The 137,263-nt window shown below is 42.4% G+C and overlaps 4 protein-coding genes, 1 long non-coding RNA gene and 1 pseudogene across 7 annotated transcripts; 3 read left to right on the top strand and 3 right to left on the bottom strand.

Moving 5' to 3' along the window:
* The first annotated feature begins 3,811 nt into the window (after positions 1-3,811).
* On the top strand, positions 3,812-10,983 carry LOC124015791 (zinc finger protein OZF-like). Its single transcript, XM_046331259.1, has 2 exons — positions 3,812-4,386; positions 8,101-10,983. Exons 1-2 carry the CDS (start codon positions 4,056-4,058, stop codon positions 9,156-9,158), a joined length of 1,389 nt encoding a protein of 462 aa, XP_046187215.1. The 5' UTR covers positions 3,812-4,055; the 3' UTR covers positions 9,159-10,983.
* Positions 10,984-20,123: 9,140 nt separating this feature from the next.
* Positions 20,124-35,605, top strand: LOC124015842. The gene is made up of 4 exons (XR_006835231.1): positions 20,124-20,499; positions 20,769-20,830; positions 34,167-34,258; positions 34,651-35,605. It is a non-coding gene; the product is annotated as an uncharacterized LOC124015842 (long non-coding RNA).
* Positions 35,606-37,932: 2,327 nt separating this feature from the next.
* Positions 37,933-56,433, bottom strand: LOC124015775 (zinc finger protein OZF-like). The gene is made up of 2 exons (XM_046331239.1): positions 55,472-56,433; positions 37,933-40,231 (listed from the first exon to the last, which is right to left on the bottom strand). The coding sequence occupies exons 1-2, from the start codon at positions 55,830-55,832 to the stop codon at positions 38,925-38,927; spliced, it is 1,668 nt and encodes a 555-aa protein (XP_046187195.1). The 5' UTR covers positions 55,833-56,433; the 3' UTR covers positions 37,933-38,924.
* Positions 56,434-66,429: 9,996 nt separating this feature from the next.
* LOC124016483 lies at positions 66,430-67,446 on the bottom strand (annotated as a pseudogene).
* Positions 67,387-69,892, bottom strand: LOC124015825. Of its 2 annotated transcripts, XM_046331314.1 has the most exons (9): positions 69,657-69,892; positions 68,701-68,771; positions 68,437-68,613; positions 68,285-68,346; positions 68,113-68,202; positions 67,984-68,025; positions 67,742-67,915; positions 67,628-67,663; positions 67,387-67,529 (listed from the first exon to the last, which is right to left on the bottom strand). In XM_046331314.1, the coding sequence occupies exons 2-8, from the start codon at positions 68,762-68,764 to the stop codon at positions 67,628-67,630; spliced, it is 645 nt and encodes a 214-aa protein (XP_046187270.1). In that variant the 5' UTR covers positions 68,765-68,771; positions 69,657-69,892; the 3' UTR covers positions 67,387-67,529. The 2 variants fall into 2 exon arrangements, with proteins under 2 accessions (XP_046187270.1, XP_046187271.1); XM_046331315.1 differs by lacking the exon at positions 68,701-68,771 and having other exon boundaries at positions 69,657-69,726.
* An 89-nt stretch (positions 69,893-69,981) lies between these two features.
* LOC124015793 (gastrula zinc finger protein XlCGF17.1-like) lies at positions 69,982-97,940 on the top strand. Of its 2 annotated transcripts, none has more exons than XM_046331262.1 (2): positions 69,982-70,261; positions 94,320-97,940. In XM_046331262.1, the coding sequence occupies exons 1-2, from the start codon at positions 70,180-70,182 to the stop codon at positions 95,372-95,374; spliced, it is 1,137 nt and encodes a 378-aa protein (XP_046187218.1). In that variant the 5' UTR covers positions 69,982-70,179; the 3' UTR covers positions 95,375-97,940. The 2 variants fall into 2 exon arrangements, with proteins under 2 accessions (XP_046187218.1, XP_046187217.1); XM_046331261.1 differs by lacking the exon at positions 69,982-70,261 and adding an exon at positions 82,049-82,591.
* Positions 97,941-137,263: the final 39,323 nt, after the last annotated feature.

The following is a 137,263-nucleotide window of genomic DNA, read 5'->3' as shown; positions in this document are numbered from 1 at the left end:
CACTGTACTGCACTGGAATTATCCCTCTACACATGTACTGTACTGGAATTATCCCTCTAGACATGTACTGTACTGGAATTATCCAATTGGATATGTGCAGACACGTGCTGTTTTTTTTATTTGGCCTTCAAAATTGTCTCAGTGATTTTTCTGATTGGTTACATTTCAGTCACATGTGCATGAGAGAGAGGTGGTGTCTGATGTCTGCAGGTCAATGCAACTGAGAAATATGATCCTTGTAATTATTTGATGTGAATATCAGCAGTGGTAATGATTGTGAAATATTTTGTTCATTTCATCAGAGCAACATAATAATGAATGATTTCTGAACAACCATTTTTTATTTAATGTCTAAGAGTATCTTATCAACTTTATTTCACTTGGTGATGTTTCATTATAGAGAGCATAACATGAAAATACATGACATCTAAGTAGCTAAATATGATTATGGACTAACAGTCTAACAGTTTTAACCTGTTAGAGACACCAGTTCCCATTTGGACACGCGCCCCCACCCCCCCAGCTGGAATGTGGCGCAGGGAACGCAAGAAATATTCCTAAAAATATTTAACCTCCACACATTAACAAGTAAAATAGCTCAAATGAAAGATAAACAAGTTATTTATCTAGCCAGCAAGTCAGATTTCTAAAATGTTTTACAGCGAAAACATAGCACATATTTATGTCAAACCACCACCGCAGACATAGCTCATTAGCATAGCCAAGTAGGAAAAAATATGCAATCAACAAACGCAGGATTAAAAGAAAAATCATTTCACTAACCTTTTGAAATCTTCATCAGATGACAGTAATATAACATGTTACACAGTACATTCATTTTTTTCAATAATATGCTATATATATCTGTTTACAATGATGCATCGTTCAAAAAATGCTACCCAAATGTCCTGAGAAATGAAATAGCCCCGGCAGATAACGTCAGCCAACAAGGAATACACATCATAAACTTTGGCTAAATATGCATGTTTTACATATGTATAGCAAGATACACTTCTTCTAAATGCAATTGCATTGTTACATTTAATTTTAACGTTACATTTTGCATTCACTAGACTATAATATGGAGTCGGCGCTCCCACAGTAGCATCATGACTCCTTTATCTTGGAGTCGACAGAAACCCAAAATTAATACATTAAATATTCCCTTACCTTTGTTGTTCTTCCATCAAACGACCTGGAAGGGATTATACTTACCAAACCAGCATTTAGTTTTCAAGTCTACGTCTTTCGGTTCTCAAAATACCCACATTTCGGTCAAAATTTACGCAAAATTGATGTAGTTGCGCACCAAAACGTTGAAATTATATATTATATGTCTAGTTAACTTGTCAAACTAACTTCATAACCAAGCTTTAACATGTTATAAAGGTGTACAGCAATTTTGAGAACAAACAGAAACACAGGCACCGTTCAATCGATCTTGGAAGAAAGAGAGTACTTTACCCTGCGCACAGAAAAGTGACAGCTGTTTTTGATTGACTGGGAGCATACCGCGTGCTCAAACTCTCGCGAGCGGGCGATTCTCACAATGACAAGCCCCATTGAAAGCTGAGATCACGCTGAACACGTGGAGACTGTTCTGGGAGCGGTAACTGTTTGTGGAGGGTGTCTGTGATGACTCAAAGGTGGCATAAGTTTTCTGATGAGAAGAGATAGTTTGGGAGAATGCATATTTTGAGAGTTCTGCTTTACACAGAGACACAATTTAAACGGTTTTAAAAGCTTTAGAGTGTTTTCTATTCAATAATATTTTTTATTTGCATATATTAGCAACTTTTGACAAAAAATAATTATGTTTACCATGGGCACGCAATTACTCCAGCGGGGGCAGTAGACAGCCCTATCCCTAATTAAGGGCACAACTCATGTTATTCTGGTTAAACAGTGAGCGGCAGGTTGATAAAGGAGTGGGGATTTTTTGACAATTAGGAAATAATACTTCATGTTTTACTCAAACCTCAGCCAGCATTGTGAATGGTTAAGAAATAATATGTCATGTTTTACTCAAACCTCAGCCAGCATTGTGAATGGTTAGGAAATAATATGTCATGATTTACTCGTACCTCAGCCAGCATTGTGAATTGTTAGGAAATAATATGTCATGTTTTACTCGTACCTCAGCCAGCAATGTGAATGGTTAGGAAATAATATGTCATGATTTACTCGTACCTCAGCCAGCAATGTGAATGGTTAGGAAATAATATGTCATGATTTACTTGTACCTCAGCCAGCATTGTGAATTGTTAGGAAATAATATGTCATGTTTTACTTGTACCTCAGCCAGCATTGTGAATGGTTAGGAAATAACATTTAATCTTTTACTCGTACCTCAGCCAGTATTGTGAATGGTGTCTGAGGGGTGACATTTAGACAATGGCAGTAAATCAGCCAGTACGTAGGTGTTTTTAGTCATGCATGAACGGTCTGTGGTGGTTCTGTGGTTATTAGTTACTGACCTTGGAATACATTTCTGGCCATGCGGGGAGGGTCTTAATCAAACCCAATGTCCACCTGGTACACTGACAGGGTCTGAATCAAACCTAATGTTCACCTGACACACTGACAGGGTCTGAATCAAACCCCATGTGGCACACTGACAGGGTCTGAATCAAACCCAATGTTAGGGGGAGGGAAGATTGGTCAAGAGGGTGGTGATTATTGTTGTTCTACTGCCTGATTGTTATGCAACAACACTGTTTACAAAAGCTTTGTTAATGAACAAGGAGGCCTGCACACTGTTTACAAAAGCTTTGTTAAAGAACAAGGCCCACACACTGTTTACAAAAGCTTTGATAAAGAACAAGAAGGACCACACACTGTTTACAAAAGCTTTGTTAATGAACAAGGAGGACCACACAATGTTTACAAAAGCTTTGTTAATGAACAAGGAGGACCACACAATGTTTACAAAAGCGTTGTTAAAGATCAAGGCCCACACACTGTTTACAAAAGCAGTATAGACCTAGTCTTTTCATTATATACGTCAACATGATGTATTGTTACACCATGTAGGAGCAGTATAGACCTAGTCTGTTCATTATATACATTTACGTGATGTATTGTTACACCATGTAGGAGCAGTATAAGACCTAGTCTGTTCTTTATATACAGTGGGGAGAACAAGTATTTGAAACTGCCAATTTTGCAAGTTTTCCTACTTACAAAGCATGTAGAGGTCCTCTTTACTTGATCTCTCCAAGTCCTTGATTTATTTAGTCTGCGCTTGTGGACTGCCCTGTTCAATTCAAACCACAGGTTTTCAATGGAGTTTAAGTCCGAAGACTGAGATGGCCATAAAAAATGTTGAATTTGTGCCAAATTAACAGTTTATTTCTGGATGTTGATGTGTCTTGCTGCAAGATCCACTTATGACCAAGTTCCAGCCTCCTAGCAGAGAGGTAACCTGGTTTTGGGCTAAAATATCCTGGTAGTGGGTAAAGTTGATTTATTTTATACATACATTTTTTGCTCATATTGATCAAGGGTATCAATAACTAGGTGCTTATTTTTTATATATTTGATATATATATTTTGATATTTGACTGAATCAGAAATACAGATGTGGAGTAGATGTTTTAAATTCTCATAAAAAATCTGAACTAATCAAACAACACTTGTTGCTCTTTGTACGTGTTGATATAATATTCATATTTAATGGAGAGAAAAAAAAGTTTCCCTAAACTGCTTTATAATATTATAATTCAATGAAGAATAAAAAAGTTTTCCCTCCTCAACTGCGTTTCCTCCCTCCAGACAGCAGATGGCGATATGTGTCTTTCAGGCGATGTTTCAAGTGTCACGTATAATCTCCTGGACGGAACAACTGCAGCCATCTCGGTAGCTCGCTAGACAACAAAGTCGGAACATTCAAGATCTTTAGACAATTTCGTGGTTTAATTGCCAGTATGATTTAAACATACTTATGTGGAAACAACTAGATGCCCATTTATTTTAATATTTACGTTGTAAGTCAACTGGCTGGTTAAGTTAGCACTAGTCTGGTAGCTAATGCTAACCAGCTATTATCCCCGAACATGAGTTCAGTAAACTACTCTCCTCCTTTTCTCTGCTGGACGGAGAAAGAAGCTCTGGTAAAAGAGGAGGAAGAGGAGGCTGTTAAAATACAAAAACAAGTAGATGGTGAGGCTGTTACCGTGAAAGATGAGGAGGAAGACGCGTTCAGAGTGAAAGAGGAGGAGGATGTTACTGTGAAAGAAGAGGAGGATGCAGTTTTTGGAATAGAGGCTGAAGTGAAAGAAGATGAAGACGTTTTTGGAATGAAGGATGAAGAGGGGGAGATTATTGTCACATTAGAGGAGGACGAAGAAGAGAAGACTGGAGATCTGATTAACACCAGTAAATACAGTGAGTACTATCTTATAGAACAGGGACATTGATCTGATTAACACCAGTAAATACAGTGAGCACTATCTTAAAAAACAGGGACTCAAAACTCTGCCATTGTTAAACGAATGTGTGATTTTAAAAGGGCACTACACTTGAATATGTTTTTGTACTGTCGGAATTGTTCATGACGTACTCCAGTGATAAAAAAAGAAGAAGAAAAAAGTGATATATAAATACAGTAAAGTATAAACACACTAAAGGGAAACAAATACATTTTTTGAGCTAAATGTTTTTTAGACAACTGCAAACTAGGAGTGAGTGATGTCATACTAAGGCATTCAATGAGTTGGCTTCGATAGGATATCGCGATGTCATCCAACAGGAAACTGATCTTCATGTGAAATTCATTATTCCTTTTTAAATCCTTCCTGTTCTGTCAAGTTGGTTGTTAATCATTGCTAAAAAGCCATTTTCAAGTCTTGCTAAAGACTTTCAAGACGATTTAAGTCCAAACTGTAACTAGTCCACTCAGGAACATTCAATGTCATCTTGGTAAGCTCCTCCAGTGAAGATTTGGCCTTGTGGTTTAGGTTATTGTCCTGTTAGGACAGTGTTTTGTATTCAGATCTCTGAAATGCTCTCTAACTACGGAACATTTAGTGTCTCCTTATATTATTTTGGGAAAACCGTTTTCATGGGCACAGAAATCCTAAATAATTTCAGAGTTAGCTAAATCCAATGGTTCTAACCTAGTCACCTTAACTTTATTGACAAAACCCAAATGGACACTGTCATTAATGTGGGTTCTTCAATAATTACACATCATTCTTAATACTAAAGCTGTTTAGTTACAGTCACATGTTCAACTATCATCAGCTGATCCAGGAAATCATTTTCTGAATGACAGTCACATGACAAACATCATGACATGCAACAACAACCAAAGTGCTTCTTCATTCATTACTCTGGTAAAGACAGTTATGCCGTGCTCCACGTTGGACCCAACATCCCTAACAAATTGATGTTTGTGATGTGTTATTGTCTGCTTGATTTACTGTAGGGTCATATAAGTCTGTTTGGACACAGAGATACTTAGCTCATAATGTGTAAAGAATTGTCCCTTGATGGATAGGCTATTGTACAACACACAGAGCTATTTTCCCTCATTCGGGACATTTAGAATGACAACCCATTACAGAGTAGTCTAGTGGGATTATTCACAAAATTATCTGGTTATGAAATGTCATGACAAAGACATTTTAGTTTCCATGTTTCACCTGAAATATTAAATTATTTATAGTCTTAGGTCTATGTTATTGTTGGATGGAGTTATGGGTCCTACAGTAGGTCTATGTTATTGTTAGGTGCAGTAATGTGCCAATTTGTTAAACACTTAGTGTACAAACCCTTATTTTCAGGCTGATCGCAAAGCTAGCCAGAGAGAATTTTACTGGTTGAAGTATTTCTTTAACTATAAAGCAGTTGATTTGAGACAATAACACAAACATTTTAAGCAGGTGATTCAAGCAAGCCTTACAATTACAGTGGGGCAAAAAAAGTATTTAGTCAGCCACCAATTGTGCAAGTTCTCCCACTAAAAAAGATGAGAGGCCTGTAATTTTCATCATAGGTACACACTCAACTATGACAGACAAAATGGAGAAAAAAAATCCAGAAAATCACATTGTAGGTTTTTTAATGAATTTATTTGCAAATTATGGTGGAAAATAAGTATTTGGTCAATAACAAAAGTTTATCTCAATACTTTGTTATTTACCCTTTGCTGGCAATGACAGAGGTCAAACGTTTTCGGTAAGTCTTTGCAAGGTTTTCACACACTGTTGCTGGTATTTTGGCCCATTCCTCCATGCAGATCTCCTCTAGAGCAGTGATGTTTTGGGCCTGTTGCTGGGCAACACGGACTTTCAACTCCCTCCAAAGATTTTCTATGGGGTTGAGATCTGGAGACTGGTTAGGCCACTCCAGGACCTTGAAATGCTTCTTACGAAGCCACTCCTTCGTTGCCGGGTGGTGTGTTTGGGATCATTGTCATGCTGAAAGACCCAGCCACGTTTCATCTTCAATGCCCTTGCTGATGGAAGGAGGTTTTCACTCAAAATATCACGATACATGGCCCCATTCATTCTTTCCTTTACACGGATCAGTCGTCCTGGTCCCTTTGCAGAAAAACAGCCCCAAAGCATGATGTTTCCACCCCCATGCTTCACAGTAGGTATGGTGTTCTTTGGATGCAACTCAGCATTCTTTGTCCTCCAAACATGACGAGTTGAGTTTTCACTAAAAAGTTATATTTTGGTTTCATCTGACCATATGACATTCTCCCAATCTTCTTCTGGATCATCCAAATGCTCTCTAGCAAACTTCAGATGGGCCTGAACATGTACTGGCTTAAGCAGGGGACACGTCTGGCACTGCAGGATTTGAGTCCCTGGCGGCGTAGTGTGTTACTGATGGTAGGCTTTGTTACTTTGGTTCCAGCTCTCTGCAGGTCATTCACTAGGTCCCCCCCGTGTGGTTCTGGGATTTTGCTCACCGTTCTTGTGATCATTTTGACCCCACGGGGTGAGATCTTGCGTGGAGCCCCAGATTGAGGGAGATTATCAGTGGTCTTGTATGTCTTCCATTTCCTAATAATGTCTCCCACAATTGATTTATTCAAACCAAGCTGCTTACCTATTGCAGATTCAGTATTCCCTGCCTGGTGCAGGTCTACAATTTTGTTTCTGGTGTCCTTTGACAGCTCTTTGGTCTTGGCCATAGTGGTGTTTGGAGTGTGACTGTTTGAGGTTGTGGACAGGTGTCTTTTATACTGATAACAAGTGCAAACAGGTCCCATTAATACAGGTAACGAGTGGAGGACAGATGAGCCTCTTAAAGAAGAAGTTACAGGTCTGTGAGAGCCAGAAATCTTGCTTGTTTGTAGGTGACCAAATACTTATTTTCCACCATAATTTGCAAATAAATTCATTAAAAATCCTACAATGTGATTTTCTGGATTTTTTTTTCATTTTGTCTGTCATTGTTGAAGTGTACCTATGATGAAAATTACAGGCCTCTCATCTTTTTAAGTGGGAGAACTTGCACAATTGGTGGCTGACTAAATACTTTTTTGCCCCACTGTATAATCCAAAAGTAGTGTGAAATACACTCATAATCAACCTGTAAATGGAGGCTATATTTGCTGTCAGCCTATGAGAACTCCCCTGGTGATGAATTACTTAGACACAGAGCTTAATGGAGGTTTCCTTGAGTAGCATTCCTGATCTTGCGCTGTAGTGTTCAGAATACATTGTGGAAATCTAAAATCTTCGCTCACCATTTTGGCTCCAGGCAGATATACCACATCCATAACTAGCGGTTTCCTCATTAGCATGGAGGAGTTTCTGCAACCAAATTGTGTGTGCATTGCCCTCGTGCCGCAGTTTTAGCAAACACAGTAAGGGGCCTATTGGAGACCAAAAGTCGTCTGGCACACTGCTTAGGATTTCAACAACTTGAAAAACGTTCTAGCCTGCAATCATCGATGATTTACTTATGACTAAATCTGACTATTGTTGCTGTCTTGACTGTCTTAATTATCAAATTTAACAGATGTCAATTGATGTACAACTTCATGGGTACGCTCTGAGCATCACCTTTTACCTCAAATAAACAGTGGATTTCTGCTGTTGTGGGCCTTTAACCATCTGTCTGACTTTGTCGTTCACACAGTAGAGAGATGTGACTATCGTGGATCCTCTGGGGAGCCTCAGCAACATCATGATGCTGACGAGGCAGAGAAAAGACTCTCCAGATCAGAACTCCTCAAGAAACACCAGCAGAGACCCACAGGAACGAAATCTCACTGCTGCTCTGACTGTGGGAAAAGATTGAACTCTTCATCAAACCTTAAAATACATCAAAGAATTCACACAGGAGAGAAACCTTATAGCTGTGATCAATGTGGGAAGAGTTTTACTACATCTAGCAATCTAACTATACACCAGAGGATACACACAGGAGAGAAACCTTATGGCTGTGATCAATGTGGGAAGAGTTTTACTACATCTAGCTATCTAACTATACACCAGAGTACACACACGGGAGAGAAACCTTACGCCTGTGATCAATGTGGAAAGAGATTTATTCTGCTAGAAACCCTGAAATCACACCAGAGAATACATTCTGGAGAGAAACCTTTTGGCTGTTATCAATGTGGGACGAGTTTTTCTCACTTAAGCAGCCTGATAGGACACCAGCGGGGACACACAGGAGAAAAACCTTATAGCTGTGATCAATGTGGGAAAAGCTTTACTACATCTAGCAATCTAACTATACACCAGAGAACACACACAGGAGAGAAACCTTATGGCTGTGATCAATGTGGGAAAAGTTTTACTACATCTAGCAATCTAACTATACACCAGAGAACACACACAGGAGAGAAACCTTATGGCTGTGATCAATGTGGGAAGAGTTTTACTACATCTAGCAAACTAACTATACACCAGAGAACACACACAGGAGAGAAATATTTTAGCTGTGATCAATGTGGGAAGAGTTTCGGTCAATCTGGCCAACTGACTGTACACCAGAGAACACACACCGGACAGAAACCTTATAGCTGTGATCAATGTGGGAAGAGTTTTGGTCAATCTGGCCAACTGACTGTACACCAGAGAACACACACAGGACAGAAACCTTATAGCTGTGATCAATGTGGGAAGAGATACTCTAGTAAAAGATCTCTGATCAAACATCAGAAAATACATGAAGGAGTTGTTTCATGATATCAATGAAATAATGTCACAATGTAGATTATTTTAACATTATATCAGTAGTATTTTAATGAATGTCAACGTAGAACCCTAAATGTTTGCCCCCTGTTCAATTGATTTTAGCCTCATGGAAACAATCCAGGCTCTGAATTGAAAGAGTTACTATTTATGTGATTGAACAAAAAGTGACTAACAAAAAAGAGTTTGTTACACTTACCACGTTGGTGACCCACTGGAATTTAAATGCAACACTTCAAAATGTAGCTAGCAGTTTACCACGTTGGTGATCGACTGAAATCACAATGTAGCTAGCAGTTTACCACGTTGGTGAGCCACTGGAATCACAATGTAGCTAGCAGTTTACCACATTGGTGACCCACTGGAATCACAATGAAACACTCCCAAATGTTTAGGTTTTCAATATATCACAAACTGTTTCTGCATTTTGGTTATTAATTTGGACACGTTAAAACTGTGTTTTGACATTGCGCTATTCCAATTTAGCTAAATGTAATTGAAAAGACGCTGAAAATAAGACTATGCCCGACGTCCAATATATATTCGGTTGAAAAGATGTCTTTTTGGGTAGATTTTTCAATGACTTGAAAACAACTTAATTTCAACATACTTGCAGACTATACACATGGATGCAGTGTAATAAATTGGTCTAATCAATTTTATTAACAATCCTACATCCCTCCAGTATTTCTTTACAACATTCAAATGCTAATTGTCTTTATTGCACTACTGAAGAAGCATGTCTCAAATCACCTCATTTAAAACATTCAGCCTGACAAAAGATACATGTTTAATTATTCCATGTCTCACCATTAAGTTCAGTATTGCTAATACATATTAACAAAGGGGTTTACATTTCTTTTGATTTTCATATTTACAATTTATGTATCATTTAGTAATCATAATTATTTATGCAACCAGCTGACAATTTTTGGGTACAATTATATTGACATTGTGAAATATTGACATTATATTGACTTTGTGCTTTTAAAATATCAGGGTTCCTTCTCAGATGTGCCAACCCAAATGTACTAGAGCATGACATTGGGGACTGGGGCCCGATCCAACAACATGCCTATCTCGTGAATCCTGAAAAGGGAGAGAAGCTCTGCAGTGAGGTGGAAAGTTACTACGGATATTGCAAGAGTTTCCTCTTGAAATCAGACATGTCCGTGGTAAGGACAACTTGGTTGCTGATTGCCTCAAGGGCGGGCAGTCAAAAAGATTTGTGTTGGGACTCCCGGGTGGCTTAGTGGTTAAGCAACCGGTAAGTCCGTGGGGCGACGCACAATTGGCCCAGCGTTGTCCGGGTTAGGGAGGGCTTGGTCGGTAGGGATATCCTTGACTCATCGCGCACCAGCGACTCCAGTTGCGGGCCGGGCGCAGTGCGCGCTAACCAAGGTTGCCAGGTGCACGGTGATTCCTCCGACACATTTGTGCAGCTGGCTTCAGGGTTGGATGCGCGCTGTGTTAAGAAGCAGTTCGGCTTGGTTGGGTTGTGTTTCGGAGGACGTATGACTTTTAACCTTCGTCGCTCCCGAGCCCTTACGGGAGTTGTAGCGATGAGACAAGATAGTAGCTACTAAACAATTGGATACCACGAAATTGGGGGGGAAAAGGGGTAAAATAAATTTAAAAAATTGTGTTTTGCGTTTAGGCAGTGAGTTGCAATGGATCACAGTTTATTTTGACTGTACGTTTTTCCTGTATTGGAGATTAGTTTTGTTTGGGCTCGTTCCAAGGGGAGGACAGTTCTAGAAGCTAGTGAGTTTTAGAATTGTATAGAAAGAAAAAGGAGAAAAAATGTATACGATTGTATATTATTATTTAGAAATGTTTTTATTTCTTCTTGTTTTTAATTGTTGACAGCCAGTAGACACCATGTTTATATTGGTGAAGGTGAATCATTGAAGTTGATTATAATGTGAAATGTATGTTGTTTTCTGTTGGTGGTGAGCAAACTTGTCCAACAAAAATATAGGATATATTTGTTGTCTTAAAGGGGTTGTCTTAAATGGTTTTTCCATTTATGTTTTGAGGTTGGACTTTAGCACGTATATGGCTCGTTAGCACGTATATGGCTCGTTAGCACGTATATGGCTCGTTAGCACGTATATGGCTCGTTAGCACGTATATGGCTCGTTAGCACGTATATGGCTCGTTAGCACGTATATGGCTCGTTAGCACATATAGCTCGTTAATACGTGTAGCTCGTTAGCACGTAGGATGCACTGATTGGTGTGTCAGTATGTGTTACACCTGTGCTGGCTTGTCCGTCTCGTTAGTGGGAAGGTGTTTCACCTGAGCTGGTCCATGTTCTATTTAAGAGTGTCTGGCCAGTGCTCCAGTTGTCTTGATAGATGTGGAGAGTCAACACCTTTAGTTGCTCCACCTTTTTTGATTTGCTTCCTGTTTATAAGTTTGAGGTGGTGGGACGGGTGCGCCATCGTCCGTGAGGAGATGGCGCAAAGTACATCTGGACCGTCGGTTCCGGGGATTGGACTGGTCAACACGGTGCGCTTTTCTTGGCGGGGAAAAGAGATGGAGCCTTGGGGGAGAGAAACCTTCGGGAGGAACATCCTAATGGGGCACCTAAAATTGAAGGTTAAAGATGTTCTATGCCTTCAGGGGAACCCAATGGAGAAGGGGTTTGATGTAACCCTATATTTGGAAGAAAAACACAATGAGATTATGAAGACTGTGACGGAAGGGAAAGAAGAAGGTCCCCTGTGTCATTACACGGTGACCAGCCTGGCAAGAAACAACTTCAGGGTGGTCACCGTAACCATGTATAATCCGCACGTGAAGGACAAAGAAGTGAGGGCCTTTCTGGGGAGGTACATGGACAATGTCTCCTCAGCGAGGTACCTCAGGGACTCCCTGGGTTTCTGGAATGGGAAGAGAGGTTTCCAGGCGTTACTCAGGGAGTCCCCGAAGAGTGTGGATGGCTACCTCCATCCTCCGGCAATGTTCTCCCTGGGGGCTGACAGGAGAACCCTATACTATGCACGTCAGCCCCCGTTCTGCAGGCGTTGTATGGCCTACGGCCATACCCTGGCCTCATGCAGTAACAAGAAATGTCGGTTTTGTGGGTCGGAAGAGCACGAGGCCAGGGAGTGTGAGGAGCCCAAGGCTTGCCACGGGTGTGGCTCCAGAGAACACCTGTGGCGTGATTGCCCGGCTCGTCACAGGTCATACCCGTCTGCAGCTGGGGGGAGCGGGGGATGGGGGAGGAAAGAAAGGACGCATGCGGATTGTACGGATGGCACAGGGGAAAAGGAGGCAAGAGAAGAGGATGGAAAGAAGGAAGAAATGAGAAGAAAGGGGCGGGAAGAAGGAAAGAGTGGAAAAGAAGAGGAGAAGGAAAAGAAGGCAGAAGAACGTAAAGGAGCGGTGAAGGGGACAGTGGTGCGAGAAGGAGTGGAAGAGGGAACGGGGACAGTGACAGAGAAGGAGGGAGGAGTGGAGGTGGGAGGGGGTGGGAAGGGGGGAGATGGGGGACAGCCTGCCAGGCTTCCTCGAGGTCGAAATTAGGGATTTGGTGGAGGATTTAGCGGGGATGGGACGTTGTGTCTCCCCGCTACCTCCTTCACCAAAGAAGAAAGGGATGAAGAGGGGGAGCTTTGCAGGAAGTGAGAGGGAGGGGGTGTGGAGGGGGAGGCTAAGAGAGTGGCGGGGGGGTAATTTGTCCTCCCGGTTTGCCTCAGCCCCTTGCATTTTAGTGGATGACTCCAGTGAGGGGTCGGTGGGCTGTTTGCTAGAGGGATCCCAACTCCTGTTTGAGGAGATGGGGTCCCCTACATGCAGCCACGAGGCAAACAGGGAGGGGGGGATGGTGGGTGGGGAGGGAGGACCCAACACACTGCCTGGGTCATGGGTTGGGATGGAGGACGGGGAGGGCGTCAGGAGAGGAGAGGACGTCCCCGCCGGTGGAGATGGACCAGGGGAGCATCGGGTGAGTCTCCTGTTTTTTCTTTGGTTTTTGGGGGTTTTATTTGTTGTAAATAATTAAATGAATAGTTCTGTTTCCTTTTTTAGTCTAAATGTTAGGGGGTTAAGGAATAATGTTAAAAGGAGGGCGGTTTTTTGTTATTTAGAGGGTGTAGGGTTTGATTTCTGTTTTTTACAGGAGGTTCACCTGAGGGATGGTGGGGATGTGTGTAGATTTAAGAGTGAGTGGGATAAGGGGGAATCTTTTTGGGGCATAGGAGGGGTGCACTCAACAGGAGTAGGGATTTTGTGTGGGCATAGAGAGGTTAAAATAGAGAACACTTTTGTAATAATGCAGGGTAGAGTTTTGGGGATAGATGTCAAGTATAGAGAAGCTAGATATAGGTTAATTGGGGTGTATGGGCCACAGGTGGCGGCAGACAGGAGGAGATGGTGGACTGTCTGGCGCCCCTGTGTGTTACAAACAGGCACTTGGTGATAGGAGGGGATTTTAATATAGATTTAGGGGTAGGCGGTGATAGCAGTGCAGGTGCCATCTCTGGGCTAATGGCTTGCCATGGTCTGGTTGATGGTGGCCTGCACACTACTCCGGCAATGGTCGGTCCTACATGGCGCAACTCCAGGGGGGTTGCGCGGAGGCTCGACTACATTTTTGTATCCAGGTCTTTGGGTCAGTTGTCTGGGCGGCTGTTGCCTGTTTTCTTCACAGATCACGACGGGGTGTTCCTGCAGGTGGGGTCGCCAGTCTGCCTCTTCGGTAGGGGGTACTGGAAGTTAGATCGGGATATACTGGAGGAGCAGGCTTTCGTTGACGCATTTTTTTGTTTCTTTCGGAGGCTTGACGGCCTCCGGTCCATGTGCGAGGGGGTGTTAGAGTGGTGGGATTTAGTTAAGGTGAGGATTAGGGCTTTTATAATAGGATATTGTAAGGCAGAACATGGTGAAGACAGGGAGAGATTGGGGGTGGAAGGGATAGTGAGGAGGGTGGAAGGAGATTTGAGGGGGAGGATGAAGGGGGAGGGAGAGGAAGGGGGTTTAGGGCTGGGTGTCATTTAGATTTGTAAGAGGATAGATAAGGGTGACGGGGAGGGAAGATGCTCCCCTGAGGTTTTGTTTGGGATTTATGTTTAGTTTAATTAGTTTAATTAAAATACCATTATTTGAGTATTTATGTAAATTATGAGTTGTAAAGAATGAATGGTATTGAAGATAATAAATTATTTTAACCACATTTTTCAGTTTGCTTCCTGTCTTTAAGTTTGGTGTTGGTTTTTCTTTTGTCTACCTTTTCCTGGGCAGATTTGGTGGGTCTCATGGTGGGTGTCTTATGTCCCAGTTGTTGTTACTCGTCAACTTTCAGTGGACACCTCCATAGTGTCTTTGAGAACTCCTAAAAAAACAATCCTATATTTTGGATCGGATTTTGCATCCAATTAATATTTTAATCAATGGAATTTCCTTAGGGTGCTCATAAGACTAACAACTGAAAGACTAATGTTTGTGTACTAAATATTTGTTTATTTTCATTTATTTTTTATTTTTTTTTACCTGTGAAGCCATTGTGTTGCATCCATGTCTGACATGTGCTGTATAAATAAAGCTTGAATTGTGTTCAAGAAATGAACCCAATGACCGACCAATCAACAGACTCTTGGTCCCTCTTAGTATGAAAATCAGTATCAATCCCACTTTTCAAGCCTGCTGAAGGCGTGGTGGCTCTACCAAGGGCTTGAGGTGGTCTCCCGCAGCTCTGCTTATGTCATGTCCTGTGGCCTTGCTGTTTTATTTCTTGACTGCCCCTGCAACACAGAAATAAACACATTTAGTCATAATATATAAAACATTCAAAGTAATGGTTATGGAGCATCTATGGCCTCATTTACACCGGGCACCTAAATGTGACTTCTGTCATCTGATCACTCCATACTGCATTAAGTTCAGATCTACCAGGATGGGCCTTTGACATAGTCTGGATGCAGTCAGGCCACTGAATATGCGTAAGCAATTTAAAGAGATGGGGTGAATGAGTGGGGAAAGTACATTTGACATAAATTACCTTCATAATATCAAAGAACAAATGTGTGTGTCTGAGAGGAAATTAACTTTCATACAGCCAGAAGGGGTAAGAAATTGCACCAATATCAGTGGACAATTTGCAGTAATGTAATTAAACATGGATTATGGAACATATTCCCATTTGCTGACATGATGAACCACTAAGGGGACATAATTATTATTATTATTGTTCTGCCTTATTATTATTCGACCATGCTGGTCATTTATGAATATTTGAACATCTTGGCCATGTTCTGTTATAATCTGCACCCGGTACAGCCAGAAGAGGACTGGCCACCCCACATAGCCTGGTTCCTCTCTAGGTTTCTTCCTAGGTTTTGGCCTTTCTAGGGAGTTTTTCCTAGCCACCGTGCTTCTACACCTGCATTGCTTGCTGTTTGGGGTTTTAGGCTGGGTTTCTGTACAGCACTTTGAGATATCAGCTGATGTACGAAGGGCTATATAAATACATTTGATTTGATTTGATAAATATTTACCATTTTAACCATGTGACCTCTGGCTTTAGAAGTGTTCTTCCTAACCAGTCCCTCAACAGCTCTCTGACTGAGCTCCACCCCCATTGTGTCTTCAGAGGAGAGGAAGGCTGAGGTGGGATGGAAGGATGAATGGATCAGTCAGTCAATAAAGTGTAGAGCTGCTGTCTATGCTTTCTGACACAATCACTATTTTAGTAGTTTGTTAAAGTAAATTAGGCTTTGACTAATTGACTGATGAATACCAACTATCAATCATGGTGGGTGTCAAGGTCTCATGGTTGGTGTCTTTTAGGTGCCAGTTGTTGTTACTAGTCAACTTTCAATGGACACCCCCATAGTGTCTTTCAGAGCCCCTCCTATAAAACAAGCTTATATTTTGGGTTGGATATTGCTTCCAATTATTCATATTTGAATCAATGACATTTTCTTAGGGTGCTCATTAGTCTTTCAGTTATTCTTCTGTTTTTTAACCTCTTATGTTTGTTGTGTACTAAATAGTTTATTTTCATTTTGTAAATGTTTTTACCTGTGAAGCCATTGTGTTGCATCCATGTCTGAAATGTGCTATATAAATGAAGCTTAATTTGACTTGAACATATTGCAAAACAAATGAACCCAATGACCGACCAATCAACAGACTCTTGGTCCCTTGTCCCTTTGAACTAGACCAGGTACTGTGTTACAGCTGCTCTCCTCCTCAATGTCATGTACTAGACCAGGTACTGTGTTACAGCTGCTCTCTCCTCCTCAATGTCATGAACTAGACCAGGTACTGTGTTACAGCTGCTCTCTCCTGCTCAACGTCATGAACTAGGTACAAAGCCATCTCCTCCTTGGTTTCCCCAACCTAAACTCACCTAAACTCCTAAGTTAAAACATTAGTATCGTGTTGTTTAAAAATTCATATGAACTTACTTTCTTTGCATTATTCGAGGTCTGACAACACTGCATCTTTTTTGTTATTTTGGCCAATTTTCTGCAAATAAATGCTAAAAATGACAATATTTCCCCAACCTAAACTCACTGAGATGAAGTACAAAGCCCTCTCCTCCACGGTGTCCCCAACCTAAACTCACTGAGATGAGGTCCAAAGAGGTGAAGTCTGTTGGAGATGGTTTGGTTAACCACATCAGAATCCTTGCCTGAAGATTTGTTAGGTTCCCAAGCACTTTAATTGGTTGTCCATGTTTCATGGAAAGAGACAGCAAAGTTAAGCCTAGAGTGTAGCAGGTGGACATTGGGTTTGATCCAGACCCTGTCAGTGTGCCAGGTGGACATTGGGTTTGATCCAGACCCTGTCAGTGTGCCAGGTGGACATTGGGTTTGATTCAGACCCTGTCAGTGTGCCAGGTGGACATTGAGTTTGATTCAGACCCTGCCAGTGTGCCAGGTGGACATAGAGTTTGATTCAGGCCCTGCCAGTGTGCCAGGTGGACATTGGGTTTGATTCAGACCCTGTCAGTGTGCCAGGTGGACATTGGGTTTGTATTAGACCCTGCCAGTGTGCCAGGTGGACATTGGGTTTGATTCAGACCCTGTCAGTGTGCCAGGTGGACTTTGTGTTTGATTCAGACCCTGCCAGCATGGCCAGAAATGTATTCCAAGGTCAGTAACTTATAACCACTCACTCTGTGGTGGTTCACCACAGACCTTTCATGCGTAACTAAAAACACCTAAGTATTATATTTACTGCCATGGTCTAGTATGTCACTGCCTCAGACACCATTCACAATGCTGGCAGAGGTACCAGTAAAACATGACATATTATTTCCCAATTGTAAAAAAAAATGGTTTTATCTCAGTGGGCTTTTCTATTATTGAGGAATGCAGGAAGTGCTGTAACAGAACTGCCTGATATGTGGGGGAAGGGAAGCTGCTCACTGATTGGCTGTAGTGAAAAGGGTCCCTCCAAAAATCTATCACTATTCCAACTGACATGTCAAATTCTCCCACCAAATCTACCACTACTATGCCAAGCCTCCACAGACCCTGTGAACAAATCATTTAACATTCAAATATGTCATTTTAAATATCTCAATTCAATCCAGCTGGGTCTTTGTAACACAGACTGCTGTTCCTGCTTTAGATGTTATGCCTTTGTACAGATCTAGGATCAGTTCTCCTCCACAATGCATATACAGTACCGGTCAATTGTTTGGACACACTGTCGTGGAAATTTCCTGTATTTACCAAATCATGAGAGCAAACCACACACAAGTCAGAGTTATCACAAAGTCCATCTTTACTTATATGAGCTCCATCACAACCCTGTGACTCTCAGATCAATTCAGTGTCTACAAATGAATTCTCTGAGAGTCCCTCACACATTGCAACTGAGATAGCAAAGACACACATAGCCAGACAGCATTGGCCATAATTTATCGTTCAGCTTTGTCTCCTAAACTATGTTATTTTCTCAAACTCAGAACCATAAAACAAATCCTCATATCAACAGGCATATATCACATCCACCCTATCTTGACAAGATCACAGAGACACATTGACTGACACACAGACATTGTGGAGCCAAGAGATACACGCTTGACCTCTCCCCTCTCTCCGGCCCAAGTAACTTAGTCCTGACAGAGAACAGATAACTGCAAACCCGGCCACAGTATTATACAAAAATAAACATTCTGATGAGAAGTAACTTACAAACATATGATGATTATAAAACATCTTACCTATGTTACCAACTAATTCTGATTATTCCCCAACAACACCTACAAATTCAATATTTATTCTTTATTTGAACTATTTTCTACATTGTAGAATAATAGTGGAGACATCAAAACTATAAAATAACTCATATGGAATCATGTAGTAACCAAAAAAGTGTTAAACAAATCAAAATATGTTTTATATTCTTCAAGTTCATCATTTTAAAAGGCTAATTGATCATTAGAATACCCTTTTGCAATTATGTTAGTAGTGCTGTTAGCAGTGCTGAAAACTGTTGTTCTGATTAAAGAAGCAATAAAACCGGCCTTCTTTAGGCTTGTTGAGTATCTGGAGCATCAGCATTTGTGGGTTCGATTACAGGCTCAAAATGGCCAGAAACAAATAACTTTCTTCTGAAACTCGTCAGTCTATTCTTGTTCTGAGAAATTAAGGCTTTTCCATGCGAGAAATTGCCAAGAAACTGAAGATCTCGTACAACACTGTGTACTACCTTCACAGAACAGCGCAAACTGGCCCTAACCAGAATAGAAAGAGGAGTGGGAGGCCCCAGTGCACAACTGAGCAAGAGGACAAATACATTAGTGTCTAATTTGAGAAACAGATGCCTCACAAGTTTTCAACTGGCAGCTTTATCAAATAGTACAACAACAACAGTCTCAACGTCAACAGTGAAGAGGCGACTCTGGGATGTTGGCCTTCTAGGCAGAATTGCAAAGAAAAATCCATATCTCAGATCGTTTAAAAGAAAAAGGATTAAGATGGGCAGAATAACACAGACATTGGGCAGAGGAAGATTTGAAGAAAGTGTTATGGACAGACGAATATAAGTTTGAGGTGTTCGGATCACAAACAAGAACATTCATGAGATGCAGAAAAAATGAAAAGATGCTGGAGGAGTGCTTGATGCCATCTGTCAAGCATGGTGGAGGCAATGTGATGGTCTGGGGGTGCTTTGGTGGTGGTAAAGTGGGAGATTTATACAGGGTAAAAGGGAACTTGAAGAAGGAAGGCTATCACTCCATTTTGTAACGCCATGCCATACCCTGTGGACGGCGCTGAATTGGAGCCAATTTCCTCCTACAACAGAACAATGACCCAAAGCACAGTTCCAAACTATGCGAGAACTATTTAGGGAAGATGCAGTCAGCTGGTATTCTGTCTATAATGGAGTGTTCAGCACAGTTACCAGATCTCAACCCTATTGAGCTGTTGTGGGAGCAGCTTGACCTTATGATATGTTAGAAGTGATAGGTTAAGTAATCCCTCTCACCCCACCCCCCCTAAGTTTTAGATGCACTATTGTTAAGTGACTGTCCCACTGGATGTCATAAGGTGAATGCACCAATTTGTAAGTCGCTCTGGATAAGAGCGTCTGCTAAATGACTTAAATGTAATGTAAATGTAATGTAATGAAGTGCCCATCAAGCCAATCCAACTTGTGGGAGATGCTTGAGGATGCATGGGTTGAAATCTCTTTAGATTACCTCAAGAAATTGACAACTAGAATGCCAAAGGTCTGCAAGGCTGTAATTGCTTTAAATGGAGCATTCTTTGACGAAAGCACAATTATTATTCCAATTATAAATGATTATTTATTACCTTGTCAACGTCTTGGCTATATTTCCTATTCATTTTGCAACTAATTTCATGTATGTTTTCATGGAAAACAAGGACATTTCTAATTGACCCCAAACTTTTGAGCGGTAATGTAGGTTCAACAGGTTTGAGCAACACATAATTTAGAACAGTTTGAAGACGTCCCATGCGGCCTAGAGCGTGCGCAGCGTAGCCTTTGTCATCTACTAAACCACTGGCCATGTTCGAGAGCATGAAATCCATGCTGAATTGTGGGTAAATGGTTACTGGCTTATAAATAATAATGAGTAGTTATTTATGATGTATAGTGATTTGTAGATCAGTCAGTTGGCAGTCGCCTGCAGTGTCGAACAAGCCCAATACCAAACCAATCAGGTGGTTGTTCGATGAAATTCATCTCCAGAAGTCATTGATGACGTGCTGCTGATAAAGTGATACAGGCATTAACACTGCTTTGAAGTTTACTGCTTAGCGATTTGGACGCATGCCTCGTAGCTCAGGTATCAAACGTAACATCCTACCGAAAAGTTGACCAAACAAAAAGGAGCAAGCAGGTATGATTTTCTCATTTGTTTTGAGCCCACGGCAAGAAGGCACCAGAGCCTACCATGCTAATGCGTTCCCACAGTATATAGAAAGCATGAGGTGTGGCTGACATCTGCAAGCTTGAGCCAGCTACCGAGTTGGAAAACAAACTCTGTAGCACAGAGTAGATACTCAATATGACGTTGAGAAAAAGTGCATTGTGGGTAGTTTAGAAGATATCTGGAAATAAGTGAATAAATATGTAATGACGAAAAAACATAACTGTTTGTGCTTATAGGTAACCAGATCTTCAATACAACTAAGTTACTAAGGCTTCAACCACACTGTTTTGTTACACTGGTGAGTAAAAACTCATGCTTCCTACACTTTAACTTGTTGTCTGAAGATAAAAATGTACATTTTACTCAACTGCATTACCCACTCCAGTCAGCAGATGGCGGACTGCGACTTTAAGGTTATGCTGTTATTGTGACGTATAATCTAGTGGACGGAACGCTTCTTTCAACAGCAGCAACAGTTAGTCAGCCACCTCGGTAGCTTGCTCGACAAAATAGACAAACCAATAAAGCTCTTTAGACGCTTTAGTGTATATTAGCCACTGTGTTTTAAACCCACTTCTGTCGTCTAGTTAGATATCCGATTTAATTTCATATTTACTGTGTTGATATTACTCAGCTAGCCGGCTGGTTAAGATGCGTTTGGGAAACTGGGCCCAGATATCCAGTTTCCTCCTCTTCTTCTTCCTCCTTTTTCGATGTAACAGTCATCTCATCCTCTTCCTCTTTCACTCCATAAACTGCATCCTCCTCTCCTTTTACTGTAACATCCTCCTCCTCTTTCACTTTGAACGTGTCTTCCTCCTTTCACAGAAACGGCCTCACCCTCTACTTCTTGTTTTACTGTGATATCCTCCTCTCCTTTAGCAGGGGAGTTGTTTGTGACCGCATGGTCGGGGATGTTAGCTAGGCTAATGCTAACTTAAGGCGTCCGATGGTTCTAACGGTGAACTTAGCAATAAGATGGTTTTGAGAAACCGTTTCCTCATTAACACTAGTTAGTACTGTCTTAAAAACAGAGGCACAAACTCTGCAGTTGTTGAACTGATGCTTGGTGTTAAAGCGGAAATCTGCAATTGCTACATCCATATTGTGACTTTTAAATAATTTATTTATAGCCATTGATTCTTGAAGAATATAACACATGCCTCATGAGCTTAGTTTTAACTGTTGTACCCCATCAGAACCCCAAATAAGCTTTTGTTTTACTCCAATGTTTAGAAACAATATAAATCAACACTGTATAGCCTCAACATGGTTAAAACTATAATGTTGTTATCATGGATGGTCAGTCCTTGCCTCCATAGGTCTGTCTATGAATGTTGAAAGTAATTGCATTTCTCCAACCCCATCATCATCTTATTACCAAAACAGTGGTGGAATGACAGATTTGTTATGGTTTGAACTGCAGATTGCTGGGTTGTGTGGGTTTTTTAAACAGCAACAAAATGGCTGCCCAGAGGCTTGGTTTGGTCAACAGCTGAGGGATGGAGGAAGGAGAAATGTAATCACTCTCAAATTCATGGAGAGAGCTATTGTAGCAACCGTAACCCAACTCCTAGTGACCTCGTCAAGAAGTTCAAAAATCTTAAATAATAATAATAATATATGCCATTTAGCAGACGCTTTTATCCAAAGCGACTTACAGTCATGTGTGCATACATTCTATGTATGGGTGGTCCCGGGAATCGAACCCACTACCCTGGCGTTACAAGCGCCATGCTCTACCAACTGAGCTACAGAAGGACCGCCTACTTAGCAAAGAGCAATTCCTCTAGCAAGAAGTTGGCTAAGACTGTCAGAGGGAAACAAGCTACAATTTACAGCTCTTACACAAAAAATACAATATCATTTTCGCAAACTCAGTATTATTCCAAACTCATAGTGTGGTAATATATATATAAAAACAGGAAAATTACATTTTTGACTGCACTGGGACTTTAAGTAAACAATAAATATACTGCTGTAGCTGCAATACTGGCCAAAGGGCTTTTGTCAGCAAGTCACTCACTGTACCTGCAAGCAACCGAGCATTTCTTCTCACTGCCATGACACCATATCAAAATGTACCGATGTGTTTCTGGTGGAGGGCTCTCCAACCCTGTTCCTGGAGACCTACCGTCCTAGCGCACCTGGCATACGGGGCGGCAGGGTAGCCAAGTGGTTAGAGTGGAGGGGCGGCAGGGTAGCCAAGTGGTTAGAGCGTTGGACTAATAACCGGAAGGTTGCGAGTTCAAACCCTCGAGCTGTCAAGGTACAAATCTGTCGTTCTGCCCCTGAACAAGGCAGTTAACCCACTGTTCCTAGGCCGTCATTGAAAATAAGAATTTATTCTTAACTGACTTGCCTGGTTAAATAAAGGTAAGATTTGAATAAGGAGGGTAGGGTAGGGTCTCCAGGAACAGGGTTGGAGAGTCCTGCTCCAGTCGATATGAGGGATCAGTAGATCTCTTTAAGGACAATAACAGATAAAGGCTAGCTGACTGGGTCCTACCTTAATAACAGACATAAAGGCTAGCTGACTGGGTCCTACCTTATCTTGGCGTAGCAGTTATAAGGTTGACAGTTGCTGGACCCAGGTTTGAGTTCAGCTCAGGGCCTGAGCTGTTGATAAGTCATTGTATAATATTCAGCCAATTTTTTTTTATGCCATTACATTAAAGGCAAGACATACCTAGATTCAATTACATTCATGAATTGGTTTGAAACCTTTGTTTTAAACCCTTCTGTTTTAAACCCTTCTCAAAGTTGGTGCCTTGACGTATTTGTAAAAAATGGTTTGTCATGAAACACTTTTTATTTATTTAAATGTAACCTTTATTTAACTAGGCAAGTCAGTTAAGAACAAATTGTTATTTACAATGACTGCCTACCCCGGACGACGCTGGGCCAATTGTGCGCCGCCCTATGGGACTCCCAATCACGGTTGTGATACAGCCTGGATTTGATCCGTACAGGGTGTCTGTAGTGGTGCCTCAAGCCCTGAGATGCAGTGTCTGCTGCGCCACCTGGGAGCTCCAATATCATGTTCCAGTGCTGTCCCCAACTAAAATACATCTTGGTCAACCAAGAGTCATCTGTTCTTTCTACCAATCGCCCCATGAGTTTTTATAAAATCAAATATACGTACTGAACTTGTCTGATGCTTTAACCTGTATGGCACCAGTGGGACGGTAGCGTCCCACCTCGTCAACAGCAAGTGAAAGTGCAGGGCGCCAAATTCAAAACAACAGAAATCCCATAATTAAAATTCTTCAAACATACAAGTATTATACACCATTTTAAAGATAAAATTTTTGTTAATCCAGCCACAGTTTCCACCATAAATGTTTGATTTGTTTGATAATGTCCATTTATGTCCAAAAAACTTATTTTGTTAGGGCGTTTAGGTCACAAATCCAAATGCGCATTCAGGTCCAGCCAAACGTCGGACAAAAAGTTCAAAAAGTTGTATTACAGGTCGTAGAAACATTTCAAACTAAGTATAGAATCAATCCATAGGATGTTTTTATCATAATTCTTCAATAACGTTCCAACTGGAGAATTCCTTTGTCTGAAGAAAAGCAATGGAACTTAGGTCGCTCTCATGTGAAATGCGCGTGACCAGCGCGTGACTCTCTGCCAGACACCTGACTCATTCAACGCTCATTCAGTCCCACTTCACAGTTGAAGCCTCAAACCAGTTTCTAAAGACGGTTGACATCTAGTGGAAGCCTTAGGAAGTGCAACATAACCAATATCCCACTGTGTCTCCAATAGGCGCTGAGCTAAAAATAAAAACTACAAGCCTCAGATTTCCCACTTCCTGTTTGGATTTTTTCTCCGATTTTCACCTGCCATATGAGTTCTGTTATACTCAGAGACCCCATTCAAACAGTTTTAGAAACTTCAGAGTGTTTCCTATCCAATACTACTACTAATAGGCATATATTAGCATCTGGGACAGAGTAGCAGGCAGTTTACTCTGGGCACCCTATTAATCCAAGCTACTCAATACTGCCCTACTGTCAGTTTAAAAAAATCATACCTTTATTGACAACACCCAAAAGGATACTGTCATTAACGCGGTTCTTAATACTGCAGCAAACATTATATTAAGCAGGACATTCAAGTTAGCCTTACAATTATAATCCAAAGTAGTGTGAAATGCAGTCATAAGCAACCTGGAAATGGAGGTTACTCCCCTGAGTGTTCCCCCATTCACATTCAGAATAGTTTGTGAAAATCAAAATCTTTGCTCACCATTTTTGCTCTAATCAGATATAGTACATCCTTAACTATCGGTTTCCTCATTTGCAGGGAGGAGTTTCTACAACAAGATATACTACATCCATAACTAGTGGTTTCCCCATTACCAGATATACTACATCCATAACTATTGGTTCCTCATTAGCAGATATACTACATCCATAACTAGTGGTTTCATCATTAGCAGATATACTTCATCCATAACTAGTGGTAAATCCAGGCTCTGAAATGGAAGAGTACTATTTATGTGATTTATCAAAAAGTGACTAACAAAAAAAGAGTTGTCCTCTAACCAGGGATGTACACATTATTCCCCGATTCCGTGTGGTTTTTGAGCTGTTAGTTGTAACAGGACGTGCAACCTCATCTCCCTACTTTCGGCACAATTGATTTCAACATGATATCGATGAGTGATGACAAATAAGTGTTGTGTTCCTTTGTTTAGCGACCCCTAAATTTAAATGCATCACTCCAAAATGTAGCTGACTGTCTTCTGCAGGTTGTCCTCTAACCAGTGAGGTAAAAGATATCTCCCATTTCCATGTGTTTTTTAGTTGTGTTAATTTCAACAGCACGTACAACCTGATTTCCCCCCTAATCGATATCACTGATTTATTGCTACTTGTTAAAACAACAGCATTTTTGGTGCTTGTGTACGTGGTGAGGACCATTTGGTTTCTGATTGTCTCAAGGTAGGGCAGTCAAAAAGATTTGTGTTTTGTGTTTAGCGAGTGCGTTCTATGGATCACAAATTATTTTGACTTTCCATTTTGGAGATGAGTTTTGTTTGGGCTCGTTCCAAGGGGACGAGAGTTCTAGAAGCAAGTTAGGTTTGGGAAGACGACATGTAGGGAGAACCGATTTAAAATGTCTTGTTTTTAATTGTTGACAGCCAGTAGACACCATGTTTATATTGTAGTTGATTATAATGTGAAATGGAAGTTGTTTTCTGTTGGTGGTGCGCATTCTCTTAAGGTGTTACAGTCTTTGGTTTTTCCATTTATGTTATAGGTTGGACTTTAGCACGTAGGACACACTGATTGGTGCCTCTTCTTGGGCAGATTTAGTGGGTCTCATGGTGGGTGTCTTTATGTCCCAATTGTTGTAACTAGTCAACTTTCAGTGGACACAGAGCAAAACTGCAACATTGTTATAATACTTTTAAAATGGTTGTTTTTTGCAACAGAATAGAGGGTTCTTAGAACCATCTGTGTGTTCTACTGGGGATGGGCCTCTGGGAGATAATACTGACAGGATAATTACAATGTCTTTTGGGTGATAAAACCTAGAGACCACATTCCAGAGCATGCGTTAATGTTCTATATGGTACCAGAGAGAGATGACCCCAGGGCTAGAACCTGGTCTCTACACAAAGAGTACTGTTTTTACATGAGATACTGTCTGCTGTGAATTATAAATTACATTTATTATAGTGTACAATTTTCAATAAAGCCAAGTTGGCTTTATGGAAAGAATATAGTTGAGGGAAATAATCCAAACCTAGTTGTGCCTAGTTAGGACATAACATTATCTTGCTAGATAACGGTACTGTACTGTAGCTCATACAACGCCGATGGTCAAACCCGGCTTTCTAATATTTAAGGTAATTAAATATAGTAACGTTATGGAAGATATTCACAGAAAACCATCATTGTCTTCGTTATTCATTATTAGTATATTATAATAAATTATTTTGAGACATATTTAGAGCCAAACATCAACCCAATTTAACCTTTTTAACTTGTTGTTGCATCCAAACTTGTCACCAATGTTTTCAGTTGTATTTGCGAAGTTCTCAGAAAAAGTCCAGCAACAACGGAGGTTCCTCGATGAACCCACCTTCTAACAAGTTCTTTTTGAAGAAACTTTTCGGGCTGTTTTTCATTGACCAAGAACCCTTCGGTTCTTAGGGGATCTGAGAACAACTACAGTTGAACCCTATATTTTTTGAGTTGTAGTCGGATCCATTTACTCTCATATTCAAACATGCTGATTAGCATCAACGATCAAGTCAGCTGCTGCTGATCCAATACAGTATGAGTTGAGACGGTGAACTGACGTTGAATCATAATAATTAAGTTAATTAAAATTAATTAATTAGTGAAACTATTAGTATATAGCATATTAAATATTTTAGGCTATTGTTATCATATAGAAACATCATGGAATAATTGTACATCATATTATTATTTTGATTTTTCATCTTTATTTAATCAGCTAGTTGAGAACAAGTTCTCATTTACAACTGCGACCTGGCCAAGATAAAGCATAGCAGTGTGAACAGACAACACAGAGTTACACATGGAGTAAAAAATTAACAAATCAATAACACAGTAGAAAAAAAGAGAGTCTATATACATTGTGTGCAAAAGGCATGAGGAGATAGGCGAATAATTACAATTTTGCAGATTAACACTGGAGTGATAAATGATCAGATGGTCATGTACAGGTAGAGATACTGGTGTACAAAAGAGCAGAAAAGTAAATAAATATCAACAGTATGGGGATGAGGTAGGTAAAATTGGGTGGGCTATTTACCGATAGACTATGTACAGCTGCAGCGATCGGTTAGCTGCTCAGATAGCAGATGTTTGAAGTTGGTGAGGGAGATAAAAGTCTCCAACTTCAGCGATTTTTGCAATTCGTTCCAGTCACATGCAGCAGAGAACTGGAACGAAAGGCGGCCAAATGAGGTGTTGGCTAAAGGGATGATCAGTGAGATACACCTGCTGGAGCGCGTGCTACGGATGGGTGTTGCCATCGTGACCATTGAACTGAGATAAGGCGGAGCTTTACCTAGCATGGAGTTGTAGATGACCTGGAGCCAGTGGGTCTGGCGACGAATATGTAGCGAGGGCCAGCCGACTAGAGCATACAGGTCTTAGTGGTGGGTGGTATAAGGTGCTTTAGTAACAAAACAGAATGCACTGTGATAAACTGCATCCAGTTTGCTGAGTAGAGTATTGGAAGCTATTTTGTAGATGACATCGCCGAAGTCGAGGAACGGTAGGATAGTCAGTTTTACTAGGGTAAGTTTGGCGGCATGAGTGAAGGAGGCTTTGTTGTGGAATAGAAAGCCGACTCTAGATTTGATTTTAGATTGGAGATGTTTGATATGAGTCTGGAAGGAGAGTTTACAGTCTAGCCAGACACCTAGGTACTTATAGATGTCCACATATTCTAGGTCGGAACCATCCAGGGTGGTGATGCTAGTCGGGCGTGCGGGTGCAGGCAGCGAACGGTTGAAAAGCATGCATTTGGTTTTACTAGCGTTTAAGAGCAGTTGGAGGCCACGGAAGGAGTGTTGTATGGCATTGAAGCTCGTTTGGAGGTTAGATAGCACAGTGTCCAAGGAAGGGCCGGAAGTATACAGAATGGTGTCGCCTGCGTAGAGGTGGATCAGGGAATCGCCCGCAGCAAGAGCAACAACATTGATATACAGAGAAAAGAGTCGGCCCGGGAATTTAACCCTGTGGCACCCTCATAGAGACTGCCAGAGGACCGGACAACATGCCCTCCGATTTGACACACTGAACTCTACATTTACATTACATTTAAGTCATTTAGCAGACGCTCTTATCCAGAGCGACTTACAAATTGGTGCATTCACCTTATGACATCCAGTGGGACAGTCACTTTACAATAGTGCATCTAAAACTTAGGGGGGGTGGGGTGAGAGGGATTACTTAACCTATCCTAGGTATTCCTTAAAGAGGTGGGGTTTCAGGTGTCTCCGGAAGGTGGTGATTGACTCCGCTGTCCTGGCGTCGTGAGGGAGTTTGTTCCACCATTGGGGGGCCAGGGCAGCGAACAGTTTTGACTGGGCTGAGCGGGAGCTGTACTTCCTCAGTGGTAGGGAGGCGAGCAGGCCAGAGGTGGATGAACGCAGTGCCCTTGTTTGGGTGTAGGGCCTGATCAGAGCCTGGAGGTACTGAGGTGCCGTTCCCCTCACAGCTCCGTAGGCAAGCACCATGGTCTTGTAGCGGATGCGAGCTTCAACTGGAAGCCAGTGGAGAGAACGGAGGAGCGGGGTGACGTGAGAGAACTTGGGAAGGTTGAACACCAGACGGGCTGCGGCGTTCTGGATGAGTTGAAGGGGTTTAATGGCACAGGCAGGGAGCCCAGCCAACAGCGAGTTGCAGTAATCCAGACGGGAGATGACAAGTGCCTGGATTAGGACCTGCGCTGCTTCCTGTGTGAGGCAGGGTCGTACTCTGCGGATGTTGTAGAGCATGAACCTACAGGAACGGGCCACCGCCTTGATGTTAGTTGAGAACGACAGGGTGTTGTCCAGGATCACGCCAAGGTTCTTGGCGCTCTGGGAGGAGGACACAATGGAGTTGTCAACCGTGATGGCGAGATCATGGAACGGGCAGTCCTTCCCCGGGAGGAAGAGCAGCTCCGTCTTGCCGAGGTTCAGCTTGAGGTGGTGATCCGTCATCCACACTGATATGTCTGCCAGACATGCAGAGATGCGATTCGCCACCTGGTCATCAGAAGGGGGAAAGGAGAAGATTAATTGTGTGTCGTCTGCATAGCAATGATAAGAGAGACCATGTGAGGTTATGACAGAGCCAAGTGACTTGGTGTATAGCGAGAATAGGAGAGGGCCAAGAACAGAGCCCTGGGGGACACCAGTGGTGAGAGCGCGTGGTGAGGAGACAGATTCTCGCCACGCCACCTGGTAGGAGCGACCTGTCAGGTAGGACGCAATCCAAGCGTGGGCCGCGCCGGAGATGCCCAACTCGGAGAGGGTGGAGAGGAGGATCTGATGGTTCACAGTATCGAAGGCAGCCGATAGATCTAGAAGGATGAGAGCAGAGGAGAGAGAGTTAGCTTTAGCAGTGCGGAGCGCCTCCGTGATACAGAGGAGAGCAGTCTCAGTTGAATGACTAGTCTTGAAACCTGACTGATTTGGATCAAGAAGGTCATTCAGAGAGAGATAGCGGGAGAGCTGGCCAAGGACGGCACGTTCAAGAGTTTTGGAGAGAAAAGAAAGAAGGGATACTGGTCTGTAATTGTTGACATCGGAGGGATCGAGTGTAGGTTTTTTCAGAAGGGGTGCAACTCTCGCTCTCTTGAAGACGGAAGGGACGTAGCCAACGGTCAGGGATGAGTTGATGAGCGAGGTGAGGTAAGGGAGAAGGTCTCCGGAAATGGTCTGGAGAAGAGAGGAGGGGATAGGGTCAAGCGGGCAGGTTGTTGGGCGGCCGGCCGTCACAAGACGCGAGATTTCATCTGGAGAGAGAGGGGAGAAAGAGGTCAGAGCACAGGGTAGGGCAGTGTGAGCAGAACCAGCGGTGTCGTTTGACTTAGCAAACGAGGATCGGATGTCGTCGACCTTCTTTTCAAAATGGTTGACGAAGTCATCTGCAGAGAGGGAGGAGGGGGGGGGGAGGGGGCGGAGGATTCAGGAGGGAGGAGAAGGTGGCAAAGAGCTTCCTAGGGTTAGAGGCAGATGCTTGGAATTTAGCGTGGTAGAAAGTGGCTTTAGCAGCAGAGACAGAGGAGGAAAATGTAGAGAGGAGGGAGTGAAAGGATGCCAGGTCCGCAGGGAGGCGAGTTTTCCTCCATTTCCGCTCGGCTGCCCGGAGCCCTGTTCTGTGAGCTCGCAATGAGTCATCGAGCCACGGAGCGGGAGGGGAGGACCGAGCCGGCCTGGAGGATAGGGGACATAGAGAGTCAAGGGATGCAGAGAGGGAGGAGAGGAGGGTTGAGGAGGCAGAATCAGGAGATAGGTGGGAGAAGGTTTGAGCGGAGGGAAGAGATGATAGGATGGAAGAGGAGAGAGTAGCGGGGGAGAGAGAGCGAAGGTTGGGACGGCGCGATACCATCCGAGTAGGGGCAGTGTGGGAGGTGTTGGATGAGAGCGAGAGGGAAAAGGATACAAGGCAGTGGTCGGAGACTTGGAGGGGAGTTGCAATGAGGTTAGTGGAAGAACAGCATCTAGTAAAGATGAGGTCGAGCGTATTGCCTGCCTTGTGAGTAGGGGGAAGGTGAGAGGGTGAGGTCAAAAGAGGAGAGGAGTGGAAAGAAGGAGGCAGAGAGGAAAGAGTCAAAGGTAGACGTGGGGAGGTTAAAGTCGCCCAGAACTGTGAGAGGTGAGCCGTCCTCAGGAAAGGAGCTTATCAAGGCATCAAGCTCATTGATGAACTCTCCGAGGGAACCTGGAGGGCGATAAATGATAAGGATGTTAAGCTTGAAAGGGCTAGTAACTGTGACAGCATGGAATTCAAAGGAGGCGATAGACAGATGGGTAAGGGGAGAAAGAGAGAATGACCACTTGGGAGAGATGAGGATCCCGGTGCCACCACCCCGCTGACCAGACGCTCTCGGGGTGTGCGAGAACACGTGGGCGGACGAAGAGAGAGCAGTAGGAGTAGCAGTGTTGTCTGTGGTGATCCATGTTTCCGTCAGTGCCAAGAAGTCGAGGGACTGGAGGGAGGCATAGGCTGAGATGAACTCTGCCTTGTTGACCGCAGATTGGCAGTTCCAGAGGCTACCGGAGACCTGGAACTCCACGTGGGTCGTGCGCGCTGGGACCACCAGAGTAGGGTGGCCGCGGCCACGCGGTGAGGAGCGTTTGTATGGTCTGTGCAGAGAGGAGAGAACAGGGATAAACAGACACATAGTTGACAGGCTACAGAAGAGGCTACGCTAATGCAAAGGAGATTGGAATGACAAGTGGACTACACGTCTCGAATGTTCAGAAAGTTAAGCTACGTAGCAAGAATCTTATTGACTAAAATGATTAAAATGATACAGTACTGCTGAAGTAGGCCAGCTGGCAGTGGGTGCGTTGTTGACACTACACTAATCAAGTCGTTCCGTTGAGTGTAATAGTTTCTGCAGTGTTGCTATTCGGGGACTCTGTCTGCAAAGTGAACCAGGCAAGGCAGTCATTAGAAAAACCGAGGCTACTGAGTCTGCCGATAAGAATATGGTGATTGACAGAGTTGAAAGCCTTGGCCAAGTCGATGAAGAGGGCTGCAAAGTACTGTCTTTTATCGATGGCGGTTATGATATCGTTTAGTACCTTGAGCGTGGCTGAGGTGCACCTGTGACCGGCTCGGAAACCAGATTGCACAGCGGAGAAGGTACGGTGGGATTCGAGATGGTCAGTGACCTGTTTGTTGACTTGGCTTTCGAAGACCTTAGATAGGCAGGGCAGGATGGATATAGGTCTGTAACAGTTTGGGTCCAGGGTATCTCCCCCTTTGAAGAGGGGGATGACTGCGGCAGCTTTCCAATCCTTGGGGATCTCAGACGATATGAAAGAGAGGTTGAACAGGCTGGTAATAGGGGTTGCGACAATGGCGGCAGATAGTTTCAGAAATAGAGGGTCCAGATTGTCAAGCCCAGCTGATTTGTACGGGTCCAGGTTTTGCAGCTCTTTCAGAACATCTGCTATCTGGATTTGGGTAAAGGAGAACCTGGAGATGCTTGGGCAAGTAGCTGCGGGGGGGGGGGGCTGTTGGCTGAGGTTGGAGAAGCCAGGAGGAAGGCATGGCCAGCCGTTGAGAAATGCTTGTTGAAGTTTTCGATAATCATGGATTTATCGGTGGTGACAGTGTTACCTAGCCTCAGTGCAGTGGGCAGCTGGGAGGAGGTGCTCTTGTTCTCCATGGACTTTACAGTGTCCCAGAACTTTTTGGAGTTAGAGCTACAGGATGCAATTTTCTGCCTGAAGAAGCTGGCCTTTGACATGCGGATCCGTAGCGGATACAGGCAATGAGGCAGTGATCGCTGAGATCCTGGTTGAAGACAGTGGAGGTGTATTTAGAGGGCCAGTTGGTCAGGATGACGTCTATGAGGGTACCCTTGTTTACAGATATAGGGTTGTACCTGGTGAGTTCCTTGATGATTTGTGTGAGATTGAGGGCATCTAGTTTAGATTGTAGGACTGCCGGGGTGTTAAGCATATCCCAGTTTAGGTCACCTAACAGAACAAACTCTGAAGCTAGATGGGGGGCGATCAATTCACAAATGGTGTCCAGGGCACAGCTGGGAGCTGAGGGGTGTCGGTAGCAGGCGGCAACAGTGAGAGACTTATTTCTGAAGAGAGTCATTTTTAAAATTAGTAGTTCGAACTGTTTGGGTAATGGACCTGGAAAGTATGATTACTTTGCCGGCTATCTCTGCAGTAGACTGCAACTCCTCCCCCTTTGGCAGTTCTATCTTGATGGAAAATGTTATAGTTGGGTATGGAAATCTGCTAAAGCAGTGAGTAAAACAAACTTCTGATGTTGACATGCATGAAACCAAGGCTTTTTCGATCACAGAAGTCAACAAATGAGGGTGCCTGGGGACATGCAGGGCCTAGGTTTACCTCCACATCACCCGCGGAACAGAGGAGGAGTAGTATGAGGGTGCGGCTAAAGGCTATCAAAACTGGTCGCCTAGAGCGTTGGGGACAAAGAATTAAAGGAGCAGATTTCTGGGCATGGTAGAATATATTCAGGGCATAATGCGCAGACAGGGGTATGGTGGGGTGCGGGTACAGCGGAGGTAAGCCCAGGCACTGGGTGACAATAAGAGAGGTTGTATCTCTGGACATTCTGTTTGTAATGGGTGAGGTCACCGCATGTGTGGGAGGTGGGTCAAAGGAGGTATCAGAGGTATGAAGAGTGGAACTAGGGGCTCCATTGTAAACTAAAACAATGATAACTAACCTGAACAACAGTATACAAGGCATATTGACATTTGAGAGAGACATACAGCGAGGCATACAGTAATCGCAGGTGTTGATTGGGAGCTAGCTAAAACAGCAGGTGAGACAACGGCTAATCATCTAGCACAACAACAGCAGGTAAAATGGCGTTGACTAGGCAGAGGGTCGGATTAACTACACACAGAGCCTGAGTGCGGCTGGGGCCGACAGATAAAAACATAAACAAACAGAATGGAGTACCGTGATTAATGGACAGTCCAGCAGGCATCAGCTATGTAGCCAAGTGATCACAGTGTCCAGCAGGCATCAGCTATGTAGCCAAGTGATCACAGCATCAACATACATTATTGTTTCATTCAATTTCACATAAGGGATATTTCATATTTTCAAGTTCAGAAGTCAGAACCTATCACCTGCTATGTAAAAGAGACAGAAGAATGCACAATGGTCAATGCTATCCGGGATCTTTGGGAAATCCCTACAATAATCCCAAACCTTAACCATTTTAAATGTCAACTTCAATGGGCTGGGGACGTCGCAAGGATGTATCTCTACCTGAAAATACATGATCTAAGTGATAGATAGTTGGTATTCAGCAGTCATTAAGCCTTAATTACTTTAATGAACTACTAAAATAGTGATTTTGTCAGAAAGCAGCTTTACACTTTATTGAGTGACTGATCCTTCCATCCGTCCTCAGCCTTCCTCTCCTCTGAAGACCCAGTGAGGGTGGAGCTCAGTCAGAAAGCTGTTGAGGGACTGGTTGGGAAGAACACCTCTACAGCCAGAGAGGTGAGAGGTCGCAGATGGTAAATATTTATGTCCCCTTACGGTTCATATGTTCCATCATCTATGTTTATTTACATTAGTCCAAATTGTTCACTGATATTGGTGTAATTTCTCACCCGGCACACACATTTGTTATTTGATATTTTGAAGGTAATTTGTGTACAATTTACTTTTCCCCACATCTCTTTACATTGCTTATGCATATTTGGTGGCCTGACTGCATCCAGACTATGTCAAAGGCCCATCCTGTTAGATCTTAACCTAATGGAGCTTATTGATCGGATGACAGAAATCACATTTAGGTGCCAGGTGTAACTGAGGCCATAGATGCTCCATATCCATTACTTTGAGAGCTTTATATAATATGACTAAATATATTTCATTCTGTGTTGCAGGGGCAGTCAAGAAATGGAACGGCAAGGCCACAGAACATGACATAAGCAGATCTGTGGGAGACCACCTCAAGCCCCTGGTAGAGCCGGGGGTGGTGTTTACCACTCCACCACACCTTCAGCAGGCTGGAAAAGTGGGATTGATCCATTTGTTTGCTTCTGTTTTCAGTAGTTGAATCCTTTGACGTATTGTTGATTTCAACATTTTTCATCTTCAACAAATGCACTGAATTTATACTGTTTTTCATACTAAGATGGAGCAAGAATCTGTTGATTGGTTGGTCATTTATTTTGCAATATGTTCAAACCAAGCTTTAATTAAACAGCACATTTCAGACATGGATGCAATGCAATTCACAGAAAAAAAACATACACAGCAAACAGAAGAATAACAACTGAAAGACTAATGAACATTTCAAGGAATTGCCTTTGATTAACAAGAACTGGATGCTAAAACTCAAAATATAAGCTTGTTTTACTACATTGTTTGTTGTTACGTTCCCCAGCAAGAAAATGTCCCTTTAATAGAAGAGGGAACTAACAAAGAGTCACTGACAACAACCACAACTAAACAGGTGGGTTTTAGGAGGGGTTCTGAATGACACTATGGGAGTGTCCACTGGTAGTTGACTAGTAACAACTGGGACCTAAAAGACACCCACCATGAGACACACTAAATCTGCCCAAGAAGAGGCAAACAAAAGAAAAACCCACAACAAACTTAAAGACAGGAAGCAAACCAAAAAGGTGTTAACTCTCCACATTTATCAAGACAACTGGAGTACTGGGCCAGACACTCTTAAATAGAACCTGGACCAGTTCAGTGAAACACCTTCCCACTAACCAGATGGACAAGCCAGCACAGGTGTAACACATACTGATACCAATATGTGCACCCAATACACATTTCAGTTGAATGCATTCAGTTGTACAATCAATCAATCAAATGTATTTATAAAGCCCTTCTTACATCAGCTGATGTCACAGAGTGCTGTACAGAAACCCAGCCTAAAACCCCAAACAGCAAGCAATGCAGGTGTAGAAAGACGAGAGCCTAGGAAGAAACCAGGCTCTGAGGGGTGGCCAGTCCTCTTCTGGCTGTGCCGGGTGGGGATTATAACAGAACATGGCCAAGATGTTCATAGATGACCAGCAGGGTCAAATAATAATAAACACAGTGGTTGTCGAGGGTGTAACAGATCAGCACCTCAGGAGTAAATGTCAGTTGGCTTTTCATAGCCAACTATTCAGAGTATCTCTTCAACTTCCATTTCACATAATCATCTACAATATAAACATGGTGTCTTCACATACATTTAATTCTGTAATTGGTTACATTTTTACATGTCAACAATTAAAAACACGTATTTCTGAATAATAATATACAATCTATAATTTTTTAATGATTTTTCTTTCCATAGAATCCTAATACTCATTAGCTTCAAGAACACGTATCTTCCTAAAACTCACTAGCTTCTAGCCCAAACAAAACAAAACTCAAATCATAGTCGTCACATGCGCCGTATACAACACTGGACGGCTTACGCTACGAGCCCCTAACCAACAGTGCAGTTTAAAAAAATACAGAAAAGAATAAGAGATAAAACTAATCTCCAACACGGAAAAACAAGTCGAAATAAATTGTGATCCATGGTAACACACTGGCTAAATGCAAAACACAAATCTTTTTGACTGCCAACCCTTGAGATAATCAGCAACCAAGTTGTCCTTATCACACACACGTCTGATTTCAAGAGGAAATACCTGCGAAATACGTAGTAACTTTTCACCTCACTGTGGAGCTTCTCTCTCTTTTCAGGGTTCACTCGATAGGTACAGTAGTGGGGCAAAAAAAGTATTTAGTCAGCCACCAATTGTGCAAGTTCTCCCACTTAAAAGGATGAGGCCTGTAATTTTCATCATAGGTTCACATCAACTATGACAGACAAAATGAGAAGGAAAAAATCCAGAAAACCACATTGTAGGATTTTTTATTTATTTATTTGCAAATTATGGTGGAAAATAAGTATTTGGTCACCTACAAACAAACAAGATTTCTGGCTCTCACAGTCCTGTAACTTCTTCTGTAAGAGGCTCCTCTGTCCTCCACTCGTTACCTGTATTAATGGCACCTGTTTGAACTTATCAGTATAAAAGACACCTGTCCACAACCTCAAACAGTCACACACCAAACACCACTATGGCCAAGACCAAAGAGCTGTCAAAGGACACCAGAAACAAAATTTTGGACCTGCACCAGGCTGGGAAGACTGACTCTGCAATTGGTTAAGCAGCTTGGTTTGAAGAAATCAACTGCGGGAGCAATTATTAGGAAATGGAAGACATACAAGACCACTGATAAACTCCCTCGATCTGGGGCTCCACGCAAGATCTCACCCCGTGGGGTCAAAATGATAGCAAAAATCCCAGAACCACATGGGGGGGGGGGGGGGGGGGGGGGGGGGGGGGACCTAGTGAATGACCTGCAGAGAGCTGGGACCAAAGTAACAAAGCCTACCATCAGTAACACACTGCGCCGCCAGGGACACAAATCCTGAAGTGCCAGACGTGTCCCCCTGCTTAAGCTAGTACATATCCAGAAGAAGATTGGGAGAATGACATATGGTCAGATGAAACCAAAATATAACTTTTTGGTAAAAAATAAACTCGTCGTGTTTGGAGGACTAATAACACCATACCTACTGTGAAGCATGGGGGTGGAAACATCATGCTTTGGGGCTGTTTTTCTGCAAAGGGACCAGGACGACTGATCCGTGTAAAGGAAAGAATGAATGGGGCCATGTATCGTGAGATTTTGAGTGAAAACCTCCTTCCATCAGCAAGGGCATTGAAGATGAAACGTGGCTGGGTCTTTCAGCATGACAATGATCCCAAACACACCGCCCGGGCAACGAAGGAGTGGCTTCGTAAGAAGCATTTCAAGGTCCTGGAGTGGCCTAGCCAGTCTCCAGATCTCAACTTCATAGATAATCTTTGGAGGGAGTTGAGAGTCCGTGTTGCCCAGCAACAGCCCCAAAACATCACTGCTCTAGAGGAGATCTGCATGGAGGAATGGGCCAAAATACCAGCAAGTGTGTAAAAACCTTGTGAAGCCTTACAGAAAACATTTGACCTCTATCATTGCCAACAAAGTGTATAAAACAAAGTATTGAGAAACTTTTGTTATGGACCAAATACTTATTTTCCACCATAATTTGCAAATAAATTCATTAAAAAACCTACAATGTGATTTTCTGGATTTTTTTTCTCCATTTTGTCTGTCATAGTTGAGTGTGTACCTATGATGAAAATTACAGGCCTCTCATCTTTTTTAGTGGGAGAACTTGCACAATTGGTGGCTGACTAAATACATTTTTTGCCCCACTGTATGTTGTTGGATATAAAAGCAGGGTAACAATGTCAATATAATTGTACCCAAAAATGTTAAGTTGGTTGCATGAATAACTATGATTACTAGATGTTACATAATTGTAAATATGAAATATCAAAACCAAATGTACACACCCCTTTGTTTATATGTATTGGCAATAATGAACTTAATGGTGAGGCATGGAATAATAAAACATGTATCTTTTGTCAGGCTGGATTTTTGAAATATGAGGTGATTTGAGTCATGCTTCTTCAGTAGTGGAATAAAGACAATTAGCACTTGAATGTTGCCAAGAAATTGTCGGGTGATGTAAGATTGTTAATAAAATTGATTATAGGTGTATAGGCTGCAAGTACGTTGAAATTAAACTGTTTTCAAGTCATTGAAAAAACGACCCGAACTTTCACTTTCAACTACAACCGAACATGTATTGGATGTCGGGCATAGTCTTACTTTCAACGTCTTTTGAATGACATTTTGCTAAATGGGAATAGAGCAATGTCAAAACACAGTTTTAACGTGTCCAAATCAATAACCAATATGCAGAAACAGTTTGGGATATATTGAAAACCTCAACATTTTGGAGTGTTTCATTGTGATTCCAGTGGGTCACCAACGTGGTAAACTGCTAGCTACATTGTGATTCATTTTGAAGTGTTGCATTTTGATTGAAGTGGGTCACCAACGTGATAAGTGTAACAAACTCTTTTTTGTTAGTCACTTTTTGTTCAATCACATAAATAGTAACTCTTTCAATTCAGAGCCTGGATTGTTTCCATGAGGCTAAAATCAATTGAACAGTGGGCAAACATTTAGGGTTCTACGTTGACATTCATTAAAATACTACTGTTAAAATAATCTACATTGTGACATTATTTCATTGATATCATGAAACAACTCCTTCATGTATTTTTTTATGTTTGATCAGAGATCTTTTACCAGAGTATCTCTTCCCACATTGATCAGAGCTAGAAGGTTTCTCTCCTGTGTGTCTTCTCTGGTGTAATGTCAGCTGGCTATATTGACCAAAACTCTTCCCACATTGATCACAGCTATAAGGTTTCTCACCTGTGTGTGTTCTCTGGTGTACAGTCAGAGAGCCAGATGTAGTAAAACTCTTCCCACATTGATCACAGCTATAGGGTTTCTCTCCTGTGTGTATTCTCTGGTGTACTGTCAGCTGGTCAGATTTGACAAAACTCTTCCCACAATGATCACAACTATAGGATTTCTCTCCTGTGTGTCTTCTCTGGTGCACTGTCAGATTGCTAGATTGACAAAAACTCTTCCCACATTGACCACAGGTAAAAGGTTTCTCTCCTGTGTGTATTCTCTGGTGTAAGGTCAGCTGGCTAGATTGACCAAAACTCTTCCCACATTGCCCACAGCTATAAGGTTTCTCTCCTGTGTGTATTCTCCAGTGTAAAGTCAGAGAGCTAGATGTAGTAAAACTCTTCCCACATTGATCACAGCTATAAGGTTTCTCTCCTGTGTGTATTCTCTGGTGTAAAGTCAGCTGGTCCGATGTAACAAAACTCTTCCCACATTGATCACAGCTATAAGATTTCTCTCCTGTGTGTCTTCTCTGGTGCACTTTCAGATTAATAGATTGACCAAAACTCTTCCCACACTGTCCACAGCTAAAAGGTTTCTCTCCTGTGTGTGTTCTATGGTGTAATGTCAGCTGGCTAGATTGACCAAAACTCTTCCCACATTGACCACAGCTATAAGGTTTCTCTCCTGTGTGTGTTCTCCGGTGTAAAGTCAGATGACCAGATGTGGTAAAACTCTTCCCACATTGATCACAGCTATAAGGTTTCTCTCCTGTGTGTATTCTCTGGTGTATAGTCAGCTGGCAAGATGTAGTAAAACCCTTCCCACATTGATCACAGCTATAAGGTTTCTCTCCTGTGTGTGTTCTCTGGTGTAAAGTCAGAGAGCCAGATGTAGTAAAACTCTTCCCACATTGATCACAGCTAAACGATTTCTCTCCTTTGTGTGTTCTCTGGTGTATTTGAAGTTTTACTGAAGAGTTGAATCTTTTCCCACAGTCAGAGCAGCAATTAGATTTCTTCTCTGTGGGTCTCTGCTGGTGTTTCTTATGGTCTGATCTGAAGGGACTCTTCTCTGCCTCTTCAGCATCATGATGTTGTTGAGGCTCCACAGAGGATCCACGATTGTCACATCTCTCACCTGTGTGAACGACAAAGTCAGACAGATGGTTAAAGTCCCACAACAGCAGAAATCCCAGTTTATATGAGGTAAAAGGTGATGCCCAGAGCATACCCATGAAGTTGTACAACAACTGAAGTCTGTTAAATTTGACAATTAAGACAGACAAGTTAGCAACAAGTCATATTTTGTCTCGTTTTCACATTAGTGGTAACTAGAAATAAGTTATTCAAGTTGTTGAAATCTGAAGCAGTGTGCCAATGTAGGCCCCTTTCGGTGTTTGATAAAATTGCGGCACAAGGTCAATTTGATTGCAGAAAATCCTCCATGCTAATGAGGAAACCGCTAGTTATGGATGTAGTATATCTGCCTGGAGCAAAAAAGGTGAGCGAAGATTTGAGTTTTTCACAATGTATTCTGAATATTACAGCGCAAGATCAGGAGTGCTACTCAAGGAAACTCACATTAAGCTCCCTGTCTATTCACTAATTCACCACCATGGGGGAAAACTCAGGGGAGTTCTCATAGGCTGACAGCAAAAATAGCCTCCATTTACAGGTTGCTTATGAGTGCATTTAACATTACTTTTGGATTAAAATCATAAGGCTTGTTTGAATCTCCTGCTTAATATGTTTGTGTTACCGTTGCAAATTAACAGCATACTTTAAAAACACTTCAACCAGTAAAATGCTCTTTGGCTAGCTTTGTACACTAAGTATTTAACAAATTGGCCCATAATTTCCCCTAACAATTACAGAGACCTACTGTAGGACCCATAACTTCACCGAACCACAATAACTACAGACATACTAGAGCACGGCATAACGGTGTAATGAATGAAGAAGCACTTTGGTTGCTGTTGCATGTCGTGATGTTTTTCATTTGACTGTCATTCAGAAAATGATTTCCTGGATCAACTAATGACAGTTAACATGTGACTAACTAAACAGCTACAGTATTATGTGTATTTATTGAAGAACCATGTTAATGACAGTGTCCATTTAGGTGTTGTCTATAAAGTGAAGGTGACTCTCGGTTAGAACCATTGGTTTAGCAAACTCTGAAATTATTTAGGATTTCTGTGCCCATAAACTGTTTTCCCAGCTTAACATAAGGAGCCACTAAATGATACGTAGTTAGAGAGCATTTCAGAGATCTGAATACAAAAAACTGTCCCACAGCAAGATCCAGTATTTAAGTTGAAGTTAATGATATGACAAGCTTAACGTTAGGACTATAAACTATTGTTCTCTGAAGGAGGGAAACGAGGTACAACATAAAATTAAATCCACACGTTATGACTATAACTACTGTTCCCTGAAGGAAGGAAACGAGGTACAACAAAAAATTAAATTTGTGCATCGCCTTCCACAGGTGATGCACGTGAGGCTTAGATTTATTCCTTAAATGTAATATTGCTCTTCACTGACCCAGAAAGGGGAGGGGGAAAACAGGTGTTGTACCTCATTTCCCTCCTTCAGGGAACAGTCATTTTAGTCATAAAGTTATGCTCCCTTTCAGTCGGTCAACTTCGGTACAACATACTATGGGGTAATTCAATCATTCCCCATGCCGACCCAGGCAAATACAAAATCAAATGGCCCATGGCAGACCACCCAGACCTTAACCCGCAAGATACGTCAGTTGTCAATTTAATAATTGTCTTTTGTTTGAAACACTCCAGTCAATGTTGATTAAGGATGCACAGCTAATCGTGATTACAGAAGTAAGACTAGTCTACCTGACAACACATATAGAAGTAGGAGTAGTCTACCTGGTTACACATATAGTAGAACTAGTCTACCTGATGACACATATAGTAGTAGAACTAGTCTACCTGGTTACACATATAGTAGTAGGACTAGTCTACCTGACAACACATACCGTAGTAGGACTAGTCTACCTGACAACACATACCGTAGTAGGACTAGTCTACCTGACAACTCATATCGTAGTAGGACTAGTCTACCTGACAACACATTTTGTAGTAGGACTAGTCTACCTGACAACACATATAGTAGTAGGACTAGTCTACCTGACAACACATATAGTAGTAGGACTAGTCTACCTGACAACACATATAGTAGTAGGACTAGTCTACCTGACAACACATATAGTAGTAGGACTAGTCTACCTGATTACACATAAAGTAGTAGGACTAGTCTACCTGACAACACATATAGTAGTAGGACTAGTCTACCTGATTACACATAAAGTAGTTGGAGTAGTCTACCTGATTACACATATAGTAGTTGGAGTAGTCTACCTGATTACACATATAGTAGACGGACTAGTCTACCTGATTACACATATAGCACTAGGACTAGTCTACCTTACAACACATATTGAAGGATTAGTCTACCTGCCTACAAATATAGTAGTAGGACTAGTCTACCTGACAACACATATAGTAGTAGGACTAGTCTACCTGACAACACATATAGTAGTAGGACTAGTCTACCTGACAACACATATAGTAGTAGGACTAGTCTACCTGACAACACATATAGTAGTAGGACTAGTCTACCTGACAACACATTTTGTAGTAGGACTAGTCTACCTGACAACACATATAGCACTAAGACTAGTCTACCTGATTACACATATAGTAGACGGACTAGTCTACCTTACAACACATATTGAAGGACTAGTCTACCCGATTACACATATAGTAGTTGGAGTAGCCTACCTGATGACACATTTTGTAGTAGGACAAGTCTACCTGACAACACATATAGTAGTTGGACTAGTCTACCTGATTATCAATCAAATCAAATTTTATTTGTCACATACACATGGTTAGCAGATGTTAATGCGAGTGTAGCGAAATGCTTGTGCTTCTAGTTCCGACAATGCAGTGATAACCAACAAGTAATCTAACTAACAATTCCAAAACTACTGTCTTATACAGTGTAAGGGGATAAGGAATATGTACATAAGGGTATATGAATGAGTGATGGTACAGAGCAGCATACAGTAGATGGTATCGAGTACAGTATATACATATGAGATGAGTATGTAGACAAAGTAAACAAAGTGGCATAGTTAAAGTGGCTAGTGATACATGTATTACATAAGGATGCAGTCGATGATGTAGAGTACAGTATATACATATGCATATGAGATGAATAATGTAGGGTAAGTAACATTATATAAGGTAGCATTGTTTAAAGTGGCTAGTGATATATTTACATAATTTCCCATCAATTCCCATTATTAAAGTGGCTGGAGTTGGGTCAGTGTCAATGACAGTGTGTTGGCAGCAGCCACTCAATGTTAGTGGTGGCTGTTTAACAGTCTGATGGCCTTGAGATAGAAGCTGTTTTTCAGTCTCTCGGTCCTAGCTTTGATGCACCTGTACTGACCTCGCCTTCTGGATGATAGCGGGGTGAACAGGCAGTGGTTCAGGTGGTTGATGTCCTTGATGGTCTTTATGGCCTTCCTGTAACATCGGGTGGTGTAGGTGTCCTGGAGGGCAGGTAGTTTGCCCCCGGTGATGCGTTGTGCAGACCTCACTACCCTCTGGAGAGCCTTACGGTTGAGGGCGGAGCAGTTGCCGTACCAGGCGGTGATACAGCCCGCCAGGATGCTCTCGATTGTGCATCTGTAGAAGTTTGTGAGTGCTTTTGGTGACAAGCAGAATTTCTTCAGCCTCCTGAGGTTGAAGAGGCACTGCTGCGCCTTCTTCACGACGCTGTCAGTGTGAGTGGACCAATTCAGTTTGTCTGTGATGTGTATGCCGAGGAACTTAAAACTTGCTACCCTCTCCACTACTGTTCCATCGATGTGGATAGGGGGGTGTTCCCTCTGCTGTTTCCTGAAGTCCACAATCATCTTCTTAGTTTTGTTGACGTTGAGTGTGAGGTTATTTTCCTGACACCACACTCCGAGGGCCCTCACCTCCCTGTAGGCCATCTCGTCGTTGTTGGTAATCAAGCCTACCACTGTTGTGTCGTCCGCAAACTTGATGATTGAGTTGGAGGCGTGTGTGGCCACGCAGTCGTGGGTGAACAGGGAGTACAGGAGAGGGCTCAGAACGCACCCTTGTGGGGCCCCCGTGTTGAGGATCAGTGGGGAGATGTTGTTGCCTACCCTCACCACCTGGGGGCGGCCCGTCAGGAAGTCCAGTACCCAGTTGCACAGGGCGGGGTCGAGACCCATGGTCTCGAGCTTGATGACGAGCTTGGAGGGCACTATGGTGTTAAATGCCGAGCTGTAGTCGATGAACAGCATTCTCACATAGGTATTCCTCTTGTCCAGGTGGGTTAGGGCAGTGTGCAGTGTGGTTGAGATTGCATCGTCTGTGGACCTATTTGGGCGGTAAGCAAATTGGAGTGGGTCTAGGGTGTCAGGTAGGGTGGAGGTGATATGGTCCTTGACTAGTCTCTCAAAGCACTTCATGATGACGGAAGTGAGTGCTACGGGGCGGTAGTCGTTTAGCTCAGTTACCTTAGCTTTCTTGGGAACAGGAACAATGGTGGCCCTCTTGAAGCATGTGGGAACAGCAGACTGGTATAGGGAATGATTGAATATGTCCGTAAACACACCGGCCAGCTGGTCTGCGCATGCTCTGAGGGCGCGGCTGGGGATGCCGTATGGGCCTGCAGCCTTGCGAGGGTTAACACGTTTAAAATGTCTTACTCACCTCGGCTGCAGTGAAGGGAGAGACCGCATGTTTTCGTTGCAGGCCGTGTCAGTGGCACTGTATTGTCCTCAAAGCGGGCAAAAAAAGTTATTTAGTCTGCCTGGGAGCAAGACATCCTGGTCCGTGACTGGGCTGGGTTTCTTCTTGTAGTCCGTGATTGACTGTAGACCCTGCCACATGCCTCTTGTGTCTGAGCCATTGAATTGAGATTCCACTTTGTCTCTGTACTGACGCTTAGCTTGTTTAATAGCCCTGCGGAGGGAATAGCTGCATTGTTTCTATTCGGACATGTTACCAGACACCTTGCCCTGATTAAAAGCAGTGGTTCGCGCTTTCAGTTTCACGCGAATGCTGCCATCAATCCGCGGTTTCTGGTTTGGGAATGTTTTTATCGTTGCTATGGGAACGACATCTTCGACGCACGTTCTAATGAACTCGCACACCGAAACAGCGTATTCGTCAATATTTTCATCTGACGCAATACGAAACATGTCCCAGTCCACGTGATGGAAGCAGTCTTGGAGTGTAGAGTCAGCTTATAGTAGATGGACTAGACTACCTGGTTACACATAGAGGTAAGACTAGTCTACCTGCCCACATAAATAGTAGTAGGACTAGTCTACCTGCCTACACATATAGTAGTAGGACTAGTCAACCTGATTAAACATATAGTAGTAGGAGTAGTCTACCTGATTACACATATAGTAGACGGACTAGTCTACCTGATTAAACATATAGTAGTAGGACTAGTCTACCTGCCTACACATACAGTATTAGGACTAGTCTACCTGCCTACACATACAGTAGTAGGACTAGTCAACCTGACTACACATATAGTAGTAGTACTAGTCTACCTGACAACACATATAGTAGTAGGACTAGTCTACCTGACAACACATATAGTAGTAGGACTAGTCTACCTGACAACACATATAGTAGTAGGACTAGTCTATCTGACAACACATATAGTTGTATGACTAGTGTACCTGATTACACATATAGAAGGACTAGTCTACATGACAACACATATAGTAGTAGGACTAGTCTACCTGACAACACATATGGTAGTAGTAGTAGTAGTACTCTACCTGATTACACATATAGTAGACGGACTAGTCTACCTAATTACACATATAGTAGCCGGACTAGTCTACCTGGTTACACATATAGTAGTTGGAGTAGTCTACCTGATTACACATATAGAAGTAGGATTAGTCTACCTGCCTACACATGTAGGACTAGTCTACCTGATTACACATATAGTAGTAGGACTAGTCTACCTGACTACACATACAGTAGTAGGACTAGTCTACCTGCCTACACATACAGTAGTAGGACTAGTCTACCTGACTACATATATAGAGGTAGGACTAGTCTACCTGCCTACACATATAGTAGTAGGACTAGTCTACCTGACAACACATTTTGTAGTAGGACTAGTCTACCTGACAACACATTTTGTAGTAGGACTAGTCTACCTGATTACACATATAGTAGACAGAATAGTCTACCTGACAACACATATAGTAGTAGGAGTAGTCTACCTGATTACACATATTGAAGGACTAGTCTACCCGATTACACATATAGTAGTTGGAGTATTCTACCTGATGACACATATAGTAGTTGGAGTAGCCTACCTGATGACACATATAGTAGACGGACTAGTCTACCTGACAACACATATAGCAGTAGGACTAGTCTACCTGACAACACATATAGCAGTAGGACTAGTCTACCTGACAACACATTTTGTAGTAGGACAAGTCTACCTGACAACACCGTATAGTAGTTGGACTAGTCTACCTGATTACACATATAGTAGATGGACTAGACTACCTGGTTACACATAGAGGTAAGACTAGTCTACCTGCCGACACAAATAGTAGTAGGACTAGTCTACCTGCCTACACATATAGTAGTAGGACTAGTCAACCTGATTAAACATATAGTAGTAGGAGTAGTCTACCTGATTACACATATAGTAGTAGGACTAGTCTACCTGACAACACATGTAGGAGTAGTCTACATGACAACACATATAGTAGTAGGACTAGTCTACCTGATTACACATATAGTAGTAGTAGTACTCTACCTGATTAAACATATAGTAGACGGACTAGTCTACCTTATTACACAAATAGTAGTAGGAATAGTCTACCTGCCTACACATACAGTGGTAGGACTAGTCTACCTGACTACACATATAGTAGGAGGACTAGTCTACCTGACAACATATATAGTAGTAGGACTAGTCTACCTGACTACACATATAGTAGTAGGACTAGTCTACCTGACTACACATATAGTAGTAGGACTAGTCTAACTGACAACACATATCGTAGTAGGACTAGTCTACCTGACAACACATATCGTAGTAGGACTAGTCTACCTGACAACACATATCGTAGTAGGACTAGTCTACCTGACAACACATATCGTAGTAGGACTAGTCTACCTGACAACACATATCGTAGTAGGACTAGTCTACCTGCCAACACATATCGTAGTAGGACTAGTCTACCTGCCAACACATATAGAAGTAGGACTATTGTACCTGACAACACATATAGTAGTAGGACTAGTCTACCTGACAACACATATAGTAGTAGGACTAGTCTACCTGCCTACACATACAGTAGTAGGACATATAGTAGTAGGACTAGTCTACCTGACAACACATATAGTAGTAGGACTAGTCTACCTGCCTACACAAATAGTAGTAGGACTAGTGTACCTGATTACACATTTACACATATAGTAGTAGGACTAGTCTACCTGACAACACATATAGTAGTAGGACTAGTCTACCTGACAACACATTTTGTAGTAGGACTAGTCTACCTGACAACACATATAGTAGTAGGACTAGTCTACCTGACTACACATATAGTAGTAGGACTAGTCTACCTGACTACATATATAGTAGTAGGACTAGTCTACCTGCCTACACATACAGTAGTAGGACATATAGTAGTAGGACTAGTCGACTTGACTACATATATAGGAGTAGGACTAGTCTACCTGACAACATATATAGTAGTAGGACTAGTCTACCTGACTACATATATAGTAGTAGGACTAGTCTACCTGACTACACATATAGCAGTAGGACTAGTCTACCTGACAACACATATAGTAGTAGGACTAGTCTACCTGACAACACATATAGTAGTAGGACTAGTCTACCTGACAACACATATAGTAGTAGGACTAGTCTACCTGACAACACATATAGTAGTAGGACTAGTCTACCTGACAACACATATAGTTGTAGGACTAGTCGACCTGACAACACATATAGCAGTAGGACTAGTCTACCTGACAACACATATAGTTGTAGGACTAGTCGACCTGCCTACACATATAGTAGTGGGACTAGTCTACCTGACAACACATATAGTAGTAGGACTAGTGTACCTGATTACACATATAGAAGGACTAGTCTACCTGACAACACATATGGTAGTAGTAGTAGTAGTACTCTACCTGATTACACATATAGTAGACGGACTAGTCTACCTGACAACACATATAGTAGTAGGACTAGTGTACCTGATTACACATATAGAAGGACTAGTCTACCTGACAACACATATGGTAGTAGTAGTAGTAGTACTCTACCTGATTACACATATAGTAGACGGACTAGTCTACCTGCCTACACATATAGTAGTTGGAGTAGTCTACCTGATTACACATATAGTAGACACCAGACTAGTCTACCTGGTTACACCTATAGAAGTAGGATTAGTCTACCTGCCTACACAGATAGTAGTAGGAGTAGTCTACCTGATTACACATATAGTAGTAGGACTAGTCTACATGACAACACATATAGTAGTAGGACTAGTCTACCTGACAACACATTTTGTAGTAGGACTAGTCTACCTGACAACACATATTGAAGAAGGACTAGTCTACCTGATTACACATATAGTAGTTGGAGTAGTCTACCTGATTACACATATAGTAGGTGGAATAGTCTACCTGATTACACATATAGTAGTTGGAGTAGTCTACCTGATTACACATATAGTAGACGGAATAGTCTACCTGATTACACATATAGTAGTTGGAGTAGTCTACCTGATGACACATATAGTAGACGGACTAGTCTACCTGACTACATATATAGTAGTAGGACTAGTCTACCTGCCTACACATACAGTAGTAGGACATATAGTAGTAGGACTAGTCTACCTGACTACATATATAGTAGTAGGACTAGTCTACCTGACAACATATATAGTAGTAGGACTAGTCTACCTGACTACATATATAGTAGTAGGACTAGTCTACCTGACTACATATATAGTAGTAGGACTAATCTACCTGACTACACATATAGCAGTAGGACTAGTCTACCTGACAAAACATATAGTAGTAGGACTAGTCTACCTGACAACACATATAGTAGTAGGACTAGTCTACCTGACAACACATATAGTAGTAGGACTAGTCTACCTGACAACACATATAGTAGTGGGACTAGTCTACCTGACAACACATATAGTAGTAGGACTAGTCTACCTGACAACACATATCGTAGTAGGACTAGTCTACCTGACTACACATATAGTAGACGGACTAGTCTACCTGGTTACACATACAGTAGTAGGACATATAGTAGTAGGACTAGTCGACTTGACTACATATATAGTAGTAGGACTAGTCTACCTGACAACATATATAGTAGTAGGACTAGTCTACCTGACTACATATATAGTAGTAGGACTAGTCTACCTGACTACACATATAGCAGTAGGACTAGTCTACCTGACAACACATATAGTAGTAGGACTAGTCTACCTGACAACACATATAGTAGTAGGACTAGTCTACCTGACAACACATATAGTAGTAGGACTAGTCTACCTGACAACACATATAGCAGTAGGACTAGTCTACCTGACAACACATATAGTTGTAGGACTAGTCGACCTGACAACACATATAGCAGTAGGACTAGTCTACCTGACAACACATATAGTTGTAGGACTAGTCGACCTGCCTACACATATAGTAGTGGGACTAGTCTACCTGACAACACATATAGTAGTAGGACTAGTGTACCTGATTACACATATAGAAGGACTAGTCTACCTGACAACACATATGGTAGTAGTAGTAGTAGTACTCTACCTGATTACACATATAGTAGACGGACTAGTCTACCTAATTACACATATAGTAGACGGACTAGTCTACCTGCCTACACATATAGTAGTTGGAGTAGTCTACCTGGTTACACCTATAGAAGTAGGATTAGTCTACCTGCCTACACATGTAGGACTAGTCTACCTGATTACACATATAGTAGTAGGACTAGTCTACCTGCCGACACATATAGTAGTAGGACTAGTCTACCTGCCGACACAAATAGTAGTAGGACTAGTCTACCTGCCTACACATACAGTAGTAGGACTAGTCTACCTGACTACATATACAGTAGTAGGACTAGTCTACCTGACTACATATATAGTAGTAGGACTAGTCTACCTGACAACACATATCGTAGTAGGACTAGTCTACCTGACAACACATATCGTAGTAGGACTAGTCTACCTGACAACACATATCGTAGTAGGAGTAGTCTACCTGATTACACATATAGTAGACGGACTAGTCTACCTGACAACACATATTGAAGAAGGACTAGTCTACCTGATTACACATATAGTAGTTGGAGTAGTCTACCTGATTACACATATAGTAGACGGAATAGTCTACCTGATTACACATATAGTAGTTGGAGTAGTCTACCTGATTACACATATAGTAGACAGACTAGTCTACCTTACAACACATATTGAAGGACTAGTCTACCCGATTACACATATAGTAGTTGGACTAGTCTACCTGATTACACATATAGTAGTTGGAGTAGCCTACCTGATGACACATATAGTAGACGGACTAGTCTACCTGACTACATATATAGTAGTAGGACTAGTCTACCTGACAACATATATAGTAGTAGGACTAGTCTACCTGACTACATATATAGTAGTAGGACTAGTCTACCTGACTACACATATAGCAGTAGGACTAGTCTACCTGACAAAACATATAGTAGTAGGACTAGTCTACCTGACAACACATATAGTAGTAGGACTAGTCTACCTGACAACACATATAGTAGTAGGACTAGTCTACCTGACAACACATATAGTAGTGGGACTAGTCTACCTGACAACACATATAGTAGTAGGACTAGTCTACCTGACAACACATATAGTAGTAGGACTAGTCTACCTGACAACACATATAGTAGTAGGACTAGTCTACCTGACTACATATGTAGTAGTAGGACTAGTCTACCTGACCACACATATAGTAGTAGGACTTGTCTACCTGACAACACATATCGTAGTAGGACTAGTCTACCTGACAACACATATCGTAGTAGGACTAGTCTACCTGACAACACATATCGTAGTAGGACTAGTCTACCTGACAACACATATTGTAGTAGGACTAGTCTACCTGACAACACATATCGTAGTAGGACTAGTCTACCTGACAACACATATCGTAGTAGGACTAGTCTACCTGACAACACATATCGTAGTAGGACTAGTCTACCTGACAACACATATCGTAGTAGGACTAGTCTAGCTGACAACACATATCGTAGTAGGACTAGTCTACCTGACAACACATATAGTAGTAGGACTAGTCTACCTGACAACACATATCGTAGTAGGACTAGTCTACCTGATTACACATATAGTAGTAGGACTAGTCAACCTGATTAAACATATAGTAGTAGGAGTAGTCTACCTGATTACACATATAGTAGTAGGACTAGTCTATCTGACAACACATGTAGGAGTAGTCTACCTGATTAAACATATAGTAGTAGGACTAGTGTACCTGATTACACATATAGAAGAAGGACTAGTCTACATGACAACACATATAGCAGTAGGACTAGTCTACCTGATTACACATATAGTAGTAGTAGTACTCTACCTGATTAAACATATAGTAGACGGACTAGTCTACCTGATTACACAAATAGTAGTAGGACTAGTCTACCTGACTACACATATAGTAGTAGGACTAGTCTACCTGACTACACATATAGTAGTAGGACTAGTCTACCTGACTACACACATCGTAGTAGGACTAGTCTACCTGACAACACATATCGTAGTAGGACTAGTCTACCTGACAACACATATAGTAGTAGGACTAGTCTACCTGACAACACATATCGTAGTAGGACTAGTCTACCTGACAACACATATAGTAGTAGGACTAGTCTACCTGACAACACATATAGTAGTAGGACTAGTCTGCCTGACAACACATATAGTAGTAGGACTAGTCTACCTGACTACATATATAGTAGTAGGACTAATCTACCTGACTACATATATAGTAGTAGGACTAGTCTACCTGACCACACATATAGTAGTAGGACTAGTCTACCTGACTACACATATAGTAGTAGGACTAGTCTACCTGGCATGCAAGCAAATGTGACTATAAACTCAAATTAATTTTTCTTCAAAAGCAATTGCGAATGACACGTTCCTCAGTATTTTCGTAAAATATTTCCAGCCCTCACCCTTTCGATAACCACTCAGCAGAAAATGGAAAAATGTAATGCTCTGATCCAGTGGAAATGTCATAAAATACCTGATTACTGTCCAGAACTCACTGGAGCAGGAAACTGAGGGCATAGAATTTTTTATACAACGTTGCAAGCTTGCTACCTGAGTTTCCTGACCCAGTTGATAGTTAATACAATGTTTAAAGTTTGTTGTAGACAGGGCATGTGCTGCCAATGTGATTTCTAGGATATTTATTTTTATCAGTATATTTTCTACCTGCAGAATACAATGTTTTCAGTTTTTGGCTTTATGTCGGCTATATTATTTAACATAGGTGGCAATGGCAATAAAAGTTACTTTTAGATATCTATCATTTTCATTTAGACTTAGATAGAACGTAGATTAATCACAGACAATGATTTTGAGATACTATTATAATTTAAATGAAACTGTTCCATGAAAATGTGCATTTGAAAATCATTACTGGCACATAGATTGGTAGAAATGGTCAGATAAATTGGCACTCCAACTGGAAAAGGTTGCAGACTGCTGGTGTAGTCTATTACTAGTCTATCTATCTGTAGTCTATTACTGAACATTTCAGGAGCAAAGTCCAGCAGCAGAGGGGGGAGGGGGGGCTCCCTCTGGTCAGGTTGTGTTGACGACCGGCTCCCTCTGGCCAGGTTGTGTGTTGACGACCGGCTCCCTCTGGTCAGGTTGTGTGTTGACGACCGGCTCCCTCTGGTCAGGTTGTGTGTTGACGACCGGCTCCCTCTGGTCAGGTTGTGTGTTGACGACCGGCTCCCTCTGGTCAGGTTGTGTGTTGACGACCGGCTCCCTCTGGTCAGGTTGTGTGTTGACGACCGGCTCCCTCTGGTCAGGTTGTGTGTTGACGACCGGCTCCCTCTGGTCAGGTTGTGTGTTGACGACTGCTGGGCTAGTCCCTCTGGTCAGGTTGTGTGTTGACTGAACTCCCTCTGGTCAGGTTGTGTGTTGACGACCGGCTCCCTCTGGTCAGGTTGTGTGTTGACGACCGGCTCCCTCTGGTCAGGTTGTGTGTTGACGACCGGCTCCCTCTGGTCAGGTTGTGTGTTGACGACCGGCTCCCTCTGGTCAGGTTGTGTGTTGACGACCGGCTCCCTCTGGTCAGGTTGTGTGTTGACGACCGGCTCCCTCTGGTCAGGTTGTGTGTTGACGACCGGCTCCCTCTGGTCAGGTTGTGTGTTGACGACCGGCTCCCTCTGGCCAGGTTGTGTGTTGACGACCGGCTCCCTCTGGCCAGGTTGTGTGTTGACGACCGGCTCCCTCTGGCCAGGTTGTGTGTTGACGACCGGCTCCCTCTGGCCAGGTTGTGTGTTGACGACCGGCTCCCTCTGGCCAGGTTGTGTGTTGACGACCGGCTCCCTCTGGTCAGGTTGTGTGTTGACGACCGGCTCCCTCTGGTCAGGTTGTGTGTTGACGACCGGCTCCCTCTGGTCAGGTTGTGTGTTGACGACCGGCTCCCTCTGGTCAGGTTGTGTGTTGACGACCGGCTCCCTCTGGTCAGGTTGTGTGTTGACGACCGGCTCCCTCTGGTCAGGTTGTGTGTTGACGACCGGCTCCCTCTGGTCAGGTTGTGTGTTGACGACCGGCTCCCTCTGGTCAGGTTGTGTGTTGACGACCGGCTCCCTCTGGTCAGGTTGTGTGTTGACGACCGGCTCCCTCTGGTCAGGTTGTGTCTTGACGACCGGCTCCCTCTGGTCAGGTTGTGTCTTGACGACCGGCTCCCTCTGGTCAGGTTGTCTTGACGACCGGCTCCCTCTGGTCAGGTTGTCTTGACGACCGGCTCCCTCTGGTCAGGTTGTCTTGACGACCGGCTCCCTCTGGTCAGGTTGTCTTGACGACCGGCTCCCTCTGGTCAGGTTGTCTTGACGACCGGCTCCCTCTGGTCAGGTTGTCTTGACGACCGGCTCCCTCTGGTCAGGTTGTCTTGACGACCGGCTCCCTCTGGTCAGGTTGTCTTGACGACCGGCTCCCTCTGGTCAGGTTGTCTTGACGACCGGCTCCCTCTGGTCAGGTTGTGTTGTAGTGATTGTGATTAATGACAAACCATTTTCTACAAATCAGCCAAGGCACCAACTTTGAGAATGGTTTAAAACAAAGGTTTCAAACCAATTCATGATTGTAATTGAATCTAGGCATGTCGTGCCTTTAATGTAAGGGCATGATTTTTTTTTTTTGACCCACACAGGAAATCTACACTGGCAATTCTAGAATATACTTTATATCCTAGAAACCTGGTTAAACTATCATTATGACATTATGGATGAATTCTAGAATATACTACATAGCCTAGAAACCTGGTTAAATTATCATTATGACCTCATGGATGGCCAGTCGTTGTATTCATTGTGTATTGATTCATTGGGTAGCCCTGAGCTGAACTCAAACCTGGGTCCAGCGACTGTCAAGCCAGCACCTTATAACTGTTACGTCTATACTTCTTGACGAGGGCGCTAGGTGTCGGGTTAAGGTTTCTACAATATCGTTCTTTATGAATTTGAGAATGGTTACACTTCTCCTTCCCCCATCCCTCAGCTGTTTACCAAACCAAGTCTCTGGGCAGCCATTTTGTTTCCGTTTTGAAAAAAACACAACCCAGCAATCTGCAGTTCAAACAACAAATCTGTCATTCCACCACTGTCTTGGTAATAAAATGATTATGGGGTTGGAGAAATGTAACTACAGACAGACCTATGGATGCAAGGACTGACCATCCAGGATATCAAAATTATAGTTTTAACCATGTTTTTACCATGTTGAGGCAATACAGTGTTGATTTACATTGTTTCTAAACATTATAGTAAAAAAAGCTTATTTGGGGATCTGATGGGGTACAACAGCTGAACTAAGCTCATGAGGCATTTGTTATATTCTTCAAGAATCAATGGCTATAAATACATAATTTAAAAGTCACAATATGGATGTAACAATTGCAGATTTCTCCTTTAACACCAAACATCAGTTCAACAACTGCAGAGTTTGTGCCTCTGTTTGTAAGACAGTACTTACGAGTGTTAATCAGGGAACGGCTTCTCAAAACCATCTTATGGCTAAATTCATCATTAGAACCATTGGATGCCTTAAGATGCGTTTGGGAAACCGGGCCCAGATATCCAGTTTCCTCCGCTTCTTCCTCCTCTTTTTTCGATATAACAGTCATCTCTTCATCCTCCTCTTTCAATCCATAAACGGCATCCTCCTCTCCTTTTACTGTAACATCCTCCTCCTCTTTCACTCTGAACGCGTCTTTTTCTTCTTTCACAGTAACAGCCTCACTCTCTACTTCTTGTTTTACTGTGATATCCACCTCTTCCTCCATCCAGCAGACCCCATCTTCTATAGCAGGAGGAGAAAAGCTTAGTGACCGCATGGTCGGGGACGTTAGCTAGCTGGGCTAATGCTAACTTAACCAGACCGCTAGCTGACTAACAACAACACCGTAAATATGAAATTAAATCGGATAACTAACTAGACGACAGAATTGGGTTTAAAACACAGTTGCTAATATGCACTACAGCGTTTAAAGAGCTTTATTGGTTCAGCTATTTTGTCTGGCAAGGTACCGAGGTGTCTGACTAACTGTTGTTGCTGTTGAAAGAAGCGTTCGATCTACTAGATTAAACGTCTAAAACGCCTTAAATTGCCAGTCCGCCCTCTGTTGACTGGAGTGAGTAACGCAGTTGAGTAAAATGTATATTTAATTTTCAGACAACAAGCTAAAGTGTAGGAAGCGTGTAGGGATGTTACGTAGGGACGTTTCGTAGGGACGTTTGATTCCGGGACTACGAGGTATGCATCCAAATCGCTAAGCAGTATACTTCAAAGCAGTGTGATGATGCCTGTATCACTGTATCAGCAACACGTCTGAAGCTTCATTACATCGAATAACCACCTAATTGGTTTGGTTTTGGGCTGGTTCGTCTCGTTTCGTTTTCAAATAATCTTTGTCTGAAAATAAAATATGATCCTCAACTGCGTTTCCCCTTCAGTCAGCAGACGGTGATGTGCGTCTTTCAGGCGACGCTGCCAGCGTGACGTATAATCTAGTGGACAGTTCTTCATAAACAGCTCGTCAACCACCTCCGTAGCTTGCTAACCAACATAGCCGAAAGATTCAAGCTATTTAAACGCTTTCGGTGTATATTAACAACTGTGTTTTAGACACACTTCTGTCGTGTATCTACTTGTTTACCTATTTAATTTTACGTTATTTTGTGATAGTCAGCTATAGTATCTGGCTGGTTTAGTTAGCACTAGCCTAGTCGCTAATGATAGCTAGCTAATATCCCCGACCATGAGTTCACTAAACTACTCCCCTCCTGTTAAAGAAGATGAGGTCTGCTGGACGGAGAAAGTGTCTGTGGCAGAACATTGTTGTGAAAGAGGAGGAGGAGTATGTTACAGTAAAACAAGTAGAAGGTGAGGCTGTTACAGTGAAAGAAGAAGAGAAAGACGTTTCAGTGAAAGAAGAGGAAAACACTTTCAGAGTGAAGGAGTAGGATGCAGTTTTTGGTGTGAAAGAGGAAGAGGGGGAGATTACTGTCACATTGGAGGAAGAAGAGGAGGTTGGAGATCTGTAACACCAGTAAGTACTGTCTCTGCAGTCGTTGAACCAATATGCAGTAAAGGGGTTCTACACTTTAATGTTGTTCTGTAGGAATGGCTGAAGCTACACTGTAACATGTAGAACATCAAGAGTGGACTATCAACAAAACCTTAACAATTGATCAAATGCATCCAATGACAATGCCTGTAATACTGTAGTCCTCAATATCTCCTATTAGATTTGCCCAAGATGTAGTGTTAGAGGGGCCATCAGCAGTTGGTACATCCATTTAGGGACTTCTACATTAATGAAATGTACCCATTGATTCTTGAAGAAATCACTTATAAATGCATCATGAGCTTAGGTCAACTGTCATACCCCATCAGAACCCAAAATATAAGCTTTTTTTACTCCAATGTTTATCAGTAAATGTAAACAAACACTGTATATCCTCAACATGATTAATTGATTTAATTGAGTCTCAGGAATTTCTAAAACATTTTCATTGAATTCTTAGAATTTTTTTTTTAGAATAAGTAACGTAACAAAATGTATAAAAAGGGAAGCGGTCTGAACTTAATAAATGCACTAGGGCCCCAACTAAAAACAATCATGGGTCAACCAAGAGTCGTCTTTTCTTTCTACCAACCGATTGGTAGAAATGTTATAACGTGTATTTTTCCATATATAGACACACCCCATGTGTTTTAATTAAATCAACTATATGTACTGAACTGGTCTGATGCTTTAAGCACACTGTTTGATTAAATAATTAAGGCACACAAATGACTCGAGCCAGAGCTCAAGATAGCCTAACCATCAGAAAAAAACTCTTCCTCCTCCCGCTGCTGCTGGCCTTCGTAAATTCTGATGTTATGCTTCTAATGTTTCTGGTAATAGACTACACCAGCAGTCGTCAACCTTTTCCATTCCATCCATCCTTTGGGTTCCTTTTGGCAAACTCCAAGCAGGCTGTCATGTGTCTTTCTGAAGAGTGGCTTCCGTCTGGCCACTCTACCATAAAGGCCTGCTTGTTGGAGTGCTGCAGAGATGGTTATCCTTCTGAAAAGTTTTCCCGTCTCCACAGAGGAACTCTGGAGCTCTGTCAGAGTGACCATCAGGTTTTTGGTCACCTCCCTGACCAAGGCCCTTATCCTCCAATCCCTCAGTTTGGCCTGGTGACCAGCTCTAGGAAGCGTATTCCATTTAAATATGATGGAGGTCACTGTGTTCTTGGGGACCTTCAATGCTGCAGAATTGTTTTGGTACCCTTCCCCAGATCTGTGCCTCAACAAAATCCTGTCTTGGAGCTCTACGGACAATTTCTTCGACCTCATTTCTTGTTTTTTTCTCTTGACATGCACTGTCAACTGTTGGACGTTATATTGACAGGAGTGTGCCTTCCAAATCATATCCAATCAACTGAATTTACCACAGGTGGACTCTGAACAAGTTGTAGATACATCTCAAGGATGATTAATGGAAACAAGATGCACCTGAAAGCAATTTTGAGTCTCATAGCGAAGGGTCTGAATACTTATGTAAATAAGGTATTTCTGTTTATTATCTGTTGTCATTATGGGCTATTGATGACACCCCTCTGAAACAAGATAGCCTAACCATCAAAAAAACATCTTCCTTAGCCTACTCCTCCCGCTGTTGCTGGCCTTTTTTTTCTTTTTTTTTCTGGAGGGTCGATCAGCTTAATATTGCGGAAAGAATGTTGCTTCCAATGTAATTGTCTGCATCATTTCCAATCCCCCATATTTTTTGGGTAAATATATTTATCCATACACACGTATATGTGTATATATATATATATATATATGACACATACCTGTATAGACATACATACTTTTTTAAAGAATATACCTTTATTATATTTCCCCGCAAACCCTTCCGCCGATCCCCCAATTGGAGTAAACTAATCAACACTTCTGCTTCTACCTTCAATCCATACATCTTATACACACTCTACAGACACAGTCTGTCTACTTTACAATAGTTCTCTCTTGTTTATTCTTAGTCCTTCCTCTATTTCTGATGTCCATCCAGTTTGATTTCTATTTGTACATTACATTTACATTTAAGTCATTTAGCAGACTATGCTATTTCACACAAGCTCCGAACCTATATACATTCTACAGATCCCTTATGCCATTGTTTATCAGCTGCTGCTGGCCTTTGTAAATTCTGATGTTATGCTCCTATAGCTTCTGGTATTAGACTACACCAGCAGTCGTTATGCTCCTATAGCTTCTGGTAATAGGCTACACCAGCAGTCGTTATGCTCCTATAGTTTCTGGTAATGGGCTACACCACCTTGCACTCCTCCACCTTCTGTTTGAGGATGCCCCGCAGATGCTCAATAGGGTTTAGGTCTGGAGACATGCTTGGCCAGTCCATCACCTTTACCCTCAGCTTCTTTAGCAAGGCAGTTGTCGTCTTGGAGGTGTATTTGGGGTGGTATTCATGTTGGAATACTGCCCTGCGGGGATCATGCTCTGCTTCAGTATGTCACAGTACATTTTGGCATTCATGGTTCCCTCAATGAACTGTAGCTCCCAAGTGCCGGCAGCACTCATGCAGCCCCAGACCATGACACTCCCACCACCATGCTTGACTGTAGGCAAGACACACTTGTCTTTGTACTCCTCACCTGGTTGCTGCCACACACGCTTGACACCATCTGAACCAAATAAGTTTCTTGGTCTCGTCAGACCACAGGACATGGTTCCAGTAATCCATGTCCTTAGTCTGCTTGTCTTCAGCAAACTGTTTGCATGCTTTCTTGTGCATCATTCCTTCTGGGACAACAGCCATGCAGACCAATTTGATGCAGTGTACGGCGTATGGTCTGAGCACTGACATGCTGACCCCCCTCACCCCTTCAACCTTTGCAGCAATGCTCACTCATCCGTCTATTTCCCAAAGACAACCTCTGGATATGACGCTGAGCACGTGCACTCAACTTCTTTGGTTGACCATGGCGAGGCCTGTTCTGAGTGGAACCTGTCCAGTTAAACCACTGTATAGTCTTGGCCACCGTGCTGCAGCTCAGTTTCAGGGTCTTGGCAATCTTCTTATAGCCCAGGCCATCTTTATGTAGAGCAAAAATGTTTTTTTTTTGGATCCTCAGAGTCCTTTGCCATGAGGTGGTTAAAATAATTTATTACAATCAATACCATTCATACTATTACAAAATCATAATTCTCATTCATTCTTAATTAATTCTATTTACAAAAACATCAAACAAAAACAAACCTCAGGGGAGCATCGTCCCTCCCCGTCATACCTAACCAATACCTAACCCTTTCCCTATCTCCTAATCTATCCCCTTACCAAACTCACGCTAACACTCCCAGCCCTAAACCCCCTTTCCACCTCTCCCGTGCCGCATGTTTCCCCCACTTCCTCTCCTCCCTCTTCATCCTCCCCCTCAAATCACCTTCCACCCTTCTCACTATCCCTTCCACCCCCCAATCTCTCCCTGTCTTGACTAAATTCTTCCTGGCTTCCCACAGTCCCTTTTTAAAGAGACTCATGAGAAGCCAGAGCAGAAACCTGTCCCTATCCGTTCCCTTTGCTCTCCCTACGCCTCTCTCTAGCCTAGCCCATGTCAAAACAAAATCACTCCTAACCACACCTAGCATCACCTGTGCCCTAGCCCAGACTAGTCCGGCAAAGGCACAGTCCCAGAAGGCATGGCGCACAGTCTCCTCCCTGCCACAAGAGGATCTTGGACAGGTGGGGGATTGCACCAAACTATACCGGTACAAGATGGAAAGTACCGGCAAACGCTTATGAAGGCTCAACCAATTCAGGTCCTTGAGCCCGTTGTCCAGGCCCCGCGCCTGCACTCCCTCCCAGACCACTGACGAGATGCCCGCTACGGGCGCAGGACTCCCTGTCTGCCTGACCTCCTCGTACAGGTGCCTACTCGGGCAACTTCAACCTCGGGGTGCGCACGCAGCCACTTGGCCGCATGACCAAAGTGCCACGTCAGCTGTTCCGCCCGAGGACCCGCGTTAGACCACACCATTACGCTTCTCGCCTGATACGAGAAGAACACCCGCAGGAGGTAACCGGACGGGTGTATAACTGGCTGAGCAAGCTCCGCTAACAAGAAAGAAACAAAAATTGAGTCCAGCTTGAGGGGGAAATGTGGTACCCCCCTACCTCCCTCCCCGATGGGACAGATCATGCGTGCCCTGGCGACCCACTCGCACCTGCCACTCCACATAAACTGAAACACAAGCCTCACTAGAGGCCTCCTCAGACAAGCCGGCAATGGGTAGATGTACTCCAAATACAAAAGAGACGGCAACACATCCACCTTTAGGACCAGGACTTTGCCCATAAAAGACAAATACCTAGCCTTCCACATTGCTAGCTTCCTCTGTACCACTGCGATACGCATGTTCCAGTTTAGCGTCGCTGAGCCGGAGGTCTCAAAATGAACCCCGAGAATCCTCAGGGCCCCTTCACAGAGAGAGAACCCCCCAGGCACATCCGTTCTACCGCGCCATCTTCCGAAAAACTTGACGGAAGACTTTGCATGGTTCAGAACTGCTCCCGACGCTCGGGTGAGGTGCCATGAGGTGCCATGTTGAACTTCCAGTGACCAGTCAGTATGAAGGAATGTGAGAGCGATGACACCAAATTTAACACACCTGCTCCCCATTCACACCTGAGACCTTGTAACACTAACGAGTCACATGACACCAGGGAGGGAAAATGGCTAATTGGACCCAATTTGGACATTTTCACTTAGGGGTGTACTCACTTTTGTTGCCAGCGGTTTAGACATTAATGGCTATGTGTTGTTATTTTGAGGGGACAGCAAATTTACACTGTTATACAAGTTGTACACTCACTACTTTACATTGTAGCAAAGTGTCATTTCTTCAGTGTTGTCACATGAAAAGATATACTCAAATATTTACAAAAATGTGAGGGGTGTACTCACTTTTGTGATATACTGTAGCCCTTCGTACATCAGCTGATATCTCAAAGTGCTTTACAGAAACCCAGCCTAAAACCACAAACCGCAAGCAATGCAGGTGTAGAAGCACGGTGTCTAGGAAAAACTCCCTGGAAAGGCCCAAACCTAGGAAGAAACCTAGAGAGGAACCAGGCTATGAGGAGTGGCCAGTCCTCTTCTGGCTGTGCCGGGTGGAGATTATAACAGAACATGGCCAAGATGTTCAAATGTTCATAAATGACCAGCATGGTCAAATAATAATAATCACTGTAGTTCTCGAGGCTGCAGCAAGTCAGCACCTCAGGAGTAAATGTCAATTGGCTTTTCATAGCCGATCATTAAGAGTATCTCTACCACTCCTGCTGTCTCTAGAGAGTTGAAAACAGCAGGTCTGGGACAGGTAGCATGTCCGGTGAACAGGTCAGGATTCCATAGCCGCAGGGAGAACAGTTGAAACTGGAGCAGCAGCACAGCCAGGTGGACTGGGGACAGCAATGTTGTACCTAGTTTCCCTCCTTCAGGGAACAGTAGTTAGAGTCATAACGTTACGCTTGTCATATGAACTTCAACTTAAATTCTGGATCTTGCTGTTGGACAGTTTTTTTTGTATTCTGAAATGCACTCGGCCTACGTATTATTTAGTGGCTCATGTTACGAGGCACAGAAATACAAAATCATTTCAGAGTTTGCTACATTCAATGGTTTTTAACTGAGTCATCTTGTAATCCAAGATGGCGTAGCAGTAAGACGTGTTTGTTGTTGTACTTTTTTTTTTCTTCTTTTTTTGTATATATTGCAGGGTAGCCTAGTGGTTAGAGCGTTGGACTAGTAACCGGAAGGTTGCAAGTTCAAACCCCCGAGCTGACAAGGTACAAATCTGTCGTTCTGCCCCTGAACAGGCAGTTAACCCACTGTTCCTAGGCCGTCATTGAAAATAATAATTTGTTCTTAACTGACTTGCCTGGTTAAATAAAGTTAAAATAAAAATATATTTCAATCTCTTTATCCATTTTTAAATTAAATATATCATCCGGCAACACGCCTCACCCAATGTGATATGGATCTACTATTTTTTTCGGTTTCCTCATTAGCAGGGAGGAGTTTCTGCAATCAAATTGCCCTCGTGCCGCAATTTGAGCAAACACAGGAAGGGGCCTATATTGGAGACCAAAATGTCATCTGGCACACTGCTTAGAGTTTCAACAACATGAATAACTTATTTCTAGCCTACAATCATCGATGTTACTACTAATGTGAAAACAAGACAAAATCTGACTTGCTCATTTTAAGACAATTGTCAAATAGCTAACATTCATTACAGACGGCAATTGTTGTACAACATCATGGCTACGTTGTTGGCATCACCTTTTACAGTGATTACCGCTGTTGTGGGCCTTAATTCATCTGTCTGACTTTGTTGTTCACACAGGAGAGATACGGGACTATCGTGGATCATCTGGGGAGCCTCAACAACCTCATGATGCTGAAGAGGCAGAGAAGAGTACCTCCAAATCAGAACACCTCAATAAACACCTGCAGAGATCCACAGGGAAGAGAACTCACTGCTGCTCTGACTGTGGGAAGAAATTCACCTCATCAGGCCTTAAAATTCATCAGAGAACACACACAGGAGAGAAATCTTATGTGGGTTTCCCAATGTGGGAAGAGTTTTGGTCAATCTTGCCAGCTGACATTATACCAGAGAACACACACAGTAGAGAAATCTTATGTGGGTTTCCCAATGTGGGAAGAGATTTGGTCAATCTGGCCATTTTACTCAACACCAGAGAATACACACAGGAGAGACATCTTATAGCTGTGATCAGTGTGACAAGAGATACTCTGATAAAAGATCTCTGATTAATCATCAGAAAATACATACATGAAGGAGTTATTTCGTGATAATGAAAAAAATGTCACAATGTAGAATGTTTTTAACATTGTAGAAGGAGTATTTTAATGATGTCACAATGTAGAAGCCTAAATGTTTGTCCCCTGTTCTATTGATTTCAGCATGATATGGATATTAGCCTCGGGAAATCCATGCTCTGAAATGGAAGAGTACTATTTATGTGATTGAACAAAAAGTGACGAACAAAAAAAGAGTTGTGTTACACTTACCATGTTGGTGACCCACTTGAATCAAAATCCAACACTTCAAAATGTTTCTGGCCGTTTTCTCCTAATTGTCCTCTAACCAGTGATGTACACATTATTCCCAGATTCTGTGTGGTTTTTGAGCTGTTAGTTTTAACAGGACGTGCAACTTCATCTCCCTCCTCTCGCACAACTGATTTTAACATGATATTGATGAGTTATGACAAATAAGTGTTGTGTTCCTTTGTTTAGTGACCCCTAAATTTAAATGTATCACTCAAATATGACTGTCTTCTGCAGGTTGTCCTCTAACCAGTGAGGGAAAAGATATCTCCCATTTCCATGTGTTTTTTTTAGTTGTGTTAGTTTCAACATCACGTACAACCTGATTTTCCCCTCTAATCGATATCAGTGATTTATTGCTATTTGTCAAAACAAGTGTTTCTGGTACTTGTGCAGTTTATAAGGAGCTTGTTTAAAACATCTTAAAGATCGGCTCTTTTTTTCCAATGTTTTGTTAAAAATCACGCACAATTTCAACGTCCTGCTACTCATGCCAGGAATATAGTACATGCATATGATTAGTATGTGTGGATAGAAAACACTCTGAAGTTTCTAAAACTAGTTAAATCATGTCTGTGACTATAACAGAACGTGTTTAGCAGGCAAAACCCCAAGGAAAACTGTTCACCAAAAAAAAAGAAATATCCCTCCGCCAGTTGTCTGTATTATCTATGGCAAGGGAAAATAGATAGCGGCCAGTTTACAATGCCTACAGCTTCCACACGATGTCGCCAGTCTTGGCAATTGGGTTGAAGTTAATCCTTGGTGAAATGAAGAATAGGCACTTCCTGTCATCGGGTACACAGGAAGTTTTGAAAGAGAGAATATCGAACAAGATTTCAAGACCAGGGGCCTGTTGCACAAAACTAGGATAAGGGATTAAGCCAGGATATCTTGGTGATCCTGGCTCAATTGATCCGTAATCCGGTTGCACTAAAGATGGATAGGGGGCAGGAGGATATGTTATGGTATAAATTACCATGGAGATTTATTCTGTGGAGCTAGCCTGCTCCAGACCAGGCTAAATTCCAGGATCTATTTAATCTCATCCCTAATGTCAGTCAGCAGTCACCACAAATGGAAACCAATAGTTATTTCACTGCTCACTATACATTGTTATCACATATAACTAGACCCACTGTCATTATTTAAACGTTTGTGATCATTAATTGCAATGATTTTGGATAGAAAATGATTTTTAGATGTTGCTATCATTAGATAATTTACAGTTTCCCATAGACTATATATAAAATGATAGAATATTAGGGCCACAGAGGGAAAAAAAAGACAAGTCATAATATTGTAACCAGTTGTTTTAAAGGAGGACAGTTGTTAAAATGACAGATGCGGGGCATTTCGTGAAATTGTACTTCAGTATGGTTTCATAAACAAAGACCTGCTGATGTGCCAGAATATTAAGTATCACATTGTCATAAGTATCAAAACTGTAAAAACAATATGTAGCTTTTCTGCAGAAAGAACCAGCCTCATAAATTTATGACTTTATCCTTTTTCTTCAGTGTGGCCCTAGTACTCTGTCATATAAACAAATACACATTCCATATGAATATAAAAACACAATGTGTAACATTATGTTCCTTTATTGAATAAGGACAAAACAAAGCAGGTAAACCATCAGCTCCTTTCGAAACTGAAGTCACAGTGACTCTACAAGATGGAAAGCACAGAATCCAAGCATATTATACAAAATGATACATACACATTCAAAGGTCTGTATATAACACACTCTGCATGTCTGCACACTAAAATAAATGCAGGACAAATCCATACACATCAACTGAACAGACAAATGAATGGATGCAGTAGCCTCCCTGCAGCCTTGTATTACACACAGTATACCGCACAAACATCATAAGAGGCCAAATTCGTAAAAAAACGAACCCAAAAAAACCCAAATTCCTCTGCCACCGCAGGACATATTTAACCAAAATTGAAAGCACACATACTAACTAAAATAATTCAACACATATTGGTCCCTCAGCAGCCGACCACTGTCGTCATCAGGGAAGATTGCCGGATTGTCCCAGTCCATGGCTGGTGGCACTCTGGGGGCCCTCTCCTTCCTCAGGCAGGCCACATTGTGGAGGACAGCACAAGCCACAGTAATATCACATGCCCTAACAGGGCTGACCCTTAATTTGTGAAGGCAGTGAAAGCGTGCCTTCAGGAGGCCAAAGGTCATTTCAACTCTGGCCCTGGTCCTGGCATGGGCATGGTTGTAGGCCTGCTGTGCTTCCTGGGGGTCTGTGAAAGGTGTCAGGAGAAAAGGCTGGCAGCCATACCCCTGTCTCCCAGCAACACACCAGAGAATTCACCTGTCAACACAAAATCTCATCATTACTACCTCATAAACACAGTGATATTCTTGACACAGCCATGATGGTTATAAATAGGGGTTGTGTGGCTTACCTTGTGATAGGCACTGATAGATTTCAGAGGCCCGAAAGATTCTGGAGTCATGGACTGAGCCAGGCCATTTTGCCACAACATTGCTGATCACACAGTCAGCATTGCAGACCATCTGAAATCATAAGATGAGGAATATTACACCAATCAATGCACATCACTGGCAATGCAGAGTGTTCGTCAATGGACAATATCAAAAAGTTATGTTCACCTGAACATTAATGCTGTGAAAGGATTTCCTATTCACAAAATCGGCCTCATGGGCACCTGAGGGGCTTTTATCCTTATGTGTGTGCAGTCCACTGCACCAATGACATTGGGGAAACCTGTCACACAAAGTAATGAGTATCCTACTATGTGTTAACAGTTGTCCTGTAATTTGTAGATCCTCTTACCTGCAATCCTATAGAACTCCTCTTTGATGTCACAGAGTCTTCTGTGGCCAGGGAAGGAGATGAAGACATCTGCTAATGCTTTGATAGCCAGACACACACTCCTTATTGTGCGGCAAATTGTGGCCTTGTTCAGCTGTTCTGCATCCCCCACTGAGTACAGGAAGGCTCCACTAGCAAAAAAGCGCAAGGCCACACAAACCATTTGCTCCACACTCAGTGCATGGCTCCGTGCAGTGCGGTGCTTAATCCTGGGACCCAGTAGTCTGCATAGATACCTGATGCCATCTGCAGAAAACCTGTATCTTTCATATAGATGGTCATCAGGGAAGGCCAGTGGGTCCAACCGGTCCCTGAAGACCCTTTCTCGCCTGAAGGCTCTCCTCAGCACAAGTGCTTCTTCATCCACCACATCTCGCACGAATGGGCATGCCATTGTCAGAGCAGAAAGGAACACACAATTTTGGGCCTTCATATAGGCTAGTGGCCACACCTGGTGCTGGGGGGGTGGGCAAAAGAGGGCGATGCCTTATAACGATGACTTGGTTGTACTGATTGCTGGGAAAATAAAAAAAAACTTAGAAAGATGCCACCGTCCTGTGTGCTCACAATAAGAGCTCATATGTCATGGCTCACTTGACTTTACGAGAATATACCTAATTTTTATTTTGAGCTGTGTCATCTTCTTGGAGCTGGGGAGGAAATAAAAATAATGATTAATACATTTGTGTTACAGTTAGCATACAGTGTACATTGAAGGCATATCTCACCTCCCTCTCAAGTTTTTTTATTTCAAGGTCCAGTTTCCTAATTGTCCTCTTTTTTATTTCGGACTCCAGTGCAAGATTTTCCATCTTTTTCTTCTTGTACTGAATGTCTATGTCTGCCAGTTCTATTTGGCGCCGGAGGTGGTTGCCATACAACTTTCTGATAGCTTGTGAGCTCTGTGAACACAATACAATTAGCGCAGCTGGAATTTGGCAGGATGTGGTGTCCTTTTATTAATACGCACTATGTTGCCAGGCTGGTTTTCCCACTGTATAGCATCTGGGTCCTGTAAAAGAAATTAGATTTTTTGATTTTGATGAGGACTCCTCACCATTGTAGAGTAAATAGTACTTTCACAGTCTTACCATGATACCTCATGCCTTCTGGAATCCAGAGAGATGGTCTCCTCCTCATCATCATCGTCTCCATCATGTGCTGTTGCTGCTGCACTGGGGCCTTCACCCTATCACATTTAATCAGATTCATATTGAAGCTAGTAGACAAGACATGCCAGGCCTACGGTATGCCTTTGATGGAGTACTCACTGGATCAGCATCGTCTGGTGCTTGTGCTGGTGGCTCTAACAGGAACACAGTGCTGCCAGACACTGCAAGGCAATAGGTAAACCAAAGTCAGACAGTCCAAATTGATTCAATATGAATGTGGTTGTATCCCATGTAGAGATGGAAGGACATACCTTGAATGAAGCGGGTGGCATCTTGGGAGGAACCTATGCTCGTCTCTTTCCCCCCAGGGATCCCCTCTAAGACGGGCCTGCCTTTATTTAGCTCCAAGGCCATGTCCTCTGCTGGGGTAAGGTCAGCCTTTGGTGACCCACCACCCGTGCCTTGTCTGTGGGTATTCTTTTTCACTGCTAAAACAGTACAGACAATGTGTGAGCAGGCACCTTCTGGGTACAATATATGCTTGTGCTTTGTTAAATATTAGTCAGGGACCATACCATTCTGCAGAATGTTCTTGTATTTGATTTTGACCTGCTGCCATGTCCGTTTTGGCCCGTTCATGTTTAATCTACACACACACACACACACACACACACATTTAATGGAGTCACACTGCAAAAAATTACTTGGTATTTTTGTCTTGTTTTCAGTAAAAATATATATATTTTTTAAACTTAAATAAAGATGTATTTTCTTGATTTGCTAAATGACCTAGCAAAATAAGTATAGTTTAGACAAAAAATATAAACTTTAAGTAAATGTGTGCTTAAAACAAGCAAATAAAAAATCTGTCAATATAATAAAAATTCTCTTGAAATAAGTTTACTTTTTCCATAAACACTTAATTTTAGAAAAGTTCTCGTTTCACTGGCAGATTTTTTTGCTTATTTTCCTAGGTAATTTTGCTCAACAAAATATTCAAGATGTTTTTTAGATATTTTTTTTTTACTGAAAACAAGACAAAAATACTAAGTAAGAAAGACATTTTTGCAGTGCAGTGAGCAACCGACCTTGGGTCCTTTGAAAGGCGCTATATAAATTAAAGTGATTATTATTATAGCTCATCTATTTATTCAATTAAATTTTATTTATATAGCACTTTTCACAATTGTTTCATTCTGTCAAAGCAGCTTTACATTAATGAAAGCAGGAGAAACACAAAAAAAACGGTGGACAACATAAGAAGCAGAGTACAACGGCTAAGATTAAACCGTACTGAGCGTAGTAACGTTAAATAATAATGTAAGGCTTTAATAATAATTTATCATAGCTTTATACAGTGTGATGGACTTACTTTACACAATTTCACTCATATCTGCAGTGCATTTCAATTAAAAATTTAACCGTTTCATAATTACAGTACAACTGCGTTTTTGGAGATGTGAATTAAATATTTGAATTGTAATTGTGATGTTTCAGCGGAGCGGTGAGTGTGTAATTGTGCACTACTTACGCATTCAGGCGGTCTGCAATACTTTGCCACGCTTTTTCTCTTTGCTTTATCACTGTGGCGGTGTTGCCTTACTTCTTAATTATATCTTTTACCTCCTCGTATGCCTCCATGAGGATTTGTGCTTCCGACGGGGAAAAGTACGCGGCTCTAGTTGCCATGGTAAATCAGTTAATCTGTGATCTGTGGCGGGGTCTATTTGAGTGAGCCGTGAGCGCGCACCTATCCAGGATTGGTTTCACCTGTCTTAATGAATCATTGAGCTCAGCTGAGTCATTTATCCCAGATGTCTTAATTCTACTTTTGTGCAACAGGCCCCTGCTGCTATTGAATACAGATCGTCCCGTGATCAATTTGATCGATTATTAACGTTTACTAATACCTAAAGTTGGTTTACAAAAGTAGTTTGACGTGTTTTGTCAAAGTTTATAGGCAAATTTTTTAATAAAAAAAATGCCGTTGCGGTTTTGGAAAGGTGCTTTTTCCTGGATCAGACGGCCTTCATAAATGGACATTTTCGGTATACATGGACGGATTTAATCGAACAAAAGACTCAATTGTGATGTTTATGGGACATATAGGAGTGCCAACAAAGAAGCTGATCAAAGGTAATGAATGTTTTATTTTATTTCTGCGATTTGTGTAGCGCCGGCTACGCTAATTCTTTTGTTTTACGTCCCCTTCAGGTATTTTGGGGTGTTGCATGCTATCAGATAATAGCTTCTCAGGCTTTCGCCGAAAAGCATTTTAAAAATCTGACTTGTTGTCTAGATTCACAACGAGTGTAGCTTTAATTCAGTACCCTGCATGTGTGTTTTTATGAAAGTTTGAGTTTTATTGAGTACTATTAGCATTTGGCGTTGCTCATTTGCATTTCCTGTTGGCTAAGTGAGACGCTAGCATCTCACCTTGCTCTAAGAGGCTAACTCCTTCCCCTTAGGACAACAAATATATCTATGACTCAATTTTTAGGATTGTTTATCAAATTTATTATAGACCAATTTATTATACTTCGTCCATGTGTGTAAGCTGCAAGTACGTTGAAATTAAATAGTTTTCTTTTCAACTTTCAACTAAAACCAAAAACTTATTGTATGTCGGGCATAGTCTTATTTTTAACGACATTTTGCTTGGTGGGATATCCCCAATGTCACAGTTTAAACGTGTCCAAATCAATAGTCCAAATGCAGAAACAGTTTGTGATAAATTGAAAACCTAAACGTAAAATGTACTATCTACACAAACCACAATAATCATATTACTTGTATTTATTTAGTCTTTGATTTTTCCATTTATGTTTTGAGGTTGGACTTTAGCACGTCTAGCTCGTTAGCACGTCTAGCTCGTTAGCACGTCTAGCTCGTTAGCACGTCTAGCTCGTTAGCACGTCTAGCTCGTTAGCACGTCTAGCTCGTTAGCACGTCTAGCTCGTTAGCACGTCTAGCTCGTTAGCACGTCTAGCTCGTTAGCACGTCTAGCTCGTTAGCACGTCTAGCTCGTTAGCACGTCTAGCTCGTTAGCACGTCTAGCTCGTTAGCACGTAGGACGCACTGATTGGTGACACCTGTGCTGGCTTGTCCATTTCGTTAGTGGGAAGGTGTTTCACCTGAGCTGGTCCGGGTTCTATTTAAGAGTGTCTGGCCCAGTGCTCCAGTTGTCTTGATAGATGTGGAGAGGCAACACCTTTAGTGGTGCCACCTTTTTGGTTTGCTTCCTGTCTTTAATTTGTTGTGGGTTTTTCCTTTGTTTGTCCATTCTTGGGCAGAGTTAGTGGGTCTCATGGTTGGTGTCTTTCAGAGCCCCTCCTATAAAACAAGCTTATATTTTGGGTTGGTTATTGCATCCAATTATTAATATTTTAACCAATGACATTTTCATAGGATGCTCATTCGTCTTTCAGTTGTTATTCTTCTGTTGTTTATCCTCTTATGTTTGTTGTGTACTAAATATTTGTTTATTTTAAATTTTTTATGTTTTTACCTGTGAAGCCATTATGTTGCATCCATGTCTGAAATGTGCTGTATAAATAAAGCTTGATTTGACTTGAACATATTGTAAAACAAATGAACCCAATGACCGACCAATCAACAGACTCTTGGTCCCTCTTAGTATCCCCCTTGTCCCTTTGAACTAGACCAGGTACTGTGTTACAGCTGCTCACTCCTCCTCAATGCCATGAACTAGGTCCAAAGCCCTCTCCTCCGTGGTTTCCCCAACCTAAACTCACTGAGATGAGGACCAAGGAGGTGAAGTCTATTCTAGATGGTTTGGTTAACCACATCAGTATCCCTGCCTGAAGACTTGTTAGGTTCCCAAGCACTTTAATTTGTTGTCCATGTTTCATGGAAAGAGACAAAGTTAAGCCCAGTGTGTAGCAGGTGGGGGCATTGGGTTTGATTCAGACCCTGCCAGTGTACCAGGTGGGCATTGGGTTTGATTCAGACCCTGTCAGTGTGCCAGGTGGACATTGGGTTTGATTCAGACCCTGCCAGTGTACCAGGTGGGCATTGGGTTTGATTCAGACCCTGTCAGTGTGCCAGGTGGACATTGGGTTTGATTCAGACCCTGCCAGTGTACCAGGTGGGCATTGGGTTTGATTCAGACCCTGCCAGTGTGCCAGGTGGACATTTGGTTTGATTCAGACCCTGTCAGTGTGCCAGGTGGACATTGGGTTTGATTTAGACCCTGCCAGTGTACCAGGTGGACATTGGGTTTGATTCAGACCCTGTCAGTGTGCCAGGTGGACATTGGGTTTGATTCAGACCCTGCCAGTGTGCCAGGTGGACATTTGGTTTGATTCAGATCCCGTCAGTGTGCCAGGTGGACATTGGGTTTGATTCAGACCCTGTCAGTGTGCCAGGTGGATATTGGGTTTTATTCAGACCCTGCCAGCATGGCCAGAAATGTATTCCAAGATCAGTAACTTATAACCACAGAACCACCCCAGCCAGACCTTTCATGACTGACTAAAAACACCCAAGTATTAGATTTACTGCCATGGTCTAGTATGTCACTGCCTCAGACACCATTCACAATTCTGGCTTAGGTACTAGTAAAACATGACATATTATTTGCTAACCATTCCCAATGCTGGCTGAGGTATGAGTATAACATGACATATTATTTCCTAACCATTCACAATGCTGGCTGAGGTATGAGTAAAACATAAAATATTATTTCCTAATTGTAAAAAATGGCAAGGCTTTAGCTCAGTGGGCTTTTCTATTGTTGATGAAAGCAGGGGAAGTGTTGTGAGTAACAGAATTGCCTGAGATGTGGGGGAAGGGAAGCTGCTCACTGAATGGCTGTAGTGACAAGGGTCCTTCCAAAAATCTATCATTATTCCAACTGACATGTCAAATACTCCCCCAGATCTACCACTAATAGGCCAAGCCTCTACAGACCCTGTCTTGTACTGACAAACAGAATAAATCAATTGACATTCAAATATGTCATAATAAATAGGTGAATTCAATCCAGCTGGGCCTTTTTAACACAGACAGTTGTTCCTGCTGTAGATGTTATGTCCTTGTACAGATCTAGGATCAGTTTGTTTTAGTTTTATATGCTCTCTGTCATCGACAATTGTTCCTGCTTTCGATGTTATGTCTTCACACAGATCTAGGATCAGTTCGTTTTTATGCTCTCTAACACAGCCAGTTCTTCCTGCTGTAGATGTTATGCCTTCACACAAATCTAGGATCAGTTCGTTTTATATGCTCTCTCACAAAGACAGTTGTTCCTGCTATAGATGTTATGTCTTTGTACAGATCTAGGATCAGTTCTCCTCCACGATGCATACACAATACCGGTCAATTGTTTGGACACACCTACAAATTCAATTTTTTTTCTTTATTTTAACTATTGTCTACGCTGTAGAATAATAGTGAAGAAAACACAACTATGAATATGGATTCATGTAGTAACCAAAAAAGTGTTAAACAAATCAAAATATATTTTATATTTGAAATTCTTCAAAATAGCCACCCTTTGCCTTGATGACATCTTTGCATACTCTTTGCATTCTCTCAACCAGCTTCACCTGGAATGCTTTTCCAACAGTCTTGAAGAAGTTCCCACATATGCTGAGCACTTTTTACCCGCATTTCCTTCCGTTCCGATTAATCCCAAACCATCTCATTGGCATAGTTGTGTTGTCTTCACAGTTAACTCTAATGAACTTTTTTTCTGCAGCAGAGGTAACTCTGGGTCTTCCTTTCCTGTGGCAATCCTCATGAGAGCCAGCTTCATCATAGCGATTGACGGTTTTTGCGACTGCACTTGAAGAATCTTTCAAAGTTCTTGAAAGTTTCCGCATTGACTGACCTTCATGTGTTGAAGTAATGATGGACTGTCATTTCTTTTTGCTTATTTGAGCTGCTCTTGACATAATATAGACTTGGTCTTTCAGCAAATAGGGCTATCTTCTGTATACCAACCCTACCTTGTCACAACACAACTGATTGGCTCAAATGCATTAAGAAAGAAGGAAATTCAGCAAATTAACATTTAACAAGGCACACCTGTAAATTGAAATGCATTCCAGGTGACTACCTCATGATAGATAGATGATAGGAGAATGATGGTCAAAAGATAAAAGTTAAAAAAATAATAATAATAAAAAAACATAATAAAAAGTACATTTGAATGACACTAAGTGGCAGTGTTTCTACAACTAATGCCGGTTTGCCTGAGGCTGATGCTGTGCAGGTGTTGTTGGTACACATGCATATACACACATTCACTCAGATAAACACATTCAAGAACACACACATACATGTAATAGTGCCAGACATGCACACAAACATATACAGTTGGCATTGCTGTTATGATTTTATTTGTCCTTGATGTCCTTTGTTTTAAATGTATTATTTTGTTAATTTTTTTGCATTGTTGTTTGCTGTTTTCTTCTGTCTTTTCCTTTTTTTCTCTTTCGTTCATTCTCTTGGTTGTTGGTACATTGGGAGGTTCTTGGGGGTGGGGAATGGAATTAATTGTATTTTTCATTTTTCTTCCTGATGGGGGACTGTGGGAGGGGTCTCGAATGATTGAGGGACTTTATTGGGGATCTTGGAGGGTTCGGGTTCACGTCTTTTTGGCCTGGTGGTAGATCGGTGAGCAGGGCATTGACCCTGAATGCTTCTGTGTGTCTCTCTGAATGGGAGTCTGTTGGGTGACTGGTGTGATGTAGTTGTTGAGCGGCTTCACTGCAAGTATATTGTATGTTGAGAATATTCAATACATAAAAAAATATTTTAAAAATGCAAGCTTGAGACAGATATGGAGCTAGTGATATCTATATACCTTCCTAGATATGGAGCTATTGATATCTATATACCTTCCTAGATATGGAGCTATTGATATCTATATACCTTCCTAGATATGGAGCTAGTGATATCTATATACCTTACTAGATATGGAGCTATTGATATCTATATACCTTCCTAGATATGGAGCTATTGATATCTATATACCTTCCTAGATATGGAGCTAGTGATATCTATATACCTTCCTAGATATGGAGCTAGTGATATCTATATACCTTACTAGATATGGAGCTAGTGATATCTATATACCTTCCTAGATATCGAGAAAGTGTGACCTTCCTGGTCCCTCAAGTCAGTGAGTCAACACAGGAAGGAGCAATGAATGGATAGTTCATTTATTTCCAAAGCTGCAATGATGGGATACACACAGTCTGGATGAATGATCAGTAGTGACGGGATATAAATAGCACACCCACAGCAATTCTCCATAAATCTGCCCTAAAATATACTAACAAAAAACTATCAAAATGTCTGTCAAAGTTATTGTGATCATATAGTGGATTTAACAATTACTAATAAGTCTTAATTGACTATAATAAAATGAATACATTGTTTCCATGTGTCTCATATTTACTACATCAGAATAAACTAACATCCATTTTAGTATTCAAAATATATCAAGTTAACCTGCAAAATTACTCAATGTCTCCCTCTGGTGGAGAATAATATATAACACACCTAAACCAACAAAACCGGGCTAAGAAACTGGCTGGTGTTCATGAGTTTATAAAACATATCATTTATACATTTGTCATAAATGACCTGCAATGACGAGATACACAGTGTGGATGAACGATCAGTAGTCGACCGGATAAAAATAGCACTCCTAAAGAAGATGCAGTGTGGTGTCAGGAAAACAACCTCTTACTCAACGTCAACAAAACAAAGGAGATGATCGTGGATTTCCGGAAACAGCAGAGGGAGCACCTCCCCTATCCACATCGAAGGAACAGCAGTGGAGAAGGTGGAAAGTTTTAAGTTCCTCTGCGTACACATCACGGAAAACTGAAATGATCCACCCACACAGACAGCGTGGCGAAGAATGCGAAACAGTGCCTCTTCAACTTCAGGAGGCTGAAGAAATTGTCCTGTCACCCAAAACCCTGACAAACATTTACAGATGCACAACCGAGAGCATCCTGTCGGGCTGTATCACGGCCTGTGTGTAACGGATGTGAAACGGCTAGCTTAGTTAGCGGTGTGCGCTAAATAGCGTTTCAATCGGTTACGTCACTTGCTCTGAGACCTTGAAGTAGTAGTTCCCCTTGCTCTGCAAGGGCCGCGGCTTTTGTGGAGCGATGGGTAACGATGCTTCGTGGGTGACTGTTGTTGATGTGTGCAGAAGGTCCCTGGTTCGGGCGAGGTGACGGTTTAAAATTATACTGTTACATGTGTACGGCAACTGCACCGCCCTCAACCACAAGGCTCTCCAGACCCAATCACTGGACACTTCAATAAATGGATCACTAGTCACTTTAAACAATGCCACTTTATATAATGCCACTTTAATAATGTTTACATATCTTACATTACTCATATCACGTGTATATACTGCATTTTATACCATCATCTGCACCTTGCCTATGCCGCTCGGCAGGGGAGGACTGAAACTATTATTATGGCCATGAATTTGACTCCATCCCAGGCCACCCTGTTCACGCAAACCACCAGACCGCTACATTTTTGGGCTAACCCTATTTGTTGATGTAACGGGTACCAAACTAGTTATACATTTATCCACTATGTTCATTTGGTTAAAGAGTTACTCACATTACAAAATGCAAACAATTAGGACTGACCTTCAAGTAGCCTCTCTGAACACTGAGTTTTCAAGGTATGCTATGGCTATGGGTGCACCCTCAAAAACTCACTAGGAATACACCAATCGTAGCACATACAAATGAACAAGGTTAGACACACAACTATTAGCCTACACTTTTTAAAAAGAGAATGAAATATAAAGAGTTATATCAAATGATTATCTTTATTTTCCAGCATCAAGCATATCAAAAGTATCAAAAACCTTCACACACATTCACCGAACTTAAACATAAGCTACAACAATGTAAATAAGTATAATACAAAAGTCGAAAAAGCACTCCTCTACAAAACCTCTCTATATATATATATATATCACAGACACAACTGCAACGCCCTCAACCGCAAGGCTCTCCAGACGCACATCACTGGACACTTTAATAAATCCCTAGTTACTTTAAACAATGACACTATTAATAATGCCTCTTTAAGCATGTTTACATATATTACATTACTCATAACACATGTATATACTGTACTGTGACCCACTGAACACTTTAATAAATGGATAGAACTTCACACACTGAACTTGAACATAAGCTACAACAATGTAGTATAAAAATCCTCTACAAAAAATGTAGATTACAATGTTTCCTCACTGGTGTCCATAAAGCAAACAGCACAACAATAAACACATCTATACACTGAGTCAATGAAATTGAACATAGGCTACATAACTGCAAGTATAATACGACAAACCCAAAAACATGCCTCTGTACAAAAGCTTTAACTCACAGCAAATGTTCTTTCCCCCATGTCAGCCTGTTGAGGAAGAGTCATAGCATAGCTACTTCAGTGTAACCAGGAAGTAATTACCACTAGTAAACCAGTAGGCGGCGCGGTAACTCACTGCTCTCTGACATCTTGTCAATGATATCATCTTTGTCAAGTCCCATAAGAATCTCCTTCTCTGTTCTTATGCGGTTCTTCACGAATTTCATGGTGGAGACTGTCCTCTCACAAGCTACCTGAGTGAGGGATAGGGTGAGGAGGAACTTGTAGCCCAAATCAATGATGTGATAAGCATCCTTGAGCAGATTGTACTGAGACAGGAGAAGATAGCGCATATTGGACAGTTTTTACATGTGGAACAAATTCTGCTCACCAACTCCACCCTTTTCATCAGGATCCTCAAAGCCTTCCCCTGATTCATCACTAGCGGTTGTGTTGTACTCCTCCAATGCTGACTGTTTCAGTCTTATCTCCTGTTGTGCTGATCAGTTCAGCCTGCAATGCCTCAATAGTGGCATGTTCATCAAATAACAGTAAGCATTTTCTGAGCTCCTTCATGGCTGTCTTTGGAAGGCTTTTTTCTCTGATCTCAGGAAATGTATTGGGATTCATGCAGGAGACATCTACACACAGCACTGCATTTGCTGCATATCGGCGGTGAATACTTTCAACAACAGTGTCCAGTACCACATTGTGGATCTTGATTTTGTAGCCCATGTCTGCATTAGCAATGGGTTCGTCTTCTGCCAACTCACCTGGTTTTCTCTTCTTTTTTCTGTTGTTGTTCTCTTCTCTGGGAGAGCAGTCTGAGCTTCTGCATCACAGCCCTGCTGCTCCTCCAGAATGCCATCTTCACACCCTCAAAGTCTCCGGCACACTTTCTCAGGTTATCCTACGTTCCCGTCACCAAGTGATGTGCTGTTATGATATCCATGCCACTTGTTTACAATAATTTAAAGAGATGGGGACTTCTGCTCAAAAAATCCTGAGAAAAACCTCAGCTGTAAGTATGGTTTCATACTTTAGGAAAGCATCCTTGTACCTTGCTTCGGATGATAGGTTTTATGACCACATCCTGTTCAAGTCTTTCCATAGTGATGACCACATCCATGTAAAGTGCACGATCAGGCTTCGCAAAGCTTCCAAATACTTCCCTCAAGGCCTCGTCTTTGGCCCACTAGCGTTTTTCAACAATTACATCAAACAGTCTGTGTCTCCTGTCCTCACTGGTTTCCTCCCATAGCTTCATGCACTTGTTGGAATCTTCAAACGAACACTGCAATGTCATTCAGTAGTGAGAAAAGGGATTCACTTTCCACAACAACCCCAGTGGTGTCAGTTAGCACAAGGTTGAGGACATGTGAGTGACACCATATTGTCACACCCTGATCTGTTTCACCTGTCCTTGTGATTGTCTCCGCACCCCCAGGTGTCGCTTGCCCCAGTGTATTTATCCCTGTGTTTCCTGAACATTCTCTTGCCTACTCCCTTTTTGGGTCAATAAACATCTAAGACTCCAACCATCTGCCCCCTGTGTCTGCATCTGGTTCTCGCCTTGTGCCCTGATACATATGTGTACTTGGTTAGGAGACTCTCCTGTGAGCGACGCAGAGAAGCCCCTGTATTGTCCCTGAATATTCGCTGCTCCGTCTGTTGCATTACCAACACACTGTTTGATATCTATGTCCATCTTCTCAATGGTCTGTTTCACCAGGTCCACAAAGTACTGTCCAATCAATGATTCACAGTCAATGACGGCAATGAATCTCTCGTGGACAACATCAGTGACATATCGCAGAACTACTGCACACTGGTCTTTGGATGTTAAATCCTGTGTTGTGTCCATTCCTATTGAGGACATCCCTGCCTTTCTCACTTCAACAGCAATTGTCTGCTGAATCAACATTCTGATGACGTCAATTACTTTATTTGCTGTTGTTTTGGACGTCATAGTTACCAAGGACCCGCTTCCTTTACTTCCCATTTCCTTCTTGTTCTTCTCAATGCTCCAACAACATGCTCTTGTAAGCAGACATCATATTTGCTTAGCAACAATATAAGCTCAAGAAACGTGCCATGATTGACGGCCAAGTTATATGCAGCTTCGTGTCTGTCCTCTGTAGCTGAGCCCACATTTACCAAGAACTTTAAAGACATCATTCACACGTTCCATGACCTGACTCCTCATTCTGACCTGGTCACTCAGAAGGGTACGGATGTCTGCTTTTCTGGCTCTGAGGAAAAAGGCTTCTGCACTTTCTCTATGGGTCTTGCTTCTCTCATGTTCCTGTACTCTCTGATGGGCATGTTTCCAGACCTGCATGCCTCCTTTGACAAATGCACTATCACTGGCTGAAGGTTTTGCAAATGACAAGACATACTGAGCAGAACAAGGGGGGAGTTACTTAAAAGTATGTCAGTCATTTTCTGTTTGTGCCATCTTTGGAGTGGAGTATATTGGAAATGACTCTTTGAGGGGTTTGTTTTGGGTGATACTGAAAAAATAAGTAAAAATCCTTAATCCTTATTCTGGAACGGACAAAGAACACGACAGGAACAGTGTCAGCACACGGATAAACAAGGCCATATGACAAACAATCCCGAAGCAGGGAACAGAGCCAGGTAACAGGAGCGCTGATGTGCGTGACGGGGACAGGCAGGTGTGCGTACTGAAAGTGGCTTGAGTGTGCAAAGCTGGGGAGGAAGAGCGGGAGCAGGCGTGACAAGAATTAGATTAATATTGTAAATAACCTACATTTAAACTTGTATTACATGTGCAGTCATCGATTGTATGCCCCCCGATTACAGTCCCACTGATAATCTCATAAATAAAGCTCATATTAATCTAAAATCATAGCCTATATGTTTAGGTTTGTGCTCTTAAGTTGTACCTGAAGGTTCCTGCTCTGAGTCAGACTCTGAACTGACCACCATCTCCAGTTCTGCAGGAGCACCTGAAGCTCTAGTGCTGCTGCTGCTTCCTTCTGCACCTTGTAATGCTGGTACAAATGGTGCTAATGATCTTTGTCATTTCCTGTGCTGTGTCACACAGGCTACTGTGTTACGTTCATGGATGTATCATGGTTGCGTTACAGTAGTCTGTTTCGCTGTACAGTGGATGTGTACTTTCTCCAGCTTATGTGGCATGAGTCATGACCGAGTCCTGGCAAGTCCATAGTCTAGGTTTGCTATTAGTTTAAACATATTGCCTTCAATGTCATATTCTGATCGTTATCTTGCACTCATTGCTGTGATATAATTCCTCCACGAAGACGTAAGACGTGCAAACTGTTTGGCCTACCGGCCGTTGTGTCACTATTATTAGCTAGGCTACTTAGCTAGCCATGCTGGGTGTCGTGTGTGTGTGTGTGTGTATGTGTTTTTGACTGACCTGGTCCCTTACTGGCGAACATGTCGCTTATTTTGCAGCATTTAGCTGCGTCTGTGGCAAGGGCCTTTCTCTTTTTATATTCTCTCCCTCTCTGCTCCATCTTTCCATTTCTTACCGTCCATTTCGCAGTGTGATTTGTCTAAAATGTTATCGGTAGAGAAGCATGTTGACAGTGCTATGGTGCGTCGCGGAGAGACCTGAGTGATGTAATTTCTGTGCAGGGACACTGCAGCGAGAGAGTGAGAGTCACGCCTGATTCCTGGATTCTCCATCAACTCATTCCTGCTTGCTATATTATCGCTGGTCAAGTTGACTTTTTCACAGCAGGCCAAAACGATCCTCAGGCCAAAACGAACCTCAGAACCAAATGAACCACAGGCCCAAACGACCCTCGGGCCAAAACTACCCTCAGGCCACCGGGAAATATCCTGGTTCTCCCGATGGCCAGTCCGCCACTGCCGCACGGCCATGGCTCATCCATATACTTCTATGTACATATTCTCATTCACCCCTTTAGATTTGTGTGTATTAGGTAGTTGTTGGAGAATTGTTAGATTACTTGTTAGATATTAATGCACTGCCAGAACTTATATTACTGCACTGTAACATCTGCTAAACATATGTATGTGACCAATAACATTTGATTTGATTTTCCAGTTAACTACCAACTTGAAAGAGGGAAATTTAGCATAAAACCCACATGGAAAACTGAGATTCGACAAATAACATATTGGGTTTATAAGCGCGGAAACCGACTCGAGCGTGCATGCTTTTGCGGCACAGTCGATAGCGCGCCGGACCTCGGGCTCGGAGGTCGAGGGTTCGAGACCTGCTCCCTGCCTGTTTCATTACAATATAAAGTGAGGCTTACTTGACACCAAACCAACAACAGTAGTTTTCTAAAACATAAATGTACGATGTTAAAGGTGGATTTTGTGATGTAATGTCAACTTTATACATTTCTATCCCCGGGATCAAAAACTCATGCTTCCTACATTGAACTTGTCTGAACATTTTCAATATACGTTTTACTCAACTGCGTTACCCACTCCAGTCAGCAGATTGCGGTCTGCGACTTTAAGGCAATGCTGCTGGTGTGACGTATATTCTAGTGGACGGAACGCTTATTTCAACCGCAGCAACAGTTTGTCCGCCACCTCCGTAGCTTGCTCGACATAATAGCCGAACCAATAAAGCTCTTTAGACGCTTTAGTGTATATTAGCCACTGTGTTTTAAACCCATTTCTCCCCTCTAGTTAGTTATCCTATTTAATTTCATATTTACTGTGTTATTAGTCAGCTAGCGGGCTGGTTAAGTTAGCATTAGCCTAGCTAGTTAACATCTCCGACCATGAGGTCATTTAGCTACTCTCCTGATAAAAAAGTGAAAGAGGAGGAGGAAGAGAAGGATGTTACAATACAAAAACAAGTAGAGGGTGAGGCCGTTACCGTGAAAGAAGAGAAAGACGTTTCAGTGAAAGAAGAGGAAGACTTGTTCAAAGTAAAAGAAGAGGAGGATGCAGTTGTTGAAGTGAAAGAGGGGGAGATGATTGTCACATTGAAAAAGGAGGGGGAAGAAGAGGATGAAACGGGATATCTGGGCCCGGTTTCCCAAAGGCATCTTAAGGCATCCAATGGTTCTAACGATGAACGTTCCCTGATTAACACTAGTAAGTACTGTCCTAAAAACAGAGGCACAAACTCTGCAGTTGTTGAACTGATGTTTGGTGTTAAAGGTGAAATCTGCAATTGCTACATCCATATTGTGACTTTTAAATTATTTATTTATAGCCATTGATTCTTGAAGAATATAATAAATGAACTTAGTTCAACTGTTGTACGCCATTAGAACCCCAAATAAGCTTTTTTTTACTATACAGTGTAAACCAACACTGTATAGCCTCAACATGGTTAAAACTATAATGTTGATATCATGGATGTTAAGTCGTTGCATCCATAGGTCTGTCTATGAATTTGAGAATAGTTACATTTCTCCATTTCTCTTATTAGTGGTGGCATTACAGCTTTGTTATTGTTTCAACTGTACGTTGGTTGATTGATTTATGTGGCTTTTTTTAAAGGGACAACCTAGGTTTTAAACAGAAACAAATGGCTGCCCAGAGACTTGGTTTGGTAAACAGCTGAGGGATGGGGGCTGGAGAAATGTAACCACTATCTTGCCGAGTGGATTTCATTAAGACTTTGTTTACTTGCTGTTTGAGTTGAAGAAGAAAAATACTTTGAGAAACTCCAGAACTCATTAGTGGTGCAGTGTTAAGACAATCAGAAATACTATCAGACATCCCCAAATGGGCACATTTATAGGCCTACATTTGTGTGCAGGCCAGGTAGACTAGTCCTACTTCTATATGTGTAATCAGGTGTGCATCCTTACTCAACATTGACAGGAGTGTTTCAAATGAAAGACAATGAATACATTGATAAAACTGACGCATCTTGTGGGGTCAGGTCATGGGCCGTTTAAGTTCATCATATGACAAGCTTAATGTTGACAATACTGTTTCAGGGAAAAGTAGTTATTGTCAACGTTAAGCTTGTCATATGATGATCTTAAATACTGGATCTTGCAGTCGGACAATTTTTTTGGACAGTCAAATGACAAACATCACAACATGCAACAACAACCAAAGTACTTAATTACTCTGGTAAAGAGTAATCCCTAACAAGTTGGTGTTTATATTGAGTTATTGTCTGCTTGATTTACAGTTGGTTCTCGTTAGTCTGATACATTGCTCATAATGTGTAGAGAACTGTTCCTTGATGGATAGGCTATTGTTTAACACACAGAGCTATTTTCCTTTATTCAGGACATTTAGAATGACAACACATTACAGAGTAGCCTAGTGGGATTATTCACAAAATTATCTGGTGATCAGGTTATGAAATGTCATGACGAAGACATTTTAGTTTCCATGTTTCACCTGAAATACTAAATGATTTATAGTCCTCGGTCTATGTTGTTAGGTGAATTTATGGGTCGTACAGTAGGTCTGTTAGGTGAAGTTATGGGTCCCACAATAGGTCTATGTTATTGTTAGGTGAAGTTATGGGCCAATTTGACATACACTTAGTGTCCAACCTCATTGTCAGTCTGATGTTAAAGCCAGAGCATTTTACTGATTGAAGTGTTTTTTAAGTATAAAGCAGTTGATTTTCGACAGTAACACAAACAGAAGGTTCAAGCGATCCTTACAATTATAATCTGAAAGTACTGTGAAGTGCCAGTCATAAGCAACCTGTAAATAGAGGCTATTTTTGTTGTCAGCCCATGAGAACCCCCCTGAGTTTTCCCCCACGGTGGTGAATTAGTGAATAGACATAGAGCTTAATGTGAGTTTCCTTGAGTAGCACTCCTGATCTTGCGCTGATAGTGAGCTGTAATATTCAGAATAGATTGTTAAAAACTAAAATCTTTGCTCACCATTTTTGCTCCAGGCAGATATACTACAACCATAACTAGCAGTTTCCTCATCAGCATGGAGGATTTTCTGCAACCAGATTGTGTGAGCATCGCCCTCGTGCCGCAATTTCAGCAAACCGAAAGTCGTCTGGCACACTGTTTAGGCTTTCAACAACTTTAACTTATTTCTAGCCTACAATCATCGATGCTACTAATGTGAAAATAAGACAAAGTGTGATTGTTGCTCACTTGACTGTCTTAATTGTCAAATAATTTAACAGATGTCAATTGTTGTATGACATCATGGGTATGCTATGGGCATCACCTTTTACCTCAAACGCTCATCCTGTGGCATTCTGCATTGGAATCCTGCCTTTGGAAAGCCACCAAAAATTATGATATTTCCATCCCCAACTACAACATTTTCTGTCAAGATAGAACTGCCAAAGGGGGAGGAATTGCAATCTACTGCAGAGATGGCCTGCAAAGGTCTGTCATACTTTCCAGGTCAATGACCAAACAATTCGAGCTTCGAATTTTAAAAATTAATCTCTCCAGAAATGAGTCTCTCACTGTTGCCGCCTGTTATAGACCGCCCCCCAGCTGTGCCCTGGACACCATATGTGAATTGATTGCCCCCCCCCCAATCTATCTTCAGAGTTCATTCTGTTAAGTGACCTAAACTGGGATATGCTTAACACTCCGGCCGTCCTACAATCCAAGCTAGATGCCCTCAATCTCACACAAATTATCAAGGAACCCACCAGGTACAACCCTAAATCCGTAAACATTTGCACCCTTAGAGATATTATCCTGACCAACTTGCCCTCCAAATACACCTCTGCTGTTTTCAATCGGGATCTCAGCGGTCACTGCCTCATTGCCTGGATCTGTTATGGGTTTGCAGTCGAATGACCACCCCTCATCACTGTCAAACGCTCCATAAAACACTTCTGCGAGCAGGCCTTTCTAATCTACCTGGCCCGGGTATCCTGGAAGGATACTGACCTCATCCCATTAGTAGAGGGTGTCTGGTTGTTATTTAAGTAATTTTAAAGTAATTTCCTCACCATCTTAAATAAGCATGTCCCGTTCAAAAAAATGTAGAACTAAGAACAGATACAGCCCTTGGTTCACTCCAGACCTGACTGCCCTCGACCAGCACAAAAACATCCTGTGACGTACTGCACTAGTATCAAATATTACCCGCCATATGCAATTTTTCTGTGAAGTCAGGGTCCATTACACACAGTCAGTTTGGAAAGCAAAAGGCTAGCTTTTTCAAACAGAAATTTGCATCCTGTAGCTCTAACTTTTGGGACACTGTAAAGTCCATGGAGAAGAAGAGCACCTCCTCCCAGCTGCCTGCTGCACTGAGGCTAGGAAACACTGTCACCACCGATTTAAATCCACGATAATCGAGAATTTCATGAAGCATTTCTCTATGGCTGGCCAGGCTTTCCTCCTGGCTACCCCAACCCCGGCCAACAGCTCCGCATCCCCCGCAGCTACTTGCCCAAGCCTCCCCAGCTTCTCTTTCACCCAAATACAGATAGCTGATGTTCTGAAAGAGCTGCAAAACCTGGACCCGTACAAATCAGCTGGGCTAGAAAATCGTGACCCTCTCTTTCTAAAATTATCAGCCGCCATTGTTGCCACCCCAATTACTAGACGGTTCAACCTCTCTTTTGTATCGTCCGAGATTCCTTAAGATTGGAAAGCTTCCGCGGTCATCCACCTCTTCAAAGGAGGGGGTGACACACTAGACCCAAACTGTTACAGACCTATATCCATCCTGTCCTGCCTTTCTAAAGTCTTCGAAAGCCAAGTTAATAAACAGATCACTGATCATTTCAAATCCAACCGTACCTTCTCCGCTGTGCAATCCAGTTTCCGAGGTGGTCATGGGTGCACCTCAGCCATGCTCAAGGTACTAAATGTTATCATATCCGCCATCGATAAATGACAATACTGTGCAGCCGTCTTCATCGACCTGGCCTGTTGTCCGGACCTCTGGCAGTCTCTATGGGGGTACCACAGGGTTCAATTCTCGGGCCGACTCTCTTCTCTGTATATATTTTTATATTTTTTATGTTACCTTTATTTACTAGGCAAGTCAGTTAAGAACGCATTTTTATTTTCAATGACAACCTAGGAACACTGGGTTAATAACCTCTTAGAGCTACCCCCTACTTTTGTCAATTTCCGCCTGAAGACATACCCAAATCTAACAGCCTGTAGCTCAGGCACAGAACCAAGGATATGCATGTTCTTGGTACCATTTGAAAGAACACTCTGAAGTTTGTGTAAATGTAATTTGAATGTAGGTCAATATAACACAATAGATCTGGTTTAGATAAAACAATGAAAAAAACACTTTTTTTATTTTTGTATCATCATCTTTCAAATTAACAAGATAAAACAAACATTCAGATAGGATGATGGGGACAATTTCAGTGAAAAACATAACAGTACTTGTGTAAAGTTTCAGAATGATAACTCCCAAAATGAGTGTGCTTACATGACATTTATCATGAAGTCACCCAGGTGTCCCACACAAGTAGCCCAAATGTACCCAAGTGGCCAAATCGGTGAAGGTATACATTTTGAAACAAATAACTATATACAAATTACCAAAATGGTATTCTTAACACCCCCCCCCCCCCCCCCCCAAAAAAAAAAAAAAAAAATGGTGGAAAAAATATATTTATTTACAAAATAACATGTAACTATTTACACACTTTCAATATTTGGAAGACCCTCAGTCCTCCTCCTATCAAATCCAATGTATTTATATAGCCCTTCGTACATCAGCTGATATCTCAAAGTGCTGTACAGAAACCCAGCCTAAAACCCCAAACAGCAAGCAATGCAGGTGTAGAAACACGGTGGCTAGGAAAAACTCCCTAGAAAGGCCAAAACATAGGAAGAAACCTAGAGAGGAACCAGGCTATGAGGGGTGGCCAGTCCTCTTCTGGCTGTGCCGGGTGGAGATTATAACAGAACATGGCAGAGATTTTCAAACGTTCATAGATGACCAGCAGGGTCAAATAATAATAATCACAGTAGTTGTAGAGGATGCAACAGGAGAGCACCTCAAGAGTAAATACGAACAGTTTAGGTTTCCATAGCCACAGGCAGAACAGTTGAAACTGGAACAGCAGCAAGGCCAGGTGGACTGGGGACAGCAAGGAGTCATCATGCCAGGTAATCCTGGCGCATGGTCCTCCAAGAGAGAGAAAGAGAGAATTAGAGAGAGCATACTTAAATTCACACAGGACACCTGATAAGACAGAAGAAGTACTCCAGATATAACAAACTGACCCTAGCCCCCCTACACAAACTACTGCAGCATAAATACTGGAGGCTGAGACTTGAGGGATCAGGAGACACTGGCCCCATCGGATGAGATCCCCGGACAGGGCCAAACAGGAAGGATATAACCCCAACCACTTTGCCAAAGCTCTACACAATATTGTGCTGCTGATGCCAGGTGCCATAGCAGTCTCTTTCTGCTGTAAAGCTGAGGGTCACCAAGCATGTGGTGCAGGTGATGGGGGACTTAATTTAAAAAATAACACAGCGACGCCTCCATGCTGTGCCCTTTTGGCCCTGAGGCACATCCATGCCTGCAGAAATACATTTGGGCAGATGAACACCACTTCTGGCAGGAGCTGCATGAACCAGCTTCAGTGGGGGATGGAAACCTTGGCACTGGGGGCTGCCATTCGGAGTCTGTCCCTGAAAGAAAATGTTCAGTTAGAATAGTTTCACATGAGCCCTGTATCAACAGGTATAATAAACAGATATATATATATATATATATATATATATATATATATATATATATATATATATATATATATATACAGAGTACAGGGAACATAAGGTTGAATATATTATTATTACATTTACATTTAAGTCATTTAGCAGACGCTCTTATCCAGAGCGACTTACAAATTGGTGCATTCACCTTATGACATCCAGTGGAACAGCCACTTTACAATAGTGCATCTACATATTTTAAGGGGGGTGAGAAGGATTACTTTATCCTATCCTAGGTATTCCTTAAAGAGGTGGGGTTTCAGGTGTCTCCGGAAGGTGGTGATTGACTCCGCTGTCCTGGCGTCGTGAGGGAGTTTGTTCCACCATTGGGGAGCCAGAGCAGCGAACAGTTTTGACTGGGCTGAGCGGGAACTGTACTTCCTCAATGGTAGGGAGGCGAGCAGGCCAGAGGTGGATGAACGCAGTGCCCTTATTTGGGTGTAGGGCCTGATCAGAGCCTGGAGGTACTGAGGTGCCGTTCCCCTCACAGCTCCGTAGGCAAGCACCATGGTCTTGTAGCGGATGCGAGCTTCAACTGGAAGCCAGTGGAGAGAGCGGAGGAGCGGGGTGACGTGAGAGAACTTGGGAAGGTTGAACACCAGACGGGCTGCGGCGTTCTGGATGAGTTGTAGGGGTTTAATGGCACAGGCAGGGAGCCCAGCCAACAGCGAGTTGCAGTAATCCAGACGGGAGATGACAAGTGCCTGGATTAGGACCTGTGCCGCTTCCTGTGTGAGGCAGGGTCGTACTCTGCGGATGTTGTAGAGCATGAACCTACAGGAACGGGCCACCGCCTTGATGTTAGTTGAGAACGACAGGGTGTTGTCCAGGATCACGCCAAGGTTCTTAGCGCTCTGGGAGGAGGACACAATGGAGTTGTCAACCGTGATGGCGAGATCATGGAACGGGCAGTCCTTCCCCGGGAGGAAGAGCAGCTCCGTCTTGCCGAAGTTCAGCTTGAGGTGGTGATCCGTCATCCACACTGATATGCCTGCCAGACATGCAGAGATGCGATTCGCCACCTGGTCATCAGAAAGGGGAAAGGAGAAGATTAATTGTGTGTCGTCTGCATAGCAATGATAGGAGAGACCATGTGAGGTTATGACAGAGCCAAGTGACTTGGTGTATAGCGAGAATAGGAGAGGGCCTAGAACAGAGCCCTGGGGGACACCAGTGGTGAGAGCGCATGGTGAGGAGACAGATTCTCGCCACGCCACCTGGTAGGAGCGACCTGTCAGGTAGGACGCAATCCAAGCGTGGGCCACGCCGGTGATGCCCAACTCGGAGAGGGTGGAGAGGAGTATCTGATGGTTCACAGTATCGAAGGCAGCCGATAGGTCTAGAAGGATGAGAGCAGAGGAGAGAGAGTTAGCTTTAGCGGTGCGGAGCGCCTCCGTGATACAGAGAAGAGCAGTCTCAGTTGAATGACTAGTCTTGAAACCTGACTGATTTGGATCAAGAAGGTCATTCTGAGAGAGATAGCGGGAGAGCTGACCAAGGATGGCACGTTCAAGAGTTTTGGAGAGAAAAGAAAGAAGGGATACTGGTCTGTAGTTGTTGACATCGGAGGGATCGAGTGTAGGTTTTTTCAGAAGGGGTGCAACTCTCGCTCTCTTGAAGACGGAAGGGACGTAGCCAGCGGTCAGGGATAAGTTGATGAGCGAGGTGAGGTAAGGGAGAAGGTCTCCGGAAATGGTCTGGAGAAGAGAGGAGGGGATAGGGTCAAGCGGGCAGGTTGTTGGGCGGCCGGCCGTCACAAGACGCGAGATTTCATCTGGAGAGAGGGGAGAAAGAGGTCAGAGCACAGGGTAGGGCACTGTGAGCAGAACCAGCGGTGTCGTTTGACTTAGCAAACGAGGATCGGATGTCGTCGACCTTCTTTTCAAAATGGTTGACGAAGTCATCTGCAGAGAGGAGGAGGGGGGGGGGGAGGAGGATTCAGGAGGGAGGAGAAGGTGGCAAAGAGCTTCCTAGGGTTAGAGGCAGATGCTTGGAATTTAGAGTGGTAGAAAGTGGCTTTAGCAGCAGAGACAGAGGAGGAAAATGTAGAGAGGAGGGAGTGAAAGGATGCCAGGTCCGCAGGGAGGCGAGTTTTCCTCCATTTCCGCTCGGAAATGACCTGCTAGATAGATCTACTGTCTCTATTATATTATGACAGACCAGCTAGATCTACTGTCTTTATTATGTTACAACAGACCAGCTGTATCTGTCTCCATTTCACTTTGGCCATTGTTGTGGGCCTGCCCCCCCATCAACAGCTTCAAATAGGCTATTTCATGTGTGTTTGGGTGGGGCGGCAGACACGCATCTCACATTTCATGACATTACATGTTTATATATTGCTTCTTAAATTAAAAAGAAATCACAAATAATATGTTATATTATTAATTTCAAACAAGGGCATTCGCATGATACGAACTTACCAGTCCAAAACAATGTCCTCTCCCGTTCAAAAAATATTCCTCCACAATCGCTAAATGAATCGTCCTACAACAATCTCTGTCTCACTTTCCCAATCAATTTATTCTAAAATTGTGTGTACATCTGTATATCTAGACTTAGTTTTAGCTTTCCTTGACTTAGTCGCCATACTGATTGATATATAAACAGCTGAATCTGTGTGTTTACCAAACAATGCAGTGCGTAATATGTGTTTCTCCTTCCGGTATGAGACTTCAATAGCGAATTACTCTCTTTACGCTGGAGCTTACTACATGGGTTGGTCTTGCAACACATAAACATGACCTATTGCCGTTTACCTCAGCTCATTGGATATCTACCCAGCTAGATTTCAAGACGATCAGTGGTCATTGGGTTAAAATACAGTCAATCAACGAAACAGCGGGCAAATCATTGGTGCACAATGATGTCATAACTTGTTGTCTTCAAATCGGTTTCTTTCAGTCAATACGTCCCGCGAAATGACCCATCAGGTTTGATTGTGTTACAAACAAACCAGTTGATTGCAGTGAAACCAAACATGACTGGAAAAGTCACATTCTGTGTGGATTATTTACCTGGAATGTGTCGTCGAAAATGGAATGAGACGGAATTCACGACAAGCGGTTCACAAAATGTTTTGTGTTAGGCTATAAAAACGTATTTTATCAAACAAAAGATCATTCATTGTGTAACAATGAGCATTGGAATTGCAAACAGATGAAGATCGTCAAAGGTGAACCATTTATTTTAATGCAGTTTGTGATTATGTTACGCCTGTGCTGGTTGAAATAGTTGGTTTTTATGGGGCTCTATGCTCAGATAATCACATCGTATTCTTTCGCAGTAAATCCTTTTTTAAATCTGACAACGCAGTTGGATTAGCAAGATTCTAGGCTTTTGATACATGTGAGACACTTGTATTTTCATGAATGTTTAATATGACTATTTATGTAGCGGTCACCGTATGTTGTGGAATTTCAGCCCGATAGCGGGTTCCGTGCGCAAAGAGGTTAATGCAGCAAAGATGACTAACTCATTTTTGAACAAATTAGCAGTTACTGCCTTTTTACTTGGTGGGGCAGTAGTGTAGGAGACACAACTTCACCTAACAACAACATAGACCTACTGTAGGACACAACTTCCCCTAACAACAACATAGACCTACTGTAGGACCCATAACTTCACCTAGCAACAACACAGACCTACTGTAAGACCCATAACATCACCTAACAATAACATAGACCTACTGTAGGACCCATAACTTCACCTAACAACAATGCCATACAACTCCAACTGCTCTTAAACGCTACTAAAACTAAATGCATGCTCTTCAACCGATCGCTGCCCGCACCCGCCCGCCCGACTAGCATCACTACTCTGGACGGTTCTGACATAGAATATGTGGACAACTACAAATACCTAGGTGTCTGGTTAGACTATTAACTCTCCTTCCAGACTCATATAAAGCATCTCCAATCCAAAATTAAATCTAGAATCGGCTTCCTGTTTCACAACAAAGCCTCCTTCACTTACGCTGCCTAACACCCTCGTAAAACTAACTATCCTACTGATCCTTGACTTCGGCGATGTCATTTACAAAATAGCCTCCAACACTCTACTTAGACTGCATCCAGTTTGCTATCACAGTGCCATCCGTTTTGTCACCAATGCCCCATATACCACCCACCACTGCGACCTGTATGCTCTCGTCGCCTGGCCCCTGCGACATATTCGTTGACAAACCCGTTGACAAACCCACATCCATCACTCAAGTGTTAATTTGTTAAATTGTAATTACTTTGCTACTATGGTCTATTTATTGCCTTACCTCCTTACTCAATTTGCACACACTGTATATACATTTTCTATTGTGTTATTGACTGTATGTTTGTTTATCCCACGTGTATGTAACTCTGTTGTTTTTTTTGGCGCACTGCTTTTCTTTATCTTGGCCAGGTCGCAGTTGTAAATGAGAACCAGTTGTCATTTACGACTGGCCTACCTGGTTAAATAAAGGTGAAATACAAAATAAAATCTTTATTTTATTAGCAACACCCAAATGTATACTGTCATTAACGCGGTTCTTCAACAAATACACACAATTCTTAATACTATAGCAAACAGAACATTCAAACGAGCCTTACAATTATAATCCAAACTAGTATGAAATGTACTCATAGGCAACCTGAAAATGGAGGTTAGTCCCCTGAGTTTTCCCCCATTCACATTCAGAATACATTGTGAAAAACTATCATCTTTGCTCACTATTTTTGCTCCAGAGAGATATACTACATCCATAACTTTTGGCTTCCTCATTAGCAGGGAGGAGTTTCTGCAACCAAATTGTGTGCGCATCGCCCTTGCGCTGCAATTTTATTAAACTCAGAAAGGGGTCTATATTGGAAACCAAAAGTCGTCTGGCACACTGTTTAGAGTTTCAACAAAATGAATAACTTACTTCTAGTCTACAATCATCAATTTTACTACTAATGTGAAAACAAGGCAAATATGACTATTCTTGCTCATTTAACCTCTTACTCCTCCCCGACACGCAGGCGTTCCATCTAGACATCTGGAAATGCAAATGCGCTACGCTAAATGCTAATAGCACTCGTTAAAACTCAAACGTTCATTAAAATACACATGCAGGGTACTGAATTAAAGCTACACTCGTTGTGAATCCAGCCAACAAGTCAGATTTTTAAAATGCTTTTCGGCGAAAGCATGAGAAGCTATTATCTGATGGCATGTAACACCCCAAAAGACCCGCAGGGGACGTAAACAAAACAATTAGCATAGTCGGCGCTACACAAAACGCACAAATAAAATATAAAACATTCATTACCGTTGACAATCTTCTTTGTTGGCACTCCTTGATGTCCCATAAACATCACTATTGGGTCTTTTTTTCGTTTAAATCGGTCCATATATAGCCAAGATATCGATCTATGAAGACTGTGATCAAGGAAAAAAACAGTTTTTTAACGCAACGTCATTTTTTTAAATTAAAAAAGTCGACGATAAACTTTCACAAAACACTTCGAAATACTTTTGTAATGCAACTTTAGGTATTAGTAAACATTAATAATCGATCAAATTGATCACGAGGCGATGTATATTCTATAGCTGTACGTCTGGAAATAATGTCCGGGTAAATCTCAACCAAAATATCCGGCCGGAGACCGGAAGAAATGCGCTGCCTCGTGTCCGTTTGACCAAGAAACAAAGGCAAATGACAAGACTGTTGACATCGTGTGGAAGCTGTAGGTATTGCAACCGCGGCCCCATTTAATGTGGTTCACATTCAACAATGAGTTCAAGTGGCGCATGGATATATTTTCCCATTTTCAGTGATCAGATTTTCCTGCGATTTTCGATGAAACGCATGTTCTGATATAGTCACAGCCGTGATTTAACCAGTTTTATAAACGTCTGAGTGTTTTCTATCCACACATACTAATCATATGCATATACTATATTCCTGGCATGAGTAGCAGGGCGCTGAAATGTTGCGCGATTTTTAACAGAATGTTCGAAAAAGTAGGGGGTGGACTTAAGAGGTTAAAGAGGATTGTCAAATCGTTTTTACATTCGTTACAGACATCAATTGTTTTACAACATCATTGGCTACTTTGTTGGCCTCAACTTTCTTTTACAGTGGTTTTCCGCTGTTGTGGGCCTTTAATCATCTGACTTTGTTGTTCACACAGGAGAGAGTGAGGACTATTGTGGATCCTCTGGGGATCCTCAACAACCTCATGATGCTGAAGAGGCAGAGAAGAGTCTCTCCAGATCAAAACACCTCAAGAAACTTCTGCAGAGATCCACAGGGAAGAGAACTCACTTCTGCTCTGACTGTGGGAAGAGATTCACCTCATCGGGCATTAAAATTCATCAGAGAACACACACAGGAGAGAAACCTTATAGCTGTGGTCAATGTGGGAAGAGTTTTCCTCAATCTGGCTCTCTGACAGTACACCAGAGAACACACACAGGAGAGAAACCTTATAGCTGTGATCAATGTGGGCAGAGTTTTGTTCAAGCTAACAATCTGACTAGACACAAGAGAACACACACAGGAGAGAAACCTTATAGCTGTGGTCAATGTGGGAGGAGTTTTACAACATCTAGCTCTCTGACAGTACACCAGAGAACACACACAGGAGAGAAACCTTATAGCTGTGGTCAATGTGGGAAGAGTTTTGGTCAAGCTGGAGAGCTGACAGTGCACCAGAGAATACACACAGGAGAGAAACCTTATAGCTGTGATCAATGTGGGAGCAGTTTTCCTTCATCTAGCTATCTGACAGTACACCAGAGAACACACACAGGAGAGAAACGTTATAGCTGTGATCAATGTGGGAAGAGATTTACTTTCTCTGGCACTCTGACTCAACACCAGAGAACACACACAGGAGAGAAACCTTATAGCTGTGGTCAATGTGGGAGGAGTTTTACGACATCTAGCTCTCTGACAGTACACCAGAGAAAACACACAGGAGAGAAACCTTATAGCTGTGGTCAATGTGGGAGGAGTTTTACTACATCTAGCTATCTGACAGTACACCAGAGAAAACACACAGGAGAGAAACCTTATAGCTGTGGTCAATGTGGGAGGAGTTTTACTACATCTAGCTATCTGACAGTACACCAGAGAAAACACACAGGAGAGAAACCTTATAGCTGTGGTCAATGTGGGAGGAGTTTTACTACATCTGGCCATCTGACAGTACACCAGAGAACACACAGGAGAAAAATATCATAGCTGTGACCAGAGATAATCTGTTAAAAGATCTCTGATCAAATATTAGGACATACATACATGAAGGAGTTGTTTCATGATTTCAATTAATTAATGTCACAATGTAGAAAGTTTTAACATTGTAGTAGGAGTATTTTAATGATGTCACAATGTAGAAGCCTAAACGTTTCCCCCCCTTTGTGAATTGATTTCATAATGATATGGATATTAGCCTCAGGTGAAAAATCAGAGTCCGTGTGGTTTTTGAGCTGTTAGTTTTAACAGGACGTGCAACCTCATCTCTCTCCTCTCGTACAAATGATTTTAGCATGATATCGATGAGTGATGACAAATAAGTGTTGCATTCCCTTGTTTAGCGACCCCTAAATTTAAATGCATCACTCCAAAATGTAGCTGACTGTCTTCTGCAGGTTGTGCTCTATCCAGTGAGGTAAAATATATCTCCCATTTCCAGTTGTTTTTTTTGTTGTCAGTTTCAACAGCACTTACAACCTAATTCCACCCCTAATCGATATCAGTGATTTATTGCTACTTGTCAAAACAACAGCATTTCTGGTGCTTGTGCATTTTAAAAGCTGCTTGTTTAAACAAATACAAGTAATATGATTGTTGTAGCAGATGTTTGTGTACATAGAACATTTTATGTTTAGATTTTCAATTTATCCCAAACTGTTTCTGGATATTGGTTATTGATTTGGACACATTAAAACTGTGTTTTGATATTTGGCTATCCCACGAAGCAAAATGTAATTGAAAAGCTGTTGAAAATAAGACTATGCAACCAAATATTTCATATTTACATTTCATGTAACATTTAGTATTCATAATTATTTATACGACCAACTGACAATTTTTTGGGGTACAATTATATTGACATTGTTTCCCTGCTTTTAGAATATCAGGGTTCATTCTCAGATGTGTCAACCCAAATGTACTAGAGCATGACATTGGGGACGGGGCCCCGATCCAACAACATACCTATCTAGTGAACCCTGAAAAAAGAGAGAACCCCCGCTCTGCAGTGAGGTGGAAAGTTACTACGGATATTGCAGGAGTTTCCTCTTGAAATCAGACATGTCCATGGTAAGGACAACTTGGTTGCTGATTTTCTCAAGGATGGGCAGTCAAAAAGATGTGTGTTTTGCGTTTAGCCAGTGCGTTGCCATGGATCACAATTTATTTTGACACATGTTTTTCCGTATTGGAGATGAGTTTTGTTTGGGCTCGTTCCAAGGGGACGAGAGTTCTCGAAATAATCTTTTTTCCCCCTATTTGTAATTGTTTATATTGTTTTCTGTTAGTGGTCAGCAAACTTGTCCAACAAAAATAGAAGATATATTTGTCTTAAGGAGGAAGGTTTTACAGGCTTTGGTTTTTCCATTTATGTTTTGAGGTTGGACTAGCTTGTTAGCATGTAGGGAGAACCGATTGGTGTCAGTATGTGTTACACCTGTGCTGGCTTGTCCATCTCGTTGGTGGGAAGGTGTTTCACCTGAGCTGGTCCAGGTTCTATTTAAGAGTGTCTGGCCTAGTGCTCCAGTTGTCTTGATAGATGTGGAGAGTCAACACATTTAGTTGCTCCACTTTTTTGGTTTGCTTCCTGTCTTTAATTTTGTGTGGGTTTTTCTTTTGTTTGCCTCTTCTTGGGCAGATTTAGTGGGTCTCATGGTGGGTGTCTTTTAGAGCCTCTCCTAAAAAACAGCTTATAATTTGGGTGGGATGTTGCATCCTATTAATATTTTAATCAATGGCATTTCCTTTCAATGCTCATTAGTCTTTCAGTGGTTATTCTTATGTTTTTTATCTGCTTATGTTTGTGTACTAAATATTTATTTATTTTTTCCTGTGAAGCCAATGTGTTATCATGTCTGAAATGTACTGTATAAATAAAGCTTGATTTGAACATATTGCAAAACAAATGAACCCAATGACCAACCAATCAACAGACTCTTGCTAAACCAATGAAAAGCAACACATATCTTGGTTAATCTTAGTATGAAAAACAGTATAAACTCATATCTTCCTCTGTCAAAATAGTGCTGGTATGTATGTTTAGTATCACTGTTCAACCAACCCAGTTCAATTGTTGATATATTGAAAACAAACTAAGTTTGTTGTGGGGTTTTCTTTTGTTTCCCCCCTTCTTGGGCAGATTTAGTGGGTCTCATGGTGGGTGTCTTTTAGGTCCCAGTTGTTACTAGTCAACTTCCAGTGGACACCCCCATAGTGTCATTCAGAACCCCTCCTAAAACCCACCTGTTTAGTTGTGGTTGTTGTCAGTGACTCTTTGTTAGTTCCCTCTTCTGTTTAAGTGACATTTCTGGTTTTCTTGCTGGGAAACTGAACAACAATGTAGTAAAACAAGCTTATATTTTGGGTTGTAGCATCCAGTTCTTGTTCATCAAAGGCATTTCCTTGAAATGTTAATTCGTCTTTCAGTTGTTATTCTTCTGTTTGCTGTGTATGTTTTTATTTGTATTTTTTCTGTGAAGTGCATTGCGTTGCATCCATGTCTGAAATGCGCTGGTTTGGTTTGAACATATTGCAAAATAAATGACCAACCAATCAACAGACTCTTGCGCCATCTTAGTATGAAAAACAGTATAAATTCAGTGCATTTGTTGAAGATGACAAATGTTGAAATCAACAATATGTCAAAGGATTCAACTACTGAAAATTTAAACAAACAAATGGATCAACCAGATAAATCTCACTTTTCACGCCTGTTGAAGGTGTGGTGAAGTGGTAAACACCACCCCCGGCTCTACCAGGGGTTTGAGGTGGTCTCCCACAGCTCTGCTTATGTCTTGTTCTGTGGCCTTGCCATTATATTTCTTGACTGCCCCTGCAACACAGAAAGAAACACATTTAGTCATATTATTTAAAACTCTCAAGATAATGGATATGGAGCATCTATGGCCTCAGTTACACCTGACACCTAAATGTGACTTCTGTCATCCGATCACTCTAAGCTGCATTAGGTTCAGATCTACCAGAATGGGCATTTGACAAGTCTGGATGCAGTCAGGCCACCAAATATGCATCAGCAATGTAAAGAGATGGGGAAAAGTAAATTCTACACAAATTACCTTCATAATATTGAAGACCAAATGTGTGCCTGAGAGGAAATTAACTTTGATACAGCCAGAGGGGGTGAGAAATTACAAAATCTGTGGCCAACTTGCACGAATGTAAATAAACATAGATGATGGAACATATTACCTTTTGCTGACGTGATGAAACACGAAGGGGACATACATATTTAGCATCTAAACCACGTGTGACCTCTCACCTCTGGCTGTAGAAGTGTTCTTCCTAACCAGTCCCTCAACAGCTCTATGACTGAGCTCCACCCTAACTGGGTCTTCAGAGGAGAGGAAGGCTGATGAGGGATGGAAGGATGAATAGGTCATACAATAAAGTGTCGAGCTGCTGTCTATGCTGTCTGACAAAATCACTATTTTAGTAATTCATTAAAGGAAATAAGGCTTTATGACTGCTGAATACCAACTATCAATCACTTACATTGTGTATTTTTAGGTAGCGATACATTCTTGGGATTTCCCTAGCCCATTGAAGTTGACATTTAAAAGGGTTAAGGTAGGGTTTAGGGTAGGGATGTCCCAAGGATCCCAGGTAGCATTGACCATTGTGCCTTTTTCTGTCTCTTTTACATAGCAGGTGTAAAAGAAACACAGACAAGACAAGTAGACATGCAGTGCATTATGGTCGTAGTTTTAAAGATAGCGCCTAATTATGCCAAACTGTATGTGGGGTTGTTAGAGAAGAACGTGATTGTCAGCCCTAACAATCCATTCTAGCACCTCATCAGGCTCTGTAAAAGTATTATTTGATGACGTGTTCCTTCTATTCCAGGGGACAGCAGAGGAACTTAATCGATTCCACTCCATCAATACAAGCGGTGAACATCTGAAATTCACCCTCACCTTTGATGCGCATGAAACAAGTTACCGGATGGTTGGACGATACTTTTCTCGTCAATCATCTTAAATACTATACTTAAAACCTGGAAATCAACCAATCCTCCATTGTTAATGCAGTGGAGATGTCAAATGCTTTATTATCTAAAAATTGAAAGTGGGTGACGGAGGGTAATAAAATGATTAAGCTATGGTAACGTTTATAAAAGAGCAAATTAAATATTTTCCCCCAAAAATGCTTCCGGGTTGGATGCGCGCTGTGTTAAGAAGCAGTGCGGCTTGGTTGGGTTGTGTATCGGAGGACGCTTGACTTTCAACCTTCGTCTCTCCGGAGCCGGTACGGGAGTTGTAGCGATGAGACAAGATAGTGGCTCCTAAAATTGGATACCACGAAATTGGGGAGGGAAAAAAAGTCAATGCTGATAAAGTGACACACTGTTTAAATAATAATGAGTAGTTATTTATGAATGTTAGGTGATTTGTAGAGCAGTCTGCAAAACCAAACCAATCAGCCCAAAACCAAACCAATCAAGTGGTTGTTCGATGAAATTAAGTTTCAGACGTTATAGATGACGTACTGCTGATAAAGTGATACAGGCATCAGCACACTGCTTTAAAGTTTACTGCTTTCAAGGCATGCCTCCGGTATCAAACATAACACCCCCATCGAAAAGTTGACAAAAACAAAAAGGAGCAAGCAGGTTGATTTTCTCTTTTGATTTGAGCCCACGCAAAGAAGGCACCAGAGCTTACCGTGCTAACGGGTTCCCACTAGAAAACACAACCACACAATTAATGAAAAGCATGAGGTGAAGCTTGAGCTAGATATCAAACTGGGTGACCTTCCTGGTCTCTCAAGTCAGTGAGTCAACACAGGAAGGAGCAATGAATGGATAGTTCATTTATTTCCAAAGCTGCAATGATGGGACACACACAGTATGGATGAATGATCAGTAGTGACGGGACATGAATAGAACTCCCACAGCAATTCTACATTAATCTGACTTATAATAAACGTCTATCAAAGTTATTGTGATTATATAGTGGATTTAACAATTCCTACTAATTGCTAATTTACTATAATAAAATAAATACATTGTTTCCATGTGTCTCATATTCACAACATCAGAATAAACTCATCCATTTTACTATCAAAATATATCAAATTAACTAATAAATGTCCCCATCTGGTGGGGAAAACGTATAATACACCTAAACTAACAAAACGGGGCTGATAAACTGGCTGGTGTTCATGGGTTTATAAAACATATACTTTATACATTTGTCATAAATTACCTGCATTAATGAGACACACAGTGTGGATGAACGATCAGTAGTCGACAGGATATAAATAGCACTCCTAAAGAAGATGCATTTTCCAGTTAGATACCAACTTGAAAGAGGGATCTTTAGCATAAAACCCACATGGAAATCTGAGATTTGGCAAGTAAACTGAGATTTGGCAAATAACATATAAAGAGAGGCTTACTTGACACCAAACCAACAACAGTAGTTCCTAAAACATAAATATCTAATGTATGATTTAAAACGTGGATTTTATGATGTAATGTCAACTTTATAAATTTCTATCCCAGGACCACTCAATTTTCAAAATTCTCCAAAATCTGCTGTGGATTACCCAGAGTCCCATACCTTTATCACTGAGTATATTACACCGAGTGTAATGTAAACACACGAGCAGAGCAGCGGTCTAAGGTATGGCATCTCAGTGCTAGAGGCGTCACTACAGACAATGGTTCAAATCCAAGCTGCATCATAACAGGCCGTGATTGGGAGCGCAGAATTGGCCCAGCATCGTCTGGGTTAAGGTTTGGCCAGGGTATGCAGTCAATGTAAATATGAATTTGTTCTTAACTGAATTGCCTCGTTAAATAACGGTTACATATATTTAAAAAATGTAACCTCATTACACCATTACACTGGCATACAAACTCAATAGCACAGAGTAGATCATCTATATGACGTTGAGAAATACTGCATTGTGGGTAGTTTAGAAGATATCCGGAAATAAGTTAATAAATATGTAATAACGCAAAAACATAACTGTTTGTACTTATAGGTAACCATAAAGTGACTACAACTAGCTTACTAAGTCTTTAACCACACTATATTGTTACACTGGTGAGTAAAAACTCCTGCTTCCTACCCTTTAACGTGTCTGTTAATAAAATAATAATTTTACTCAACTGAGTTACCCACTCCAGTCAGCAGAGAGCGGTCTGGGAATTTAAGGTTATGCTGCTGGTGTGACGTATAATCTAGTGGACGGAATGCTTCTTTCAGCAGCACAACAGTTGGTCAGCCACCTTGGTAGCTTGATAGACAAAATAGATGAACCAATTAAGCTCTTTAGACGCTTTAGTGTATATTAGCCACTGTGTTTTAAACCCATTTCTGTCGTCTAGTTAGTTATCCGATTTAATTTAATATTTATGGTGTTGTTGTTATTCGTCAGCTTGCGGGCTGGTTAAGTTAGCATTAGCCTAGCTAGCTAACATCTCCGACCATGAGCTCACTGAGCTGCTCTCCTCCTAGAGAAGTGAAAGAAGAGGAGGAGGAAGAGAAGGTTGTTAAAATACAAAAACAAATAGAGGGTGAGGTGAAAGTAGAGGAAGACGCGCTCAGAGTGAAAGAGGGGGAGGATGTTACAGTAAAAGAAGAGGAAGAGAAAGAGGAGGATGCAGTTTATGGGGTGAAAGAGGAGGGGTAGATGACTGTCACATCGAAAAAGGAGGTGGAAGAAGAGGAGGAAACTGGATATCTGGGCCCGGTTTCCCAAACGCATCTTAAGGCATCCAATGGTTCTAAGGATGAATTTAGCCATAAGACAGTTTTGAGATACCTTTCGGTGATTAACACTAGTAAGTACTGTCTTAAAAACCGAGGCACAAACCCTGCAGCCGTTGAACTAAAGTGTGGTGTTAAAGGCGTAATCTGCAATTGTTACATCCATATTTGGACTCTTAAATTATTTATTTATAACCATTGATTATTGAAGAGTATAACACATGCCTCATGAGCTTAGTTCAATTGTTGTACCCCATCAGAACCCCAAATAAAATTGTTTAACTCCAATGTTTAGAAACAATGTAAACCAACACTGCATAGCCTCAAAACATGGTTAAAACTATAATGTTGATATCATGGATGGTCAGTCCTTGCATCCATAGGTCTGTCTATGAATTAAAGAGTAGTTACATCTCTCCAGCCCCATAAAAAAATTAACAACCACATTTGGGGGGACAAAATGGCACCGTAGAGAGAACACTGTGTTTCAGCGAGCTCTCGTGGTATTTGTACATTTATATTTTTACATTAATCTCCTAGCTTGAAAAAGTGGTATAATTGGCTAAATAAGTTACCATATAATGAGTCTTGACGGCTATTTCGCAAAAATCTCCGACAACATGCCCAATAGAACTACTAAGAAGTCGACCAAAACCACCACCCCTGTGGATGTGCATGAGGAGCTAGCTAACATTAGCGAAGCTAACACCATTGCGGATCCAGGCATAATGGACTTGGTGATTCAAAAGATGACTGATAACATTACTAAAGTGATCGATGCTAAGATAAAAACGGTCTTGGAAGCAATAGCAGGCCATTCAGCTGAAATACAGAGGGTTGTGAAATGTGTTGAGGCGGAAGGAAGAATTGCTGCAGTGGAAACTTCAACTACATCTATGGATGCTAAGATAAAAGCACTTGAGAAACAGGTGCGTGAAATGGCGGGGCACATTGACGACTTGGATAATCGAGGACGCAGATGCAATATTCGTGTTGTGGGACTCCCGGAAAATTCTGAAAGGACACGTTCAGTAAAATTCTTTGAGGAATGGATCCCTGGCTATCTACAAATGGACACTAAGGCTGGTCGTGTGAAGCTGGACAGAGCCCATCGCTCTCAAGGACCGATACCCGGTCCCAATCAGCGCCCACGGCCGGTGGTTATAAAGTTCCACAACTTCACCGACAAGCAGCGCGTCATGGACGCGGCTAGAAACATCGGCTCTGATGGTAGTCAACGTAAAAGTACAAATGTCTCATTCTTCAATGATTATTCGACTGCGGTTGTACGAAAAAGCAAAGTGTTTGATGAGGCGAAGGCTCGACTCAGGAGAATGAAGATGGACTACGCACTGTTGTACCCGGCCACATTGAAGATTATGGTCAACGGATCACCTAAAATGTTATGCAGGTGAATGAGGACCCAAAAGCGACTTGGCGAAAACAGAGTTTTTAATCCAGTAAAGTTACTTTACAAACAAAAGGCATAATACTACTCGTAATGACGAGAACAGACTGGAGACTTGATCAAGAACTGCAGGTTGCCTCGGGAAGGCACTTGAACGTAGCAGACTCAGACACCTGCTCACCACGCAGCATCTGAGGGAAACACGACACGACAGGGCAATACATAGACACAGCACGGTGAACAATAGATAAGGATCCGACAGGGCAGGAACGGAAAACAAGGAGAGAAATAGGGACTCTAATCAGGGAAAAGGATCGGGAACAGGTGTGGGAAGACTAAATGATTGATTAGGGGAATAGGAACAGCTGGGAGCAGGAACGGAACGATAGAGAGAAGAGAGAGCGAGAGAGTGAGAGAGGGAGGGGGAGAGAGAGGGATAGAAAGAGGGAAAGAACCTAATAAGACCAGCAGAGGGAAACGAATAGAAGGGGAAGCACAGGGACAAGACATGATAATCAATGACAAAACATGACAGTACCCCCCCACTCACCGAGCGCCTCCTGGCGCACTCGAGGAGGAACCCTGGCGGCAACGGAGGAAATCATCAATAAGCGAACGGTCCAGCACGTCCCGAGACGGAACCCAACTCCTCTCCTCAGGACCGTAACCCTCCCAATCCACTAAGTATTGGTGACCCCGTCCCCGAGAACGCATGTCCATGATCCTACGTACCTTGTAAATGGGTGCGCTCTCGACAAGGACGGGAGGGGGGGAGGGAAGACGAACGGGGGTGCGAAGACGGACGCACCAATCAAACGACAGAACTCCCTCCAAAACTGTGACGTGAATTGCGGGCCTCTGTCTGAAGGGCTTGACACAGGAGACATGGAAGACAGGATGGACGCGACGAAGATGTCGCGGAAGAAGCAGTCGCACAGCGACAGGATTGACGACCTGGGAGACACGGAACGGACCAATGAACCGCGGAGTCAACTTACGAGAAGCTGTCGTAAGAGGAAGGTTGCGAGTGGAAAGCCACACTCTCTGGCCGCAACAATACCTAGGACTCTTAATCCTGCGTTTATTGGCGGCTCTCACAGTCTGTGCCCTGTAACGGCAAAGTGCAGACCTCACCCTCCTCCAGGTGCGCTCACAACGTTGGACAAACGCTTGAGCGGAGGGAACGCTGGACTCGGCAAGCTGGGATGAGAACAGAGGAGGCTGGTAACCCAGACTACTCTGAAACGGAGATAACCCGGTAGCAGACGAAGGAAGCGAGTTGTGAGCGTATTCTGCCCAGGGGAGCTGTTCTGCCCAAGACGCAGGGTTTCTGAAAGAAAGGCTGCGTAGTATGCGACCAATCGTCTGATTGGCCCTCTCTGCTTGACCGTTAGACTGGGGATGAAACCCGGAAGAGAGACTGACGGACGCACCAATCAAACGACAGAACTCCCTCCAAAACTGTGACGTGAATTGCGGGCCTCTGTCTGAAACGGCGTCTAACGGGAGGCCATGAATTCTGAACACATTCTCGATGATGATTTGTGCCGTCTCCTTAGCGGAAGGAAGTTTAGCGAGGGGAATGAAATGTGCCGCCTTAGAGAACCTATCGACAACCGTAAGAATCACAGTCTTCCCCGCAGACAAAGGCAGACCGGTAATGAAGTCTAGGGCGATGTGAGACCATGGTCGAGAAGGAATGGGGAGCGGTCTGAGACGACCGGCAGGAGGAGAGTTACCCGACTTAGTCTGCGCGCAGTCCGAACAAGCAGCCACGAAACGGCGCGTGTCACGCTCCTGAGTCGGCCACCAAAAGCGCTGGCGAATAGACGCAAGAGTGCCTCGAACACCGGGATGACCAGCTAACTTGGCAGAGTGAGCCCACTGAAGAACAGCCAGACGAGTGGAAACAGGAACGAAAAGGAGGTTACTAGGACAAGCGCGGCGACGCAGTGTGCGTGAGTGCTTGCTTAACCTGTCTTTCAATTCCCCAGACTGTCAACCCGACAACACGCCCATAAGGAAGAATCCCTCGGGATCAGTAGAAGCCACAGAAGAACTAAACAGACGGGATAAGGCATCAGGCTTGGTGTTTTTGCTACCCGGACGGTAAGAAATCACAAACTCGAAACGAGCGAAAAACAACGCCCAACGAGCTTGACGGGCATTAAGTCGTTTGGCAGAACGGATGTACTCAAGGTTCTTATGGTCTGTCCAAACGACAAAAGGAACGGTCGCCCCCTCCAACCACTGTCGCCATTCGCCTAGGGCTAAGCGGATGGCGAGCAGTTCGCGGTTACCCACATCATAGTTGCGCTCAGATGGCGACAGGCGATGAGAAAAATAAGCGCAAGGATGAACCTTATCGTCAGACTGGAAGCGCTGGGATAGAATGGCTCCCACGCCTACCTCTGAAGCGTCAACCTCGACAATGAATTGTCTAGTGACGTCAGGAGTAACGAGGATAGGAGCGGACGTAAAACGTTCTTTTAGAAGATCAAAAGCTCCCTGGGCGGAACCGGACCACTTAAAACACGTCTTGACAGAAGTAAGAGCTGTGAGAGGGGCAGCAACTTGACCGAAATTACGAATGAAACGCCGATAGAAATTAGCGAAACCTAAAAAGCGCTGCAACTCGACACGTGACCTTGGAACGGGCCAATCACTGACAGCTTGGACCTTAGCGGAATCCATCTGAATGCCTTCAGCGGAAATAACGGAACCGAGAAAAGTAACGGAGGAGACATGAAAAGAGCACTTCTCAGCCTTCACGTAGAGACAATTCTCTAAAAGGCGCTGTAGAACACGTCGAACGTGCTGAACATGAATCTCGAGTGACGGTGAAAAAATCAGGATATCGTCAAGATAGACAAAAACAAAGATGTTCAGCATGTCTCTCAGAACATCATTAACTAATGCCTGAAAAACAGCTGGCGCATTGGCGAGACCAAACGGCAGAACCCGGTACTCAAAATGCCCTAACGGAGTGTTAAACGCCGTTTTCCACTCGTCCCCCTCTCTGATGCGCACGAGATGGTAAGCGTTACGAAGGTCCAACTTAGTAAAGCACCTGGCTCCCTGCAGAATCTCGAAGGCTGATGACATAAGGGGAAGCGGATAACGATTCTTAACCGTTATGTCATTCAGCCTCGATAATCCACGCAGGGGCGCAGAGTACCGTCCTTCTTCTTAACAAAAAGAACCCCGCCCCGGCCGGAGAGGAAGAAGGCACTATGGTACCGGCGTCAAAAGACACAGATAAATAATCCTCGAGAGCCTTACGTTCGGGAGCCGACAGAGAGTATAGTCTACCCCGAGGAGGAGTGGTCCCCGGAAGGAGATCAATACTACAATCATACGACCGGTGAGGAGGAAGGGAGTTGGCTCGGGACCGACTGAAGACCGTGCGCAGATCATGATATTCCTCCGGCACTCCTGTCAAATCGCCAGGTTCCTCCTGAGAAGTGGGGACAGAAGAAATGGGAGGGATGGCAGACATTAAACACTTCACATGACAAGAAACGTTCCAGGATAGGATAGAATTACTAGACCAATTAATAGAAGGATTATGACATACTAGCCAGGGATGACCCAAAACAACAGGTGTAAAAGGTGAACGAAAAATCAAAAAAGAAATAGTCTCACTGTGGTTACCAGATACTGTGAGAGTTAAAGGTAGTGTCTCAAATCTGATACTGGGAAGATGACTACCATCTAAGGCAAACATGGGCGTAGGCTTGTCTAACTGTCTGAAAGGAATGTCATGTTTCCGAGCCCATGCTTCGTCCATGAAACAACCCTCAGCCCCAGAGTCAATCAAGGCACTGCATGTAGCACCCGAACCGGTCCAGCGTAGATGGACCGACATAGTAGTACAGGATCTAGATGAAGAGACCTGAGTAGTAGCGCTCACCAGTAGCCCTCCGCTTACTGATGAGCTCTGGCCTTTTACTGGACATGAATTGACAAAATGTCCATCAAATCCGCAATAGAGGCACAGGCGGTTGGTGATCCTCCGTTCCCTCTCCTTGGTCGAGATGCGAATACCTCCCAGCTGCATGGGCTCAGTCTCTGAGCCAGAGGAGGGAGATGGTTGCGATGCGGAGCAGGGAAACACCGTTGACGCGAGCTCTCTTCCACGAGCTTGGTGACGAAGATCTACCCGTCGTTCTATGCGGATGGCGAGAGCAATCAAAGAGTCCACACTGGAAGGAACCTCCCGAGAGAGAATCTCATCTTTGACCACTGCGTGGAGTCCCTCCAGAAAACGAGCGAGCAGCGCCGGCTCGTTCCAGTCACTAGAGGCAGCAAGAGTGCGAAACTCTATAGAGTAATCCGTTATGGATCGATCACCTTGGCATAGGGAAGCCAGGGCCCTAGAAGCCTCCCTACCAAAAACTGAACGGTCAAAAACCCGAATCATCTCCTCTTTAAAGTTCTGGTAATTGTTAGAACAATCAGCCCTTGCCTCCCAGATAGCTGTGCCCCACTCTCGAGCCCGGCCAGTAAGGAGTGAAATGACGTAAGCAACCCGAGCTCTCTCGCTAGAGTATGTGTTGGGTTGGAGAGAGAACACAATATCACACTGGGTGAGAAAGGAGCGGCACTCCGTGGGCTGCCCGGAGTAGCAAGGTGGGTTATTAACCCTAGGTTCCGGAGGCTCGGCAGGCCAGGAAGTAACAGGTGGCACGAGACGAAGACTCTGGAACTGTCCAGAGAGGTCGGAAACCTGAGCGGCCAGGTTCTCCACGGCATGGCGAGCAGCAGACAATTCCTGCTCGTGTCTGCCGAGCATGGCTCCTTGGATCTCGACGGCAGTGTTACGAGCATCTGTAGTCGCTGGGTCCATTCTTTGGTCGGATCCTTCTGTTATGCAGGTGAATGAGGACCCAAAAGCGACTTGGCGAAAACAGAGTTTTTAATCCAGTAAAGTTACTTTACAAACAAAAGGCATAATACTACTCGTAATGACGAGAACAGACTGGAGACTTGATCAAGAACTGCAGGTTGCCTCGGGAAGGCACTTGAACGTAGCAGACTCAGACACCTGCTCACCACGCAGCATCTGAGGGAAACACGACACGACAGGGCAATACATAGACACAGCACGGTGAACAATAGATAAGGATCTGACAGGGCAGGAACGGAAAACAAGGAGAGAAATAGGGACTCTAATCAGGGAAAAGGATCGGGAACAGGTGTGGGAAGACTAAATGATTGATTAGGGGAATAGGAACAGCTGGGAGCAGGAACGGAACGATAGAGAGAAGAGAGAGCGAGAGAGTGAGAGAGGGAGGGGGAGAGAGAGGGATAGAAAGAGGGAAAGAACCTAATAAGACCAGCAGAGGGAAACGAATAGAAGGGGAAGCACAGGGACAAGACATGATAATCAATGACAAAACATGACATAAAAAGTTCTACAAAAGTTCTACACACCTGCTGCGTTCATTGACTCTCTCGGGTAAATAACTTTAGCTGCACCTCCACAGCATTGGATAACATTGTTTATTTTTGGTTGAATCTGATCATGAAACAGTGGTGTGAGTCCTCACGTACTCCGGCTCAGTAATATTCGGATCCAGTCTGGATATTGAATGGTCAAGATACAATGGCAGGTAACGGACTGCATGCATGGAACATTAGAGGGAGCCATAACCCCATTAAAAGGAAGAAGGTACTGTATTTTTTGAAAAAAATAAATATTGATATTGCCCTGAAACTCATTTGGATGATAAGGAGCACCTGAAATTACAACAAGGGAGGTTTGGTCAAGTGTTTTTCTCATCATTTACATCCAGAAGTAGAGGTGTTGCAATTCTGGTGAAAAAGAACTTACCACTTAAGGTCTTGAATTGTGTGAAAGATAAATTTGGTCGCTTTGTTATAATTAATGGTACTTTACAAGGGCAGAACATTTCCATAATGAATATTTACTTCCCCCCTGCTCACCCCCTGATTTCCTCACTAAGGTATTTGTAGTGGTTGGAGGAGATTTTAACTGCTTGTTGAACCCCCTTATTGATAAGTTTCCCAGCGGTATAGCTTCACTCTCTCCTCAAGCTAAGTCACTTAAAGCTATTTGTGATGATCTGGGGTATGTGGATGTCTGGAGAGCTTTTCATCCCTCCAACAGAGAGTTTACTTTTTTCTCTGCACCTCATGGATGTCAGACTAGAATATATATATTTTTTATGCCCAGGACGTCTTTGCAGTCTGTTTTATCCGCTAGGATAGGAAGCATAGTCATATCTGATCATGCTGAGGTGATCCTGGACATAAAACTCAACGGGGCATTCAATCGGTCAAGACATTGGAGGTTGAACACAACCATTCTTAAAGACCATACATTCACATCATATTTTATTACAGAGTTTAAAGCATTTTCCTCTATTAACTCTCAATCAACAGATAACCCCTCGCTCCTTTGGGAGACCTGTAAAGCGTATGCCAGGGGTCTGATTATGTCATACACAGCTACTAAAAGATGGAAAAAGAGTGAAAAGCAAAAAATGTTAGAGGGTGAATTAGGAACTAAAGAGAAGGACTACATTAAAATGCCCACTCCTGCCCTATTAAAGGACATATCAGTCATTCGATCAACGTTAGACTCTCTCCTAACACAGGTCGCTGAAAAGAAAATGAGATTTGTCAGGCAAAAGCTATATGAACATGGCGATAAGCCAGGAAAGTACTTGGCATACCTAGCTAAAAAGAGAGCTGACTCTCAGTCAATTGATACTATTACTGATTCTGATGGTAATCATTTATATGAAAATAAATTGCTAAGTAACTCATTTAAGAAAGTTTATACAAACCTTTATGCCTCAGAACTGCCAAAGGATGCACCCAAATTAATGGAGAACTTATTTTGTAAGATTGAGCCCCCTACTATCTCAGAAGAGCAGAGGTCCCTCCTTAATGCCCCTATTACCAAGTAAGAGATAATGTTCGCAATTAAGAATCTGCAAAATGGTAAGGCCCCAGGACCAGACGGGTTTTGTAGTGAGTTCTATAAAGAGTTCCATGGCGTGATCCTTGAGCCATTGCGTGATATGTTTAACCACTCATTTTCAAATGACCAACTCCCTCAAACGCTGAGAGAAGCCAACATTTAACTTATTCTCAAAAAGAGAAAATGTCCAGAGTCTTGTTCCTCGTACAGACCAATTTCCCTTCTGAATGTGGATAGAAAATTGCTTTCTAAAATTCTAGCCACAAGATTAGAGGACTCACTGCCACTAATTGTGAAAGGAGACCAAACTGGCTTCATTGAGGGCCGTAAAGTCATGCAACAATGTCAGGCGACTTCTTAATGTAATTCAAGCCTACCAACAAAGTGCTGTGGACGGTCTTGTGCTCTCCCTAGATGCTGAGAAAGCATTTGATCATGTGGAGTGGTCTTACCTATTATTTGCTCTAAATAAATTTGGTCTGGGGGACAACTTTATAAAATGTGTGAAAGTTTTATATGATGATCCCCAGGCTGCTGTCCTTACTAATGAGCTAAGGTCAAATCGCTTCTCTATACACAGAGGTACCAGACAGGGCTGTCCTTTATCCCCCCTCCTCTTTGCACTCGTTATGGAACCACTGGCCGAGGCCATCAGGGTAACGCCTGCTATACAGGGGCTCCTCATTGGTGATGTTCACCATAAAATAAGCTTGTATGCGGATGATGTCCTGATATTCATCTCTAGTCCCGAGACTTCAATTACATCTCTTATTAATATTATTGAACGGCTCAGACACAAGAGGTATGTGGCAGGGTCTACAGTCAATCACGGATTACAAAAAGAAAACCAGCCCAGTCACGGACCAGGATGTCTTGCTCCCAGGCAGACTAAATTACTTTTTTGCCCGCTTTAAGGACAATACAGTGCCACTGACACGGCCTACAACCAAAACATGCGGCCTCTCCTTCACTGCAGCCGAGGTGAGTAAAACATTTAAACGTGTTAACCCTCGCAAGGCTGCAGGCCCAGACGGCATCCCCAGCCGCGCCCTCAGAGCATGCGCAGACCAGCTGGCTGTTGTGTTTACGGACATATTAAATCAATCCCTATCCCAGTCTGCTGTTCCCACATGCTTCAAGAGGGCCACCATTGTTCCTGTTCCCAAGAAAGCTAAGGTAACTGAGCTAAATGACTACCGCCCCGTAGCACTCACTCCTGTCATCATGAAGTGCTTTGAGAGGCTAGTCAAGGACCATATCACCTCCACCCTACCTGACACCCTAGACCCACTCCAATTTGCTTACCACCCAAATAGGTCCAGAGACGATGCAATCTCAACCACACTGCACACTGCCCTAACCCATCTGGACAAGAGGAATACCTATGTGAGAATGCTGTTCATCGACTATAGCTCGGCATTTAACACCATAGTACCCTCCAAGCATCAAAGCTGGGACCGAGAGACTGAAAAACAGCTTCTATCTCAAGGCCATCAGACTGTTAAACAGCCACCACTAACATTGAGTGGCTGCTGCCAACACACTGACTCAACTCCAGCCACTTTAATAATGGGAATTGATGGAAAATGATGGAAAATATATCACTAGCCACTTTAAACAATGCTACCTAATATAATGTTTACATACCCTACATTATTCATCTCATATGTATACGTATATACTGTACTCTATATCATCTACTGCATCTTTATGTAATACATGTATCACTAGCCACTTTAACTATGCCACTTTGTTTACATACTCATCTCATATGTATATACTGTACTCGATACCATCTACTGTATCTTGCCTATGCCGCTCTGTACCATCACTCATTCACATATTCTTTATCCCCTTACACTTGTGTGTATAAGACAGTAGTTTTGGAATTGTTAGTTAGATTACTTGTTGGTTATTACTGCATTGTCAGAACTAGAAGCACAAGCATTTCGCTACACTCGCATTAACATCTGCTTACCATGTGTATGTGACAAATAAAATTTGATTTGATTTTTGAATTATTCAGTGAATTCTCAGGCTACAAGATTAACCTTACTAAGTCAGAGGCTATGCCACTTGGTAGCCTACACTCTGTACCTATTACTTCTCCCCCCTTCCCTTTTAAATGGTCTCCCTCAGGTTTCATGTATCTGGGTATATTTGTAACCCCTAAATTCCAGCAAATGTACAAAGCCAATTTTGTTCCCTTGTTTGATACAATAAGACAGGATCTGGAGTGCTGGAACTCTCTCCCGATTTCTTGGTTGGGTAGAATATCCCTCTTGAAAATGAACATTTTACCTAGACTACTTTACCCAATCCAAATGATCCCAGTATTACTCTCCAATAAGGTAATAAAGGATGTAAATGGATGGCTAAGTTCCTTTATATGGAGTAAACGCAAGCCAAGACTTAAGATGGCAATATTGCAGCTGCCAAGTTCTATGGGCGGCTTGAACCTGCCCAATATCAGGTTCTATCAATGGTGTGCCCACCTTTGTTATATTTCTGACTGGATCACAAATGATGACTCCCCTATTTGGTTAGATATTGAGACTTCTCTTTCAAAATACCCCTTACAGGATCTTTTATTTTTCAGAAGTTTCAAGTCAGTAGAAGATCACTGCAATAATCCCGTTACACTTAACACACTCAAAGTATGGAGGTCAGTTCAACGCTTCCTGGGAAGGTCCAAACTAACCTCTGCTCTTACCCCAATTCTTAACAACCCAGATTTCAGTCCAGGATTGCTGGATGCTGGCTTTAACTTATGGCTTAATAAGGGCATACGCAGGCTAAATTACTTATTTGCTGATAAGATTTTGTTGACATTTGAGTAGATGGTCGAGAAATATCGACTCCCAAAGCAGGACTTTTTCCGCTTCCTACAAGTAAGACATTATATTCTGAAGAGCACCACCTTAATTGGTAACCCAGATGTGTCTGTCATTGAAAGAATGCTTTTTTTCCCACAAAGGAAAATGTCTAAGTCTGTTTTATGATACTTTAAGGTCCTTTTCGGCTGTCAACACACAGAGGGTGAAACAAGTGTGGGAGAAAGAATTGTCTGTTACTATTGACGAAGAGATGTGGGAGGACATTTGGAGATATGCAAAAACAATATCTATATGTAATCGTACTAGAGCAATCCAATTGAGAATAATACACAGATTGCATATATCCCCAAATCGCAGACATGCTTTTAGCCCCACTTCCTCTTCCCCTCAGGGTGCCTGTATCAGTTTTACATTTAAGACACTAACACATTGTTTATGGTCATGTACCAAAATACAAAGATACTGGTCTGGTGTTCTGCAAGAAATTGAAAGGATCCTAGGGGTTGATCTAGAATTGGACCCAGTTTCTTTACTGTTAAGTTTCCCTAGTAGGCATGTTACTTCTGTGGGTAAAAGGAGGCTTTACAACATCCTTACCTTCGCAGTGAGGAAAAACATCCTTTTACAGTGGATTAGTGATAAGGTTCCTTCTATTAAAGATTGGCATAAGATACTATTTGAATGGGTGCCTCTGGAATATCTGACATGTACATTGCATTCTAAAACAGACAAGTTCTACAAAGTATGGGAACCTTATTTAAATTACCTAGAACCTGAGGTATCAGCTATTATGCTGCAAGGATTCTCTTAGAATGGCGGGTACACTGTACGTTCCATGTGTGGAACCTAACCTCTTGGTTTAAACTGAGCTTTTTTGTTTAATTTCTGTTTGTAAGTTTGTTTAAAATGTATGTATTGAGAGACACAATGATGGTGATGGGGTGAGAGAAGCACCGAGAGGGAAGAGGAAAATGGTGTACGTATGTATGGGTGTGTGTGTATGTGTGTGTGTGTGTGCGTATATGTGTGTATATGCATGGGTATATGTATATATGTGTGTGTATGTATATGTATGTGTGTATATATATATATATATGCACGTAGATATGTGTAAGTGGGTGCTGTTTTTCTTGTTTTTTTCTGTTTGCTTTGTCTCTGTTGTTGTATCTCTTAATATGGGTGAAAATTGTGAAATTCCAATAAAAATACTGTTACAAAAAAAATAAAACACATTTGGCGATGGGGATGTTAATCTTCACTTGGTGACCACTCCTGACGACCTGGATAAATGGTGCACGAGGTATCCCTCAAACTTGGGATCTCAGGGAGACCACACTTGGGGAACGGAGCAGATGCACCGACCTTTGATCTGAGAGGCAGTGAGCCGAGTGGATACCACATCTCAAACGTAGTTTAAAAAAGAGGTTAGCGAAACACGTAAAGTGGAGTTTTTTATAAAAGTCTCGTAGGCTCTGAGTGTGTATTCCTGTGTGAGGGGGTCACCTTGGAGGTGTAAACCGGGCCGAATCAGTGGAGGATGATCTGAGAGTTAGTCGACTCAAAGACACCTATCATTGGTCGGTTGTAGGCGACCTAGAGCCGTCCTGACACTGAATTGATCACAGTGGGGATTGGGGAGGGGCCAGGGTGACTGGGTTCTGTGTGAATACCTGGTCAAACTCTATTGTAAGAAGGACCTCATTCTGAGAAGTGTCTGTGTGACCCTCAGAAGTAGTGAATTCCTATTTTAAATGTGCTGGCCAGGTATGCCCTGGGTTTGGTCATTTAGCGTTAGATATCTAGAATCTTTGTGAACTAGATGACAACTAGAATCTGTGTGAACTAGTTTTGGCCATTTATGATATAGTAGAAGATAGTAAAGGTGCATCTGTAATTGTTTTAAACCTGTACCCTATTTTAGAAGTATTGAAAGGTGTAAATGTATGAGTTGCATTATCCTAGGAACTAACCATGAGATAGAAAATACTTCTGCAGGTTAAAATATTGTCTCAAAACAACTGTTACAGATACAGGTATCCTGTGCATGTATTTTCTTTCCTTCTGCCCTATTCATAAGGTGCCGCCAATCAGTCACCAATCAGAAGACACCTGCTCCTTTCCCCTTACCCAATCACATCCCCTTTCCCTTGGTTTAAAATTATCCCAATCAGTTCTCTCTGGAGATCTCTTTTGTTTTTGCAACTACATGTCACTTTGTCCGTTACCCTGTGAGTGTTGTTTTGTTATGGTGTTTGACTGTTTGTTTGTTGGTGGGAAAAGGGGGTACCAAGACAAGTCGCCCATGAGCCTACACTACCCATAGGTAAATATTGTCTAAAGACTAGATAGAACTGGGTGGACCACCACTGTATTTTATTGGTTAGTGAGCTGTTGTTGAAGCAGGTAGGCTTAGGGGTGTTTTTGAATACTGATTTCTTTCCTTGGGTCCAGTTCCGTCCATTTGCCCACCCCCCTTTACTGTGTGTTTAAAAATAAGCCTGGAGTGTTTGGCGGTAAATTTAAGTTGTCTGTGATTTTTGTTCTCACTGTTCGTTTTCACTGTTATAATTTGCATGAGATGTTTCCATCCCCCCTAGACTGCAGGGCAAAAGGGATTCGTAACAACAACTAATTGATGTGGTCCTTCTGTAGCTCAGTTGGTAGAGCATGGCGCTTGTAACGCCAGGGTAGTGGGTTCGATCCCCGGGACCACCCATACGTAGAATGTATGCACACATGACTGTAAGTTGCTTTGGATAAAAGTGTCTGCTAAATGGCATATATTATTATTATTATTATTATATTATTACTATTATTATTATATTATTATATTATTATATTATTATTATTATTATATTATTATTATTATTATTATTATTATATTATGATTAGTTATGTTTGGGAATATCATTGTGTGACTGTGATATGAGAGTTGTGTGATTGAGTCTTAATCTGAAGTTTGGATAGTAACATAGGTCTGTAGTTCCTGGCAGAGGTCTGTAGTTCCTGGCAGAGGTCTGTAGTTCCTGGCAGAGGTCTGTAGTTCCTGGCAGAGGTATGTAGTTCCTGGCAGAGGTCTGTAGTTCCTGGCAGAGGTCTGTAGTTCCTGGCAGAGGTCTGGACTGTCAAAATAGCAGGATAATGTCCTCACCCCTGCCTCGCCTCTCTACCTCTGCTAGTCCTTATTCTTTTTTTGTTTATATCCATTCCATGGACTTGATTCATTTCTGAGAAGATCATTTGTATGCTAATACATTTCAGTTTGTAGTGACTGCTATGAAGGTTAAATGTACACTTCAAATGCAGCTGTCCTACAACATATCTGTACCTTCTTCTTGATCCCAATTGCATTGTGTCCATGTTCTGTCCTACAAGAATTTAGTAAATGAAGAGAAAATGTGTCAAAGAATAGTCTTACAAGTGTAAAATATATATATATACACTGCTCAAAAAATTAAAGGGAACACGTAAACAACACAATGTAACGCCAAGTCAATCACACTTCTGTGAAATCAAACTGTCCACTTAGGAAGCAACACTGATTGACAATAAATTTCACATGCTGTTGTGCAAATGGAATAGACAACAGGTGGAAATGATAGGCAATTAGCAAGACACCCCCAATAAAGGAGTGGTTCTGCAGGTGGTGACCACAGACCACTTCTCAGTTCCTATGCTTCCTGGCTGATGTTTTGATCACTTTTGAATGTTGGCGGTGCTATCACTCTAGTGGTAGCATGAGACGGAGTCTACAACCCCCACAAGTGGCTCAGGTAATGCAGCTCATCCAGGATGGCACATCAATGCAAGCTGTGGCAAGACGGTTTGCTGTGTCTGTCAGCGTAGTGTCCAGAGCATGGAGGCGCTACCAGGAGACAGGTCAGTACATCAGAAGACGTGGAGGAGGCCGTAGGAGGGCAATAACCCAGCAGCAGGACCGCTACCTCCACCTTTGTGCAAGGAGGAGCAGGAGGAGCACTGCCAGAGCCCTGCAAAAGACCTCCAGCAGGCCACAAATGTGCATGTGTCTGCTCAAACAGTCAGAAACAGACTCCATGACGGTGGTATGAAGGCCCAACGTCCACAGGTGGGGGTTGTGCATACAGCCGAACACCGTGCAGGATGTTTGGCATTTTCCAGAGAACACCAAGATTAGCAAATTCGCCACTGGCGCCCTGTGCTCTTCACAGATGAAAGCAGGTTCACACTGAGCACATGTGACAGACGTGACAGTCTGGAAACGCTGTGGAGAAAGTTCTGCTGCCTGCAACATCCTCCAGCATGACCGGTTTGGCGGGTCAGTCATGGTGTGGGGTGGCATTTCTTTGGGGGGCCACACAGCCCTCCATGTGCTCGCTAAAGGTAGCCTGACTGCCATTCGGTACCGAGATGAGATCCTCAGGCCCCTTGTGAGACCATATGCTGGTGCGGTTGACCCTGGGTTCCTCCTAATGCAAGACAATGCTAAACCTCATGTGGCTGGAGTGTTTCAGCAGTTCCTGCAAGAGGAAGGCATTGATGCTATGGACTGGCCCGCCCGTTCCACAGACCTGAATCTAATTGAGCACATCTGAGACATCATGTCTCGCTCCATCCACCAACGTCACGTTGCACCACAGACTGTCCAGGAGTTGGTGGATGCTTTAGTCCAGGTCTGGGAGGAGATCCCTCAGGAGACCATCTGCCACCTCATCAGGAACATGCCCAGGCGTCGTAGGGAGGTCATATGGGCACGTGGAGGCCACACACACTACTGAGCCTCATTTTGACTTGTTTTAAGGACATTAGATCAAAGTTGGATCAGCCTGTAGTGTGGTTTTCCACTTTAATTTGGAGTGTGACTCCAAATCCAGACCTCCATGGGTTGATAAATTTGATTTCCATTGATCATTTTTGCGCGCAGGGCAACGGGAGCTGCACAATGAAAAGGTATTATACTCTTCCCCTGCAATTCTATGAATGAAAATGTCAATTTCAAGGTGACTTAATGCCTGGTTTTATACTGCGTTTATGTCTAAATGTATAGTGTCTAGAGCCATGGCATCATAATGATGGTAATAAGAGGTGGATTAATTCAGGTGGGACTGTGTAGGACCTCACTGAAGGCCCAGGCCCACGGCACGCCACTGCTTAAATGTGCTGTAGTATAAAACACATTCACACCAATCAATCAACACATTCAGGTCTCTGTATGTCTCAGTATAATATTATTATTTAATTAAATCGATTTAAAAAATAATATTTGTCTGAAAATATGATCCTCAACTGCGTTTCCCCTCCAGTCAGCAGCCGGCGATGTGCATCTTTCAGGCGACGCTGCCAGCGTGACGTATAATCTGGTGGACGGTTCTTCAGGAAACAGCTCATCAACCACCTCGGTAGCTTGCTAGACAAAATAGCCGAAAGATTGAAGCTATTTATATGCTTTCGGTCTATATTAGCTGCTGTGTTTTAGACACACTTCTGTCGTATCTACTTGTTAACTTATTTATTGTAATTGTACATATTGTATTAGTCAGCTATAGTAGCTGTCTGGTTAAGTTAGCACTAGCTTAGTCGCTAATGATAGATCGCTAACATCCCCGACCATGAGCTCCCTAAACTACTCTCCTCCTGTCAAAGAAGAGGAGATCTGCTGGACAGAGAAAGAAACTCTGGGGCTGAACGTTGTCGTGAAAGAGGAGAAGGAAGAGGAGGATGTTACAGTAAAATGAGAAGTAGAGGGTGAGGCTGTTACAGTGAAAGGAGAAGAGAAAAACGTTTCAGTGAAAGAAAAGGAAGACGTGTTCAGAGTGAAAGAGGATGATGATGTTACAGTGAAAGAAGGGGTTGGAAGAGAAAGATGATGATGCATTTTTGGGGGTGAAGAAGGAAGGGCAGATTACTGTCACATTGGAAGATGAAGAGGGAGAGATAGGAGATCTGAGTAACACCAGTAAGTTCCGCCTTAAATAGTTTTTGTTCACTTTGGATATTCGGAGTTGGCTTGTCAATACCTCTTCAACGGAGGGCCCTAGGATGATGACTGATATGTCTGGAATCAGACGATGTAGAGAGCAAGCTACCCCTTGTTTTCTCCCTTCTGTTTCCAAAAAGTGACTTAACATATATATTTGAGAAGGGTCTATCTGCTGACCGCAGACTGGGGGGCACGGCATGTAGTGATTTTTGTGTAGTGGCCCCCAATAGTGCAATGCGAGAGTTGGGTTGGCTACAGCAAAGATTATGGATATACTGACAAGATGTCTCTCCACCCTAACAAGGGGAGTCGTTGTCCACAAAGCGGCACTGTGAGTTGTCTAGCTCCCACATAATAATAATAATAATATAATATATGCCATTTAGCAGACGCTTTTATCCAAAGCGACTTACAGTCATGTGTGCATACATTCTACGTACGGGTGGTCCCGGGGATCGAACCCACTACCCTGGCGTTACAAGCGCCATGCTCTACCAACTGAGCTACAGAAGGACCACATATCCTTTCTTTGGATTGGTGGATACATCTTATTATTGTAATCTATTGTTTATATTCTATGAGGTTTGTTGACGTCAATCGCCTTTATTCAATGGAGAGAAATGCTAAGCTACTAGCCTCATGGCATGAATATGCATCTGGAGACAACTCCTATAGTGTTTTATTAAAACACACCGTTCTATACAGTCCACCTGGTAGAGGTTCATATCTGACAGAGATGAACACACCGTTCTATACAGTCCACCTGGTAGAGGTTCATGTCTGACAGATGAAAATCTCTCTTATAAGCTCAGAAAGAGGGGGAGTCTAAAGCTGCAGCAACTAGGATTGTGCCTTTTGGCTTCTGGACAATGAAATAATGTTGATATGAAAAGTAATAGAACAGGAGAGAAATGGCATAGTGGTGGGTCCAATAGAACAGGAGAGAAATGACATAGTGGTGGGTCTAATATAACAGGAGAGAAATGACATAGTGGTGGGTCTAATATAACAGGAGAGAAATGACATAGTGGTGGGTCTAATATAACAGGAGAGAAATGACATAGTGGTGGGTCCAATAGAACAGGAGGGAAATGACATAGTGGTGGGTCTAATATAACAGGAGAGAAATTACATGGGGTGTGGGGGCTGAGCTTTGACAAAGTGGGGGGGTTATATCCTTCCTGTTTGGCCCTGTCCGGGGGTGTCCTCGGATGGGGCCACAGTGTCTCCTGACCCCTCCTGTCTCAGCATCCAGTATTTATGCTGCAGTAGTTTGCGTCGGGGGGCTAGGGTCAGTTTGTTATATCTGGAGTACTTCTCCTGTCCTATTCGGTGTCCTGTGTAAATTTAAGTGTGCTCTCTCTCATTCTCTCTTTCTTTATCTCTCTCGGAGGACCTGAGCCCTAGGACCATGCTTCAGGACTACCTGACATGATGACTCCTTGCTGTCCCCAGTCCACCTGGCCGTGCTGCTGCTCCAGTTTCAACTGTTCTGCCTTATTATCATTCGACCATTCTGGTCCTTTATGAACATTTGAACATCTTAGCCATGTTCTGTTATAATCTCCACCCGGCACAGCCAGAAGAGGACTGGACACCCCACATAGCCTGGTTCCTCTCTAGGTTTCTTCCTAGGTTTTGGCCTTTCTAGGGAGTTTTTCCTAGCCACCGTGTTCAGAATACTGTAGCCTGCTGTTAGTCATAAGAATACTGTGGCCTACTGCTACAGTACAACATACTCATGGCTCTGCTGACTGTCACCCATAAAGAGGGAAATTGAGGAATCAAACCAATTTTACGGCATTGCTTGCTGTTTGGGGTTTTAGGCTGTGTTTCTGTGCAGCACTTTAAGATATCAGCTGATGTACGAAGGGCTCTATAAATACATTTGATTTGATTTGGTGGGTCCAACAGGTAAATAAATTGAAATAAATTTGCCCAAATGATATAATTACCCCAAAGAAAGGATTGCCAAATAATTTCCCAATATGAATGAGACCCCCTTCACCAGTAGGCTAGGCCTCACTCCAACGACAACGGAATGAGAAATGTTTTAAGGTTATACCAAGGATCATTTTGCTATTTAATTTTGAATTGTAAGACACCTTGAAGTATCAACAAAAAATATTTCAAAATTATTTGTCAAAAAATGATTTGTCCATACTGCTGTAACACATTGGAGAACGTTCACAACATGGAACAACAGTAACAATAGTAACACATTGGATAACATTCACAACATGGACCAACAGTAACCATAGTAACACATTGGATAAAATTCACAACATGGACCAACAGTAACCGTAGTAACACATTGGATAAAATTCACAACATGGAACAACAGTAACCATAGTAACATTATTCCCCCCCCAAAAAAATTAAAGGCAGTTTGTTCTGAGGTGTCGGTCCTGTATCTGAGAGATATAATAACAAATATATATGTGTATATATACAGTGGGGGAAAAAAGTATTTAGTCAGCCACCAATTGTGCAAGTTCTCCCACTTAAAAAGATGAGGCCTGTAATTTTCATCATAGGTACACAACTATGACAGACAAAATGAGAAAAATAAAATCCAGAAAATCACATTTTAGGATTTTTATGAATTTATTTGCAAGTTATGGTTAATAAATATTTGGTCAATAACAAAAGTTTATCTCAATACTTTGTTATATACCCTTTGTACATAGTACATAGTAAACGGTCTTAATACTTATGTAGATTTTTCAGTTTATTTTAATAAATTACCAAAAAAATCTAAAAACATGTTTTTGGTTTGTCATTATAGTGTCACTATGTCTGTAGATTGGTGAATATTATTATTTTTTAAATCCATTTTAGAATAAGGGTGCCATGGTAACGTAACAAAATGTGGAAAAAGTGAAGGGGTTTGAATACTTTCCGAATGCATTGTGTTGTTACATCATGTAGGAGCAGTATAGACCTAGTCTGTTCATTATAGACATCTACATGACGTATTGTTACACCATGTAGGAGCAGTATGGAGGTACAGTGGGGGACAAAATTGTTGACACCCATGATAAAGATGAGATAAATGACTATAAGATAAGGAATTCAAGTACTGAGCTATATTGTATGTAACAAATAAAGGGAAATTATATTATTTTATACGAATACAATTGCTCAGAGAAAGAGATTTAGTTTAACATGTAATTCTCAAAAGGTAGGGGTCTGAATTATTGCCACCCATGTTTTCAATACTCCAGCACCCTCCCCTTGGGAGGATAAGGACACTGAAATGTTTTATGAGATTAGAGAACACATTGGGTGGGATCTTAGACCATTCCTCCATACAGAATCTCTCCAGGTCCTTGATGTATTTTGTTTGTGCTTATGGACTGCCCTGTTCAATTCAAACCACAGGTTTTCAATGGAGTTGAAGTCCGAAGATTGCGATGGCCGTTGAAAATGTTGATATTGTGCCCAATTAACCGTTTCTTTGTGGATGTTGATGTTGCTGGAAGATCCACTTATGGCCAAGTTTCAGCCTCCTAGCAGAGAGGTAACCAGGTTTTGGGCTAAAATATCCTGGTAGTGGGTAAAGTTTATTTATTTATTTGATACATTTTTGCTCATCTTTATCAAGGGTATCAATAACTAGGGGCTTATTTTGATATCAAGTTATTTGACTGAATAAGAAATACAGATGTGGAGGTGATGTTTGTTTTAAATTCTCATTAAAAAATCTGGCCTAATCAAACAACACGTGTTGATATAATATTCTTATTAAATGGAGAGGGATGAAAACGTTTCCCAAAACTGCTTAACAATATTATAATTAATTGAAGAAGAAAAAAAAGCCTAATCAAACAACACGTGTTGATATAATATTCTTATTAAATGGAGAGGGATAAAAACGTTTCCCAAAACTGCTTAACAATATTATAATTAATTGAAGAAGAAAAAAAGTTATCTCCTCAACTGCGTTTCCTCCCTCCAGACAGCAGATGGCGATATGTGTCTTTCAGGCGATGTTTCTACTGTGACGTATAATCTCGTGGACGGAACGCTTCTTCAACAACTGCAGCCACCTCTGTAACTCGCCAAATAACGAAGTCGGAACATTAATATAATAGTTCTTTAGACAATTTCGTGGTTTATTTGCCACTATGATTTAAACATACTTATGTGTAAACAACTAGCTACCTCATTTAATTTAATATTTACGTTGTAAGTCAATTAGCTGGCTGGTTAAATTAGCACTAGTCTGGTAACTAATGCTAGCTAGCTAACATCTCCGACCATGAGGTCACTAAGCTACTCTCCTGATAAAGAAGAGGGGGTCTGCTGGACGGAGAAAGAAGCTATCGTCAAAGAGGAGGAGGAAGAGGAGGCTGTTACAATACAAAAACAAGTAGATGGTGAGGCTGTTATCGTGAAAAAAGAAGAGAAAGGCGTTATAGTGAAAGAAGAGGAAGACGCGTTCAGAGTGAAAGAGGAGGATGTTACAGTAAAAGACGAGAGGAAGAGAAATACGTGTTCAGAGTGAAAGAGGAGGAGGAAGATGCCGTTTTGGGAGTGGAGGATGAAGAGGGGGAGATTACTGTTACATTGGAGGAGGACGAAGAAGAGAAGACTGGAGAACTGATTAACACCAGTAAATACAGTGAGTACTATCTTATAAAACAGGGACGTTGATCTGATTAACACCAGTAAATATAGTGAGTACTATCTTATAAAACAGGGACATTGATATGATTAACACCAGTAAATACAGTGAGTAGTATCTTATAAAACAGGGGCACAAACTCTGCAGTTGTTGAGCTGTGTGATTTTACATTCTACACTTGAATATGTTTTTGTACTGTCTGAATTGTTCGTGACGTCCTCCAGTGATTTTAACTTTTCCTGTTGAAAAGTGATATATAAATACAGTAAAATATAAACACACTAAAGGGAAGCAAATAAATGTTTTGTGCAAAATAGTGTTTTTTTTTAGACAACTGGAAACTTGAAGTAGTGAGTGATGTCATGGTAAGGCCTTCAAGTAGTTGTCTTGATGGGACTTCGTGATGTCATCCAAAAGGTGACTGATCTTAATGTGAATATTCTTCTTTTTTTTATCCTTCCCTTTCTGTCAAGTTGGTTGTTGATCATGGCTAGAAAGCCATTTTCAAGTCTTGCTATAGACTTTCAAGACAAGTTAAGTCCAATCTGTAACTAGGCTACTCAGGAACATTCAATGTCATCTTGGTAAGCTCCTCCAGTGTAGATTTGACCTTGTGGTTCAGGTTGTTTTCCTTTTCCTACAGTTTTTTTTATTCAGATCTCTGAAATGCACTCTACCTACGTAACATTTAGTGTCTCCTTAAATTTCGCTGGGAAAACAGTTTTCATGGGCACAGAAATCCTGAATAAATTTCAGATTTCGCACTACTCAATGGTTCTAACCGAGAGTCACCATAACTTTATTGACAACACCCAAATGGATATTGTCAATAACGTAGTTCTATAATAGTTTGTCTATGTTAGGTGATGTTATGGGTCCTACAGTAGGTCTGTGTTATTGCTAGGTGAAGTTATGGGTCCTACAGTAGGTCTATGTTGTTAGGTGAAGTTATGGGTCCTACAGTAGGTCTCTTATTGTTAGGTGAAGTTATGGGTCCTACAGTAGGTCTGTGATATTGTTAGGTGAAGTTATGGGTCCTACAATAGGTCTATGTTAGGTGGGTCATACAGTAGGTCTATGTTATTGTTAGGTGAAGTTATGGGTCCAACAGTAGGTCTATGGCAGGTATTCCCAAACTGGAGTATGCCGTCAGGGGTACGCCAAGTAATAATGTGATTCACATTTTTTTAAATGTACAAATAATACATTTTCTTAACATTTTCAAACGGACAATTTATATTTTCCAATGGGGCGTTACATTTGGGTGAGGTTTGTTTCTCACCCGAGTAGCCTCCTTTCATTGCCAAAAATACAATTAAACCATCTAGAGTTCAGCGAAATAGCAACACCATGTTAAATACAGGTAGCTTAGTCAAATAATTAACTTCCAATCACATTAACCGTTACTCTCTCGCGGGAATTCCAAAAATGTTTGTAGCCAAATGTGGCTGCTGCTCATGTTGGTATCTGTACTGATGGTGCAGGGAGACATAGTAGAGTGGTAACGCGCATCAAGCAGTTGCTCCCGACGCCACTTAGATTCACTGAAACATCTACCAACAGGCTCTTGGGTACACTGCAGCATCTACCGACAGGCTCTTGGGTACACTGCAGCATCTACCGACAGGCTCTTGGGTACACTGCAGCATCTACCGACAGGCTCTTAGGTACACTGCAGCATCTAGCGACAGGCTCTTGGGTACACTGCAGCATCTAGCAACATGCTCTTGCTGCCAAGGGAATGACTGACATCTTGGAAAACATTTTTGGACACTATAGTGATAATGGTTAACTTTGTTAAAGCAAGGCCCCTGAACTCTCGTGTTTTCTGCACTATGCAATGATATGGGCAGCAACCATGTAACGCTTTTACAACATACAGAAGTGTGCTGGTTATCAAGGGGCAAAGTATTGACACATTTTTTTAGATTGAGAGCTTAATGTTTTCTTTACTGACCATAATTTTCACTTGTCTGACCGCTTGCATGATGACGAGTTTCTCACACGACTGGCCTATCTGGGTGATCTTTTTTCTGGCCTGAATGATCTGAATCTAGGATTACAGGGACTCTCCGCAACTATGTTCAATGTGCGGGACAAAATTGAGGCTATGATTTAAGAAGTAGGTGCTGTTCTCTGTCTGCATTACCAAGGACAACACACAAGTCTTTCCATCATTGTATGATTTTTTTGTGTGCAAATGAACTCAAGCTTACGGACTATGTCAAATGTGATATAGCGAAGCAAGTTGGGTGCGCAATTACGCAGGTACTTTCCTGAAACGGATGACACACAACTGGATTCGTTATCCCTTTCATGCCCTGCCTCCAGTCCACTTACCGATATCTTAACAAGAGAACCTCATTGAAATTGCAACAAGCGGTTCTGTGAAAATGTTATTTAATATGAAGGATTGGGCTGCGCTCAGAGTATCCTGCCTTGGCAACCTATGTGAGAGTGGATTCTCGGCCCTCACTAGCATGAAACTAAATACAGGCACAGATTGTGTGTGGAAAATGATTTAAGACTGAGACTTTCCAATACAACCCAACATTGCAGAGTTATGTGCATCCTTTCAAGCACACCCTTCTCATTAACCTGTAGTGAGTTATTCACAATTTTTCAATGAACAAAGAAGTTTTAATTTTAAGATGGTTAAATCCTCTGTCAACTGTCAAATAATTTACAGTGGATTTCTGCTGTTGTGGGCCTTTAACCATCTGTCTGACTTTGTCGTTCACACAGGAGAGAGACGTGACTATCGTGGATCATCTGGGGAGCCTCAACAACATCATGATGCTGACGAGGCAGAGAAGACTCTCTCCAGATCTGAACTCCTCAAGAAACACCAGCAGAGACCCACAGGGAAGAAATCTATCTACTGCTCTGACTGTGGGAAACATTGCAAATCTTCATCAAAACTTAAAATACACCAGCGAGTACACACAGGAGAGAAACCTTATAGTTGTAATCAGTGTGGCAAGAGTTTTACAAAGTCAAACAACCTGGTATCACACCAGAGAACACACACAGGAGAGCAGCCATATAGCTGTAAGCAATGTGGGAGGAGTTTTTCTCAGTCAAACAGCCTGGATAGACACCAAAGAACACACACAGGAGAGAAGCCTTATAGCTGTGATCAGTGTGGGAAGAGTTTTACTCAGTCAAGCAACCTGGTATCACACCAGAGAACACACACAGGAGAGCAGTCATATAGCTGAGAGCAATGTGACAAGAGATACTCTCATTCAAGTGGTCTGATTAAATATCAGAAAATACTTGCAGGAGATCCACAGAGTGTAGAATGATCTCCAAAACCAGACCTGGGTAGTAGAACACAGTGTGTAGAATGATCTCCAACACCAGACCTGGGTAGTAGAACACAGTGTGTAGAATGATCTCCCAACACCAGAACTGGGTAGTAGAACACAGAGTGTAGAATGACCAACAACAGACCTATATACATCAAATCACATTTTATTTGTCACACACTTGTTTAGTTAGCAATGTTATTGCGGGTGTAGCAAAATGCTTGTGTTTCTAGCTCCAACAGTCCAGTAATATCTAACAAGTAATATCTAACAATACACACAATCTAAAGGAATGGAATTAAGAATATATAAATATTTGGACGAGTGATGTCAGAGCGGCATAGACTAAGATACAATAGTATAGGGTAGAATACAGTATATATATATGAGATGAGTAATACATAGATTAAGATACAGTAGAATAGGATAGAATACAGTATATACATATGAGATGAGTAATACCTAGACTAAGATACAGTGGAATAGGATAGGATACAGCATATTAATATGGGATGAGTAATGCCAGATGTGTAAACCTTTATTAAAGTGACTAGTGTTCCATTCCTTAAAGTGGCCAATGATTTCAAGTCTGTGTATGTAGGCAGCAGCCTCTGTGTTAGTGACGGCTATTTAACAGTCTGATGGCCTTGAGATTGAAAATACACCTGTACTGACCTCGCATTGTAGATGATAGTGGGGTGAACAGGCAGTAGCTCAGGTAATAACAAAGAACAAATGTGTGTGCCTGAGGCGAAATGAACTTTTATACATCCAAAAGGGGTGAGAAATACACCAATATCAGTGGACAATTTGCACTAATGTAAATTAACATCGATGATGGAACATATTCCCTTTTGCTGACGTGATGAACCACTAAGGGGACATAACTATTTACCATCTAAAGCATGTGTGACCTCTCACCTCTCTGGCTGTAGAAGTGTTCTTCCTAACCAGGAGAGGAAGGCTGAAGAGGGATGGAAGGATGAATGGATCAGTCAGTCAATAAAGTGTAGAGCTGCTGTCTATGCTGTCTGACACAATCACTATTTTAGTATTTCATTAAAGTGAATTATGCTTTATGACTGATGAATACCAACAATCAATCACTTAGATCATGTATTTTCAGGTAGAAATACATCCTTGGGACGTCCTTAGCCCTTTGAAGTTGACATTTAAAATCGTTAGGTAGGGGTTACGGGTTGGGGTTTAGGGTAGGGATGTCCGAACGACCCCGGATAGCATCGACCATTGTGCATTCTTCGGTCTCTTTTACATAGCCGGTGTAAAATAAACAGACAAGACCAGTAGACCCGCAGTGCATTGTGGTCATTGTAGTTTTAAGAATAGCATCTAATTATGCCAATCTCTATGTGGGGTTGTTAGAGAAGAATGTGATTGTCAGCCCTAACAATCCATTCTAGCACCTCATCGGGTTCTGTAAAAGGCTTCATTGATGACGTGTTCCTTCTATTCCAGGGGACAGCAGAGGAACTTCATTGATTCCACTCCATCATCAATACAAGCCGTGAACATCTGAAATTCACTCTCACCTTTGATGCGCATGAAACAAGTTATCTGGACATTTTGATTAAGAGGGAGGGGTGTGGCTTTAGCACAGACCTATACAGGAATCCGACTGACAGGAATTCCCTGTTCCCTGAGAGAGCTTCCACCATACACCCCTAAAAAAGAGCCTCCCCATCACCCAATACAGTCGCATACACAGGATTTGTAGGACACAAAGTGACTATGACGAACAAGTCGACTATCTGAATGAAAGCAGGGTTACCCAGAGGAACGGCTGGATGAGTATTTCAGACAGCGGGGTTACCCAGAGGAATGGCTGGATGAGTGTTTCAGACAGCGGGGTTACCCAGAGGAATGGCTGGATGAGTGTTTCAGACAGCTGGGTTACTCAGAGGAATGGCTGGATGAGTGTTTCAGACAGCGGGGTTACTCGAGGAATGGCTGGATGAGTGTTTCAAACAGCGGGGTTACTCAGAGGAATGTCTGGATGAGTTTTTCAGACAGTGGGGTTACCCAGAGGAATGGCCTAATGAGTGTTTCAGACAGTGGGGTTACTCAGAGGAATGGCTGGATGAGTGTTTCAGACAGCGGGATTACCCAGAGAAATGGCTGGATGAGTGTTTCAGACAGCTGGGTTACTCAGAGGAATGGCTGGATGAGTGTTTCAGACAGCAGGGTTACTCGAGGAATGGCTGGATGAGTGTTTCAGACAGCGGGGTTACTCAGAGGAATGTCTGGATGAGTGGAACCCAGAGGAATCTGAGTGTTTCAGAGTGTTTCAGGAATGTCTGGATGAGTGTTTCAGACAGTGGGATTACCCAGAGGAATGGCTTGATGAGTGTTTCAGACAGCGGGGTTACTCAGGAATGGCTGGATGAGTGTTTCAGACAGCGGGATTACCCAGAGGAATGGCCTAATGAGTGTTTCAGACAGCGGGGTTACCCAGAGGAATGGCTTGATGAGTGTTTCAGACAGTGGGGTTACTCAGAGGAATGGCTTGATGAGTGTTTCAGACAGTGGGGTTACTCAGAGGAATGGCTTGATGAGTGTTTCAGACAGTGGGGTTACTCAGAGGAATGGCTTGATGAGTGTTTCAGACAGTGGGGTTACTCAGAGGAATGGCTTGATGAGTGTTTCAGACAAAAAAAATACAGTGGTGGAAAAAGTACCCAACTGTCATACTTGTGTAAAGAAAACATTTAAAATGTAATTATAATTTGTAAATTTAAAACAAAAACATAACTGTTTGTACTCATATCTAATCAAATCGTGGCTGCAACTAAGTTACTAAGTCTTTAACCAGACTGTATTGTTACACTGGTGAGTAAAAACTCATGCTCCCTACACTTGAACTTTTTTGTCTTAAAATAAAATGTACATTTTCCTCAACTGCGTCCAGTCAGCAGATGGACAAGATGCCACTTAGGCCGCCCTTTGTGACTCTGTCAAGATGTCAGCAGAGCAAGTTTGTATGAAGGTCTGGTTATTAAATGGGTTCATAGTTCAATAGTAATATCCTCTAAAACCCTCTGGTGATGAACTTTGCTGCCCTGTTTCCAGTTGTCCACATGGCTGGGAGAACCTATTCAAGTAAGTAAGTAAATACATTTTGGAAATGAAAAACAACAATGTAGTATTATCTAACTAGCTACAGTCTCTGCTGACTCAAATGAGCTGCTAAATGAGCTAACTAGACAACTTCACATTCTGTATAGATAGATAGCTAAGTTAATTAAATATCACCAGCTACCTGACTTCATATTAGCTATCTATCTATTTATCACTGTAAAAAACAAACTCCAAATGCATTTGTAGCTAGCTAACAGCCATGGAGGAGGGTGAAAGGATAGCAGCCCCAACTGTCAGTGAGAGAGGAGGCTATTCTGGATAGGACAGGTACTTTTGTGTTGCTCCTGTCCCTAGAAGTGAGGACGGAGATAATAGTAACATAATATTCAGTGTGGTGTAATTTGACTATAATGAAGCCTGTTTCTTGTGAAATGCTAATGAATTACTTAAAAATCATACAATGTGATTTTCTGGATTTTTGTTTTAGATTCCGTCTCTCACAGTTGAAGTGTACCTATGATAAAAATGACAGACCTCTACATGTTTTGTAAGTAGAAAAACCTGCAAAACTGTCAGTGTATCAAATACTTGTTCTCCCCACTGTATGTAAATAAGGTATTCATTACATTACATTTACATTTAAGTCATTTAGCAGACGCTCTTATCCAGAGCGTATTCCTGTTTTGTCATTATGGGGTATGGTGTGGATTAGTAGATTAATGAGGATCACAATATTATTTAATACATTTTAGAATAAGGGTGTAAAATAAAAAAATGTGGAAAAAGTCAAGGGGTCTGAATACTTTCTAAATGCTCTGAATATGCTGTTGGTTTACTGTTATAATATGTTGTATGACCACCAATACTGTTCCACGATTCACAGACCTAGAAAATACATGGCCAACCTTGCTGCTAGAGATCTAGCTACTGGGTGTGTAGTTTTCTGTGCCAGCCCTGCACTAACAGCTGACATTGTGCTGATTATTTGGATTAGACACTATTCAACTATTCAATCATGTCTTGATTTGGAGTCAGATGAATGTCTATACCCACTGTCCATTTCCACAGGTGTTCTTCATGATAGGAAATAAAGTGGTGATTCACAGAAACAAGTATAGTCTCTTTTTGGGTCATTGAACATTCCCTGTTTGTCTGTTTTTTTTGGGTTGTTACTCTAATTTAGTCTGATAGTGCACAATCATTACTTAATTCTGCTACATTTAAAAATGATTTGTTTAATTTAGTCTTTATTTATCTAGGCTCATGTGGTTTGTAATTTCGATACTGAAACAGGATTTGCTAATCCTCCCACATTGTTTCCATGTTGCTGAGATGTTTTCTCCATTTGAAATGATACTGTTAGAAATAGGTAAAGCACTCACACATCTGAGAACTTGTGTGTGTTAATCATTAGTTAATAACTTGACAGAAAACAAAAGGCTGATTTATACTGATCAGTGTGTGGGTTTTATTTTTCATCAGACAATTAATGAGGCTCATAATGGGGCTGACCATGTTGAAGGAGAGCAGTTTAGACTCATAATGAGGCTGACCATGTTGAAGGAGAGCAGATTAGACTCATAATAAAGCCTCACCATGTTGAAGGAGAGCAGATTAGACTCATAATGATGCTCACCATATTGAAGCAGACAAGATTATACTCATAATGATGCTGACAATGTTGAAGGAGAGCAGATTAGACTCATAATGAGCCTCACCATGTTGAAGCAGGCCAGATTAGACGCATAATGATGCTGACCATGTTGAAGGAGAGCAGATTAGACTCATAATGATGCTGACCATGTTGAAGGAGACCAGATTAGACTCATAATCAGTGGTGGAGAAAGTACCCAATTGTCATACTTGAGTAAAAGTATAGATACCTTAATAGAAAGTTACCCAGTAAAATACTACTTTAGTAAAAGTCAAAGTATTTGGTTTTAAATATACTTAAGTATCAAAAGTAAAAGTATGAATAATTTAAAATTCCTTATATTAAGCAAACCAGATGGAACCATTGTCTTGTTTTTTTATTTACGGATAGCCAGGGGCACACTCCAACACTCAGACATAATTTACAAACGAAGCATTTGTGTTTAGTGAGTCCGTCCGAGCAGAGGCAGTAGGGACGACCAGGGATGTTCTCTGTTTAGTGAGTCTGTCAGGAATGAGCAATGAATGGATAGTTAAGGCATCCAATGGTTCTAAGGATGAATTTAGCCATAAGACGGTTTTGAGATACCGTTCGGTGATTAACACTAGAAAGTACTGTATTAAAAACAGAGGCACAAACTCTGCAGTTGTTGAACTAATGTTTGGTGTTGAAGCGGAAATCTGCAATTGCTACATCCATATTGTGACTTTTAAATGATTTATTTATAGCCATTGATTCCTGAAGAATATAACACATGCCTCATGAGCGTAGTTCAACTGTTGTACACCATCAGAACCCCAAATAAGCTTTTTTTACTCCAATGTTTAGAAACAATGTAAATCAACACTGTATAGCCTCAACATGGTTAAAACTATCATGTTGATATCATGGAAGGTCAGTCCTTGCATCCATAGGTCTGTCTGTAGTTACATTTCTCCAACCCCATAATCATCTTATTACCAAAACAGTGGTGGAATGACAGATTTGTTATTGTTTGAACTGCAGATTGCAGGGTGGTTGTTTTTTAAACAGCAGCAAAATGACTGCCCAGAGACTTGGTTTGGTGAACAGCTGAAGGATGGGGGCTGGAGAAGTGTTACCACCCTCAAATTCATAGAGAAAGCTATTGTAGCAACCTTAACCCAACAACTAGCAACTTCGTCAAGAAGTTCAGACATCTTGGCGTAACAGTTATAAGGTGTTGGCTTGACAGTCACTGGACCCAGGTTTGAGTTCAGCTCAGGGCTACCCCCAGAATTCACTACACTATGAATACAAGGACTGGCCATCCATGATGTTAGAATGATAGTTTTAACCAGGTTTCTAGGATATATAGTATATTCTAGAATTTGTCCATGATGTCATAATGATATTTTAACCAGGTTTCTAGGATATATAGGATATTCTAGAATTGCCAGTGTAGATTTCCTGTGGGGGTCAAATTATTAGAGCTGTTGATAAGTCATTGTATAATATTCAGCCAATTTGTTTCATGCCCTTACATTAAAGGCAAGACATACCTAGATTCAATTACATTCATGAATTGGTTTGAAACCTTTGTTTTAAAACGTACTCAAAGTTGGTGCCTTTGTAACAGTACTCTGCTTGCGTTGTGTACAATCAGTCATCGACACGGAACTCCAACGTGTAGCACCAGTCATGGATATTTATTCTGATAGGAACAGCACAAATTTGCAAGTCATGCAATGCACGGCTCACCATCCAACTCTTCACTCACACACTGTACAAAATATATGAACCTCCCCCCACCAGACACAGTAAGTTGCTTGCTTCCTTCTGACACCCACAAGCTTTGCTTTGGTCAGAATTTATGTCAAGGGATTATTTTCCGTCCATATCGTGAACTGCTGTCCCCGTAGCCAGTGGTGGAACTTGTCACAGATAGGATAGCCCATTTCATGGCAAAGAACTCGAGCCTGTGCACAGTATACCTCGACTGTGCATAACTGAGAGACTTGCTCGCGAAGGCTATAGGTCTCGCTGTAGCTCCCGGTTCCTGCACCTGAGACAGCACAGAAGGGTTTTTCGAAGTTGGGGTGGGCCAACAAAACCTGGTCCAGTAAGGCTTGCTTTAGCTGGAGTAAGGCCTGTCTGCATTCTGTTGTCCAGTCGGCAGCCGTCAACTTCCTGACAGGTGAGCTTCGCTTCTTTTTCCAGCATGGAGCCTTGTGTCCAGTAGTCAATCCAAAGAGAGGCTTTGCAGTGGTCGAGCAACCTTCAATGAACTGTTGATAATACACCACCATCCCAAGGAATGACCTCAATTTCGTCTGAGATGGAATGTCAGTGCCATCTTTCATCAGATCAGCTTCTGTTACTCCTGTAATGGCCCTCACCTTCTCAGGGTCTGTAGCTACACCATCTGCACTAATGATAAGCCTCAGAAACTTCACAGACCTCTGCAGAAAGTTACACTTTTTTGGCTCCAACTTCAGGTTGTGAGCCTTTAGACGCTCAACCATTTCCAGGCGCTGTGTAGCCAAATCTACAGTGGGCGCATAGACCAAGACATCGTCAAGGTAACACAGCAGGCTAAGAAAGTTCTGATCCCCAAATATGTTTAGCATCATCCCCATAAAGGTTGCAGGTCTATTACATAACCCCTGTGGAATACGATTGTATTCGTACAATCCAAATGGCGACGTAAAAGCTGTGAATCTCCGGTCATCCTCATGCACTTCCACATTGTAGTAGCCAGAGGTAAGGTCCATTGTTGAGAAAAAGGCATTTCCACCTAACGCAGCCAGCGCGTCAGCCTGGTGAGGGAGTGGGTGGGCGTCTTTGATGGTGCGAGCATTGAACAAACGAAAATCAGTACAGAGTCTCAAATCTCCAGACTTCTTCCATACAAGGACAAGGGGAGAGGCGAACTCACTACTAGACTTCCTTATTATATCACGTTCTTCCATCTCATTCAATGCTTGTTTGAGCTTCTCATAATGATTTGGTGAAAGGCGTCGGTAGGGCATCCGAAAGGGTTTCTCATCACTCAATTGAATGCGGTGAAGACATCCGGAAGCTTTTCCACAATCCAACTTGTGCCTGGAAAAAATAGACTGGTACTCAGCTATGAGCTGGATGAGTTTCTTCTTACCACCAGGAGACGCTTGACAGGAGGAGACATCAATATCAGTCAAACCTAAGTCACGTAAGAAGGATCGCTTGAACTGTCAGGCCCGCCAGTATCGTGAAGTTGGCTGGAACCGTCATCAGTCAGTGTCAAGTCATCTTGGCAGTCAGTGAGTATATCAGCCATTCTCTGCACTTGCTGCTGATAAATCATCATTCACACACAAACAGTCAAAGTCCTCTAGAGCCATGCAAGGAAAGACATCGGCTAGAGTGGCGTTTCGTCTCAATGTCACTGTCTTCTGAGAAGGGTTTATCACTCTAACAGGGATCCACCGATCCCCCCGCAATAGAGCTACTGTCCTCCCTACCAGTATTGACCTTGGTGTTGACCTTGAACTGCTGGGCTCAATGACAACAGCACTGCCAGCTGATAGATTCTGAGTGTTTCATAGTCTGCCCCAGACTAAGTGCTCCTGCATAGGCTCTAGAGTCACAGCCCCTTTTAGTCTCACAGTTCCAACTTTGTCAGGTACTTCACTGTCTCTCCATCTTTCCACATTAGCCATCATATCGATTAGCTTGCTCTCCTCACCCCCATCACACACAGGAGTATAAACCCTCTTCCAGAGATCTCCATCCGTCTTCAGGTGGCGAATCAAGTGCTTTAGCAGATTGCTTCCCAAAATGAGGTCATCATTCTGGCCTTCAACCACCAGTGTAGGCACAGCAACTCTACATCCGTACACCTCCATCTCCAGCTCACATACTCCCAAAGGCCTCGTCTTCAACCCACCACAACCAACCAAGACTACCTCTGTAGGACTCAATGATGGACTTTTCAACACTCCTGCATGCAACAGTTCAGGTAAGACCCTAGAGCTCAAGGTACAAGCCATGGATCCACTGTCAAGCATAACTCTCACTTCTACTTCTCCTCCTATTAACACCTTGGCATAGAATAAATCATCATACGGGGAAAGTCTCTGTGTGTTCTGGATTATGATACTCTTCTCAGTCTCCATTTCGTCACAAACACTTTTATATAGTGACTCCAAATCAACAGCTCTCACTGATGGGGACTCTACAAAAGGCCCAACACTCTCCCCTTCTACATGCAGGCCTACTAGTTTTCCGGGAGCTGAGCAGTGATTACTGTAGGGACTCCACCAGCTGTGTTCAGAGCTGTGGCCTTGCGGCACTGAGAGCGTGCGTGGCCAGCTGCATGACAAAGAAAGCAGAGGTGATTGGCCCTGCAGTGAAAGTAAGTATCATGTCCAGCATCCCCGCACACGTTACATGGCCCATTAGACTTCACTTTGCTCCTATTCCCTTTTTGGAACTTATGGTCAGACTGTTGTGGCCTCTGCTCCAGCACACGCTCTAGCATTGCAAGGATACGTTCCATCGGCTCAGCTGAGCCCTGAATAGTCTGGGCTGGGTAAGGCAATGTATTGGGTACTTCCATGTGGGGCCTCACAGCAGGCATGGTGATTGGCATGACAACACCAACTTCCTGCTTCATTGTTGCGATGGCTGGGGTCATCTTAGATAAGTGAGAGTACCTCCGCTCCCTCCTGTATTCATCTAGCCTCTCATGAACATCTGCAGCGGTCCACTACTGTAATGGCTTGCACTTAAAGATAAGGGACAGTTCAGCGTTAGGGCAATGTCTGAAGAACATGACTGTGAGCTCATGAGATGGGTCTTCAACACTTTTTTTCTGTCTCTTTAGACAATCTTCAGCAACCTCCATAGCACTGTTCAGTCTGAGACAATATTCAAATGGTTGTTCATCAGTCAGAGGTAATGTGGCATAAAAGTCAGCAAGGGGCATGCTTGAAAAAACAGTGTCACTAAAATCTTGTTTCAGTATGTCAAAGATGGGACTCGGGCCTTTAGATAAATCAATGGAGGGATTGCTGCATATGCCAACTTTAACAACATCGCGGGCCCTTCCCATAAGCCTGCCCATAACCTCAACTGCTTGGTCCATCACAGATATACCCTTCTTACGCATGTAAACCATGACCATATCCTCCCACTCATGCACTGTGCACTTTTCAGAGCCATCCCCCCGAAAGTACACCGGTTCCCTGATATCAGACTTCAATACCAGGTTCAGGCCTGACACATCCATACCACTCGAGCTGCATACATTCCCCATAAGATTGTCCCCAACATGTCCAACAATTGCCTTTGACTC

Source organism: Oncorhynchus gorbuscha, linkage group LG26 (assembly GCF_021184085.1).
Source record: "Oncorhynchus gorbuscha isolate QuinsamMale2020 ecotype Even-year linkage group LG26, OgorEven_v1.0, whole genome shotgun sequence".
Lineage (NCBI taxonomy): Eukaryota > Metazoa > Chordata > Actinopteri > Salmoniformes > Salmonidae > Oncorhynchus > Oncorhynchus gorbuscha.
This window is presented reverse-complemented; position numbering and strand designations above follow the sequence as displayed.

Bases quoted from the DNA above. Each gene is read 5' to 3' on its own strand.
- LOC124015775 (XM_046331239.1), bottom strand. From the start codon at position 55,832: ATGCGGTCACTAAGCTTTTCTCCTCCTGCTATAGAAGATGGGGTCTGC. The intron at 40,232-55,471 runs GTAAGTACTGTC...TCGTTCACACAG, and splicing joins CCGTTCCCTGATTAACACTC to GTGAGAGATGTGACAATCGT.
- LOC124015825 (XM_046331314.1), bottom strand. From the start codon at position 68,764: ATGAACGGGCCAAAACGGACATGGCAGCAGGTCAAAATCAAATACAAG. The intron at 68,347-68,436 runs GTATGTCCTTCC...ATTGCCTTGCAG, and splicing joins TGCCACCCGCTTCATTCAAG to TGTCTGGCAGCACTGTGTTC. The intron at 68,203-68,284 runs GTGAGTACTCCA...TAAATGTGATAG, and splicing joins CACCAGACGATGCTGATCCA to GGTGAAGGCCCCAGTGCAGC.
- LOC124015791 (XM_046331259.1), top strand. From the start codon at position 4,056: ATGAGTTCAGTAAACTACTCTCCTCCTTTTCTCTGCTGGACGGAGAAA. The intron at 4,387-8,100 runs GTGAGTACTATC...TCGTTCACACAG, and splicing joins GATTAACACCAGTAAATACA to TAGAGAGATGTGACTATCGT.
- LOC124015793 (XM_046331261.1), top strand. From the start codon at position 82,273: ATGAGGTCATTTAGCTACTCTCCTGATAAAAAAGTGAAAGAGGAGGAG. The intron at 82,592-94,319 runs GTAAGTACTGTC...TTGTTCACACAG, and splicing joins ACGTTCCCTGATTAACACTA to GAGAGAGTGAGGACTATTGT.